This window comes from Lygodium microphyllum, chromosome 15 (genome assembly GCF_053477565.2).
Source record: "Lygodium microphyllum isolate KBCC chromosome 15, Lygodium_microphyllum_v1.1.10, whole genome shotgun sequence".
Lineage (NCBI taxonomy): Eukaryota > Viridiplantae > Streptophyta > Polypodiopsida > Schizaeales > Lygodiaceae > Lygodium > Lygodium microphyllum.
Genome location: NC_141149.1, coordinates 40,344,968 through 40,489,146, shown reverse-complemented (window position 1 = coordinate 40,489,146; position 144,179 = coordinate 40,344,968). Strand labels below are relative to the sequence as shown.

General features: G+C 40.6%; 1 protein-coding gene across 1 annotated transcript; it reads right to left on the bottom strand.

Moving 5' to 3' along the window:
• Nucleotides 1-48,155: 48,155 nt before the first annotated feature.
• LOC148024452 (uncharacterized) lies at nucleotides 48,156-50,482 on the bottom strand. Its single transcript, XM_087693707.1, has one exon. It carries the CDS (start codon nucleotides 49,918-49,920, stop codon nucleotides 48,304-48,306), a length of 1,617 nt encoding a protein of 538 aa, XP_087549833.1. The 5' UTR covers nucleotides 49,921-50,482; the 3' UTR covers nucleotides 48,156-48,303.
• Nucleotides 50,483-144,179: the final 93,697 nt, after the last annotated feature.

The following is a 144,179-nucleotide window of genomic DNA, read 5'->3' as shown; positions in this document are numbered from 1 at the left end:
CACAGTCCTTGTACTCCTCATCATCAGAGTCGCCTCTCTGACTGCTCGTCATTCCCTCCATTCTCCTTTTCGTCAGCGACTAAATCCCAATTGTATAATAGGTTCAGATTGTGAATTTTGGTCCATTTCCACTCAGGCTTAGCCAATAGATCACTTAGGGGTTTTAGATTGGCAACCATGTTGCCCTTCAGTTTATCGGTTAGGTACTTTATGATTTCCTGAAGCTCGAGCTTGTTGGTGGGGATATGGAACGAGACCGCTTTCCCTGGGTTACGTGAGCTTCCTGCCATCATGCAAAGTGGCACGATAGGCTCCCTTGCTGGCATGCTTGGGGATTTAGCAGCTTGCCTATATAGCTCTTTCTCATCTGAGAACGGTAGGTCAATGGTTGCCAGGACGTGCATCCAATCCCGGTCGTCCTGAGGGCAAGGGATGTACTTGGTTAATGACCCATAGGATTTGCTTGCCTGTGCATCACCTTTTAGCATGGTTGATATGGCATCAAGGTCGGCTGGGGTAGTCTTCCATGTATCCATCTCAACCCTTACCGCTTATGTTCTAGGGTCGACCTAGCAGTATGTTGTAGTCCACTCCCTTCATGACAATGAAGTTCACGGAAAACTACACCCCTACGACCTTCACTGGCCAGCTCTTTAGGACCGCGAATGGTCTGACCTTCATTCTGTTGGCCAATGTGACATTGAACCTAGCCATTTCCACGGGTGGGTTTCCCCAGGCCTGTAGAACTGCATGGCTCAAGACATTGACACCGACGCTTGTGTCTACGATTCCTTTTCGTGTTACATCCCCCAAGGCTAAGATAGGTAAGACTGCATGCATCTCAGTGCCTTCCCAGAAAGCATTGACGTGCAGTGACCTTGGAACCAAGTGTAGCATTCCCAGAAAGCATTGACGTGCAGTGACCTTGGAACCAAGTGTAGCGTTAGGGTCCCGCACTTGCAAGTCAGCGGCAGTGTGCTCCTCTTTTTCTTCCACCTAGTGCTTTAATTCTTGCCATAAGGAAGGGTGTTTTCAAAGCAGATCTCCTAGGCTGAAGGGTACTGGCATGGTTACTAAAGTGGTGAGGAGATTGCTGGGTGGTTGCCTTCCTCCTTGGTCAGCACTCTTTGGCCATATGTCTTGGTTAGCTTGCTGACATGCTTCTTCTTGGTCTTGCCTCTGTGGCATCTCATGTGGTGTGGGTGCATTCCTCGATTGAGGTCACGAGTGTGAAACGGGTGTACTCACACTAGAGAGGTCTTCAATTTGGTCTTCCAATATGGGCTCTACATCCTTAAGGTGTTTCTGGGCATCCTTGACCCACTCCTTGACTTTGGCTATAGCCTCAAGTTGCTGTTTGGGGTGGGGGTATTCCCCTACCTTGGCACTCCCTAGTTCTGCTGTCTTAGGAGCTGAGGTCTTTGCCTCTGCATCAGTGACCCTCTTTCCTATCACTAGCATTGTAGCTTCCTCAGTATTAAGGGTAATATTTGTGTCTGTTCTCTTTCTCCTTCTCCTCAGGCTTTTCTTTCCCAATGAGGCTGCATCCAGGTTACTTGGCCCAGGCAATGAGATGCTTGCTTGTTTTGTCTGTGCTCGCATCATGACATGTAGGGATGGGCGTATCCTCACTGTCAAAGGTCTCCACACCAAACAGCCACAAGGGTACTGAGGGGACGTTGGTAGAACTAGTTGATGGCTTCCGTCTAGGACAGTTAGGAAATAGGTGTGTGATTCTACACTCGGTGCATCTAAGGTCAGCTTTGCCCTTGTTTGCATGTTCCCTTTCTGGGCAGCATGATGAAATATGGCCTGGATGACCACAAGTCCAGCATGAGATTGGATCTTGGCTTGGTCCTCCAAAGCCTTTGCCTCTTCCTCTACCTAGCGCCATCACCGGTACTGGTCGGTAGTCCATCAGGACTAGATTGCCTTCCTCATCATAGGATATGTATGGGTTCACGTAGGTCTCCTCTTCAGTAGGTTCTTCCACATAGTGAACATGAGCATCACTTGGTGGATGGGTTACATAGGGCCCTGGTGGTTTGGGTATGTCTGTTGGGTTCATCTCTAGCATAGGAATGGCCGGCCTTGCATCATTTGTTGGTAGAAGTGCCAATTGGGCTCCCCTGCCAAAAGGGGTTAGGTGGCCTATTGCCTAAGTATGGAGGGTTGTATTGCTGCGCATATGGGAATCTCCTTGGCAGTCTGCAATGTAATGCGTCATGACCAAACCTACCACAGTTTGAGCACGGCCTAGATCTAGGATCTTGGCACTCTACTGGGAGGTAGTTACCGCCACAGTGTATACACTGCACATGCGACCGCACAGGTTTCCTCATTTGGTCTTGCAATCGTGCAAGCTCCATTCTCACCTCAGCCAGCTCCTGGCCTTTGTCAACACTCTTTCCCTTATCTTGCATACTAGAGTTCTCTCTCTCTCTTGAAACTATTGACTGCTCTGGAGCTCTCTGACTTGTACTGTCCCGACTGGTGTTCCTCATGATTTACTCCCTAAGTTGATCGTCCACCCTTATGGCCTCTTCAAAGACTCTAGCTAGCACGTCTCGGTGTAGAGTGGAGTTACTAGCCAAAGCCTTGCTGAGCTCCTCGCTTCGAATTCCATTTATAAATTCGGTAGACATAGCCTTCTCGCTAGGTTGCGCATTTGCAGGGATCCTCTTGAAGAGGCTACGCACATGAGTGACATAGTCCCTTACGTCTTCCTTTTCCCTCTAACTGACATTCATCAACCGGACGATGAGATTGTTAGAGTACCTTGCTTGCCTCAGAGAATCTCTTGATAAAGAGGTCCTTAAGATGGGCAAAGTTCATGCTCTCAGCTACATCTAGACTAATGTACCAAATTCTCCCCTTATCACCTAAGCACAGAGCGAAAGCTTGAGAGCGTTGTGCAAGGTCCGTGAGACCGTTTGCTTTGCAAACTTGTTCAAATTGCTCCACAAAGCTATATGGGTCATTGCTAGGTTCATACTTGTCTAGCTGCTTTGCTACAATAGGGATTCTAGATTGCCCCTTTGCCCCTTGCGTGACCCCTAATCCCGAGAGTAATGCGGTGGCTAAGGCTGTTGCACTCTGCTCAGCAGACGTATTGTCCATGAGCCGCTTGGCTACGAGTTCACTCAACAATAAGTCAGCCTCTGCTGCTCGTTCTCTCTCTGCATTTGGCTCTGCTTTGGCCACACCAACCAAGGCTAGCACACGCCGGGCCTCGTACATGTCTACATCTTGTTGGAGTTTCCTAGCCTTGTGCTCGTGGTTATAGGCAATTATGCTCTCTAGCACCTTTCTAATTGCCATTCTTTCCTCTTCTAGGCTTGCTACCACTTCCTCTACTGGTCTGCCCTGAACTACTGTCCTAGTCAACAAGTCGTACTCATTGATTAACTCCTGCACTAAGACTGGGAATTCTCCCAAGTCCAGTCGGTCCTCTCCTTGTCCGCCTCGTGATCCTAACATTGCTTCCGCTTCCAGCTCCACAAGGTCGTCGATCAATTTGAGTAGCTCCGGTAGTGTCCTATCCTCTACGTTGTCACCTTCTGGATCTTCCTGTCCTCTTAAGGTCCTACTGATGGGGCTCTTAGGCACCCAACTACGTTTTGGGATCTTCTCCTAATAGTGGGTTCCTTGATGTTATTATATCTCCTGATGAGTTCCTTGTTATTGAAAGCAGCTGTCAATCTTATTCACAAGTTATGCTTTGTGCTTTCTAGTGCTCAGTGTGAAAACATGCTTTTTCTTTTCTTGTAGTGCATCTTTGGTGATACAATCAAAAGTGAGGTGCAGATGTAGGAAATGCTCAATGCAAACTCCACTCTTCCCCTCACGTTCGTAGCCTAATATGGCTCTAAGCGCAGGTTCTGGCTGATCTAAGGTCTTATTGAAAGTCCATGCTGTGTTCTCTATTCTACTTCAGGGTTGGTTGGTTGGTTACCGAAAGTCAAGTCAAGTTCTAAATTTGGTCCGCTCAGTGTCTAGTTGTTTGGGGTGAATCCTCAGTTATCCTATCTGGTCTTTAGCTTCTAAGGGCTAAATTGGGTTTCTAGGGGGGAGTCAGAGATGTGAACAGGGTGGACAGGACTGTCAGGTAGCTTCAAAAACCCTCTCTTTTAAGTTCTGGTGAAGTGGTCCGATTCTCAAAATCGGACGGGATGGTCCGATTTTGAGACTCAGACAGGGTGGTCTGATTGTGAAAATCGAATAGTCCGATTTCTACTTTGGTCCGATTTCCCTAGTCGGATAGGGGGGTTCGACTCCTACGATAGGATGAGTGGTCCGATTGTGGTGCTAGGACCAATGGTTCGATTCTCACACTATCTGCAACTACAGTGGTCCCATGTGCAAACATTGCTGCACTCAATTCAGGCATGTCTGCATCCAACGTAAACATTCTACCCTTCTTCTTTCCTTTTGCTATCAAGCGACCTTTATTTTTCATATCCTCAACAAAGCATCCATGAGGATTAAATCTGACCTGCAAGCCCTGCTCAACCATTTGACCAACAGAAACCAGGTTCTTGGTGATATTCGGGACATGAAATACATTCGATAGGTATTTCTTTTTCCCATCCTGGATAGACAAAGCAATTTTTCCAATCTACACAATAGGATATGCAGTATTATCACCAGTCTCCACAAATCCTGGTTTTTCCATTTTCCTTGCATCCTGCATCCATTCTGCATGACCTGTCATGTGGTTTGATGCACCTGAGTCAACATACCACACATCGTTGCTTTCTTCTGCACTTGTCATAGAATTGGTCATGTGCTGCACCATAAACAAATGCTCATTTATGTCATCACCCTATCTACTAGAAGATGCATAATTCCCTTGTTGCAATTTTCCATTCATGATGTCGTTCTGCTTTTTATAGCAGTCTTTAGCCATATGACCCATTTTACCATAGTAGTAGCATTCAACATTGCTGTTTGCATTTTGGCCTCTTTGCCATCCACCACGACCTCTTTGGCTCCCCATGCCTCTACAGTTACCATGTCCTCCTCCATAGGACTAGTTTTCTTGAGTTTGCTACATATTCTGATTTCTACCATGGCCTCCAAATCGGCCTCCTCTACCTCTGCCTCTACCTCTTCCAGCATTTGAGTAGAAGACAGCTTCTTTTGAAGTTCCTCCTGAAGAAGATGCACCACCATTTCTCTGCTCCTCAGAAATTAGAAGAGCAATCAACTCCTCAAAATCAGGAAATCTTTCACAGACGGAAATGGATGTTCGAAACTGTGCGTAATCCTTTCCTAGACCATTCAAGGTCACTGAAACTAAATCATCATCTTCCACTAGCGACCCAATGGAAGCAAGTGCAACTGCAATCTTCTTCACCTTCATGTGGTAGTCATTGATGCTCATACTTTCTCTTTGCACATTGTGCAACTCTTGCTTGAGCTGCATTTTCCTGGCTTGCGTATTTGTGCTATACTTTTTTGACAAAGTATCCCATGCCTCCTTTGGTGTACTTGCATCCTGAATATGCACAATCATAGAGTCTGAAATATTGATAGACAGCCAGTACATAACTTTTTTGGCTCTCTCATGTCATCCTTTAAATGCCTGCATTTGCTGTTGATTGGGAACATCAGGAAGAACTGGTTCTTCTTCATTTCCTGCAACAAATTCCCAATATCCTTTTCCCATAAGGAAATTCGTCATTCTAAACTTCCATGCTTGGCACTCCTCAAGAATAAATGGTACCTCATCGAGTATACACAACGACAATAGATATCATCTACTCCTCTCTGGTGTACAAGACACCTGCTATGATCGAAAAACGTAATTCTTGTTGCTAAATCTTTCTATTTTCAAACTTTGATAAAGTAGCCCCAAATCCTCCTATAGATAAATAATGCATTATAGCTGCATACCAGGAAGGGATGGAAGCTATATCGATTTTAAATAGACCTTCAATATTACTTCCCTTAGCTAGAATTTCCTTTGGCTCCCCGAAATCCACAAGACATTCTACAACACCCTACAGCTTTGGTGGCTTGCTCCTAATCTCATAATCAAACTCCTGCAAAGTGATTAATCACTTTGCTAAACGGTCAGGCGACTATAACTTGTTCAATAACAATCAGATTTCTTAAGAATACTACCTTCTCATAGAGAATATATAAATTTCTTCATCGCAAAGACTATTCCAAGGCACAATTTCTCCATGTATGTATAATTAACTTAAGTTTCCTCAATTTCCTACTAGCAAAGGCAATTGGAGCTGATACTATGCATTGTGGCTACTAAAAATACATAGAAAACTTCACCTCTTCTAGGTGATTTTAGGATTGACATTTTTGCTAATTCCTGCTTCACATCAAAGGATACTTGATAGGCTTCATTCTAGTCAAACAATCAGTTAAAAGATAGAAGGTTCATCAATGGCAACGCTCTTTCCACCAATGCATTAATAAATCTTTGATAATATCCCACTGATGACAGAAAGTTGTGTACCTCTTTTGGAATATGCGGCAAGCTCATAGAGACTATAACCTTTATCTTTTCACGGTCAGTCACAATATCATCTAAACTAACCATATGGCCAAGTAACAGCCCATAGGATACTCCACAAATACGCACTTTCTAGGGTTAAGAGCAATGCAAAACTGTCTACAACGCTCAAAACATTTCCTCAGAATAATCAGTTGTCACTTCCTTGTGGTGGCTGCCCCCAGATCATCAATAAAGACTTTTAACTCCTCTGGGGAGATATCACCAAAGGTCTTATCAGTTTTTCGTTGGCCAAGACCCAAGCACATTGCATAGACCCAAAGGCCATCACATGATACACAAAGGTACCGAAGACAGTGATAAATGTCGTTTTCAATTTGTCTTCCTCTGAAATAGCCATCTGGTTATATCTAGCAAAGCAATCCATAAACGAATAGATTTCCCTACTCGCTAATAACTGATCCAAAAACTGATCAATGAATGGCAACTAGTAGTAATCCTTAACCGTCTACTTATTAAGCTCCCCAAAATCTATGCAAAGTCGAATATGATTATTCTTCTTTTTCCTGATAACAATTGGTGAACACCATTCCATGTGTTGAACCGAAAATATTAGGCTAGCCTTTTGTAGCTTTGTCAATTCTTCGAATAACCCATCCCTTAATTCGAAAGGCAGACGCCTTACTTTTTGTTGCATAGGGCGGTTACCTTGCTTCAAAGGAATTGTGTGAATAGCTAGGCGAGGAGGAAAACCTCTCAACTCATTATAACTCCATGCAAAAATATCGCAGAATTCTTGAATCAAGGACACATAGTCCTTCCTTTCTTCCAAACTAAGCGTGGACTCTAATTTAATTACATTTGTATCCCTTATCCTCTCCTAAGCCTCTATTGGCTCATTCAAAGTCACTTGGTAGATATCCTCTATAGTGGATCCCTTGTTGGATTCATCAATTCATGGCGTCTCACTAGCAGATGGAGCATCTAGCATATCAAACACTCTGACGAAGATAAAGGAACTCTCTAACTCTGAGGAGATTTAGGATAGACATCTACTACTATACGTCTAGCACCTCGACCAAAGATCAATCGACAGGTAGGTATATCAACTTGATAGTTTGCTTGTAACATCCATGGCCTTCCTAGCAATACTTGATAGCTAGGTCGCCCTACAAACCTAATGACCCTAAAGTCCAGAATGCATTTCACATTGGCAAACGGTCACATGGACTTTAGTAATGCAGCCTTCAAGTTGTCTTAAACTGTCATCAGTCTTTTGGAGGGTTGGGGAGGCATCTTTTTTTATTTCGAATCCCAGTCTCTCCATTAATTCTGAACTCATAATGTTGAGAGAGGATCTTGTGTCCACAATAGCATGGTCCACTAATATTCCATCAACATATGCTGCTACCCTCGGACAATACATTTTAGCATGCTCAAACCAATCATCTCCTACTCGCGCTATTCCCAAGGGCTCAATGATGTACCCAGTGCGTAAAATCTTCTTAAATTTCTTACGTACTCCTGAAGATAACTTAATCAATTGTATAAGATTTACATTTGGCTTGACTTTGCAAAGAGAACTTGCTAAAATGAATTCATGATAGCTAGCAAGAGCTCGCTTTTCTTGCTAGACCATTTGCTCCTTTGGTCTTTGAACCGACTTTGGTACTTCTTTCTTGGCTTTTGCCTTGGCAACTCCTTATCCTTCTTGGAGTCGGCTTTACCATCTACAGCCTTGAGAGGTCCACCTTCCATATTGGGATGACTAAGGACTTGCATCCTCTTACCATCTTATCTGGGGTTTCCCTCTCAACAGGTTTTGCCTTGGCTTTGTCAACTTATTTATCCTTTTGACCTCTCATAATAACCCATAGATTAGAAGCTTTAGTGCCATTGACGCTACGGAGAGACTCATAAAGATCACTAGCCCTCAATTGCTAAAGAGGATGCTAAGCACCATTTGCATGATGTTGTTCACGATAAGAATGCACGCCCAACAAAGAAAACAATAGTGACATCAAGCAAGCACTAGAGACAGCGTCAAGCCCACCTACAAGTCCAAAATCTCATCAATCACATTCACCTAACCAAACATAGGAACCACAGCAACAATTGCTTTTAGTGCAGCTACTCAATCTCAATCTCAAATTCAACTCCCCAATGTGCAAGGTGCGATTGCACAAGACATTCCCTCTCATTCTTAGTCTAAGGATATGATTAAGTAGTCAATCGTGACTTGCTCAACCACCACCTTAAGCCCAAGTATTTCCAACCATGAACCCTAGTAGTCTGATAGCCTTCAGTCATGATACCACCTATCAAGGAACATGTCCTTATTAGCAGTCCCCCCTTAGAAGAAATGTCGCAGCAAACATCCTTCATGCCCTTAACACCTTCAAAGAACCTAAAATCTAGGCTCGCAAAGAAATCCCTAGAAGACATGGCCAAGGAAATTGCACATCAAATTTGTGAGCTGGAGATGAAGTGACTAGTCCAGCTTAATCATAAGCTGACATCCATCACACATGTGTACATCCACATGGACATAAAATAGCCAACACCTCGGCCCATCATTGAACCCTTAACATGGGACGAGAAGTAACAAATCTGCTTCTGCTATGCAACTATCACTGAAGAAGCCTTGAAAGACAAACTGTTAACCCCAACACGAAGAAAGCAAAAGGAAATAAAAAAGATGCAGATCAAAGGCGAAAAAAAGGTAGCCCGACTGAAGAAAGAAGAGGAGAAAAGGCCAAAAGTGCAAGGGCAACCATAAAAGTCCAAGGGAAATGCAAAAGGGGAAAGACGCATTTTAAAATATAAAGGTGCACCCTGAAATCTTGTAAAAGAGTGCCAGGCGGTGGAAAATCCGGAAAGCTAAAATAGAAGATAAAGACAAAGGCCAAGGCAAAGAAAAACAGAAGACAAAGGTGCACGAGGAAAAGTGCAAGTCAAACTATTGTAAAAAAACGCAAGCGCATCATCGTTTAATTCAAGGAGCGCCGGGCTCTCACCCGTGCAATTTGTAAAGGTAGACAGGCGATGGAAAGCAAGCTAGGAAGATAGAAGGACAATGGGAAAAAGGGCCTAGGCTACGGCCGGCCATGTAAAAAAAGGGAAAAGAGGATGACCGCCCAAAAGGGATTTAGGGTTTTGTATATAAAGTTGAAACGTGAATAAGAAGCTCATTCTTGTGTGTAGCCAAAAGTAGCTCTCCTCTTCTTCTTCTTCTTCTTGTTCTTGCTTGCTTGAGCTTATGCTTGAGAGAGGGAGTGTGAGAGTGTGAGGGAGTGAGTGTGTGAGGGTGAGGGACCAAGGAGGAGAAGCTCTCCATCTTCTCCTCTCTTCTTCTCTTCTCTTCTCTTGCTCGCGGCAATAGAGCTTGGAGCGTGGAGCTTGAGGATAGAGCTTGGTTGAAGCTTGCACTTGGATCGTGGAGCTACCGGAGTGCACGGGAGAGGAGGTAACTCGAACGGCATGGAGGTAAGCTCACTACACCATAGATATGGATGGCGCATCGGTTATGTGAGAGGTAGCCATTAGTGCTCGGCTTGGAACACTTGAAACAATAAGCGGTCCGTGGGTCTTGGCAATTGAGTGAAGGCTCCCACATTTTAGTTCCGTTGCCGGGACCACGGATTCAAGCCTTGAGCGCTTGCGCACTTCGAATCGAGCATTGGAGTCGGGTTTGCCTTGAACCGGTGCTTGAGGTAGGTAGGAAGCGAGGGGGTTGAAGATGGTATTCGATCTCCCTGGCAAGTAGGTTTGTTGTTTTCTTGAGATTTATGTTGTGAGATGTAGTAGTGTAGGTATTTACTTTGTGATTTGGAAGCATTAGAGTAGGAGAAAACAAAGAAAAACAAAGAAAATAAGCATCAGGGTTACTATTGCAAAACAGGGTAGAAACAGGGCAAGAATCGTGCAAAAGTGGTTAAAAACTTACTTGTGATGCCTAAGGTTGGTGAATGAGTTATTGGGCATGCCAATACCATACTTGGAAGAGGGTATAAGGGCCAGAAGTGGAAAGAAAGGCCACATTGTGCATTGCAGGGTTTCAGGAGAGCAAGAGAGAAGAGGAAAGCTTGGTGAGAAAATCCGCTTCGATCTTGGCATCAAGGAGATCGTCGGCTAGCCCAGGTAATTCTACACCTTCCCCTATAGTAGTAGGACCAATCTGGAGTTGCACAACAAGGGGGAAGACCCCCAGCGCCCTGCATGTCGAATTTGGCAAGCTGCAGCAAAAACACACGCGGTGTTCGACGCGTTCGAGCCACGTCAACTCTGGTCCGAGGCCCAGACTCGGCCCTCGGACCGTCCGAGTCGACCCATCCGACACTCAAATTTGGCCCTCGACCACGTCCCACATTCGGCCCTCGGCCCAAGTGCCTCAGCCCGGTCGAGTGATCTCGTCTGAATTCGTCCGAATTGTCCGAACTTTGCCCTCGGCCCATGCAGGAGCAGCTTGGAGATTAGAGAAGAGTGGGGTCAGATAAACTAAACTCCTCAAGTCCTTCTCTCATCACACATTCAAAAACCGTGTGACCAGCCCCACCCCCAAGTGAAGGGCATGCAACCCACATTGCCGCCATAGGAAGCCTTGACCAACAACTCTGATGGTGTAGACAGGGTGTAATCCCTTCCAAAACACCTGCTTCCCTTTTTGGTCTATCCTTTCGAGGATGTGTCGTGTCCCACTCCACAACAACCAGTCCACGCGACTAGCATAAACTAATATCCGCTAATGACTGGAGGCAACGCGAACATCAGCATGGGGGCCATTCCTCTACAACAAACACCGCACGCCTCACCCCTCCCCTTCTTGTCATATGAACTTCATAAACCACACTAAAATCCCTTCCATGCAACCAGTTGTATCCTATATCCATGTCTAACCCTTGGATTGCGTCTTGTAGGCTTCCTTTTTTGGCGGAACACATGGAGAATCATGGAGATCTGGCATGCAAAGACTCTTTTCGCAAAAGATAGGAGCATGTGGCACGCGCCCCTCCACCGAAGCGCTATGTGCCCACCATCAAGAGGTATGCCAAGAAGCGAGGCCCTAAGCGACACTGTCCAGGGCAAAGGCCAAAGAATCCTCGAGTCAAGAAAGCCGAGACTCAAAACGCGCAACAGGTGGCAGCACTAGTGGCACGAACCCCCAGCTCATGCTTGGGCCCCAGATGCTCAAGGGCAAAAATGACAGCTCGGGAAAGAGAAGAATTTAATGAATTGTTTAAAGACATTCTGGAGACGGTAGCGGGTCGGGACTACACCATTCATGTCCTGGCCGACATGTTCCCTACCCAACCCCACAGGAGCCCCACACCAGCAGAGCCCCAATCACCCGGCCACCCAGACTCGCCCCGCCTCGTACAAATAGAGTAGCCCCATGCTGTATAAAGGGCTTATCAAATGCTACCTGGCCATAACTTTTTGTCTTTGAAAGGTTAAATGTTGACATGTTCCCGAACTATACAAACTTTTCATATCTGCGTTTAATATATTTCACGTCTTTAGCAAAAGAAAAAGCTAATCAAACGCAGGTTATAAATGTCTAAGTCAACACCATAGAATTCAGATAAATGATGTCTCCTTGCATTACACTAGTTTATTATAGTTGTGGCAAAGACCATGCATGTACTCTCATGAAGCGACAAGTGGATACAGGATTAGACAGGTCTTTGCGCGAAAGTGTTCAATGCCCGATCACCGCAAGACCATCGACCCCACAAGGAGCCGCGGCAAAGCCACGCTGCCAAAAGCATGAATCACCCTTGCCAACCGCCCACACCGCATGGGCCATGCTCCCTTTCTGGGTCAAGCTCTATAGTTGGCTCACGGTGGTCGTTACCTCAATTGTGCCAACATCGCATGTGTCGCAAGGAGGTTTGAAATATCTCAAGTGTATCTCCCCATTTCGCCAACTGCTTCTCTAACAACGAGGCTAGGGCGCAATCATCATTGTACTATCCATTTTCTGTGCCTTCAAAGCTTGACATTGTCCAACCCATTGAAATGCTGATAGCCTCAACATATTGTAATGGTTGTACTCAGGCAAGTCCAAAAAAAAGAGAGGATAAGAAGTACCCACGATCACAGCACAGCACCTAGGGGTCCTCAATTTAGGTACGTCTAGTGACCTTGGTCGACTGGCTTCGTCCCTAGTCCCCTAGCCCCTTACCATCACCCACAATTCTTCAGGGCACATCAAGGGCAAGACATACTTGGGGAGCTTGTCTCGCCTATGGTTAGACGTGTCACCCTGACCCACTTGCACAACTCTCTCTTGCACTCTGCCTTAGTACCATTGCAATCAGTGGTGATACGCACCGCACGTTTGGCCATGAAAAGTACACCGTACTCATCAACCAAGTCCAATAGTTTCCAGCTACTGAAAGTGCGGTGTCCTTGTATTCAATTATGCTACGTCGTGCAGTCACAATGTAAAGGATCTCTCATATACCTTCACGTATACTTCTTCTCAACATCGACAACTTTGCTTCATCCACACATTGTTACGAGAAACTAGCCCGCGGTCTTCTAACTACGTAATATCTAAGTATGTACGAGCACTCACATAATATCTGCACCAAAGTATATACACAGTTTGGGTCCTCAAGTGCAGGACAATACTCCAGGCTTGCTTAGAGTTTGACCTGTCTCCCAAACTAATCAAAATATGTCTTGTGCACGATAAGAAGACTAGCACTACCCCTTAAGGAGAGACCACATGAGAGGTTTTCCAATTGCAGGTATTGAAGACTCCAACGAAGGTGTTGTTCGCTCTTCATCAACACTCAACTCTGAATTTCTATCCTTATCACCCTGTAAGCGTGCCAAGAATCATCATGTACAGAATCCCTAAACAAACTACCACTCGTACTCCATCAATGCAACCCCCTCAAAGAACAGCCCTACCACCAACTCCCCTACCACCTACCACTTACCCACCAATGTGCCCCCAATGACCTTCTTCTCCACCACTAGCAACACTCCATCATGGCAACCACAAGCATCCTTGTCACCCATGTCTTCGGTGCATGCTACAACCTGCTACCTACGACGGTGAGTGCCATGGGACTGGCACTCGTCTAGGAGGGGGGTAATGTTAACCCCAACACGAAGAAAGCAAAAGGAAATAAAAAAGATGCAGGTCAAAGGCAGAAAAAAGGTAGCCCGACTGAAGAAAGAAGAGGAGAAAAGGCCAAAAGTGCAAGGGAAACCTTAAAAGTCTAAGGGAAATGCAAAAGGGGAAAGGCGCATTTTAAAATATAAAGACGCACCCTGAAATCTTGTAAAAGAGTGCCAGGCGGTGGAAAATCCGAAAAGCTAAAACATAAGATAAAGACAAAGGCCAAGGCAAAGAGAAACTGAAGACAAAGGCACATGAGGAAAAGTGCAAGTCAAACTATTGTAAAAAAACGCAAGCGCAACATGGTTTAATTCAAGGAGCGTCGGGCTCTCTGTTAACCCCAATGTCAAGATTGTGGGAGAGAAGGAAGGAGTCTCACTTGTAGCTTTCTTGCTTGCACAATGGGGGAAGACACACAAGGGTGGAGGCTGAAAACAGTTTTCCTCTTCTTAGTTGTGTAAGCCAAAAGAACTCTAGTACAAAGAAATAGAAGAACCCTATATATGGGTCTCAAACCAAACTCAACTAACTAAGGTGGCATACTAACTGAGCCACGAACTAGAGTAGATAAGGATAGCTATCATGTAGCTATTATTCATGGGCGGTGTACCAACCGCGTCTGCAACTGACAAGTCGGTGACATAAATATACAACGGTCACCCTGGCGTATCACGAGTGGAGCTCGATATCTCAACACTCCCCCTCGAGCTCAATCCCAATTCCTGCACACCAAGCAGGTCTCTGAACTTGCGCAGCTTCTCTGCACCCAATGCCTTCGTGAATATGTCAGCTACCTGATCCTCTGTGCTGACATAAACTAGATCAATAAGACCTAGTAAAACCCTCTCTCACACATAGTGATAATGCACCTCAATGTGCTTTGTTCTAGCATGATAGACTGGGTTATTTGCCAAGTGTATACTACTCATGTTGTCACAATAAATGACAACTGGCCCATCTGTAGACTGATGCATATCATAAAGTAGCTTATGCAACCAAGCTACCTCACATGCAGCCATTGCTGCACCCCTGTACTCAGCCTCTGTGCTCGACAAGGCAACTGTAGGCTGTTTCTTGCTGCTCCAAGTGACTGCAGCACTCCCAAAAGAGAATACATATCCACTGGTAGATCGTCTATCAGAAATACTACCAGCCCAATCAGCATCAGTGTATCCATGCAACTGTATCTGAACCCCAGTCTCATAAAATAGTCCATACTGCAATGTGGACTTCACATACCTAAGTATGCGTCTAGCCGCATCCAAATGTGGTTTCCTTGGAGCTTGCATAAACTGACTTACCAATCCAACAGCATAGCTCAAATCTGGCCTGGTAATAGTCATATAAATCAAACTTCCTACTATGCGTCTGTACATAGTAGGGTCTTCCAGAAGCTCACCTGCATCTGCGCTCAGCTTCACATTCTGCTCCAAAGGAACTGAAATAGGCTTACAGCCTGTCATCCCATATTTGGACAGCATGTCCAATCCATACTGCCTCTGTAAGAGCTGTATCCCACTTGGTGATCTAATCACCTCAATGCCCAAGAAATAACGCAGCTCTCCCAAATCCTTCATCTCAAACTTTTGCTTCAATAGCATTTTCACATGAAGGATATCTTCATCATTGTCACCTGTCATAATCAAATCATCAACATAAATGACAAGTAGCATAATACCTTTCTCTGTTTTTCTCACATAAAGTGAGAAATCTGCCTTGGAAATCTGAAAGCCAATAGTGACAAGATACTGTCCTATCTTTTCAGACCATGCTCTAGGTGCTTGCTTCAAGCCATACAAGGCTTTCTTCAACCTGCAAACAAACTCAGGATGAACATCATGCACATAACCTGGTGGCTGCTCCATATAGACCTCTTCTTGTAAATCACCATGCAAGAAGGCATTCTTTACATCCATCTGATGTAAAGACCATCCCTTTGATGCAGCCATAGCGATGACTGCTCTTACGGTTGCCATCCTTGCAACTGGACTGAATGTTTCTTCATAGTCAATGCCATATGTTTGTGCATACCCCTTGACCACTAATCTTGCCTTGTATCTGTTCACAGAACCATCTGCATTGTGCTTCACCTTATAAACCCACTTACAGCCAATTGAATTCTTACCTTTAGGCAAAGGTACCAATTCCCATGTAGCGTTTGCTTCCAAGGCATCCATTTCTTCATCCATGGCTTTCTCCCATTTTTCTTTTCCCATGGCTTCCTCAAAAGAAGTGGGTTCTGGTTCCTGTATCACTTTGACCATATATGCATAGTGAATGGCTGTAAATCCATCATATTTCAGCCTATCCACAGGATACCTAGCTCTCGTAGACCTGCGCAAAGTAGGTTCACTCCCAGGTGCTCTCAAAACATCCCTGGTCTTCCTTACTCCAGGTGTAACAATAGAAGAAATACCCAACTCATCATCAATGCTCTGTTCTGAGCCACTGGATTCACCATCCACATAAGAGTGACCTGCATTCACATCAAACATGGGCTGATCAACCTTCTCTTTTCCTTTTCGTGATACCTGCATACCACTATCTGTATTACTTTGAGAAGATTCTCCTGATCTCAATCTGCCTGTCCATGGCGAAGAAAGTGAACCACTGCTAGAGGACGCTCCAGGTCCACTAATATTTTGTGACTGCTGCTGTGAATTCTGTGTAGCATTACCATTTTGTGCATCTTCATCATCAATCACATTTACTGGTTTATACCAGCTACTCATCTCATCAAAAACAACATCTCTGCTCACTGTAAACTTACGAGTAGAAGGGTTATAGCATCTATACCCTTTTTGCTGCAGAGAGTAACCAATAAAGATGCACTTCTCAGCTTTTGGATCCAACTTGGATCTCAGCTCATCTGGCACATGTACATAGGCAATGCAACCAAAAATTTTCAAATGAGAAATATCTGGTTTCCTACCAGTATACCTCTCCTCTGGAGTCATTCCATGTATTGCTGCAGTGGGAGTCCTGTTCATTATGTAGACTGCTGTAGCAACTGCTTCAGCCCAATAAAAATCTGGCAAGTCTTTTTCATTGAGCATGGCACGAGATACCTCTCCAATATGCCTGTTTTTCCTTTCTGCAATTCCATTTTGTTGTGGGGTATAACTGCATGAATATTGCTGCTTTATGCCATGCTCCTGCAAGAACTTTGCAAACTCATTTGAGAGGTACTCTCCCCCTCCATCTGACCTTAGGCATTTTATCTGCAAGCCTGTTTCTTTTTCAACCATAGCTTTAAGAGTTTTGAAATGCCCAAAAACTTCACTTTTCTTTTTCATAAAATACACCCAAACTTTTCTGCTATAGTCATCAATAAAACTGACAAAATAATGACAGCCTCCAAGAGATGCAGCTTTAGTTGTCCACACATCAGAGTGAATTAATTCCAATGGCTTCTCACTCTCTTGAACATGTCTAGGAAATGGTTTCCTTGCCTGTTTTCCAAACTGACAGGCTTCACATACCTTATGCATTTCTGCAACCTTGAATTTGGGCAATCCTGCAACAATATTTTGGGCCTGCATTGATTTAAGTCGCTGTACATTAACATGACCAATGCGTTTATGCCAGATATCAATATCTGCAACTACACCGGTCCCATGTGCAAACATTGCTCCACTCAATTCAGACATGTCTGCATCCAATGTAAACATTCTGCCCTTCTTCTTTCCTTTTGCTATCAAGCGACCTTTATTTTTCATATCCTCAACAAAGCATCCATGAGGATTAAATCTGACCTGCAAGCCCTGTTCAACCATTTGACCAACAGAAACCAGATTCTTGGTGATATTCGGGACATGAAATACATCAGACAGGTATTTCTTTTTCCCATCCTGCATAGACAAGGGAATTTTTCCAATCTGCACAATAGGATGTGCAGTATCATCACCAGTCTCCACAAATCCTGGTTTTTCCATTTTCCTTGCATCCTCCATCCATTCTGCATGACCTGTCATGTGGTTTGATGCACCTGAGTCAACATACCATACATCATTGCTTTCTTCTGCACTTGTCACAGAATTGTTCATGTGCTGCACCATGAACAAATGCTCATTTCTGTCATCACCCTGTCTGCTAGAAGATGCATAATTCCCTTGTTGCAGTTTTCCATTCATGATATCATTCTGCTTTTTATAGCAGTCTTTAGCCATATGACCCATTTTACCACAGTAGTAGCATTCAACATTACTGTTTGCATTTTGACCTCTTTGCCATCCACCACGACCTCTTTGGCTCCCCCTGCCTCTAGAGTTACCACGTCCTCCTCCATAGGACTGGTTTTCTTGAGTTTGCTGCATATTCTGATTTCTGCCACGGCCTCCAAATCGGCCTCCTCTACCTCTGCCTCTACCTCTTCCAGCATTTGAGTAGAAGACAGCTTCTTTTGAAGTTCCTCCTGAAGAAGATGCACCACCATTTCTCTGTTCCTCAGAAATTAGAAGAGCAATCAACTCCTCAAAATCAGGAAATCTTTCACGAACTGAAATGGATGTCCGAAACTGTGCATAATCCTTTCCTAGACCATTCAAGGTCACGGAAACTAAATCATCATCTTCCACTAGCGACCCAATGGAAGCAAGTGCATCTGCAATCTTCTTCACCTTCATGTGGTAGTCGTTGATGCTCATACTTTCTCTTTGCACATTATGCAACTCTTGCTTGAGCTGCATTTTCCTGGCTTGCGTATTTGTGCTATACATTTTTGACAAAGTATCCCATGCCTCCTTTGGCGTACTTGCATCCTGAATATGCACAATCATTGAGTCTGAAATACTGATAGACAGCCAATACATAACTTTCCTGGCTCTCTCATGCCATGTTTTAAATGCCTGCATTTGTTGTTGATTGGGAACATCAGGAAGAACTGGTTCTTCTTCATTTCCTACAACAAATTCCCAATATCCTTTTCCCAGAAGGAAATTCGTCATTCTAAACTTCCATGCCTGGAAGTTGTTCTTGTCAAGCTTTTCAGTGACAATCTGTGAAAGAGAATCAGACGCCATTACAGAATACTGCAAGAAATTCTGTCACTGCAAAAAACACAGCTTCACCCTCACAAGGGCAAATCTGCAAAACTGGCGAAAGTGGTATTTGACCACACAGTCACTTCCTAGTGACGATTTTGCATAAACAGGAACCAAGGATGATTCTGAAACTCCCAATGTCTCTGCGCACAAGCATACGATGCAATTTCTACAGTAACTTTTCACCGACCTGTAGAACAGTGGTCGCACAGCATAAAACTGAGCCTTTTCTTGAGTGCGTGCAGAAAACTTCCGTCTCCAAAACAGGCCCCGAAATGGCCTCAAATCAAAAAAATAAGGTCGCCAAGGGCTAAAGCCCTCTCCCGCAGCATATACTGCCCTCTTGCTTCACCGCGAAGGGCGTCTCAACCTGAGACAATGCACTCCTGCAATTTCCGGCTTTGCTACCTGCAGAGATCTGCTCCCAAAACAGAAAATGAAAGCAACACTGCTCCTCTTACCAGAACACCGCGAGCTTGGCTTGCTTTCTTGAGCTCCTTACCACGAACAAGGCTCTGATACCATGTCAAGATTGTGGGAGAGAAGGAAGGAGTCTCACTTGTAGCTTTCTTGCTTGCACAATGGGGGAAGACACACAAGGGTGGAGGCTGAAAACAGTTTTCCTCTTCTTAGTTGTGTAAGCCAAAAGAACTCTAGTACAAAGAAATAGAAGAACCCTATATATGGGTCTCAAACCAAACTCAACTAACTAAGGTGGCATACTAACTGAGCTACGAACTAGAGTAGATAAGGATAGCTATCATGTAGCTATTATTCATGGGCGGTGTACCAACCGCGTCTGCAACTGACAAGTCGGTGACATAAATATACAACGGTCACCCTGGCGTATCACGAGTGGAGCTCGATATCTCAACACCCAACACGAAGAAAGCAAAGCAAAAGGAAATAAAAAAGACATAGGGCAAAGGTGGAAAAAAGGTAGCTCGATTGAAGAAAGAACAGGAGAAAAGGCCAAAAGCGCAAGGGCAACCTTAAAAGTCCAAGGCAAATGCAAAAGGGGAAATGTGAATTTTAAAATAAAAAGGCGCACCCTGAAATCTTGTAAAAGAGCGCCGAACTCTCACCCATGCAATTTGTAAATGTAGACGGGCGGTGGAAAGGAAGCTAGGAAGATAGAAGGACAATGGAAAAAAGGGCCTAGGCTACAGCAGGCCATGTAAAAAAGGGAAAAAGGGGATGACCGCCCAAAAGGGATTTAGGGTTTTGTATATAAAGTTGAAAAGTGAATGAGAAGCTCATTCTTGTGTGTGGCCAAAAGTAGCTCTCCTCTTCTTCTTCTTCTTCTTGTTCTTGCTTGCTTGAGCTTGTGCTTGAGAGAGGGAGTGTGAGAGTGTGAGGGAGTGAGTGTGTGAGGGTGAGGGACCGAGGAGGAGAAGCTCTCCATCTTCTCCTCTCTTCTTCTCTTCTCTTCTCTTCTCTTGTCTTGCTCGCGGACATGGAGCTTGGAGGGTGGAGCTTGAGGATGGAGCTTGCTTGAAGCTTGCACTTGGATCGTGGAGCTACCGGAGTGCGCGGGAGAGGAGGTAACTCGAACGGCATCAAGGTAAGCTCACTACACCCGTAAGGTAGGCATTGCGCGTCGGCTATGTGAGAGGTAGCCATTAGTGCTCGGCTTGGAACACTTGAAACAATAAGTGGTCCGAGGGTCTCGGCGGTTGAGTGAAAGCTCCCACACTCTCACCCGTGCAATTTGTAAAGGTAGACGGGCAGTGGAAAGGAAGCTAGGAAGATAGAAAGACAATGGGAAAAAGGGCCTAGGCTACGGTCGGCCGTGTAAAAAAAGGGAAAAGGGGATGACCACCCAAAAGGGATTTAGGGTTTTGTATATAAAGTTGAAAAGTGAATGAGAAGCTCATTCTTGTGTGTGGCCAAAAGTAGCTCTCCTCTTCTTCTTTTTCTTCTTGTTCTTGCTTGCTTGAGCTTGTGCTTGAGAGAGGGAGTGTGAGAGTGTGAGGGAGTGAGTGTGTGAGGGTGAGGGACCGAGGAGGAGAAGCTCTCCATCTTCTCCTCTCTTCTTCTCTTCTCTTCTCTTCTCTTGTCTTGCTCGCGGCAATGGAGCTTGGAGCGTGGAGCTTGAGGATGGAGCTTTCTTGAAGCTTGCACTTGGATCGTGGAGCTACCGGAGTGCACGGGAGAGGAGGTAACTCGAATGGCATGGAGGTAAGCTCACTACACCCGTAGATATGGATGGCGCGTCGGTTATGTGAGAGGTAGCCATTAGTGCTTGGCTTGGAACGCTTGAAACAATAAGCGGTCTATGGGTCTTGGCGGTTGAGTGAAGGCTCCCACACAAACGAAAAGCCATAGCTAGAGAATTGTGCTTAATTCCCTTGTTCTACACTACTCTTCGTGAGATGAGAAAAGAAAAAACTGAGGTCTTAAAAAGGAAAGGAAAACAAAAAGGTATATTTTCACAAAAATGGTACTCTAACCAAAGTCTAGCAACCAAAATAGGGCACCAACAGCTAACGACTCTAGTTGAGCAAAGGAAAGCTCTTTGGACATCACTATAGGATCCCACATACATTGCCCCAGCCTCACTCAGAGTGCTTGCAACTATCCATCATGTCAAGCTTTTTGCCCCCACTATACCACAACATCCCCTATATGATAAAGAGCATGATAAAAGCAAGCATAATTTTCTTTTTGTGCATGAAGTAAAAAATGGAAAGTGGAATCCTACTGATACATGAAGACCTACATGTGGCTAGTAGACTAGGAGTAGGCAGCATGGTGCTTGAAGTTAGCACTTATGTCTTCTTCCTTACTCAAGACCCTGCAATCCTTGACATCTATTCTTCAATGTAGTACAACCCTGACTTCTTCACATGGTTCCTTCCAAAGATGGACCACACGAACCCTAAATCGTCTCTTGATTCTATCCTAGCGTAACCCATATCTCTAGTGCTAGATAATCCAAATAACAAATCATCCAAGACTTCCCCTCCCAAGGAGGGCAATATGCCTATAACCCTAGGCCAATAGTCTATGACTCCTACAAGAACTATTTGAAGAGACTCTATAAGGAATGAACTGTAGTCCTCCAAACCTCAAACACAAGGAATCCAAATGATAAAAGAGCCCCTCAAGTTAAAGAGTCCTTCTAAAACAAATCCAAACAACAAACAAGTAGTTGTCCACCACCGCTATCACCTCAGAATCCATTAACTTGAACATTGATACTTCCAACCAAGATGTGGAACCACAACAATTGTGCTTTCCAGTTGTAACTAAACCCTCCTCTTTTGCTAAGAAACTAGCACCTATCAACTCGAGAAGTAGTGCCACCAGCACTAGACCCACCAGTCCTAGTGAGCCTACAGTCCCAAAATCAAGTTCACCTAGACCTAATCCTCCAACCTAGCTAAAACCTGACAACTTGCAGTTGAGAGACTTGAAAGACAAGGCAGCTGACCTATCTCGCATCAAACATTGCCCACTATTTGCATGTCTTCAAGACTTGAGCGATAGAATTGTATTCTTTGCTCGCATTTCTACCCAATTTGACATAGGAATTCTCCCTGAAGAATTCCACGAATTCTTAGACTAATGTCTCTCATGGGAAGAGCAAGAACATCTCCATGAACCATACATTAACCAAATAGATAATCTTTTAAGACTTATTCCTGAAGACAAGGCTGAATAGTGCCATTTGGCCCCCACATTCCATCACAAGGTAAATAGCCTAACCAATGCAAAAATTGTTATCCTAGAATTGAAAGGAGAAGGTCGAAGCCCCTTTGAGAAAGCTTGGTATGCCATGAGAATATCTTAGCAGAACTTGGCAGTCAAATCATGACAATCTCAAAGCAACAATGAGCTATGTGGAAATCTCAAGTTGACCCTATGTATGCAGCTCTGACTTCATTTCATGTGCTTGCCACTGTATGAGGAGTACCACTCATTGGACCGATTTTGAACCATCCCTTGCTCAATAAAATCCTCACATAACAAGAATTGCATGTTGCAAGTCAACTGAATCAAGGAGGTATGCTTCTTGATGTTGTAGCACATCTTACTTGATTTGAGAAAATGCCACACATCCTTAACTAAGATGTTGCACATTAGTATAATCCCAACTTCTACGCACGGCTCACTTCATGGCAGAATAACCTAGTATCATAACACACAACACTTGTACAATACAAATTCAATCTATAATACACAACATTAAAAATCACAAAAATAAAAAAAATCATTGCACACCACATGGTCACAATCCTTGTAATACTAGGAAGCATTGCAAATCTTTCGTGTGGGAGGGAGCAAACACAGCAACTGCTTATTGGCTAGTAAGATTCTCTCAAATTTTTTCAATTGATTTTTGATTGAATTTTGTTATTTTTTATGGATCCCACTGCATGTACTCTCTAGTTTCATCAAGCAAATGTAGATAACCAAGTGATGAATATAATGCTCAAGGCAACATCAATAAAGCAATAGCTTGCCAACAACAAGAGCTCAAAATGCAAGAAGATTGAAGAAAAGAATATGAAGAATCCTTCAACAATTTGAAGCTGATTTGCCAAAATTACTCCACTTACTACCTCAACTTCTCTATTATTGCACACAAATCAATCATGACTACTGATTGTCTCTTCATCTATAATAGATCCTCTAGCATCGAGATTTAAGGTGCAACCCTATCTTATTATTCTCAACCACCACTGAAATCCAATATATTTTTTGTCTTGTATGAAAGGTTGAAAGCCTCATTGTATGGCTTTGATTGTATTATTAAAAAAAGAAAAGACAAAAAATGAGAAGAAAAGAAAAAAAATGCATGCACAACCAGAACACCACACTTAGGGGTCCTCAAATTAGGTACATCTAGTGACCTCGATCAGCTAGCTCTGTCCCTAATCCCCTAGCCTCTTGTATATTCCCCCACAAATTTTTAGTGCACATCAAGGGTAGGACATACCTAGGGAGTTCATCTCGCCTATGGTTAGACCTATCATCTTGAAAGCACAATTATTTTTGTACTTCATCTCAGTGCCATCACAATCAGTAAAAGTGAACAAGGCAAAAGGAACTAGAAAGGACATGGTTATCTTCAATCACTACAAGTAGTTGCAAGGCTACTAAAGAATTATCATCGAGACGCTCAACTTTGCCACAAGGCTTTTGTCAAAGCCATTAATGGTGTCTCAAGAATCCTTCAAGTGTACTTTTCCTCAACATACCACTCTTTCCATCTCAGTGCGCCCTTGCTTCATCAATACATTGCTACGAGGAACCAAACCAACTATCTTCTAACTAAGTAATATCTAAGTATGCACGTTGTCGTGTCGCTACATGGACATAATGTGAAAACCTCTAGAGTGCATCGTCATTTGGCTTTCTTATTGATCTAAAGAGTCAATGCCATATTAGTTATTAATGTTAGAGTCCGTAGTGTGGATGGTTCAAAAATACTAGACTTTTGGACAAGTTTAGCCTATTTTTGATATTTTTTATATTATTTCTTCTAAATATCCAAAAGCTATAGACAGCTTCTAGAATAGGATGACATGTTTTTTTAAAAAAAGAAAGTGGCTTTCAGTTATTTTTTAGAGATTTTATGCAAAAATAAGGATTGGCAAAATTGTGTGACGTGCGATCACAATTTACATGCAACAAATAGCACTGCGAACTGGGAGAAGAAGAAGGAGTAATCTGGGAGTATTCTGATCAGGTGTCCTAGTATTTTACCCCCCCTTTTGGAGCCGATAGAAGCAATAGATTGGTGGTCTGAGTAGCAGAGAAGAAGCTATTGTTTGATGCATGTTTTTTTCGTCTACAAGGGATTTATCTTCTCAAAATGCAGAAATAAATTGACAAGCGTTACCTCTATGAGTATTCTTCTACATCTTCTATTTCTTCAAACCCCTTCTCTTTCATCAATTGCTCTCCCTGAGTCTCCCTTCACCCTACTATCTCTTACCCTTGTGTGGTAGACTTTCGACCCCAAATGCTCCGATAGTGGTGAACCCAACATGAAATTTAGTAGCAGGTGTGTAAAGATGGGGGATTCTACAGGTTCAAGTGGTAGTGATGCTTTACAACAGATGATTGCTTTATTGCAACAACAACAATAGCAAATGCAAACTCAACAAGAAGCAAAAAGAATTGATTCCTTAGTTATGAATGCATTGGGGGTAGTGGGACAGGAATTGAAGCAGTTTAAGGGTCAAAATGTTTCGGCCTTCATTCAGTTGTATAAAGAAAAGAACTTGTTTCATGGGGTACCACAATATGCATGGAGTCGGTATTTCTCCCATTTGGCCATACATGCATTGCATGATTGGATTGATCAGTTACATAGAAGAGATACTGATTGGGCAGCTTTTAAGAAAGCTTTGAGAGAAGAGTTTTTCTTGGAAGATGTTGGATTGGTAACTAAAAAGACATTTACATATTGGATTGAAAATCCCAATAAAGGGTTGGATACAACAGCTTGGATTGAAAAGCCCAATAAAGGGTTGGCTACAACAGCTTTGCTCTGTGAATTTGAAAGTCGGTATGACAATTGGATGCCGATGAGTAGCAATCATTAGAGAGTCATAAATTTGATTTGTTTCTGAAGGCTGTAGATCTAGTTTTGCAGGAGAAGCTGACTCATCATTTAGAAGATGTATCTTCTGAAATAGGGCTGAAATCAAATTGGGCTAATGTAACTAAGGCATGGGGGGCTGAAATTGCAGCCAAGGCACATGTGGCTATGGCAAAACTACTGACTATATATGTTGATCCAACTCTTAAAGGTGATGTTGTGGATGAATTAATCAAAGGCATGCATGATTTGAGGCTAAATTTGACAGAAATCTATGCAAAGGTCAAAAAGTTGGTGCACAGATCGAATGCTGTAAGTGCATGTAGTGAGCGTCAAAAGGTCCCCAAGAACAAAAGAACTCTACTTTTTGCACACAAATCAATGTAGAAAGCTTGCACGACATGAACAAGAGACCAATTGGGTGCAATCTCCCCCCATGCCTTGTGTGAGCACTCCACAAAGCATGTATTTCATATATTAATCATCTTTAGGCTCAAATAATAGCCCAAATTACAAAATAGCATGCTTTTGGCCTTTGAGTTTGCTTTTGTGCCAAATAGAATTAAAGCTAATGGGCACCCAAGAAGTTAGGTGTACCCAAATACAATGTCCAAATACAAATATCTAATTTGTGCACCCATGCACATACAACAATAATAAATAAATATCAAGCGCTTTGATAAATAAGCGTGACAAAATATAGGTGCCATACCTAAGGTATGCGCCCATCAAAATATTGACGATAAATTTGAATACACGCTATCCTCCAATGCTTTCCACTGCCACCGCTGCTATCTCTACCCATCAACTGAAGCATTCACAATTGTTAGTAAAATAATACAATTAAACCGACAAAAGTGAATACCTAGCAGTCTTCAGCTATATAAATAAATTGGTTAGAAATTAATCCTAACCTTAATTTATCACGAGTGCGCACTCTAAACTCATAAACATTTATTAATTTAAATATGTATTTCGTAGAATCACCCGCTATGGAATCACCCATGTACACACTAAATTAACAAAACGCCCGAAAAGGATAGGCATCCCCATCAACTTCTCGCACAAAAAATCCACTTTGTGTATGAGCCCCGGAAATAAAATCTTACGAAATCCACCGTAAAACCTCACAGAATCCACCGTGGAATATGCCTCCTGGCATCAAAAGTTGGATGTTAAGGTAGAAGAGAAGGGTCACGAAAGACCGTACAAAGAAGGATACAAGAGGAGATGCATTTGGTGTGATAGTTTATAGCATGAAAAGCAAGACTGTATAGCCTACCATGAAGTAGAAGTGAAAAGGTTAGTCTTTTGGAAAGATGGAAAAATACATGCAACAGAAAGTGGTCTTCCAATAGAGCCAAATTTTGGAATTGGTAGCATGCAAAAGAGGTTGGAAGAGATGGTAGCAAGGACAGCATTTGTTGACATAGATGCAACCACATATGGGTTGAGAATTGAAAGGACCAAAGAAGCTCTTAAAAGGAGACATGGCTGAAGCAAAATCTCATGTTTGGATGCAAGCATTAGATTGCATGGAAAAAGCAAAGTCTGAACTGGCTAGTGCAAGTCAGAGTATACGAGGGAGAACAAGATGGAGTGCACTAGTGGATTCATTTTCAGCTGATGCTTATTTGGCTAAGGTTCATAATCAAGAAGCTCTTATGGAACAAGAGATGAGGACATTGTTGGAGTGCACTAGTGGATTCATTTTTAGCTTATGCTTATTTGGCCAAGGTTCATAATCAAGAAGCTCTTATGGAAGAAAAGAGAACAAGAGATGAGGACATTGCTGGTCCTTCCTCTTCAGGTCTATCTAAACACATAACACGAAGTAAAATGGAGCAACAGAATGTTGGAAATCAAGCTGGAAATCAAGCTCCACCTCGTCTTTCTTTATGTCTGTGTGATTTACCGACTTTAGCTAGATACAGCTGTACATGTGTGTGTCATTGAATAAGTTAGTAGACTTAACCTAACCATAGTTAGATGATGGTTAGTCAAACCTAGTGTGACTCTCTTTTTCAGTGCGTGACTAAGTGGATCAATAATGAGAAGAAAACAAAGATGAGCTGAAGGCTCATGGTTCTGCTCCACTCTCTATCTCTCCCTCTCTTCCAATAGGGCATTAGAGCCATGCTAGGTGGGATCTCTGGAGTAGGATGTAGTGAAGAAGACCTGAAGAAAGTGAAGATCAGGGCATTTTGAAGCACAAGCAGGCTGCCATGTTCTTGAAAGGTAGGCATTGGTTCATTGTGGTTTCTATTTGTTCAAGTGTTGGTCATGCCTTGTTGGGGAGTCTTGTAAGGCTTGTTAAAGCACCATAGTGCTGATCACAACCACCATATGCATCTGATTTGTGGAGAAGAAGCTTAGGACCTATTCACACCAGTTGCGCTTGCTAGACAGATTTGAATGTTGGCTGCAAAATTATCATGTGGAGCACTTGTCAAGTGGCATAGAGCTTGAATGCACACCTTAGGAGGTACTTGAAGGGTGTACTAAGAAAATTCCTTTGTGGGAGCTCATCCATGAGCTATAATAGGGAATTAGAGATCTAAAATATAGCCTAAACTACTATACACATACAATATACATCACTTGCTTGGCATTGGAAAGCACCCCGGAGCCTTTTGACATGCTTGGAAGGCTTCATTGGAGCATAGATATGCTCATATAGACATATCTATTGGTTGTAATACGTATGAGTTGGAATCTTTAGTCAAAATAATCAGATCTAACTTTTTTTTTTTTTACTAGCTAGCAAACTGTCAAAATTTGTGGGCACTAAGCACTCAATGGTCTTGGAACATTAGATGACTACATGTTATGGATGGTTATGAGATGTTAATGGACTAAAATATGTTGTTTTTAGCAATGAACTTGTTGTAGAAAATGGTCATAAATAGTCAAAGACTGCAGTTAGTTAGTCGGACTTGTTGGCTTGCACGAAGTCAATAAGACATGGTCTGTTGCAACATGGCAAATCCATAGGGCAGTGAATAACATTACACAGATTGTTGGTGAAAAGTTGGATAACAAGAATTTTGCCTTGTGGAAGCTTCGTATGAAGAAATTCTTGGTTGGCAGAAGTTACTGGGATCTATGCACTAGTGATGAAGTTGAACCTAAATTGCCTGAATGGCCGACACATGATTAGAGAAGAGCCCATAAACAGTGGACAGAGAGAGCATGCAAAGGGCTACCTTGGTTTTCCTTATGCATATCTGATGTTATGGCAATACAGATCACTGGATGTGATTCCTCGAAAGATGCTTGAGATATACTCATGAAGAACTATGGAAATGTAACACATGCCAGGAAGATATAGTTAAAGCAACAATTTAACATGTCTAGGAATGGAAAAAGCATCCAGGCCTACATGATGGAGATTAAGACCATAGCGGACCAGCTTGCCACTATTGGATTTGCAGTGTGTCTGAAGATGATATGATAGCAGTCACTCTTAATAGACTTATCGAAGAGTACAAATCATTTGACACTTCTATTTCTATTAGAGTTGAACCCCCTAACTGGGATGAGTTGCTTGCCCTATTGTTGCATGAAGAAGTGAAGCGCAGGCTAAACACGGGTCCTAGTACGTCTCAAAGCAGAGACATTGTCCTTTATTCTAGCCAGTGTGAGAGAGGCCGCAGAGGCCGTGGCTCTTTTTGAGGTCATGCAGACACTCGAAACACCTATGGATAGTAGCAATAGAGTATTTGGCATGGCATGAATACACAGGGCTAGCGGCTTTAGAGGCAGGGGGAGATCACCCCCTGGCAGAGGTGGTGGATCATGGCAATCAAATGATCAATCCAAAAGGGATAAAGACTGTCATTACTGGGGTAGATATGTGCCCATTTCCAAGGATTTTCATAAGAAATAGACAAACATGAAAGCTAAAGGAAGACAACATGGGAATTATGCATCATCTAGCGGTGCTCATGATGATTAGGGTGATAGATTGTTTGCCGTGCAGCATGTGTCCAAGAATACACCTAGGCAGAGTAGAGATGAGAGATGGTACATTGACTCTGGGGCTTCTAACCATATGAAACCCCATGGAGAGTGGTTTGATGAGTTGGTTGTAGGTTCACATGGTTATGTGTGTACTGGGGATGACACCCAGCATGATATTCAACACACCCGAGTTGTTCCGTTGATAATGCCTGATGGCAAGAAAAAGAATATGCATAATTTCCTTGCTGTAACTTGCCATTATGAATGCCATCCTTCTTATCAAAACAATGGGGTGAAATATGACTTGTTCTTGCACAATAATGACAAACAATACTAGAATTATTATAACCTATGTTTTGCCATCCACTTCTTTCTCTAGAGCTCCCCCTGTCTTTATAATTTCCACGGCCTTCTAAAATTTGCATATCAGCAAATTGTTGATTTAACTTATTTTGCCAGTATGGGTCATATTGGTTACCACTAGCATGACCCATACCATAACCTCTTGAAGAGGATCTAGCACATCCCCTTTCTAAACTTGAGTAAAAGGTTTAGACATGTTCACCACTTATTTTAGATTGATTCACCATGTATGTTAATGTCTTCAATGATCCATGAGAGAGACTAACTTGACAAAATACGAGAAGGCTTATGTACATACACAGAAGTAACAAAGGATTTTCAAGCCTTCTCATTATTAAGGCCACCCAAAGCGGATGAAACTAAATTATCATCATCAAACATTATATCGATGGTAATTGCTAAGGCATCTATAATTCTCCTTAGCTTTAAAACATATTCATTTACAAATATCTTTCCTTTCTTCAAGGTATTCAACTCCGGCTTGAGTTGAATCTTCCATGCCTTTGTATTTAGTAAAAAAATTCTCAAATGTTGTTTAAGCTTTATGTGAACTTTTTGTATTTTTTATATACCCCGTCATAGTGTTATCAATGAATGTAGATAGCCAATACATTACCTTTTTGTCTTTTGCATTCTATTCTTTCCATGCCTTTAATTCTTTTGTAATTGGTAGGGTTACTTAGCTTTGGTTCCTTTTCTTCACCTGAAATAAACTCATTGAGGCCTTTTCCAATAAGGAAGTTTGTCACACAAAACTTCCATGATGGGTACTTGTCCTTGTCTAGCTTCTCAATAATAGATTTACCACTATTCTTAGCCATTATGAGACAAAACTCAATACTAAACATGGAGTACGTCTTCTGCAACCTTTCACAAAATGTGCACAATAACACACCAAATAGCCTTTTTCAATGACTTCTCAACAATACATATAATCTACAGCCTATTTATAAAAATACATTGTGTTTTCTTCTTAATTAACATCTCAAAACTTACAAAACCTAAAATAAACTCATTGAGACCTTTTCCAATAAGGAAGTTTGTCACACAAAACTTCCATGATGGGTACTTGTCCTTGTCTAGCTTCTCAATAATAGATTTACCACTATTCTTAGCCATTATGAGACAAAACTCGATACTAAACATGGAGTACATCTTCTGTAACCTTTCACAAAATGTGCACAATAACACACCAAATAGCCTTTTTCAATGCCTGCTCAACAATACATATAATCTACAGCCTATTCATTAAAATACATTGTGTTTTCTTCTTAATTAACATCTCAAAACTTACAAAATCTGTAACTTGTTCATGAGATAATGACCAACACAGCCAAAATTACAGTGTGTCCTGAAATCATTGTACACAATCTTGTAGAGCTAAAACAGGGCCCAAAATGGCCTTAGATGGTCAAAAACATGGTGAAAAAAGTCTTAAAGGACTTATTCGTAGAATATACACCATTCTTCTCACACACCAAAATCTCACAATAATCTGAAATTTTTGCCCTGCCCTACTTTTGATGTATCCACAAGCACTATCCAAGCGAAAGAGAAAGAGAATGGAAGAACTTCTTACCATTTTCTTTTTTACTTGAATCCTTGCTCCTTCTCTTTCACTTCAACCTTCAAAATCAGCCTCTCTCAATGGTTCCCCTCTAGTATCATGTCATGAATCTCGTGGTGGCAAGATTTACTTGAGCTACTATGCCGAACACACACACAATACACATAAGAGAAAGCTCAATCAAGAACAAAGGAAGACATATGGTATCCAAAACATTTTCTTGCTAGTTTTTATTCTTTCTTCCTCACACATTGTAATGTATACAAAGTATGGATGAGATACAATATAAATGAAAGTGGCTTACTAAGTCAAACAATGCATACTCGATTATACTAATTGATTGTTACTATAACTATGCTAGCTATAGGTAGGTGTAATAAACCAAATATAATAAGTGATAAGTTAGTAGCTACCTAAGGATCATAACAATAGCAAATGTGCATCTCAACACAATCTATGTCTAAATTTCCTCTATGTCTGTAATCTAGCAAATACTTGAAATCTTACAAATTTAGAATATGCAACATTTGTAGTCATAAATGACAGCATAGTCGAATTCGTTGTGTATCTAAAAACTACATTTTACCAACTTGGAGGGCTAGAACGGAGGCCAAAATAACCTCAAATGACAAAAATCATTGTGAGCTAAGCCCTAAAGGGCATTGCAATATAAATACTACTCTTCATGCTCAATCAATTTCATAAAATTAAAATCTGTAGCCTTACCATCCTCAAGAGCCTTAATTGGCTATATTTCAATGCAAATTGAACAAGATGGAAGGACTTCTTACCCATTATATCTTGCTTCTGTGCTTTATCACATTCACCTCAATCTTTAATTGACTTGTGTAGCCATAAGATAGTTTTGATACCATGTAAGTAGACAAGAGGAGAGAGAGGTAAAGAAACCAAGAGTACACACACACAGTGAAGACTTGAGCACGTAGAGAAGGTTGTAATCTTCTTATTTTTATTTCTTCTTCACAAAAATACTTAGTCTATAATATGATAAGAGACTCATATAAAAGTACTAAGATATATGTACATGTGGTTACTAAGTGTGAATCCACTAAGGATAGATGAAGTGGCAAAATGAATGTACCATAACCAAGAGTGGACTATGTGGATGTAGTCCAACTATGGAATCAATAGCATATCATCCAACAAGCCACTTCAGAAAGGACACATAATCAAGGAGTGTGATGGGGATGCTAGCTCATGTGGAGCTTTACATCTCAATATGAGTAACCATGTATGAATGAATAACCACGTAAGTAGGCATTTGGGGGATTCAAAAACTAACAACTAGTGAGGCTGCACCAATGCAACCTCATATAATATGTACACGAGTGACTCAATAAGCATCTAGTGGAAATCATTGTCAAATATGAATAGGTGGAAAGGAATCTTATCAATTGTCCTCCACCACAATCTATGATTTAAAAAGGCCTCGTTTTAACAACAAATGTGTACTTATTTCATAGCTTGAGAATAGCTCTATTTGCTTAGGTGACATATTATGAATGATGACATTATCTCACTTAATATCAATGGTATAACACAATGACTCATTATAAGAGACATGGTCTATTCTTGTTGTTATACATGCCATAAACAAGTGTAAGTCTACTCTTCTAGTTTGCAGACCAAATCTATTTCTAGATCTTGAGAGTCATCTTCATCCATGGTGCCACACAAGGATTTCTCAAAACAAGTGGCAAAAGTAAGAATGTTTAGATATAGGTGAATGTCGAATTATATTTCCTTTTTGATGGGTGGATCCAAATGGTGAATCCCCCATGTTGAAACATGCTTCACTTTTTGGCCAGGTGGATCAAAATGGTGAATCACATCTTGGAAAGAGAAATATTATATGCATCATATTGACCAAATCATTAATTGTGCTAATTTTTTGAAATGGTTTCCTATAGAAAGAATTCTAATGTAGACAATAATCACCTCCTTATAGCTTGTGCATGTTGCTATAGACCTTTTTAAAATGGAAAATTAGCCCTCTCAAATAGATCCCATTGGAGTTTTAGAGCATTACTTGTAGTATGCAAGTTTTTCATATAACCCGATAGGTCATTATACTCATCTTTAACAAAGCTCAAAAAGCCCATTAGATTTCTAAAAGGTGGCTCTAATAAGTGGATAATGTATGGATATGACTACCATTTGTCCACAACTTGAAGCTCTTTTCCCCTTGCATATCCTTGTAGCTCCAAGTAATAGTTTACTCTCCTATGAAGTGCCTCATATTTGTGCTTAGTGTCAACAATGCTTCTCCTTTTCCATTCTTCTACTCAAATCTATTAATGTAGTGGCGTTTTCCACATCTTGAGTGGCATCTTCATACATGGTGCCACACAAGGATTTCTTAAAACAAATGACAAAAATGAGAATATTCTAATATAGGTGAATCCCCCATGTTGAGCATACTTATTTTTCATCAGTATATGGATCAAAATGGTGAATCGCATCCTGAAACGAGAAATATTATATGCATAATATTGACCAAATCCTTAATGGTGCCAATTTTTTGAATAGTTTCCTATATAAACAATTATTCTAATGTACGTATCCATTATTATGTAGAAACTTAGCAATAGCATATGTCCCTATTGTGTGAGTATCATCTTAGTAGTTGAAAATTGGAATCTTAATGTTTCTACATAGCACTCAACTTAACTCTATAAAACAAGTTCTTTATTGCAACCATGATTTTTGGACACTTCTTCTTCTCTTTCTTTTAAACCCAAATATATGAGCCCCTAAAGACATGAGGAAGCTCTATGAATATTCTCAACACTTAGAATGGTGTTCACCTTGAATATCTTTTGGTAATACATCTTTTATTGTTGTTTGTAGTTGTTTTGATTGATTTTTTAATTGTGCTTTTGGTTGTACACTTGTACAGTCTTGGTTTGTGGAGGATATCATTAATGTGATTACAAACCTTTATGATATAATAAGCACAATTGCAATAGCACAACATGATTTAAAGTCACAATTATTGTTTTGTCTAAATAGCTTCAACTTGTAAGAGGTTATCCACATGATAGGAATACAAGGAGTCCATGTGACATAGCATATTATGTATAAACTATTGATGTATTTTATCTAAAGATGACATAATGTATGTGCTAATTTTGAGCCATCTTTCCAACTAGCAATAAGAATTAGAGCTATTATATCTCATTCTACCTAAGAAGCATCAATGCCCGATTTGTGGTTGTGCTCTCAATCACTATTCATCATATATACTCACAGCCCAATGTCATATTAGAAAATATAAATACTATTTCAAGCATAAAAATGATAACTGGAAGGGCAACGATAGCTATTGTTTCTCATTTATACTAAGCTAATACATTAGTTATGCTAATCACATTTACTCTATAGGGAACCACAAATATTGTCATGTTTCTATAAAGAGCCCAAGCTACAAAATCCTCTTCATTAAAGAATTAATAACCACCTAATGTCAATCTTTGTGATTGATGTGCTGACAAGGAAAGTATGGTTCTCATTTCATGGTTTTTGTAGATTTGCATTGGAATATGTGGAGTTGTACTCTTGACCCTATCTTGTGTGGCAACATTGTACAATCTCTACTTGTCATATTTTGGCATCCTCTGATTTGCATTGAACAAGATAGATTAATACCCTAAATAATTATTGATGCATGAATTTGCCTGATTTATTAGGAATTGTGGATTCACATACTAGAGATAACAGTTAATTTTTTTGAAAATGTGTGTGATTACTCAATAATAGTTTCCATTGAAACATTGTTGACAGCCTTAGACTTTTTTAGTGCATAATTCTAATTTGTATTTAACGCAAATGAAAGCTTTGGGCTCTTATAGCCTAATATAACTCCTATGTTAAATTCTAATTATTACTAGGGTGAATTTTGTGAGCTTCTTAGAAAATACATGCCATGTGGATATTATTTCTTGGGGATTTTATTTTGATAGGGGATGCTAGTTGAAGAAAGAAATTTGTAGGATCATGGCCACATGTTTTCAGGAAATATCTTAAGAGATGTATAGATAGGAGATATAACTTGGATTGAGCATAGATCTTATAAACAAATGAAACTATTGTCTTCCCTTTGATCTTAAGAATTGAGGCAAGTCATAGTCAACTTCTTCTATGCTCTAAAGAGTCTCCATTCTCAACACTAATCACAAACCTTTTGCTCTAAGTAATGCACAAGCACGCATTGGTCATCCAATGCATAAAATTAGTAATCTACTCCTATATATGGTTGTGGAGTTTTCATGATAAAATTTCAATTCATTTCCCTTCAAAATACAAGAAGAAGCTATTTGTTTATGAGACTAACAATTATGTTATTTGATTAGCATAGCCTAAAATATCTAAAGTTGCATTTTAATGTAAATGCTTTTGGAGATTTGTCTTTTATCTTTACCAAAACTCAAGTTCATTCATTCTTGTGTGTCGTTATTGATAGATGTCATGTGTTCACTTTTTGTGGATGAAATAGTGCTTAATATCATTGGGTTATTAGGTGTACAAAAAACAAAGCATGTGCATGTACTTGTCAAGGTACTCATGGAAATTGAACTACCAAGGATCATCTAAGGTTAGACATTGACAAGAATAATTAGAGCACATGTATTGCATATGCCACGAAGAATTGATGTGTTAAATGAGAGTGCAATGGAAAAATGTTGTTATCCAAAGACAAGGTGAAAGTAAGATACAACAAATTTGAAAGTGGAAACCTTTCTGATCATATTCATTAGGAGAAGCACTTCCAATCATGGCATAGCTCTAACTTGTGAAAAGTGATTCACATAATTTGTCTGGTGCACGTGAGGAAGTGGGCCACACCCTTTTTTTGTAGTCATAAGCTTTGAGAGTATGACTTGGAATTGCCAAAAGCAAGCCATATTTAAACTTCAAAGTTGCCCAAATCAAACACTATGAGAAAAGCTACTACTTGTATTATTATTATAACCTATTCTTTTGAACAAAAGCAATTTTACAATAGATCTCATATCCCCACATCGGAAGTAGCTTAGAAATGCCCTATTTTGTGTGCCAAATATGCTCAAGTTTTTAAATAGCTACATTACAAATAGCCTCTTCTCATGGAGTACCTTGATTCACAAATTTAAAACGTTGAGTTCCTTCAAAAGGGAAGGCTTAAGGGAGGCAAAGGGCTTTTGGAAGCACCAAGTTCAAGATAGTGATCTATGACTCAATCAGCCTCCCTTCTACACGCCTTTCCTTTTCTTATGATATAAAAATCCTTTCATAATTTTCAGCCCACGAGTGAAAGATACATAATAGAAAGTGTCATGTAGACATGGGAGAAACAAACCTTATTTTTCTCCAAGGAAAAACACATAATCATGCTCTTTGTCAAAGTAAGTGCCAAGTCGGTGCCACATTCAAGGACAAGAGCAAGACATGAGTCATCTTCTCATGTTGTATATGTTCTCTTCTTGTAAAACAAGAGAGACCCACATATGGACCCATGATTGAAACTCATGATATCCAACCATCTATTATCTCGAGGTATATTTCATAAAGAGATCAATGTATTGTGCAATGTGAGCATATTTGAATGGACCACTTTCTTTCCAGGTATGACTTATCTTTCTTGTAATTGTGTAAATACTCAAAGTCATGTGATGATCCAAAGTAGAAATTTTCATATATTGATTTGAGTGCAACTTAAGTGACTTTTATGCAACATCTTTCAATGCTCTATTCAAAATCTGAGAGATAATCTCAATATGTTTCTCATGATGAAAGACTTATTTGAGATAGTAAAGCTTTCTAAACTAATTACTTGGAGGCCATTACATATCATTACCCTCTTATTTCACTAACACAAGTGGCCCGACAAACCATATCAAGCACAAATGATTCCCGATGTCTCCATGAAACCAACAAACTCTTTGTATGTATGTCAACTCCTTCAAACAAAAAGACATATTTACTAAATTTTCAAGCATTGACCTCCATAACATTCTTTTGTAAACCACAAAATAAGTTGAGAGCCCTTGACTTTGACACCAATGTTTTGAAAATCTCAAACTCATCCCTCAAGTTGCATCAAAATGCGAGTTTCATTGTAAAATTCATTTTGTTTATCAAGGAAGAATAAAACAACTTAGTCTACTTTGTGATTTCATATGATCAAAAATGCATTTTATTTTATTGATCACTGCCACGATCAAAACATTCTTTCTTTGTTGACCACTTTGAGTGTTTGCGTGTATGGACCTACATGTCTGTGTTTGTGTGTGTGTGTGTGTGTGTGCACGAGCGTGCACGCGTGTGTGCATGCGTGCATGCGTGTGCACGTGCACATGTGAATGTGTGCACACATGCACACGTGTGTGTGTGTGTGTGTGTGTGTGTGTGTGTGTGTGTGTGTGTGTGTGTGTGTGTGTGTGTGTGTGTGTGTGTGTGTGTGTGTGTGTGTGTGTGTGTGTGTGTGTGTGTGTGTGTGTGTGTGTGTGTGTGTGTGTGTGTGTGTGTGAACCTAGCAATCAATAATGCTAGTATATGTCCACATGAAGACTACAACTACCATACATTAGGAAACTATTAAATCATAAGTATCTGAATTAAAGTTAATTAATGATAACTAATACAAATTTTTTTCTAGTAGCCTCATATTTTATGTATTTTTTGAGGCCCTAAGAGATCATTTGAGGTGTGAATTTCATGTGGGAGCCCTTGCTATTGGTGGAAGAAGGAATAATAAGAATATAAAAGCTTAGATGTGAATGGATTGTACTTTAATTAGGAAGGGGTCATCCTTAAACCAAGTCCATGCTAGGTATAAGCAATCCATACTTCCCATTTAGAATATCACTTGTCACAACCACTACTTGAAAAACTCTTGCATCCATTATATTGGACACCACACACATGGTTTAGGGCTAATCCACTGATATCTATTAATAGATTGAAACACTCCATGCACACCGGAAAATTTTAGAGGTCAATTTTTTAAGTGGCATTTTGGATTATGAAGTTGTATCTATCTAATTGTTGTGCATAATCTTGAGGACATGATTGTGGCATTTTTCAAGTTATTGTGCCCTTATATTTTAAGTCAAGGTAGAGGTATATCAATCAATGACCATAGGTTCTAATGTTGTAGGTGTTAGATATGATCAATGTCCCACCCTTGTAAGATGTCACCAATTATCCATGGTGCTTTAAGTTGTAAGGCCCCCATTATGAGGAGACTCCATGTGTGAGCTTTGGACATATGACTTGTATGTCAAATGAGGTTTATGTGTCCAAATGGCAAAAAGGTGAAATTTGTGGATCTAGGCCTTAGGTTAGAGGGTATAATTGTGCTAGTAGCAACTCAAGGCATAATGCAACAAGTTGCAAGATGTATCAGTTTCAAGGACCCCAATGGTAAAGGGTGGAATATTCCCTAATTGATTAGGAAAGGTTCATAATATGGTCAAACAGGCCAACTAGATGACCTTTCAGGGCTAGAAAAAGAAGACCCCTCCAAAGCCATCATCAATCTATCCTTCACCCAATCAGAGTTCTTCCAACTAGCCTTAAGCTCTTTGCCTATGATCTATCCTAATCACCATCTCAGCTCCACAGTGGAAGCACACGGGTGGATACAACCATCTTTGTATTAGTTCATTTGAAATTAAAGTGGATTTTTTGTTCTCATATTTGATGTGCATTCTCTACTCCTTGTTCAAAATATGTCCACTATGCTGCTTTAATATCAGTCATTATCGAGTTTTTTGACTTCTTACCTTTTTTAGAAAATAGAAAAACTAGAAAAAGAGAATACAATGCCTCTTTGTTGGCTCGAAATAGATGCATAAGAGGGTAGCAAAGTCCTACTCCAACTTTCACATTTTTTAAACCTCAAGACGTGGAGATTTAATGAGACTAGTAAAGTTTTGAAGCCTAATTTTCTTTAAGTAAACACTAGCCCCAAGGCACAAGGTGTAGCATACAAACTCCCCCTCTCCTAGCTTTTTAGGATCTCAAAAAAATTTCAATCTTGTATGGCATGTTTGATAGAAATTTCCTCACAAATAAATTGGGAAACACATTTTACATGCTAGAAATAAGACCAAAGGCAATGTTATTTCTATAGTTTTCAAAAAAATTGTATAGTCACTAAATTGATGGACATTTCACATTCTCAAAGTTTCCTCATTCAAAATAACACGACAGTCAACAAAAAGGGATATATTCATGGTGATCTTATAATCAAAGCTAGCTAGCTTAATCCATTTTCACAAGGCCTTCCAAATCTTTTTTGCCAATTTACATTCCCAAAAGAGATGGACAATGTTTTCAAAGAAGTATCCAGTCTATTTCTTATGATTTTTCTTATCTTGCATCTATAGTTTCTCTTGCTAGCTAGAACAAAAATGAACTTCAAAGGATGTTTGTCAAGCTCCTTATGGTAGTAAGCCAATCCTCCTTTCTCCTCAAAATCATATTATTGACCCAATTTGCATGACTATTCTAACTAGTGACAACATAGGAAGAGAGCCAAATGTTATGAATGGAAGAAGAATCTCCTCTACAATCCTACACACCTAGTCACTCTATCTAATCAAGAAGAGAGTTCTAAGATTTGACTAGCATCATAATCCAACTCAAATTCAGAAATCCTAATTACCAATCCTTTAAATAGTAAAACATGTTCCTCTCTAACACATAGTGATTTCCCTCCTAGTAAAGTAGCATTTTAAATTTAATGCCTTATTAGAGAAGACTGAGATTGATTCAAACCCAATCTCTTAAGTAGAGTTAGAGAAAGTATTATAACTTTGACAAAGATTCTTTCTACTCTAGATCTCCCATTTTTGGGCTAAAATTAAACTACTAGGCCATCACTTTTGGGACTTAATCCAAGCAATCTATTTCCTCTTCAAATCCCACATACACAAGTTTTAATTTTGGTTACTTATTCTTGGGTCTAAGATGTTTGCAAATTGCCCAGAAACTTGTATCTAGGCATCAATGGACTACTAGATGGCTACAGCCATATTGGCATTATTAGTTATAGAGGATTGAGCTACAAAAAGGTATGCCTTTGATTGCCCCATCTTATACCTTTCTAAGTTCCAACCAAATGATTAGTTATAATGGCAAAGAGCAATAAAGAGAACTTCAACCAATCTCACAAATATTTTCCCAAATCCCAATGAGAGTAAGGAAGCACTTATGAACTCCAAGCTCTCCCAAGCACGTATGAATTCCCAACTTACCCTATGAGCCTCATCAAAGTCCATGCTTGTCAAAACAAACTCTAAAGCACAACCCATAGCATAATCCACTAAAGAGTAGCCCATGGCATAATCCATCAAATTCAAGATGGCATCCAATATCCTCCTACCATGCCCAAACCCACACTACCTTGGGTATAAAATCTTTGGCAAGAAGAACTTAGCTCTTACAGGCAAAACTTTGATGTTAGCTTATAAGTGACATTCAACATCCTAAGTGGTCCCTATTGGGTAATCATTAGGCTATCCAAAGACTTCAGAATAGGCTTTATCATACCTTCATCTATCTCAGGGAGGAGAGTTATAACACACTTGCAGTGATTCAAAAACTTTATCAATTCTATTTAACACTGCCCCCACAACTCGTAAAACAACTCTAGAGAAATTCTATCAGGGCCTAAAGACTTGCACACTTGTATCTTAAACAAAGCTTATTTGACTTCCTCTTTAGCAAAAGGGGTCTCCATTATGGGTGTCTGATCCATAATACTACATTTTGAGGTGTTTGAGAAGAAAACTTAGATCTTCACATCATAAAATTCTTGCCAAGATGTTTTACAAGTATGGTAGAAAGTGAGCTTTGCAATTCATAAGAACATCGGCATCACTATAGACCACCTTACATTGAGTATCCTTAATACTAGTTATCGTTTCCCTTGCTTGCTTTTTAAAAAATTATTTGGAGAAGAAACGATGAGGTGAATCCCACTTTACATTGAGTATCCTTAATACTAGTTATTGTTTCCATTATTTTCTTTTTTTAATGCTTGGAAGAAAAAAGGATGAGGTGAGTCCCCAAAGATCTCCCACTTCATCTTTAGCTTATGTTCCTAAGCTTTAAGATAATCTTCAACTACTTGAAGCATCCTATTGAAAATAGCACCATGAAGACCAACCTTATGGGCAAGAAAAATAGAGTTCTGCATTTAACACATCTATATTCATAGGCTCTCCAAAAAGGATTTTTACATTGGGCCATATTCCTTTGTCACATTAGGCATAACATTGACAAATCTACACTAGTAAAACCATTAATAGGGATTCAATAAAGCTAGTCTACTTCCACAAATTGTTTACTTACGCAATAAATTTGACATCCCTTAAGAAGGATATATTGAACCTAAAGGGGTAGACTGTGAGAAGACATTACAATAGTGATTCTCAAAAGTAGAGCATAAAGGGATGTGATTTGAAAATATCTATGGGAAGTAATATTGTACTTAACATTAAGTGACTATGCATCATGATTAGCATAAATCATATCTAATCTAGCACTCCTCCATGTTGAATCATTGTGCCTATTGTGCCATGTGTATAAATTCATTATTAATAGTCAAAATGGGCTCTCTCAAATCACATTCCAAAATCATTTCATCCCATCTAGTCCTCTCCTCTCATAACATGCAACCAAATCCATGTGACCTATCAATAGCCCCTATGTTCATATTCCATAATCACCCATCACCAAAACATTGTGGCCATTTAAGTGCCTTCTCATTTTCCATCATCTTCCCTTTTTGCAAAACTACCAGTAACATACATCAATACAAATCTAGCATCTCTCCACTCACATCTACATTAGTTGTAATGAAGCTTTCATCTCAGCCTCTCCTCCACACTTGCAAGTTGAGCAAATGCTTAATGAGTAGGAAAGTTCCCCTTCTACCCTTTACAAATATCAACAAAAAGAGAGTATCATGGGACCTTTGAACATTCTACCCTTAAGGAATATCAATGGAAAGGGAGTATCATGGGACCTTCTAACATTCTTCCCCTTAGCTTGATTTCTTGGAGAGCTACTACATTCATCCTTCCTCTTATATCTTCAAGTGGCATTCAAGACAATATTTTAAGAGAGACTCTACTTTTCTCTTTTCCTTCATGCATTGTAAATTTCCCCTTCATAGGGTTGAAGTTTTCATTGCCTTGTGCGTTGCTTTTCTCTTCTCTATTCTCCCTTTTCTAAAATAATGTGCATACTGTAATATCCCCAGTTTATTTCAATAAACAATGTGTGTATACATTTCAAAATTTGATTTATGTTGAAAACAAAATTGTACATTTTTAAAACTAGCTCTAACTATGAAGTTAATTGTTATTATTAATGAGGTATTATATGCTAGTTCATGGAAGGAAGGCTTGGGAAACCCTCCCAAGACAAGCTTATTAAAACTATGTCTGTAGTATAGAACAATAAAAAGAACTAGCCTAGTGGATAGTCACTTGGCAGTTAAGTGCACTTGGGTGATGACACTGTTAGGATGGGTGACCTCTCGTGAAGCTTTTCCTACAACTAGTGGGAGCTTCTCACTCACAGCCAACAATGCCAACGAAGCCTTCCTAGCCCATTGCCAAGAATGCCAAGGCAAAGATACCAATGTCTATGCCTTGGTTTGCCGCCTTAATCACCGCCTTACAGTGATGCCATCTTGCGGATGACACGACGCTCATCACTTGCCCATATATTTGTGAATTTTTATCTTCGTACCACAAAAATGGAGCCTCCTCTCTAATGTCATCAATGATGTCATCAAAGATGCTAAAAGAAAGCGTTCTCTCTTTATTATCGATGATGTCATCGAAAATGCTAAAAAGCAAGTGTTCTCTCTTTATCCCCCCCCCAATTACTATATAAATAGGGATAGAGTGTCACATCAAAAACACAACAACACCCCTTGCAAAAGTCTCTCTCTTGTTAACGCGACGAAGCTTTGTTGCAATTAGCCGAGTCTCTCTCTCTCTCCACACCTATGCGAAAGCACTGCTCAAATCCATCAAGCTTCTTCCATGGCTCCCAAGAGACGTCGAGACACTGAGCAAGGCCATGCTCGAAGAGCCCCCCAATGCAAGGAAGTAGCCACTCCTGAGGAAACTCGACACGAAGACAAAGCACAAGCAGAAGTTACCCCCGAATCCATTCAACCCAAAGAACCAGTTATTTCACAGCAAATCGAGGTTGCGGCCATAACCCGTAATCACAATGGATGGCCAAATGGAGATAATCCGGTTTAGTACATAAGAAAATGATTACTTTTAAGCTATTAACTCTACAACTTCCTAATGAGGATAATTTAGTTCGTTACACAGATTACAATCAGTTAAAATGTACTTAAACTTACAAAAACATGTTAGTATTATCAATTGCTTTTTAGAAAGGAACATGGGAATTGATGGAGGGGATCGATTCTATACATCGCATACATTGACAAGTGTGTTAAAAATGTTTTATAGTTATGACTGCTTTTGGATTTGTGAATGATGAATTATGGTTCTTATGATTCCGTGCTTGCACAGATGGAGAAGTTGTGGATTATGGTGGTTCAAGATGTTGGGGTCCCAACCCAATGCTCCCTCTAACACTCTACGGAATGTGAAAAAACTCACATGTGGGTGGGGGTTCTATGCTCATGAGGGAGGTAGGTGTTTTTGGTTTTAGATCACTTGAGCACCTGAGAGGGCAAAGGGCCAAGTGATAAGTGTCCCTGTTATATAGGATGGCTCCTGAGGCTCAAGGAAGCTTAGAGGGTCTCTGAACTAGTAATTTCCATGTTGACCGTGGACAGAGTGAGATCACATACAGCCCGATCCCGAGGGATTTGAAGGTCCTATCCTAGGTTGGATGGTGTCTTTCTACGAAAAGATGCAATTTTGTACCACTCTACGGGGTGATGGTTCTACTTGTTATTATGGAATAAAGTATCTGATTTTCAAATTGTTTGTTATATGCTAAAGATTGAGTTTAGCGAACCCAGTTTAACGAAGTAAAAAACGAAGGTTGTTTTTATATGTCCAAACAGTGTGATAGTATGCTTTCCTAATTAGAAAACTAAAGCAAACCCTATCAAGGAAAGTGGGAGGCTTCGATCCTGACAAGCGAACGCCTATGACTCGGTGGACCCGATAAGTTGGGTAACCTTTCAACACTAGATAGAGCTGATTTAATCGTGACCCTTTGAATATCGGTAGAATTAGTTACCAGGTTTAATGCCATTTTAGAGGCCAGAGCTGAGATTGTACCTTATGAGTAGGGGGGTCAAGTTACACTCTCCCCCATGTCTCACTCTCTTTGAACCAAGTGTGGTGTTTACCTCACTTTTGCCTTCCAACAGTAGATAGAGCTTATTTAATCGTGACCTTCTGAATATCAGTAGGATTAGTTATCAGGTTTAACACCACTTTAAGGGCCAAAGCTGAGATTTTACCTTATGAGTAGGGGGATCAAGTTACACTCTCCCCCGTCTCTCACTCTTTTTGAACTAAGTGTGGTGTTAACCTCACTCTTGCCTTTGATTGATTACAAAGTTGTCTTTCTTAGGTGGGCATTAGATTGCTGTTAGGGGTGACTTGTCCACACTTCCCCTGTGAAGTAGAACTAAGATTCCCATGTTTAACTAAGTCCTAGGTTTCCCATGGGGAGACAGGATGGTGATGTACATGGATATGAATTTCGGTCAACTTCTAGAGGACTCCTTCGGGTCTGTTGGAGAAGGCACCTCACATATACTCATAATACTCATGAGAAAAGTAAGTACTTGTAGTATCATTAGATGCATCCAAGCTTAGGCTTGAGAACTAAGCTTACCCCAAAGCATTGTAAATTTCCCCTTCATAGGGTTGAAGTTTTCATTGCCTTGTGCATTGCTTTTCTCTTCTCTATTCTTCATTTTTTAAAATAATGTGCATACTCATAATACTTATGAGAAAAGTAAGTATTTGTAGCATCATTAAATGCATCCAAGCTTAGGCTTGAGAACTAAGCTTACCCCAAACTAGCTTAAACACCCAATATTTCAGCCAAAGCAACCTTAAAACCAAAATGACTTCTAGCAAAAAGTCATTCGGGGGTGCATAAGCCCCTTGACTGAATACAATATCATTTCTTCTTTGCCATATGAACTTCAAGGTAACCCCAAAAACTAGACTGATAAGCCTCCAACTAGCCTCATCTAAGTTGGCTCTATCAAGAAAGAGGATAGTTGTTACTCCAAAATCCTTCCTTAGGTTAGCATTATCCAGTCACTATTTGAGTTTTCTCTGCATCAAGCATGAGTGTGGACATTCCAAAATTAAGTGTTTCTCATTTTCTTTTGACCTTCCATTGAAGGGACACATGGGAGACATGGGGATATCGGACAATCTTTCTCAAAGAGGGAGCTTTTTCAAGATCAAGCACCGTATGAACACATTGATACAAAAAGAGGGGGTTGCTTTCCACACTCTTTTCATCCTTCGCTTCCAAGCACCAATCCTAGCTGTAGGAAAGACCTTGGCGCACCGCCTTTGGACCCCCATAGGGATCATGGGCCTAGGTTCCCCGAAATCTCTCCTTTTCTTCCAAATATTAAAAGTTTACTAGAAGGGGATACCGAGAAAGAAAGGGTGCTTTCTTGGTTGACAATTGGGGTGGTGGGCCATTCCTCCTTAACACCTTGCAAGGTACCTTCTAGTCAAGTTCTTTCACCTTCTGTCAGTCTAAATTTTTGCCGAATCCATTCTATGGTATGGAATTTGTAAGAATCTGAATTCCATATATCTAGCCAAGTTTCGAGTCCCTTCAAGTGCATTTTATGGGGCAATGCAATACACCTATCAATGGGAGGAATTGAGGCCTCATAAGTATGGGGAAAGGGTCTCCTTCTTTGGGGTTAGCTGAAGACCAACTAGCTTGGGCAAGCACTGTCTTCCATGGTTTAACCAAGGCTTGAGCAATTTGAGATTGAGGGATTCTAACTTGTAGTATTGGAGAGCAGACTACATCTTGCCAACATAGGGCAAGACATCCCCTTGATAGGAGCCTGAGAGATTCAATACGTGAGTATGATGGCCCAAGGTTACATTCCACCAGCTCTCTTTAAGAGTCGAAATGTAAGCCTTTGAGATTTTTCATAGAGACTTTCCAGGCCAACGCCTCCATCAGCTTTATCTTCAGTAAGGATATGTCCCATCCAATCGAAGAGCGCCGCGGCTTCAGGCTACCAAAGGACCATATGAAGTCTCTTATCATCTTCTCAATTCTCTGCCGTGCCGGATTTGCTGAATGATAAAAAGGCTCCCACGCAGACTGTCAACTGTACTGAGAATGTAAGGGCTTGAGACTTCCGCTTATTTATATCGAATTCCACCTTAGAGTAAAGCCAATCAAAGCACTCACTCATGTGAGACCCGTACCAGTCGGACAGCCCAGATAGCGAATTATCTCGCCAGGTCTGACCAAGTGAAGGCCATACTGCAGAAGCCAGTCCTGAGGGTGCCCCCCCCACCCCAAGATAGAAGGAGAAGCAGAAACCTCAGCAATGTCTTCGTAAGCTGCTAGTTAATGGACCTCCTAAGACAAAAGGGTCTTAACATAAAGCCATTAATGTTAATTCTTGCTGTGGCATTTTTGCAAAGCGTGCTGACTAGCCCGGTGAAGATGGGACCAACTCTGAATTATGTCAGAACACCTGTGATAGAAATCCAGCTGACCCTGTCATCTGCTTTGTCTAGATCCATGTTGATCAACCAAGACAGAGACTGTAGACTCACTGCATAGTCTTAGTAGGGAGAAGAAGACTAAGTTGATGGCCGCATCATGGAAGAATCTTCCACGAACAGACCCACCATCATGTCTTTGGTGTACATTCCTGGATAGTAGATGTTTTATCCGAAGTGCAGGAACCTTTGCCATAGCCTTGTTTGCTCTCCCTTTGCCAAAAGGCTGCATTGTGGTCTCTTGAGCTTACCAATCTAGCATTGCATGCAAGCATTGATCTCTCGATCTTTCTTGCTTTTGTCTGTTGCAAGTATTTAGGTTTGACAACTTCAACCGTCGGTTGCACATCTTCCAGTTTCTCCACATGGCTAGCTAGGTTGCTAGTCCTGGCCACAACCTTAGATCATGTTTCCAATCTTTTGGGACAATCATGAGCAAAGTGTATTCCTTCTTTAGACAGGCTATCGTGAGTGAGGGAATAGGTTAATTTCCCTCTTTACATAGGAAGCATATGATATAATACAAATCTACCACTCGTTCCAAAGAGTATAGGTTGATTTGCAAAGTGGATAAATGATAGGCATAGTTCATTGGCATAGATTCAAAAACATAGGTTCATTTCCCAAATTTCGCTTTGTTTACTTAAGCAAGGCTACATGGCTACAGCCTAATAGTTAAATTACATTAGAATATTGGATCTCCTTGAGTGAAGAATTAGTACATGTCACACCCCACCCCATAAGTAAACATATCTTCTTGCACATTTACCTCCTCAAACTCCAAGATCCCTGGAAATACAAAGCACATAGGCATTCATTATCGTTTCTAAAGAACTAGGAAATTCCCCATTAAAGCTAGCACTGAATAAAAATACCCGTACTTTCCAATTGTTGATGCACTCAAGCATCTATAGATATAGAGAAACTGTGACTATCGCAGTGCAATGCTAGGGTTCCAAGTGATTACACAAGCTTTGTACAGTTTTCCTATCATAGTTTTAGAAAGAATTAATTTCCATTTGTAGATGCACCCAACCATAAATAGAGACATTGCAACATTAAGATTGCAAATATAATACTAAGGTTCCAACTTTCCTACCTATAGCAAGAGATCGAATCTTTGTATTGTTGTCCTATCATAGCATGCAGGAATCTGACTTTACAAGTTGGCAAAAGATCTACAATAGAAACATCACTGCACCATTGTCCAAGCTGAAAAGTATTCGGAAGGTTTAACATACTTTACTGCTTATAGAACCTTACTAGAGTCTTGCATGGGTTATACACAAGAGGAAAATATAATATAATCAAGATAAGTTAATTTTAGTGCTTCATAAGCATACAAGTCCATCTAGGAGCTACAACTAGTCATCTTGGAGCTACAATAACTAGCAAGTATACAAACATTTAGAAGGGTTAACCAGGGTTTTCAGCTACAATTGATGAGTTAACAGGAAGTACTGTGGCCGGCAATGGACTGCTTACAATGGGCTATGGCACCTTGAACAGCACTATGGAGCTCTTGCATGGTGCTCATGCTGTTGTTGCTGCCATTGATGGAGATTGCACTAGGAGAGAGCATGTGGTTGGGAGAAGAGAGCACAGAGGCAGGGCAGCTGGCCACCACATTACTGCCATAATGATTGAACCTGACCATGGGAGAAGATTTCTTTGGTGGAGGCATTGCAGAGCAAGAACCTACCTTCGTATTGCACAATAGAGAAGACTGAGAGAGATGCCTCTCCAATGGTGGCCGAGCCAACCCCCCGTGTGAACCCAACTTACCCTTAGCATGTGAATCCATTTTAGCATGGTCACCTTGCCTTCCTAATCCTTCAGGTAGCAGCTTCTCCTCTTTTGGATTTGCTGCGTTGTTAGTCTTTGTGGGTAATGGCAGCTTAAGCTTCCTAGCATAACACTGCCACCTAGCCCAAGCTGGCCTTCTCTGATTATCTTTTTCATGTCCAGTTGGTAAATTCTCTTTGGAGCCTAGATCAGTGCTGCTTAATGGCCTTCTTAAGCCTTGATTACCTGCCGAGGCCGTCGGCTCATAGGCATTTTTCAACAAACTAGGCCTTCTTGCAAAGTCTGGATTAGAGCTGTGATTAAGGGAATGATTAAGGTCCTGATCCACCCAAACTCTAGATGACTTCTTCAACCCTACAAAGAGAGATTTCCACCAAAACTTTAGGGATAATGCTGATGGTAATCTTCCTCCGTTACAATGATGATGATGATGATGATGATGATGATGATGATGCATTCTCCCACATGCAGAGTTCTTGTCTGCACAAGGGGGGTTGTAGCAAGAATCTTGTGAGCTTCCACTGGAGTCGCGTGAGCTACTGCAATTGCTGTCTCCTCCAGCTGTACTAGAGTCCCAATACGAGCTTTCAACAGAAGGGAAGGGGCTGATGCCTGCAACAGGGCCTGCATCCCAGAAGAAACTAGCCTGAGAGGGAAAGCTGGCACACCTGAAGTCAAGCAGCGAGGTGGCATCAATGGCAGCTTGCTGATCCATTCTGCAAGAGCTGAACTTGACACTGGAATGCAGGTCTCTAATGTCAGACGAAGGGCTAGAGAACAGCAGGCCATGTCTATCATGATGGTCATCACCTTCTTCTTTTTCTTGATCCTCCCTTCTTGTCTCCCCCTCCACGGATGCTTGTTCCAATCTTCTCTGGTGCATGTACTGGAGCCGAGTGTCGAGCTGCAGCGGTAGAAGCTGCCCCTTGTAGAACAGCTCATCTGCTGGTGACACATTGCAGGCTGGCCCCACCATCTCTGCTGCAAGACCAAGCATGTTGAACTCAAAGTCCTGCGAATCCGAAGACTTCCTGCTGCACTGCTGTGGCACCGTCGTCCCAGCCACGGCTGCCATTGCTGTAGCTGCTGGCTTCACAGAGCTCATCAATCTGGGGCCCCTTTGCTCACAGGCCACAGGGTTGACATGGTGAGGCCCATCCAAATCCACCTCAATGAAAGTCATGGAAGCTTCAATGGAGTGCTGCAGCGACACATCACATGCTTCCACAGATGGGTCACCATGATTATCCCCTTGCATGATGCCTCGATGGCCCTCAATGATAACTCTTACCACTTTGACAGAATACACTCCAAAATGCTATTACCAGAATAAGATGCAAGAGATTAAGACCCTTCTTCTACCATGAAACTAAGACAACGCAGCTCTATCAGCTCAGACTACCTGATGCTCCTAACCATATGATACATATATATGGCTACGTGGGTGGTCTTGATACTAATAAAGCGGCTCTCTCTCTCTCTCTCTCTCTCTCTCTCTCTCTCTCTCTCTCGCGGGTCAACCGTTACAGGCAGTGCCTTAAACACATATGTAAGCGCTAGACCAGCTGCTGTGTCGATTGCCTACAAGCCAGATGCATGATACGGCCTGTATAAGGACTTCTTTTCTGTAAAATCTCTCTCTCTCTCTCTCTCTCTCTCTCTCTCAGAGACGTTATATTGGTCTCAAAAAGAAATCGCTCTGCTACGCAGTGCTAGCGATGCCTCTTCTTCTTCGTCCTCTTATCGATTCATGTTTCCTCTCGAGAGATCAAAGTATATTTACTAGGCCTAGGCTCCTCATGACAAGAAAGGAGAAACATATCCCTAGAGAGGGGGTTAGGTAGTTATGGTGTTCCTTCTCTCACCTCTCTTCTTCCTATCAAATCCCAACAATTATAAACACAAAAGGACATGAAGCTTGCCTCCTAAATCATTTCACAATACGGGCAATGAACTGAAATAAGAATGTTCTTCTTTTCTTCTTTCTTTCTTTCTTTCTTTTGGGCCTAGTTCCCATGAGAGAGCTTTCCCTCTCAGCACTATCCCTAGGGCTTGCATTCGATGTTTACTGAAAGGAACATTTTCAAGCATCGATACATCTGGATTTCGGTGTTGTTCATGAGAAAATATTTTTGAGAATTGATATACAAACATGCACATTGAGCCTCAAGAACTTGCATGTTTTTCCCCAATACTCTTCTAGGCTTTACCAACAAAAAGAAAACTTTGATGGCCAAAGTTGTTGCTAATGTTAAACTACATGTAAGAATTTTCTAACAAAAGCTTGCAATTCACTCCTCATGGGAGAAGCTCTTGTGAAACCTCTATAGAGATTTTATCTACTTGCTTAATGCATTCCAAAGCTTTTTCACCTATCATCCCCTCATGGGTGAAGGATTGGATGAGGAGACATCAACAATTTGGAATTTCATTAGTGAATTACCATTAGTTCTATCTAGTTTTGGAGGAATTAAGTGCTTTCAAAGGGAAATGGGACTAGATGAAACCCATTGAAAATAAAGGGGGGTCTTTTGCATCATTGAAAATAATTGCACCTCACTTGACATTAAAACTTGATGTATCATGAAATCTACTTGCTTTACTCTTGAAGCAGCAATGTACTTGGGTGGGTATGCAATGTGTAGTGTGCAAGTCCTAAGTTCAATACCCGATTGGGTGGCTTTAGGGGGGGATTTTTGGTTAATGCACAAAGCTCTACCCTCAAAGGGTGGTAGGGTGAGCTCGACCCCTCAAACTCGTAACAAATTGGTTGCATCTCCTTTTTACTCCACTTGCTTTGCATTTATGGTCAAATTCAAAAAGTATTTAGTTTTCAAATCTATGCACATTGTTGTAATGCTTTTCATCTAGCATTCTTGATTGAAGTTCCAATACGGAGTATAAGAAACCTTGACCATAGATATTCAGGTAACATGATTAAGCACTTACAAAGGAACAAAATGATGGTAGGATGCTCAACTTGGATGCTCATAAGTCTTTACTTTTCTTCACATAATTTATTTTCAAGTTCAAAACCAACTTCTATAAAATATGATGATTATTCTTTAAAATTTGCCATCCACCTAATTCCAAACCTCAATATTCATCAGCAGCAGTAAAAGTGTGGCTTTGTATGGTATGGAAAGCCTAGAAATCATGTACAATAGATTTTGAAATGGTTGTCCTACATAAATTACTTTTCATTACCTAGATTGTAATTTTAGACCTTTTTTTTCTACATTATTCTCATTGAAGATTGTCAATCTCCTGGTAAGATATGAATTTGATTATGGGAATGTTTTTTATATGTAAGGTCACAAAGACACTCAAACTATATGCAAGGACAAGAAATGAGTCCAAGAAACCTTGCTTTGAACATTTAGTAAAAGCTTAGAAGGCAAGTTGTGGCCACTGACATGAAAAAGGTACAAAGTTGTTCGTTTTGAACTATCTTCCTTGAATGGTTAACCTTTTGACCATTGTACTTGGGTGATTGTGCAATTTCAAGATTAGATGCATGTGCATACAAAGAATGTTTGTCTTTGGCACTAGTTTAGCCTTAGAGCCTTTTATTCAAATAAACTTTTGACATATTTATTTCAATATTTAAGGGTTGTTCACATAAGGGTACTTAGCGTACCTATAAATATGTTACATGAACAATATCCACCAACCAAACTATTAATGATAGCCATTCTACCTCAGCAACATGTTGTCTTATAAGAAAGTGTGTGTTTTGACATTACAACTAACATATTATAGAACCAATGGTACTCACAATATTTGTGATATTCAACCAACAAGGCTTGTACATTTTCTTAATTACACTTTGCTACATTTCCAAAGGTGGGAAATAACTCCAAAGCCTTCCCTCCATGGTCACAGAGAATGAGAGGTTTTTTGTGACTTACGTTTTTAATATCATTATGATGTATGCTTAGCAATGGCATGCTTGTATTTTATATGTAATCTCATTCTTAGAAGCATTACATTTGCAAAAAGGTAGAATAAATGCATGATATCCATCAAAAGTTAGAATCAATCAAAATCTATTATGAGGTGCATATAATCTTGTAATTTCCAAAACTATGCCTAATTTATGCTTGGACATGGTGAGCTACCCTTAACCCTATAATTTCCAAATTTGTGTCTACTTTGAGCCAAATCTTGTAAAGAGTAATCATTGGAAGGAAAAGAAGTGTGTAATCCAGCATGAGTCTTGTGAAAGCAACCATAACATACAAGCCATGGTACAATACATTGCTTAACCATAAGATATTTTACCTTTGACCTTAGACTAATTATATATAAAATCACAAGCTTATCTAAGTTTCTTTCTGGAATTATACATTTTCATACATCCCACCAATTCTTGCTAAATCATAGTAGTACATATTGTTTGGTAGCCTTGGGTGAATATTGTTTTACATGTAATCCCACATATAAAAGTGTGGCCAAGCACTAGCTAGATTGCTAACTAGTAAGGAAAGTATCTTAGCCATAGCTTTACATTAGGCCTAGTTAACTACAAATATGTACTTTCATTTGAAGAGCACATGCATATAATAACCTCCCTTAGAGAAAGTAGATTGATTACCTAAACATCAACGTTTGTAGCATCAGCACAAGATTGTATGAACACACACTTAAGGCCTACAAATTTTCCTTTATTTGGAATGAGATAATCACCCACTTGAGAGAGGAAGACCTAATAAGTAACCACGAGTTGGAGCTACTTGAAATCCCTAAGCTCTCATGGAATGCAAGTGTGATTCAATGGCATGTTGTCCTACTGGGTCAAATGAAGTGTTGGATGCACTTGGGCTAGCAAAAGATTGGCAAGTTGATGATAAGTCCCTTTGGGCTAAGAGTTGATGTGTTGTGGTGTAGTGCTTTAATAGTGTGAGGCACTTGTTGAGAAGTATTTTGAATCCAAAAAGCAAAGAGCATAAAAGAGTTAAGGATATCTTTAGGAGTTTATGGATGATATGCACCTTGGGGCATTTGTTAGATGTTAAATTGTTTAGTTAATTAATTGCTTAGCTAGTTAATTGTCGGGTGTTTAATGTTTAAAATTAAAGATTTAATTGCTTAAAATAGAGACACCATGATTAGTGTAGGAGAGAGAGAGAGAGAGGTTTATTTATTTCAATCTCTCTTCTCTCTATTCTCTCTCTCTCTCTCTCTCTCTCTACTTATATTGTTTAAATATTTATTTAATCATTTTAATATTTGATGTTTAATGCTCAATATAATTTAGTGTTTACTTTAATGTTTCAATTGTTTAAGTCTTTTTGTGGGCTTTTGTGGAGAACAAAAGAAACTTCTTGATTTACTTTGAGAGAGGGGGAGGGAAGGGAGAGACTATTTGATGTTTGGTGTTTAATGTTTAATGTGAAAAATTTAAAATTAAAGTTGAAGATCATGCTAATACTTGGGATGATGTTACCTACTCTTATATCTACTTCTTCTAATTAATTTGTATCATCGTTACATGTCCTAATTATTACTAATTATGATAAAGAGAGTTTATATGAGTATCCAAAAGAGTCAAACCCACTAGCTCCTATTACTTTTTAGCATATCTTCAAATATAGAAATTGTTCAAGCATATGAAGCCATCCTAGTTATGGTGTATGTCCAAGACATCCTTTTAGATAATTGATATGGCAAAACTTAAAGAAGATAGGGTGTGTTGTCTTTATATGATTTTAGATTGGTCATCAATAATTTGTAGCTTATACTTTTTGCTTTGTGTTGGTGTCCCACCCTTGCTTGGCACACAAGGATACAAGGCTTTTCTTATGCCTAAACTAAGCATGGTATCTCAGTATTGTAGGTCCTAATGGGTTGGCAGTGAAGGGACACCATGATTAGTGTAGTCATGAATCTAACTTAAGTGATTTAAAGCTTGTGCTTTCTACTTTGTGTTAGTGTCTCAGGCTCACTTAGCACACAAAGATATAAGGCTCTCCTTATACCTGAACTAAGCATAGTCACTAAAGGGACACCATGATTAGTGTAGTCATGCATCTAACTTTAGTGGTTTGTAGCTTGTGCTTTCCACTTTGTGTCAGTGTTCCAGACTTTCTTGGCACACGAAGATACAAGGCTTTCCGTATTCTTGCACTAAGCATGGTGTCTAGGTCCCATGTCCTTGTGGCTTGGTACTAAAGAGACACCATGATTAGTTTAGTCATGCATTTGACTTAAGTGGTTTGTAGCTTGTGCTTTTCACTTTGTGTTGGTGTCTCAGGCTTGCTTGGCACACAAGCATACAAGGATATCCTTGTGCCTACACTAAGCATGGTGTTTTTGTTCCACATCCTCATGGGTTGGTGCTAAAGAGATACCATGATTAGGGTGTTTGACTTTAGCAATTTGTAGCTTGTGCTTTCTACTTTGTGTCGGTGTCTTAAGCTTGCTTAGAACACAAAGACATCAAGCTTTCCTTATGCTTGTACCAAGCATGGTGTTTGTGTCCCCCATCTTCATGGCTTAGCACTAAAGGGATGCCATGACAGTAATGCATTAGACAGTGATTTGCAGCTTGTACTTTTTGGTTTTTGAAAATAAAAACAAGACTAGATAGATAGAGTCAATTATTTATATACATATATAATACATATATATTAAATCAAATACAAATTCCTATATCTAAAGAGCATTAAAAATGTTATATCTAAAAAAGGAGATATGCAATAAATTTTTAAGACATTATATAAGTATAAAAAGGGGAGTCATATGACTATTGCACAAGCCGTAGATAGGGGGTTTTCTAAGATGCTTTGCTTGCAAGTGACATGTCTCCTTTACAAAGTGAAAGGTGAGAAGGATCGAAGCTTACACGCGAGCTATGGCGGGAGAGCAAGAGCAAGAAAGAGAGAGAAAAGAAATGGGAACTCCAACAGTCACAATGTGTGACCAGGCCTTCCTTTATTTACTAGTCACTAAAAATGAATGTAAAGAATAAAGTGACGTGACGGGCGCCCGCCACCTGCAGTGTGCAGTGGCGGGTACTGTCAGTGTAGTAATACACGGGGCGTCACAGCGGAGGCGCCTTTACCCCAACAACCTCCCACTTAAAGGTGAATCTGCCCCAGTGAGAGAGAAAAGAAAAGAAAAAGACAGTACAACTGTACATAGGTACAAGGGATGAGGAAAGGAAACATCTCATCCAACGCCCATCAATCTCCTGAGGAAGGCAAAGTGCTCAGTAGTGAGGCTTTTCGTGAGCAGATCTGCAAGATTCTCGTCAGTGGAGATCTTGACAAGGTCAACAGACTTGTCCTCCACGACACCACATATGAAGTGATACCGCACCTCAATGTGTTTCGTCTTTGCATGGAAGACCGGATTCTTAGCCAACTGAATGGCACTCATAGAATCCGAATGCAGTGTAGGTATAGCATCAATCCCAAGGTCAGCAACTAGATGGCCTAGCCATATGGCCTCCTTGCAAGCCTCAGTGGCTGCAACATACTCGGCCTCAGTGGTAGACAAAGCCGTACACTTCTGAACCCTGGACATCCAAGAGACAGCACCTCCAGCATAGGTGAATACATAGCCAGAAGTGGACTTCCTACTATCTGCATGTCCTGCATAATCGGAGTCAGTGTACCCCACGACCCCTGTATCCTGGCTGCCATAGCAAATACACATATCTGTTGTGCCCTTCAGGTACCTAATGATACCCTTCACGGCATCCCAATGTTTCCTACCAGATGTAGCCATATAGCGTGCCACAACACCAACTGCAAAGGCAATATCTGGACGATTGGCTATCATGGCATACATCAAACTGCCCACGGCTGAAGCATAAGGGATCTGGGCCATCTTGGCCCTTTGCTCATCTATCTGCGGACAATCGACCTGTGATACCTTCACATAAGAAGGCAATGGATAGCCAATAGACTTTACGTCCTACATGCGGAAGCGCTCAAGGACTTTATGAATATACTCCCTCTGTGACAAGTAGAGGAGTCCCTAATGCCTGTCACGTCTAATGCGCATACCAAGTATGTGAGAGGCCTGTCCCAAATCCTTCATCTCAAAGCTCTTCTTCAGCTGATATTTAAGAGCATCTAGCTCATCATGAGCTTTCCCTGCTATCAGCATATCATCCACATAGAGTACCAAAATAAGCAATGAACCATCACGGGCTTTCTTCTTGTAAAGACACGGATCCATAGCACTCCTGCTGTAGCCCTGTGACTGCATAAAGGCATCAAACTTATGATACCATTCCCTAGGTGCCTGCTTCAAGCCATAAAGACTTTTCTTCAACTTGCACACTAGGTGCTCCCTGCCAGGTTCTGCAAAGCCCTTAGGCTGCTCCATATAGATCTCATCATGCAAGTCCCCATGTAAGAAAGCCGTCTTGACATCCATCTGATATAGATCTAAGTCAAGCTGAGCAACCAAAGCCAAGACCAAGCGCAGGGTGGTCATCTTAACCACAGGAGAAAAGATCTCATCAAAGTCTACACCATGCTCCTGCTTAAAACCCTTTGCTACCAATCTAGCCTTGTATGCCGGCTTGGGGTGTCCAAGGGTACTTTTCAACTTGTACACCCACTTGCATGGCAAAGCCTTCTTGCCCTTAGGCAAGGCAACCAAATCCCAAGTCTCATTTTTATGCAAGGAGTCAATCTCAAACTGCATAGCCCTCTCCCAGGAGTGACTATCACCCCTGCGCTGTCAAGATTGTGGGAGAGGAGGAAGGAGTCTCACTTGTAGCTTTCTTGCTTGCACAATGGGGGAATACACACAAGGGTGGAGGCTGAAAACTGTTTTCCTCTTCTTAGTTGTGTAAGCCAAAAAGAACTCACATATAAAGAAATAGAAGAACCCTATATATGGGTCTCAAACCAAACTCAACTAACTAAGGTGGCATACTAACTGAGCCACGAACTAGAGTAGATAAGGATAGCTATCATGTAGCTATTATTCATGGACGGTGTACCAACCACATCTGCAACTGACAAGTCGATGACATAAATACACAACGGTCACCCTGGCGTATCACGAGTGGAGCTCGATATCTCAACACTCCCCCTCGAGCTCAATCCCAATTCCTGCACACCAAGTAGGTCTCTGAACTTGCGCAGCTTCTCTGCGCCCAATGCCTTCGTGAATATGTCAGCTACCTGATCCTCTGTGCTGACATAAACTAGATCAATAAGACCTAGTAAAACCCTCTCCCGCACATAGTGATAATGCACCTCAATGTGCTTTGTTCTAGCATGATAGACTGGGTTATTTGCCAAGTGTATACTACTCATGTTGTCACAATAAATGACAACTGGCCCATCTGTAGGCTGATGCACATCATAAAGTAGCTTATGCAACCAAGCTACCTCACATGCAGCCATTGCTGCACCCCTGTACTCAGCCTCTGTGCTAGACAAGGCAACTGTAGGCTGTTTCTTGCTGCTCCAAGTGACTGGAGCACTCCCAAAAGAGAACACATATCCACTGGTAGATCGTCTATCAGAAATGCTACCAGCCCAATCAGCATCAGTGTATCCATGCAACTGTATCTGAACCCCAGACTCATAAAATAGTCCATACTGCAATGTGTACTTCACATACCTGAGTATGCGTCTAGCCGCATCCAAATGCGGTTTCCTTGGAGCCTGCATAAACTGACTTGCATAGCTCAAATCTGGCCTGGTAATAGTCATATAAATCAAACTTCCTACTATGCGTCTGTACATAGTAGGGTCTTCCAGAAGCTCACCTGCATCTGCGCTCAACTTCACATTCTGCTCCAAAAGAACTGAAATAGGCTTACAGCCTGTCATCCCATATTTGGACAGCATGTCCAATCCATACTGCCTCTGCAAGAGCTGTATCCCACTTGGTGATCTAATCACCTCAATGCCCAAGAAATAACGCAGCTCTCCCAAATCCTTCATCTCAAACTTCTGCTTCAATAGCATTTTCACATGAAGGATATCTTCATCACTGTCACCTGTCATAATCAAATCATCAACATAAATGACAAGTAGCATAATACATTTCTCTGTTTTTCTCACATAAAGTGAGAAATCTGCCTTGGAAATCTGAAAGCCAATAGTGACAAGATACTCTCCTATCTTGTCAGACCATGCTCTAGGTGCTTGCTTCAAGCCATACAAGGCTTTCTTCAACCTGCAAACAAACTCAGGATGAACAGCATGCACATAACCTGGTGGCTGCTCCATATAGACCTCTTCTTGCAAATCACCATGCAAGAAGGCATTCTTTACATCCATCTGATGTAAAGACCATCCCTTTGATGCAGCCATAGCAATGACTGCTCTTACGGTTGCCATCCTTGCAACCGGACTGAATGTTTCTTCATAGTCAATGCCATATGTTTGTGCATACCCCTTGACTACTAATCTTGCCTTGTATCTGTTCACAGAACCATCTGCATTATGCTTCACCTTCTAAACCCACTTACAGCCAATTGTATTCTTACCTTTAGGCAAAGGTACCAATTCCCATGTGGCATTTGCTTCCAAGGCATCCATGGCTTTCTCCCATTTTTCTTTTCCCATGGCTTGCTCAAAAGAAGTGGGTTCTGGTTTCTGTATCACTTTGACCATATATGCATAGTGAATGGCTGTAAATCCATCATATTTCAGCCTATCCACAGGATACCTAGCTCTCGTAGACCTGCGCAAAATAGGTTCACTCCCAGGTGCTCTCAAAACATCCATGGTCTTTCTTACTCCAAGTGTAACAATAGAAGGAATACCCAACTCATCATCAATGCTCTGTTCTGAGCCACTGGATTCACCATCCACATAAGAGTGACCTGCATTCACATCAAACATGGGCTGATCAACCTTCTCTTTTCCTTTTCGTGATACCTTCATACCACTATCTGCATTGCTTTGAGAATATTCTCCTGATCTCAATCTGCCTGTCCATGGCGAAGACTTCTCCTATCTGCATTGCTTTGAGAATATTCTCCTGATCTCAATCTGCCTATCTGCATTGCTTTGAGAATATTCTCCTGTACTATGCTGCGATCAGAGGACTTCTCCTGCACTTTCTCTTTCCCCTTATCCTTGCGCTTCTCATTGCGCAACTCATGACACTGTGGTCTCATATGGCCCTTTTTTCCACAATGATGACAAGTGACATTAGTGTTGCGCCCACACGACTTACTACGCGACTTTCCACGAGATTTAGACCGACCCTTCTAAGAGTCACGGCCACGGCCATTCCCATGTTTATTCCTATCATTCCTGCCTCTAACTGTCAAAGCATGTGAAATACGAGAGGCATCCAAGTTTTTGCGATTAACCTCTTCCTGCAAAAACTCTCAACATCATTCAGTTTCAGAGTAGCACTAGAGGCACATAGGGCAGTGCAGAATACATCCCATGACTCCTTCAGAGTCCCAAGCAAGAAAAGAGGAGCGACTTCCTCTCCAAAGGTGATATCCTGCAAAGTCAGGTTCTTCAGTATAGCATGGAACTGGCTCAAGTGAGCAGACATAGTCGCATTATCCTTCATGCGCAGATCCATAAGCTGCTTCAACCAGGACATCTGACTCGCCGGACTTTTCTTATCATAAAGATTCTTGATCTTATTCCATAGATCCCATGCACTCTGTGCTTCCTCAAATACATTATAATGTACATGTTCAGTGAGAGACAATACAATCGTGGACTTGCATAGCTCATCAAGTTCAAGACAGTCGTCATTGTCCATAGTTTCAGGCTGCTCCCCATCAACCGAAGTGGCTTAATCTGAGATTTCTGCACCAAGACCTGCCCAATTTGACTCTTTCAATAAGAGTAGTTGGTACCATCCAACTTTGTGATGTTAAATATGGCATTATCAGTCGAAGAGGACGCCATAATGCAGGCTGGAAATGCACAGACAATGTAAAACTGCTGGCTGTTGTACTGCAGAAAATGCCCAAAATCCACTGAAATGAGCTCCAAATGGCAAGAAAAGTGTGCCAAAAGATGCTGCCCACTTAGTACTAGGTGTTGTACACCAAATCAGGATATTACAGCATAAAAAATACTGCTCAGTCCACCAATAAATGCTTGTTGTAATAAATTTTAGAATTGCAATAATGAGAGCAAACTGTCCCAAAACTGGATCTAATGTCAACTAAACAATGCTAGGTCCAAAGTCGGCATAAAGAGGACAAAGCAAAGCCAAATGACAGTGAAAATACATGAGCATAACACCGAGAGATGTCAAATAGCATCTGCTAGTAAGAGGCACACCCCTAGACAATCTAGGCAAAATGTAGAACCAACTGCCAAAACCTGACACAAATAGGTGTCTGCTCAAAAGAAAGCGGATCCAAAATTGAGACTCAGCTCATAAGCATCCTGTGAACCAAGACATATACTCAATGCAACATCCAATTGTCGGAGTATAATCCCAAAGTCTCAATACATCTATAACTGCTCAATGACATAGACTGCTCCAATAGCATGTAATCCCTGCTCAAGGTCAAGTAAGCATGCAAGATGCTCCCACAGGCACAAAAGGCGTACAATCGAGTTAAGGGCTCAAGCAACCCAAGACAAAGTACCAGTAACAAGTGACCAAGTCAATGCGTCATACGCTTCCCAAGAGCATGACATACATGAAGCAACTGATGTAGCAATCACTAAGCAAGACATAATCCCAATGGCAAGATCTTTGTCAAGTCAATACATCCAGTAGCAAGCCAAAGTCAATATCCCTGTGAGTCGGAAGTGCTCAAAACATCCAAATCGGAGCTTCAAAATATCTGTCAAGCATGGACGAACTAAGAGGCATCAACCACGGACCAAAGCATGTAATGCATAGAGCTTATCCGTCAAGTACAGACAATAGGCATAAGCGGCCCAAATGCCAATCAAGTCGACCAAACTGCCAATGACAAACCAATAACAACGGAGAAAATGGGATGCTCAAAAGCATTCCGGAATCACAATCATGAGTTCGAAGTCGATCCCCAAAGTGTAATACATCATGACATAATCCATAGCATACATCCGGTATCGATAGAGAAGCAATACATGTGACAAATGAGCTTCAGCCCGCTCATGTACAGCAGCTCTAAACAGTCCAAAACTGTCAATTTCTAGCCCAAAAACAATGCCAAATCATGGGCAAATCGAAATCATACATTCCCAAGACATTAGGCATCATGTAGACCGCATACGGGCATCAAACAAGGTAACCGGAGTAGAGTATAAGCATCAAATGCCAATGCCAATGGTGCTTCCCTGTTTTTAGCCTATTATGACAGTTTATGACAGTCCCAAATCTGAAGAAATCAGCCCCGAATGATCAAGACCAATGCCCAAAGCTTGAATGACATCAAACATGAAGTCTAATAGCCCTCTTGATCAAGGTAGAGAGCAAGAAGCAATGGCCAAGTGTGGAGCTGAAGTAGACGAGTGCTAACAGCCTAGAAAAAATGGCGCAATCTGCCTGTTGGTGCTGAACTTGCTACTGCTCCACATGGGCTGAAAGGGGGTAATGGGGGGCTCAAGAAGGGCCTATCAAAGGCCTATGACAAGCCTCTTTGAGCCTTGATAATAAGTGTAAGGCACAATATGAGGGGAATAAGCTTCAAGGGTTTGAAGCCATGGCTGCCCTTGCTGTTTGCAACCTGTAGACTGAAATAAAACCCTGAAAGAATGATCAAATACCTCAGTACCAATGCCTTGAAGGTCCCTCAATAGGCCGAGAAGGTGCTCGGGAAGCCGGGGAGTGACGGGAGCTCGGGGAGATCGGATATGGCTACCGGGATGGAGATCCAATGCGTGAAGGGAGTCGATACGAAGGTAGAGAAGCACCAAGTTGAGCTCGAGCAAGAGGAAGCCAAGCTCTGATACCAGTTGAAAGGTGAGAAGGATCGAAGCTTGCACGCGAGCTATGGCGGGAGAGCAAGAGCAAGGAAGAGAGAGACAAGAAATGGGAACTCCAACAGTCACAATGTGTGATCGGGCCTTCCTTTATTTACTAGTCACGAAAAATGAATGTAAAGAATAAAGTGACGTGACGGGCGCCCGCCACCTGCAGTGTGCAGTGGCGGGTACTGTCAGTGTAGTAATACACGGGGCGGCACAGCGGAGGCACCTTTACCCAAGCACAAAGAGTGAACTCCCTAGGGTGTTGACCCATGTGAACTTCACCACACACGAGGGTCACCACCATGTGATATGAGGGCCCTTCACAATTTAAGAAGCCCCTGCTCACTTGGTGGTGACCCATGTGGGCTTCGTTGCACACAAGGATCACCATCAAGTGATACAAGGGCCCCCTACAACTAGGAGGGCCCTTCATCACCTAATGGTGACCCATGATTCAATGCACACAAGGTTTACCACCGAGCGATACAAGGATCCCCCACAACTGGAAGGGTCCTCTCTCACTTGGGGCTGATCTATATTGGCTTCACTGTACATGAGGATAACCATCAAGTGATACCAGGTCCTCTATAACTAGGAGACCCTTCCTCATTGGTGGTGTCCTCTTTAAAAAATTACATGTCCCTTTAATGAGCATTTAGATGTATGAAGTTTCTATTTAGTTTGGTTAGAAATAGCAGGAAGTTAGAAATAGCCACACTTGCTATGTTGTCAGATGGCACATCACGTGAAGAGCTAGCATCCATCGGCAACTAGATTAGAGATCCTTGATCTACTATGCCTCTACCATGACAATGAGAGTGCATGGGTGAACTAGGAGCTAATCAAGAGTAGATACTAGAGAGACCAAGAGAGCTGGCATGATTGAAGTAGATTGAGAGAGCATGAGTGTAGTAGGAGAGGGTGTCTTGCCAAAGTTTTGAATCCTCAACCCTTTTTAAGCGATCCTTGGACCTAGTGCAAGGTATACTTGTACGATCAATGGTCCCTCTAAGAGTTAATGTGATTATCCCTTTTTGTTACATTACTAGTCCCAATGTCCCTTTTTGAACTATTTGGTATCTCAAAATAATGAAAGGGATACCTTTCTAAGATTGTGCGCGCGCGCGCGCGCGCGCGCGCGTGTGTGTGTGTGTGTGTGTGTGTGTGTGTGTGTGTGTGTGTGTGTGTGTGGTTTTTTTCGGGGGGAGACTTGGGGATTATTAATTTGCAATACTTTTTATTACATTTTGTCGATCCACGTACTCTTTTCCTCCCACCACATTACCATATTGGCAGTGGCAGCCACTCTCAATTGTATCCTGGAAGCTCTTGGATGTTTAAAAATACTTTTATCTTTTGGAAATGTTGCCAATAATGCAAAACTACTCGGTACTCAATCCCCACACCCTCAACCCATTGATGCAAAGAGACTCAGTGTTCGATAGTCCACCACCCCCAAAACTAGTGAATACATAAGCTCTTCCATTAACCTAGACTTTGCATGCATTTGGTAGCTTTCCTACTCTCATATTCTAACTTTCACCCATTGTTGAGCCTTCATGCCCTCCATTGCAACCACCAGCATTGCTGACAATGAAAGTCCTCAGACTTGAAGCTAGTTTTGGAGGAAGTGTGTTACAAAACTATGTGCATTTGAAGTTAATATTTTTACATGCAAGTATGTTAGCTTATTGACATGAAAATGTTAATATTTATTAATGTTAATCTATTTGATTAGGTCAATGATGTACATGATAGTAGTTAGCATCCTATGACTTAGCTGGTGATTACAATTAGAGATGAAGTAGGTACCTTAGTTCTTAATATATCCTTTCTTGGGAAGAAAGAAAGAGCAAAGAAAATTGTGTACATAGCTTGTAGACAATAGAAATTTAAAAAATGGTTGTTTCTTACTTATTCAACATCAAATTTTGTTGCTTTAAGAGCAACTTTTGGGGGTTTTGATAGTCTAGATGCAATGGTAGTGTTAAACATCATGATTCAATATGCAATATTTTTTTTATCAACTACAACAACGATCTAGAATGATGTTAGCTTTTCATTTATTTCATGTCTCCTTTGCATATAAACATGACGTATGGCTATATAAGTATATAATATCAAGATCCCATTACTGAAATGGCAAACCTCTACTCCTATAATGCATTTTTATTTGTTTGTCCTAAATTTCTTAACTTCTTTTGTGTTTTATCAGTTGTACATTAAAGTTTTGAGATGTTGGGTTCACATGGTGTCCCACTTTACAATTGTAGCAAGGCTTATGGTCATGGGCTTTACAATGATCTCTCCTATGTGTGAAGTATTGCTATATTCAATCTCTTTTCTCTAATGTGATCTTTCTCTACAATATAAATTGCTTTAGAATGGTTCATATCATCATATTTGTGGAGGCCAAAAATCCCCAAAGCTAGTCATCAATGAGATGACAATATAATTAGTTTCACCCTCTTGTCCTTCTTCACATCTCACACTCTATTTGACCATGTCATATTTAAGTAAAATTTCTTAAGCTTGAACTCTTAATAGAAAATATTTTCATTATTATGTGATTTACACATTTTGATTTGGGTAGCCCATGCACAAACTATAAGTAGTCATTTTGTTGTTGCTTACCAACCTTAAATCTTAGAAGATACTATCTTCTAGAAATATGTCTTGTATTTGTGAAAAATTTGGCTTTGTTAAAACAAAAAAAAAAATTGCAACTATACTCTATCAAATTATTTGTAAATTTTAATTTACATTAAGCAGAGGTTAGTCTTTGAGTGCAAATTTGTAGCTCTATGCAAAAGTTTGATTCATGGTAAAGTCTAGGCACTGTTTTACCTTATTTAATCTTATCTTTGAGGTTTTTGAAAGAATAAGTAGTGTAGAGAAGTAAATGATCTAAAGTCTTATTGGGTCCACCTTTTGGGAAGTATTGATGACCAAGGAGATATTTTAGTCCTAAGAAGACCCCTAACTCATATCTCACAATAATGAGTAGCACAAAGCATTGTAAGGAGAGGCAAGGGTTGGTTGGTGATGTAGATGTGGTTTAGTTGATGCGAAGGGTGTTTGTTCATTGAATTGAGGGGTTGTAGCTTTGGCTTGCTAGTTGGTTGAGAGAGAAACAATGAAACAAGCCATGACATGGGAGCTAAGGGGCTTTGCTAAGGAAGCTATCATTGCTACTATTGATAGTAACGTTGGTATACTTGACTTAGTTTCTACATCAATGAAAGGAAGGAGTTGAGATGTTGAAAAGGAGGATTAGTTTCAAGAAAAAGGATGAGAAACTTGCTAATGCAAATAAAATTGAAGGGTTGACTTCTACCAAAGTTGTGACACCTATAACAAAAACCTCACACACAATCATTTCTTAGGGTACCACTAGTCTTCTTGTACACATTGCATGTGTTGTTGGATTGGGAGATGGGGCTAATGCTAGGCAAGGTTTAGTTTGCATGTTTGTTCCTTTTGCACTAGGTTAGGTGAATGGAATTGTATGGAAAGAGAGATTAAGAGGATCAAGGATCTAGCTAGCATCTTGCTAACATTAAGTATGAAAGGCTTCGTAGGTATGTCCTCCACTACATGTGCCTTTACTATGTGTGGGGTACTTGAGAAAGGGGGCTAGGAGGTTAGAGATGTAGCTAATTGATCTAGGTGATGTCAAGCATTACTAACTTGAAGGCCCCAGATGCGACATAGCAAATGTGTATGCTTCTTTTTCTTCTTCTTCTTCTTCATTAAAAAAACATGTTTCTCTTTTCTTTTTCTCTCTCTTTCTCTTATTGTTTAAATGAAGTAGTGTACAACATCATCGCATCAAGCATTAACATTGTTATAAGGGATTTGAAGTACATGGGTTAAGAGACAATATGCATTTGGCTTATATAAGAAGAAGAAACATGATAGTGATATTGACCAGGGCAACCCAAAGGGCAATCACATTGATTAATACTTGGTTTAGAAATCTTGACAATGATGATGATGTATGTGGAAGAACCATGCAAACCACATGAATAATATTGTTCGGTGCATGTTTGAGGTTATTTTTATTGGAGTAACAAGTGGTATCTTTAACTGTAGTCAATGAAGGATAAGTGCCCATATGTGCTTGTTTCCTAGCTTTCCTCTTTACAAGAGTGTTAGTAGGACAATATCAAATTTGCATGATGATGATGCCTTTAAGTTGTTGAACATTTTACACTTTCATTGACCTTTTGTGACAAACTTTTTCTATGATTGTGTAATATGGACAGTAGATATACATTATCGGGTTCTAAATTTCACCCTTTCATCAATCAAATCCTAACAAGCCTATTATCCTAGGGAGTCCACCTTATAGAACATGTAAGATACCATGTGAGTTCAAAGGAAAGGGTATGCTATTTAGTAAAATTTACAGGATTATATTTACAAAAGGATGTTTTTAATTATAATTTGAAAAAAACCGATAAGTTTAGTAAAGTAAAAAGGGTCATTGTATGGCCTTATAGCATGTAAAGAAATGGCATTTCTTAATACCCTTTGAATGCATGTTATATAGATATTTTTTTATAGATGCACCCCCCAGCCTATTGTTAGTTGGTTCCACTTACATTTGTCAGCCTCTTGTGACCTATTCTACTAATACTACACCAATGCTCATTGAACAAGAGCATTGCACTAGGAAGGCATTGCCTATATAAGAGATGCAGATATCTCAATATATGTTTGAATTCATTGGCTAGTGTCCATTTGGCTTTGTTGGACCTTCTCATGCAATTTATGATTTTAAATTTCACCTTAGGAAGCCCTTTTTTTAGCAAGGGTTATTGGCTTAATTTAATGGAACTAGTCCCTTCAACCTTACTGAAGTGAAAACCTATAGAGCTTGGGTGTTGTTCATGCTCAAACTTCTCATTTTCCTTCATAGATCTTGCCATCTATGCTCCTCAAAGAACTCTTTAAGTTTAGGCTCAATCAAATGGAGTAATTTGGCTTCTTAAGGAAGTAAGGAACTAAGAACTAAGGTCATTCTATCTTCAATCAATATTTCCCAACCTCTTCTCCTTGTTCATGCTAGTGCTTTAGCATTTGGCTATCTTGCACTATGAGGCTTGGGATTAAGTGCATATGTTAAACCTAGATGTTAATTGGTTGCAGCCTTTAGAGTGTCCTTAGAGGGCTTAGGCTTAGTGTCAAACTCAACATTCAATATGGGGGTCACTAGAATCTTTCGATTGCACATTGGACATGGCTATGTCATCTCCGTTGTTATTAAGGCTAGAACCCTTTGCATACATAATCCCACCATGTTTCTTTATCCTAATGGAATTATAATTTATTCATTGTTATTATGTCAACCATGTTGAGCATTGGTTTCTTGGCTTGGTAAGATTGCACATTCTCCACCCTGAACGTAAGTGATTACTTGCTCTTGTGCACAACCATTGCCTTGGAGGAGTCCTTGCAAACTACATTTGGCCTCACCCCTAATCATTACAAGGCTTTTGTTGAAATTTGAGTGGTGGAACTTGTTTGCCTTTTTTCTATGTGTTACAGTTGGAGTGGGAGTGGGAGGCCTAGATACATTTGGCTTAGACTTGAGCAACCAGATGGTGCGATTCTCTTTGTAGCATGTAGGCACTCAACATTTCCTTTCAGTCCATTTCCTATGGCACCTTCATCCTTTGTTCAACTTCTTTCTTGGCTTTACTTGTTCTTCTTCCACACCTTGTAGTGAGATTTGGCCATTTTAGACTTCAGTTAACCTTGCACCTAAATGTGAGCCAACTAATGAATTCGAGGTTCTTCACTTAAGCCTTCTATAATGATGTGACCAACTCTCTATTCTTATAGTTGGTTATCTTGTCCATGGATCCTAACTCTATTGATTTTTTCTACCCCTCAATTTCCACCATTAGGATTTTATGGTCACCCAATAGTGAGTAGGGTTAGCTCTCATATGGTTAGTTTGCAACATTAGTAGACATAAGATCCAATCATACTTGGTCCATAGATCACAAGGCAATATGTTAAGGTTTGAGCATTCATTTATTTGTGCATTTGGTGGGAAATAACTTTTGGGAACCTAGGTAGCATTATTTAGTCAAATGATGGTTTGTGTACAAATAATACATCATTGTTCCATGTTTTAATGAATAATGACCATATATTTGTATAAATGACTTTTTGATCGAATAAATTTTGACCTAAAACCTTTCAATCAGGATGTGTGTGTTTTTCTTTGAAAGAATTTGAATTTTTGATTTGCAGATTACCACCTCCTATCTCCCCTATTATTAGCTCTCCTACTTTCAACTCATCAGTTATTTTTGGCTCCTACATGAGAGGTAATTGTTATAATAATTATTTTCTTATGTTCTCATAATTCTTAATATTTTATTATGAGAAGTTCTATTGTATTAGAGGCTAGTTCACACACACACAATACAAGTAGTATTGTTTACTCATTATTATTGGTGGTGCTCAAGATTTACACTTATGCGCTCTAATAGTACATCTAAATAATAGAACTTTGTTCTCCAAGTGTTGAGACTTGTCTTACACTCCAGACACAAAAACAAAAATGTGGTGCGTATACTTGTGTTGTGTTGGAGGCTAGTACTCACATTCACAATACAAGCTTAAGACTCTACTTTGTTCTTACTAGCGGATACATTCAAGGCTCTCTTCTTGTGTATTGAGGTTTTCTTCTCACTCCAAAATGGAAGTACACAAATATTAGAATAATCTACTTGTGTTGTGTTGGAGGCTAGTACTCACATTCACAATACAAGCTTAAGACTCTACTTAGTTCTTACTAGCGAATACATTCAAGGCTCTCTTCTTGTGTATATTGAGGTTTTCCTCTCACTCCAAAATGGAAGTACACAAACATTAGAATAATCTAGCTATGCGTGCATTAGAGCCTTGCCTCACATTTTGGAGACGTAATTATGTTTTATGGTTGCATTTATTAGTTGTGCAATGACTAACCCAACAACATCGATAATAGATCTTCAATCCCCAAATAGAATTCATGCATTAGGCAACAATTAAATGGTTGCTCATGATTGTGGTAGCTCATAGTGAATGAGTGCTACTGATTTTGAGCACTAAAGTTGTAATAGTGAGAAACTAGTAGGAGATTGACAGCATGACAATAGCCATTGATGATAAAAGAATGATTTTGCAAGTGCAAGCTGTTCATTCTAGTTTAGATCAAGAATAGTAGGGATAGCCATACATTGCGAGAGAACGGTCTCCAAAGATCCATAGCTATTCATTCTAGCTTAGGTCAAGGAATTGTAGGAAAGCCATATCTTGTGAGAGAAAGGCCACTAAAGATCCATAGCTTTCAATGCTTTAAGGTATCATGTTAAAATACTGAAAGGGAGAAATGGAGAAGACGTGCAATGAGTACACAACGTAGTAGATTCAACACAAATCCAAAAAAAAGTGAGTATTATTCATGAGAATTAGCTACCTTTATAAAGGCTTACAAATGGTGGCTTAAGATTGTGGTTCAGATTAATGGTTTTGTTAGGTACCTTTTAGAGGTAGTGGTTTCAGTAGGCTAGTAGGTGGAAAAGGTGAATACCTATGATGCACTGGGTGTGAGGAGATGCTCCCTTTATTGATGGACACAAAGCATAAGATAAAACATACATATTCCAAAAGGGTGTGCTTCTACATATCATGTGTTTGTATTTTAACACCCTTGACACTTATCAAAAATAGCATGAAGTTGATTCTCATTGCAATTATAACATGTGTTTGTAATGTAACACCCTTGTCACTTATCAAAAATAGCATGAAGTTGATTCTCACGGCAATTATAAAGGTATGGACAAACGCCTTCACTAATACATCTTCTCTTCATCTTGGAATGGTAAACTCATCACTTGCCATTCCTATAAAGGTCAAAATGAAACTTAATAAGATTCAACAACAAGCTACATATCCATAAAATTTTTGACATACTCAAAATGTACATTATAACTTTAATACCTATGGAAATGCATGTATAACCACTCATAGAGTAAGCTACATGAGTAAGTATAAGACTCAAATTAGATAAAAATAGTGAGGATTTCCAAAAAGTTGTATATTTGTAGTATAAGCCTTTAACAGTTGTTCACTATTGTTCCTATGAATCAAATGAAGACCATGACTATAATGAGCTTTTGATTAAGAAGTAGCAACTAATATAATTAAATATAATTATTTTGTGTAAATAAGGTTTTTACACCTTTTATTTTAATTTTTTACTATTTGCACACACTTCTTCTAAAGCCTTGAACTAGGAAATTAAATGAAAGTACCCTTTAAATTAAAATCCCAATGACAATGATTTTTAAGGGTATTATGGTAGAAAGTGGAATGTTTAAGGGGGAAAATAGTGGGGGAGGTTTAAACAAGAAGGTATTTGCCAAGTGCTTAGGGCTTGGGAGATAGCATGGATGACTTGAGTTTAAACCCCATTTGTAATACTTTCAAGTGTTATACTACATCCTCTTTTAGTCCCCCCTTCATGCAATATTGGCACAAGTTGAAGGCAACTTGGAGCCTTTGATATTGAAGCTTGGTAGGCTAATGCCAAGGGCAATGCCTTGGCCACTACCTTAGGGTCTATTATGGCGGTAGCTAGACCAAGTGGGCAATTTTGCAAGTCATCACCAACACCTCCTTATGTACTTGATGGTTCTTTCCTCATGGCATTCTAGTGACCCTTCTTTTTCATGTGATATGATTCCTCTCTTGGGGCTCTTCCACCATTCATGTCCCAATATAAGTATTCTTTATTAATGACTCTCAAATAAAGTAATCAAGTGTCTTGGCTAGCATGATGTGATGTTGGTCCATTATCCAATCTATGACTCCTTTATGTAATGTCATAGTTCCATGCTCTCATTGTGTGTGAGTGCTCCTATGTGATACAACTCTTCTCTACAAAGTGATTGTTTTTGTGGCCACATATGAGTATCCCAATGTGATGTGCCTATTTTTATGTGAAAATATGACCATTATTCATTCTCCATTACACATAAACTTAGTATCTTCCAAAGTGGATAGATACTTTGACTTTTAGGTGACTTTACATATAGCCTCACTTTATTTTATACAAGCATAAGATATAAACTTAGCCTATGCCATATTTCTTAACACTCCCCCTCAAGATCAGAATGATCTTGCAAACATAATATGCCAAGTGCACTTCTAAAGTACTCAAACTTATCTTTACCTAATGCTTTGGTAAAGATGTTCATGACTTGGTCATTGGTTTAAGTCAATCTCTCCATCCATGACTTTCTCTCTAATGAAATGATAGTGCACTTCAATGTGTTTTGTTCTTGTATGATAGATTGGGTTCTTTACAATCATAATGCTATTGATGTGATCACAATACATGATAATCTGAGCATCTATCTCAATCCCTATGCCACATAGAAGTAGTCTCGACCATGTTCACTCACAAGCTGCCAATGCTATTCCTCTATACTCTACTTTAGTTCTTGTTGACAAAGCTATTGGAGGTTATTTCTTACTACTCTAACTCACCATGGTTGAACCAAATGAAAAACATATCCACTCATAGATCTCCTATCCCTGATATTTCATGTCTAGTCTACATCTATGTATCCAAATAAGGTAGGCTTGATTCCTTTCTCATAGAACAAGCCACAACTCACTATCTTCTTCACATACCTCAACACTCTTCTTATTGCATCCAAGTGTGATTTGCATGGCCTTTTCAAATTTGATCTTGTTATGGTCAAGTAGATTAAGCTACTAACCATCATCATGAACATGGTAATATCTTCAAGATAATGCTCATTATCAACCATCTTTATGTTTTGGTCCAATGGTTTGTCAACTAGCCTACGTACCAACATTTCCAGGGAGTATTGCCTTTGTACCAACCAAATTCTATGTGGTGTGTCAATTACTTCAATGCCTAGAAAATACCTCAACAATTCGGGATCTTTGATGTGAGACTCCTTATGTGATGAGGTCATTAACATAAATAAGAACAACCATCATTCCATTCTCCGTATATCAACCATAAAGTGAGTAGTCAGCCATGCTTTGCTAAATTCCCATGCTACATAAAGACCTCATAAAGACCTATTGATCCTTTCACACTAAGCTCCAGGTGCTTGTTTTAGCCTCTTCAGAAATGGGAGTCTAGAACGCTTACCAAACTAACATGTCTCATATAGATGCTCATAGTTTACATAGACAAAGTGCAAAAGACCACAAGCAACCTATCTAGACTACATTTGTTTCAACCTTTGCAATTTTACATGCTCAATTCTTCTATGCCACAACTCAACATCTTGTTTTGTCCATGTCTAGCTTCCACATACATAGAGCTTTGTGTGATAGAAGTACCTGCATCTAATGCAAACAACTTGCCTTTCTTTTGTCCATGTGCAATTGACCTACTAGGTTTGTCATTTCTAAATTCCTCAATGAAGCAAACATATTTATGAGACCTTACTGATTAGCCTTTGTCCAATAATAACAAATTCTTAGTAACCGTAGGCACATACAATATATCTTTAAGATTATTCTCTATTCCAATGGAATATTGCCAATGCGATAATTTTATGCAATGTATCATCTCTCATTAGAAACATATTCCTCAATTTGCATTTTTTGCTTCTTATTAGACCATTTTGCATGATGTGTCATATGATTTCATAGCTCCTAAATCCAAAAACCAATTATCCTCTCTAGGGGATGTGCCATGCTACCAAGTATATCCTCCATTGCAAAAAGATGGCCTCTAGGTGATGAATCACCTCTAGAGACATAATTTGTGCCTCCATAACCACCTACATAATGACCATACTGAGTCGGCTCTAGACATAGCATTTTGCTTATGATAGCATTCTTTCTCAAATTAGCCAAATTCTCAAATTAGACAAATTATCAATAATGGCATGCACTATCTTTATGAGGACTAGACCAACCTTTATCTCTAGAAAAGGAATCCCCCCCGCCTCTAGGTCTCGGGGTGTCCACCTATAAGAAATCATCTATATAATGTGTGTTCAAAGGATGTTAAGAAATACCCTTTCTTTACATGTTATAAGGCCTTAAAAATGCCCCATTTTACTTATTAAAATTACGATTTTTTAAAATGGTAATTAAGAAACCCCTTTTGTAAATATAATCTTATAAATTTTACTAAATATAATACCCTTTCTTTTGAACTCACTTGGTATCTTACATGTTCTATAAGGTGGACCCCCAAGGCTCTAGGTATAAAGTCTCCATTCTAGAATTTTTTCGATTAAAAATTCCCTCTAAAATGGCAGCATAGGGTTACATAGAAATCACCTTTTTTCCTTTCAAAATAGCTAGTTCAAGTATTTTTGCAATGTGAATGCAGTTTCACTTTAATCCAATTCATACCCTTCCAATGTGAAAGTAGCCCTCAAAAGATCTAGTTTAGTAGAAGGCCTGTGTGAACACAAATCAAAGGTTGAACTAGCTGATTTGTGCTAGTGTGAATGGACCTTTATTATACAAAGGTTTTAGGGTACTTAAAGAGAGCTTTAAAATAGATTAATTGAGATATGCTTGCACCATTTGGCCATCAAAAAATTCGTGTTTGACCCCTGACATGTTGTGATGGCCATCCTCAAATGCGATGAGGACATACTCGAGTCCTTGACAAGATGTAGAGCTTAGATATCTCCAATAGCACACATAAACTAATCTACTTACCCTCTCTGTTCACCGATAACAAAGCCCATGTTTCTTTCTCTTAGCATGCCCTATGCTCCTTCACAAGCTACCCCTATGCTTCTTTTCAGCAAGTAGGCCCCTTGGTTAAGCATGCCTTAGCATAAGAAGCTCTTGAGCTTCCAAGCATCAACCATGAACCTATTTGAAATCGAAAGACAAATTATCCGTCATATAGTATTTGCAATCTCAATGGCTTCCAAAATACATCGAAAACGAGCACTAATGCCCCAAAATTGAGCTACAATGGCTCTTCAAAATTTTTTGCCTACTTTGAGTGATTTAGTTGGAGATTTGTACGTGATTTTTGTTATGGATAACAAGCTTGCATTCAATGTAGATCTTGTTTGTCATGCTTGCAATTTGATTATTCACTTCCACTTTGATACCAAGTGAGAAGACTCAAGATAGATGCACACAAAGAGAGAGAGGTTTCAGTCCAAAAAGAATACATGACTTCCATCATTTTAACTTGAGTGGGTAGGGTGAGAGCTAAAAAACAAAACCATTTGAGCTACTATGTGTTAATTGGTTGTGCATTAGTGCCCTCCCCTGAAGAAAGAGAAGAGTGAGAAAGGATAACCCTATGCACAAACACACACGTGCACACACACACACACACACACACACACACACACACACACACACACACACACACACACACACACACACACACACACACACACACACACACACACACACACACACACACACACACACACACACACACACACACACACACACACACACACACACACACACACACACACACACACACACACCCACACACACACACACACTGTGTGTGTGTGTGCGTGTGCGTGTGCGCGTGTGTGTGTGCGTGCGTGGGTGCGTGCATGCGTGTGTGTGTGTGTCTCCTTATTCCAACCAATCTCATTTTCATTAAAGGATATTTCTCTATACACATTTCCTCATTGAATTTAACCACCCCTTATATAAGATTGTGTATAAATTCATTATTTACATAAGTTATAGTCATGTAAATTAAAATTATCTCATTAATGATTGATGTGATAAAATAAAATTACAAAAACCTTCCTTACAAGTTGAAAGTCTAGTTTCAATTAATTGCAGCTAGCCTTTACAATACATACTCATAAGGCCATTCTTATTGGGCCACATTGGATATGATTAATGCATCTACTAGTTCTAACATTGAAGAAACTAGAAAATGGACATTGTTAAAGGTGAATGCTTTTTAATCCATTTTCCTCCATGTTTCATGCTTGACATAATCAAGTGTTAAACTCTAGCATTTGTTTTATGCAATTTGGCAATTTGGCTTCTATTTTGATTTTTATGTTGCTCTGTTTTGGTAACAATAGACATTGCTTTTGGTCTTGGCTGCAATAAGTTGCTTAAACAACTAAAAGTGTTGGATAGAGACCAATGGGATTTTGGTCAATAGGTGATGAAGGAGCTAGGGTTCTCCCTAAGATAGTGTGCTATTGATATTTCCTATGGAACTCATGTTTATATGTCAGTAGTAGGAAGGAAATGAGAAGATCCATTAAGGGATGTGCCCTCAAGGTTACGCCTATGGTCCTCACATTTAAAAAAATTCTAGGATGTCATGCATTGCAAGAGACCCTTGAGGCTACCATGTGTTCTTTGCATGTGGCATCAACTGAATGGAGCCAAAGTCCTCATTGATCAACATACTTTAAAATGGCATAAAATTTTTGGGTTCAACTGGCCATGTCATAGTGTTGGGTTTACCCTATTGATGATGGTATCATAGTATGTCAATAGGCCTATAGACTTTCAAAAGATATCATATCTCAAGAGATCAAATCAATTCTCCTAACATCTAGAGGTGATGGCATCATAATATGTTAATAGGCTGACAGACTTTAAGAAGATATCAACATCATCACATCTCAAGATATCAAATGAATTCTCTTGAAATCGAGAGAAGAATGACAAGTTCTAAGTTTGCTTGGGATAGGATGCTAAGATGAAAGTAAGTCAACTTCTTTGATATTATCATGGAATTATTTCCAATTGATAACTTTTGTAAGGTTTTTGTGTTGGTCTGTAATATTTTTGTTAAAAATATTATAAAGGCTATGAGAAATCTCGGGGAAGTGACAATGATACATTGGGACGGGTTAATCTAATACACTCTCCACTGAGCCCAATCGAGACATAGCTTAGCAAAACCCCGTATTTCTCATGAGAACCTCATCTTGGGAGGAGGATAAGGGATAAATATTGATTTAATGCAATTTTTTTTATTACCTTCCCCCAGCCGAAGCGTGGGTGAGGGAAGGGGATGGTGCTAAAATAGGAGAGTGAATGAGGTGGAGGGGAGAGTCTACATGCAGCCAAACACGTGGGGGGAAGGGAAGGCCTTATCCCTTCCTATAAATACCCCTCTCTAAGGGGTGAGAAGAGAGAGGGTCGTGATGAAAATCTGGAGGGTCAATCACTGGTTGGAGGCATTCCACGCAGGGGGCAACCATGCCGTGTTGTGAGTGGAGGGCCGAAAGGCACCGTACATCAACTGCCACCTCTACATCGCTGTTCGTTGGCCACGAGCTTTTCCAGCTCACGAGGTGAAAGAGGGAGGAGCTGAAGACGCTGCGCCGTGAATAGAGGGAGCCGCCAGCTGCCGCCAGACCAAATGCCAGCGCCGCCATCCTTATCCCCACCGACTCCCTGACAATCGTTCGTCATCCCCCCCCCCCATTTCGTGTTTGTTTTTCTTCCTTTTCTCCTCCTTTGACCACGTGGCTTTAGGGGGAAATCAGAAGCTTCCTAAGTTATGGAAGCTTCTTAAAGAAGCAAGGCCTAAGACCTTGTACACACGGGATCATTCCGGGAGGGGGTTTAAAAGCCCTCCCTTAAAAACCTATTTTCCCACAGGCCTAAATCCCACAAGCGCATTCGCAAGAGGTTTTTCTCAAATAGGCTTCAAAGCCCACAAGCCATTAGTAAGCTCCTTTCCCGTAAGCACCATTCGTAAGGGCCTTTCCACAAAAACCCCCGTGCTTAAATCTATAAAGTCCCTTCTGGTGTTGAAACCTCGTGTTTCACCCCCTCATATTCTTTTTTTTTGACACACCCTCTAAGCCCTTTTTGAACCGTGCTATAAGCTTTCAACCGTTACTTTTACCTCTTTTTTTTTTTTACCCCGAGTTAAAATCCCTAAAACCTTTACTACTTCGTGTCCCAAAAACCTACTAAAAATCCCCTTCCTATACCTTTTATCCCAAGCCTAACGTTCTTCCAAAGGCTTCCATAGATGTTTGTGAAGCCACACTCACACATAACTTTTTTGCACCGTGATTATATCCTATAGACCCTTTTTCCCTTAAGCTAAATACCTTTCCCTCTCCGAAGAAACTAGGATTTTGGAGGTCTTATTATCCCTTCTTGTGGTCAACTTTTTGAACGACTTCTTGCCTCAAAAGAGAGACACTGGGAATCCGAAAGAAATAGAAAAAGCTGCCTTCACATTCGAACTGCGATGCCGCCTAAGAAAGTCCAAGGAGTAGCTGCGGGAGGGTCATCTCCCGGTATCCATGTGGATAACTCACCCCAAAACCAGGTTTTTTTTCTTCTTGGTTTTATATCGGTTTTAAGCCAATCATGCAAAGATAAATTGTTAGGGATAGGATATATTTTTTCGAGTTATTTTCAATGAAGGAGTTTAGCTTAATTGAACAAATGATAATGTATAGAACATAGTTTCCTTCAAGTAGCATCATGCATTAAAACAAATTACGAGCAAGATTATCTGCCTACTGTAGTAGTATATTTTCGGCTAAATCTTGAAGGTATAAAAACCGCATCTTGCACCATTAGTCCTATTCTTTTTTACAACGAATCATCGTAGAATATGAAATTCATGACAGGGTTCTTACGTTGCTGAATTCTAGAAAGTTATCATTGCTAATTGCATATCTTAGCAAGGAAAAGATTGTTATTTGGCATGAGTTTCGTTGCAAGGAAAAAGGAAGATTAATTGAATTTACCTAACCTCAAAGCATTAAAGTTAAAGACTGAAAAATCAACTATCATAAGGATAACAAATCGTGCCAAGGTGATCTCAATATTATCTTCTAAAAGATAACCGAATTAATGTAAACTTAGAAATACCTATGCTGTGAAATATGCCTTAGGAAGGACTTAAAGACCAATAAACATTTATACCTTAAACACTTGACTATCTTCCTTGATTGTAGGGTCAATAAATTCGTAAATGTAAAAGAACTAGGGTTTGTCCCTGAAATCCTTAAAAAGAAACCCTAGGTCCGACATACGTCAGCTTAAAGAAACTAAAACGGATTATTTCATCGCGGACTTGCGCAGCAAGTACGAAGTCATATAGTCTTGTGATTGACTCACAAGAAGATAGGGTAAATAACCTCAACAAGGATGGCAGATCCTTACGCAAGTTATCTTGCAAAAGGATGTATTCTTGGATATCCTTCTAAATAAGGAAAGTTATAAACCGGAAACTAAAGTATCCAATGAACTTTAGGGTTGACCAAGTTGGGCTAATAAGGTATGCCCTAACCCAGAATATAAAGGATCTTGCCAAGTTACAAGACACCTTGGAACGAGTGTTGATACATTCGAAAGGAAAGAATAATTCCTTAGCAGTTTGCCAAACAACAAGGTCGATTAATGGAAATGTTTGTGCTTGCTAGAGATTTTAGAGCACTATTTGATTTATGAATTACAAATTAAATGAATACCTATACTTCAAGATGAAGGCCTGAAGGGAGAGGCAGTTTCAGTTACCTCCGATTGCCTGCCTGACCCTAGCCAAGGGGGTTGTTGACCGCGCCGGGAATGTGGACCGAACCCGCCGCGTGAGGTCTCTCCGTTGAGCTCTACTTGGAGCAGGAGGACGCTTGGGTGCCAGGGGGGGCTCTGGTCGTAAATCCCTCGCCTTTCGGGTCCTGCATAAGAGGCTAACGTGACTCGGGATTGGATCTCGAGGCCCGCATACTAGTCTACGGGCGGAATCTTGGAATAGTGATCCCTGTGGATTACTGGATAGCCTTCGGGCAGATTATGGACAAGCCTATGGGCGGAACTCCTTGTATTTTCAAAGATAAAATGATGAAATGTTAATAAAGAACTTGTTTGATATTGTTTTTCTACGTCATGTGATAAGATCACGTGAAGGAACCAGTGCTTAACAGATTAATTAAAGAAGATGATTGTTATATGTCAAATTAATGTGTTAGATAATTACATAACTAAAACAAACCGAGGAAAGTGCAGAGGATGGGCCATGGGTCCGTCCTACGGTTGGGTGGTCCCAGTTAGCCGGAAACTTTTCTCAGAATCTCGAAGAACAACAGAATGATCGTCAAAGAAAACGAATAACGAAAGCGATGACCTAGAGTTATGTCTTAACCAATTTACGCTATTTTAGGGGAACGGAATGGGACTATGCCTTATGGCAAAGAGGTTGAGCTTTGCATCCCTCTCGTTTCCCATTCTCCTTGAACCAAGTGTAGTGTGAATCTGCTTCGGACCTGGCGTTTCTGCGTAAAGTAGTTCGTTTGGTTTCGACGCTAGTTGCTGATAGGTAATGACCAATCAGGAAAACCCTAATTCCAATCGATCCTAAGTGGGAACGGCTAGGATACTTCCACTGCGTGGTAGACGCGGGAAGGCCTAGATCGCAAATCCCGTAACATTCCATGGGAGTGCCGGGCGGAGCTTTCTAGACATCCTTTTCGATGGACTGCTAAGACGTGTCCTGGATGATACTAGTGGATACATTACATGGTCGTTCTTAATGAGAGGGTTTCACAAAATTACATGCTCCTTTTTGCAGGCCATTCCATTGATCTAGTTTTGTGTTGGTTGTTCTTAATGAGAGGGTTTCACAAAATTACATGCTTTTTTTTGCAGGCCATTCCATTGATCTAGTTTTGGCTTAATCTTGTGTGAAGCCCATGGCTGTTCTTCATTTGAAGTGAACACAAAGCTAACAACATGGGCACGTGCTGGTCAATTGACTTGTGTGAGCCAGTGTAGCCTCTCCCTACTTGCACATGGATGGGTTTTGCTGGGAGATGATCTGTGTTTGTGGCTTGGGTGGTACTATGGAATGTGAAGGGAATACCCCCCAAAAATGAGGGGCACTCCTAATACTTTGTAAAGTTGTTCATGTGTGGGATGGATTGGATATACTGGTTACTTGTGCGAAGACTAGGAACTCCTACCATATACATGTGTGCAGGTCAATTGTCATGTATGTGTCTATTAGGTTCCTATGGAGACACACTTTGTTTATCTAATACAACACCTTCCCCAAAAAGAGACCATGTGAACGAACCCCTTTCACGCGAGGGGGTCCTACTAAAGAGATATATATTAGATACGTCAAATGAGTGCAGCGTCATGGAAAGGCATGCCAGAAAAAGAAAATGCCTTCGGTTGGAAGAAAAGACTCAATGCTCATATCAAAAAATCATATCACTATAGGCTGGCTGACAGAAGGCCATCCCATGATCCCAGCCGTTGATATTTGTATCCCGTCGGGAGCTACGATCGGGCCACGTGTGCATCCATTACTGGCTCAACGGGGACCGCCGATCCCTACGGACATAATGGCTGTTTTCCTGTCGGCCCTGCGTCTCTGCCACCTGTCGGCACCTTAACGGACAGAGGAAAAGAACATATGAAAAGACATCAGTAGGGCTTGCCACGTCAGCGCTGTGGTCCACGTCCGCAGGTTGTGGACCACTTCAGAGCTCCTCACTCCCACTTGCCACGTCACTGTTGTGGTGCGGTCTACAAGGGCACGGCTGCGGTTGACGGCGCCTGCGGTCCAGGTGGGCACACGGCTGGTGCGAGACGAGGCTCCACGTGGCCGCCAGCTTGTCATCCCCCACAGCCGGCTCGCGGCTCGTAAAGAAGCGAATCCAGGCTGGTTACTCTCTCGGGACGCGCCTCGTTTCACGGCCGCCTCAAAAGCGTTAACTCTCATGCACATGGCTGGCTGTCACCACCACCACCCCTACAAGAAAGAACACTAGGATAGAGGGCTGTGGGGTGGGTGGTGGCAAACTAGCTACTATAAGTGCCCCTTTTTCAGAAAACAACTAGGATAGAGGAGTTTGGTAAACTTGCTTAGAGTCTTTCCATGCGCAAGTCGATGTCCCTCATAGTAATGAGTACATGTGTATGTTCACTCAACTTCAACTCCACCATCACAAGGAATCCTTGCATAAGGACCGATCAATGTATAAATCTTGTTAGACATACATACACGTCTTCTTATGATCTTGGTTTCGGCTAAGTCAACAAACAATGTAGGTGTGAACCATTTTGTGTCTTGACGATGCATTCGAAAACATATAAGCTATCTGTTGCTCTTAGGGGGGTGCACTTGGGTAAGGGGACCAATCTTGTTATGGCTAATGGGCCCCTCATCACTTTGTTGGATCCCACTCGATTTTGTCAAACATGTTACAATTTCATACTCATGTCACAAACAAATGTTTGGACGACAATATTATGATATAATGTTGTGTGAGGGTTGAAGTATATACTTTGTTAAGAATGTTGCCCACAATTTTATAATCAAGGAGGGGAAATCAATGACAAAAAGATGCCATAAGAAAATGTCAGAATTCACCAATCAGAGGTGGAACGTATGTCTACAAATAGGGGCAAACATGTCGCAAAATCGGCTCTTGAATGGGACAAAGTAGGGGGTTTTGTTCCATAATACCAACATAACATCATTTAATTGACCCACTTACCCTACTAAGAAATCTTCAACATAACATGCATTCACGGGTATTTTGAAAACCTCATGAATTAAATAAAATTTCCCCCTATATAGATCCACAAAATTTCTCCAAACTTGATCTAAGGAGCCACTGGTGTTATTGCATTTTTGTTACTTTACCTCAATTGATGAATTAAAAAACACTTGTTACTAATCATGTGGTATACTAACATGGTTACAAGGTGCACCCTTTGAGCATTGACTTCACCCAACTAGATGGATGTGAGGTATTGGGGAGTAGGCCTCTAAACTATCCCATAATCAACATTGATTGAACCTAAGTAGCACCACTTCAAGAGACATATAGACACCATTACCAAATAGAAAGCTAGGACTTGATGACCTTCCCATAGTAATCTATAATTGTCATAACCCTAGAATATCTTCACCATGATATTTTGACTTAATCCACTAGGAGAAGAGCTAGTCCTACTGCTACACACTATTCTTATTCATGGTTGACATGTTTTGTCCCTTCTCTGTCCTTTCATAATGCCTTTTGGTTTCCATGCATGTGATTGAGTTCCCTAAGTTGTGTAATATTTCTAAACCATAGTGGAGATAAGGTTGTAGTTACTCTTTTGAAAATAAAGTTTATAATGTGGAACTCTACATTATCAACAACCTTGAAAAGTTTATAGACTAAAAAGCACGAGAATCTCTTAGAATCAAGTTGTACATTATATAAGGCTACCTCAATAATGTTTGGAGTGGAAAATGCAATGAATCATTCTCTACTCCTATTGCTTGTCTTCATGAAATATTGAATGCATTTGAAATTCCTTAGGCGTGAAATACTATACAATATGATATTTTTATTGAAATACAAAAGATTCAAATAAAGGGTGTCTTTCTTACCAAAACAAAGGAGTCAAGGCTTTGAGAATTGGGATATGTTGTTTATGAAGGTTATCACATCCTTACAGTTGGGTGGGGGGGTGTTTACTATGTTACATGCCATGTACATTAAGGCCTATTGTAAACTATAAAACAATAGATATCACATGTGTTTGAGGCCTATTTTTAAAACCCCTTATTTGTAAACTAGCTAGCTCGATTGGCATTCCTAGCTAGGCTCACTAGCTGCACTTCACCCAATTGGTGTCATTATAGAGACTGTGACTATATGCCTCACTCATGTCACATTTTTACAAGAAAAAGGAAGAAGTTGTGCTATCATAGAGTTGCTTCCATAGGCTCACAAAAAATAAAACAAATAGCATGCTCTATGTGAAACAAACAATGCATCTCCCATGTAATGATGCATTCTTTGAAGCTACTTGAATGCATGACACAGGTTTTTAGATAATGACTATATGATATATGTGAGTAAAACATTTCATACTTTTTATAAGACCTTCAAACAATGCATTCTTTAGTGTCATAACCTTAGGTACATCATCCTTTAGATAATCCTAGCGTATAACGTTCAGTGCTTGCATACTATAACGACAAATCATTCACATCTAGAAGATCTTGTTTAGCGCAGGCGCATGTGTGCGCGCGCGCACGCACACACACACACACACACACACACACACACACACACACACACACACACACACACACACACACACACACACACACACACACACACACACACACACACACATTGTAGGTAGACACTCATGGTGTATGTGTGTGAATGCATGTATGACAACCCTTCACACACACACACACACACACACACACACACACACACACACACACACACACACACACACACACACACACACACACACACACACACACACACACACACACACACACACACACACACACACACACACACACACACACACACACACACACATTGTAGGTAGACACTCATGGTGTATGTGTGTGAATGCATGTATGACAACCCTTCACACACACACACACACACACACACACACACACACACACACACACACACACACACACACACACACACACATTGTAGGTAGACACTCATGGTGTATGTGTGTGCATGCATGTATGACAACCCTTCACACACACACACACACACACACACATACAAAATCATGTTTGCATATGTTAGAAATAGCTAACTATTTAGCTAAGATGCCCATCTTGTGGTATTGCTATCCTTGGTATTACTTACGTCTACTAAAACAGACATAGCCATACTAAATCCTCAATTTGTTTATTGTTAAATATGGTATGGATGGAAGCACTATATGCATATGCGATGTGTGTACATTTTAGAATGTTTTTAGGTATGTATATCTCTTCAATGGGAAATTATTGCCTTACAATAGTCAAACTTAATGCACTTGAAATGCTAACAAATACTAAGGGTATTCATGTAATATGGAGGTGCATTTTGCACATTGTGTTTATGCTCCTTATGCCTTTTTAAGTGCATTACATTGAGTAGATAGGCTCATAGTTGCGATCTCTTAGCATGCTCCATGTTGATCATCCTAAGCACTTTCTTTCAACCTATAGAAAGCATTGATCACATGTATAAGCATTTAGGATTTATGGCACTAAAATCATTACCTCACAACATGTTGTCCTCAAGGCTCAATGACAATGGTTATAAGTTTGTTAAATTGCATGGATAAGTAAATATATTTATTGGTTTGACTTAAATGGATAGAAATTGTTGTGCATCTCCCCCCCCCTTGTTTGTGTGCGTCATTGTCTCTCTTATTAAGCCTTGTTTATAACTTGATTCAAGCATTATCATCAACTTAAGTTGACATGGACACGTAAGTGTCACACATACACACACACAGACACCCTCCTCCCCCCTCTCTCTCTCATTTTCATAGATGGAAGTGCAACTTGTAAACCAATATGTATAACCCAATCTAAAAGCTTTATTTTCAATTTTCATTAAAAGAATCTAATTGATGATCGTCATATTGGTTAAGACACATGCCCTTGTACACATGCACACCTCTCTCTCTCTCTCTCTCTCTCTCTCTCTCTCTCTCTCTCTCTCTCTCTCTCTCTCTAAGATTAAGGAGAGGTTACACCCAACATAACCAATGAGATTTCTCCATTAAAACCAACCAAAGAGCATTTGAAGGCTCTTTGGCATGTTATATGCAAGTAGTAGGAAATGGTTGCAATAGCTAAATGCTTCAAAACAAAAGAAAATGGAGAAAATGAGATCCAACATAAGTTGACACTCATGTACCTAGATGATTGCTTCCACATTCATATCATTGGCATGGTTGGTACTTGCATCCACATATGCTTTTAGTGATATTCTATAGCTAGTTTGGTCCACCCACTCGAGTAATGAGATATTTATCTAATCGTCTTTCTAGTTAGCTTGTTCACACTATGGATTACTTGTATATTATATATGTTGCAATCTCTCTTTATTCTTGCCAGATTGTCATGGTGGAGAATAATAATCAAAATAATAAAGATTAGGGTTTTCAACTTCCTATATTATACACATTCTCTGTGTGTTGTCCCGTCTTGCAAGAGCTCAAGCTTCCTCTCTCTTCCCCCTATCTTTTCATGGTATCAAAGCAATGTTCAAGCGAGGAGCTATGAACTACAAGTATAATAGTCTACAAGGAAGCCTTATTTTGGGTCAGACTTGTGGAAATCTCTCTCATGTGATCTCCAATTGATGAGTTGTTTTTGCAATCTTAGAGTGGCTGAGAGAATGTTATAGAGCTTCGTTCTGTATGTGGCTGACGAATGTTCTAGAGTTAGTGGAAGAAAATACCATACCTAAACATGCCAAGGTATTTAAGAAGTGGATTTAGGGTTATAGGAAGTATATAGTCCTACAGAAAAAAAATGAAAGAGATGTATGAGTAGAGAAAGTTATCATGGGCGGAAGTTGATGGCGACTATGTTGATGTAGATGATGGAGAGAGAGGTAGGTTGATGGAAATGTCAAGCTTGTGGGAGAGAAGGAAGGAGTCTCACTTGTAGCTTCCTCACTTACACAATGGGGGAATACACACAAAGGTGGAGGCTAAAAACAGTTTTCCTCTTCTTAGTTGTGTAAGCCAAAAAGAACTCAAGTACAAAGAAATAGAAGAACCCTATATATGGGTCTCAAACCAAACTCAACTAACTAAGGTGGCATACTAACTGAGCCAGGAACTAGAGTAGATAAGGATAGATGTCATCTAGCTATTATTCATGGGCGGTGTACCAACCGCATCTGCAGCTACCAAGTCGGTGACATAAATGCACAAAGGTCACCCTAGCATATCACGAGTGGAGCTCGATATCTCAACACTCCCCCTCGAGCTCAATCCCAATTCCTGCACACCAAGCAGGTCTTTGAACTTGCGCAGCTTCTCTGCACCCAATGCTTTCGTAAATATGTCAGCTACCTGATCCTCTGTGCTGCCATAAACTAGATCAATAAGACCTAGTAAAACCCTCTCCCACACATAGTGATAATGCACCTCAATGTGCTTTGTTCTTGCATGATAGACTGGGTTATTTGCCAAGTGTATACTACTTATATTGTCACAATAAATGACAACTGGCCCATCTGTAGACTGATGCATATCATAAAGTAGCTTATGCAACCAAGCTACCTCACATGCAGCCATTGCTGCACCCCTGTACTTAGTCTCTGTGCTTGATAAGGCAACTATAGGCTGTTTCTTGCTGCTCCAAGTGACTGCAGAACTCCCAAAAGAGAACACATATCCACTGGAGATCAGAAATACTACCTGCCCAATTAGCATTAGTGTATCCATGCAACTGTATCTGAACCCCAGTCTCATAAAATAGTCCGTACTGCAATGTGGACTTTACATACCTGAGTATGCGTCTAGCCGCATCCAAATGCGGTTTCCTTGGAGCCTGCATAAACTGACTTACCAATCCAGTAGCATAGCTCAAATCTGGCCTGGTAATAGTCATATAAATCAAACTTCCTACTATGCATCTGTATATAGTAGGGTCTTTGAGAAGCTCACCTGCATCTGCGCTCAACTTCACATTCTGGTCCAAAGGAACTGAAATAGGCTTACAGCCTGTCATCCCATATTTGGACAGCATGTCCAATCCATACTGCCTCTGCAAGAGCCATATCCCACTTGGTGATCTAATCACCTCAATGCCCAAGAAATAACACAGCTCTCCCAAATCCTTCATCTCAAACTTCTGGTTCAATAGCATTTTCACATGAAGGATATCTTCATCACTATCACTTGTGATAATCAAATCATCAACATAAATGACAAGCAGCATAATATCTTTCTCTGTTTTTCTCACATAAAGTGAGAAATCTGCCTTGGAAATCTGAAAGCCAATAGTGACAAGATACTCTCCTATCTTGTCAGACCATGGTCTAGGTGCTTGCTTCAAGCCATACAAGGCTTTCTTCAACTTGCAAACAAACTCAGGATGAACAGCATGCAATAACCTGGTGGCTGCTCCATATAGACCTCTTCTTGCAAATCACCATGCAAGAAGGCATTCTTTACATCCATCTGATGTAAAGACCATCCCTTTGATGCAGCCATAGCAATGACTGCTCTTACGATTGCCATCCTTGCAACTGGACTGAATGTTTCTTCATAATCAATGCCATATGTTTGTGCATACCCCTTGACTACTAATCTTGCCTTGTATCTGTTCACATAACCATCTGCATTATGCTTCACCTTATAAACCCACTTACAACCAATTGCATTCTTATCTTTAGGCAAAGGTACCAATTCCCATGTAGCATTTGCTTCCAAAGCATCCATTTCTTCATCCATGGCTTTCTCCTATTTTTCTTTTCCCATGGCTTGCTCAAAAGAAGTGGGTTCTAGTTCCTGTATCATTTTGACTATATAGGCATAGTGAATGGCTATAAATCCATCATATTTCAGCCTATCCATAGGATACCTAGCTCTAGTAGACCTGCGCAAAGTAGGCTCACTTCTAGGTGCTCTCATAACATCCCTGGTCTTCCTTACTCCAGGTGTAACAACAGAAGGAATACCCAACTCATCATCAATGCTCTGTTCTGAGCCACTGGATTCACCATCCACATAAGAGTGACCTGCATTCACATCAAACATGGGCTGATCTACCTTCTCTTTTCCTTTTCGTGATACCTGCATACCACTATCTGCATTGCTTTGAGAAGATTCTCCTGATCTCAATCTACCTGTCCATGGCGAAGAATGTGAACCACTACTAGAGGACACTCCAAGTCCACTAATATCTTGTGACTCCTGCTGTGCATTCTGTGCAGCATTACCATTTTGTGCATCTACATTATCAATCACATTTACAGGTTTATACCAGCTACTCATCTCATAAAAAACAACATCTCTGCTCACTGTAAACTTATGAGTAGAAGGGTTATAGCATCTATACCCTTTGGCAGAGAGTAACCAATAAAGATGCACTTCTCAGCTTTTTGATCCAACTTGGATCTCAACTCATTTGGCACATGAACATAGGCAATGCAACAAAAAATTTTCAAATGAGAAATATCTGGTTTCCTACCAGTATACCTCTCCTCTGGAGTCATGCCATGTATTGCTACAGTGGGAGTCCTGTTCATTATGTAGACTGCTGTAGCAATTGCCTCAGCCCAGTAAAAATCAGGCAGGTTTTTTTCATTGAGCATGGCACAAGATACCTCTCCAATATGCCTGCTTTTTCTTTCTGCAATTTCATTTTGCTGTGGGATATGACTACATGAATATTGCTGCTTTATGCCATGCTCCTACAAGAACCTTGCAAACTCATTTGAGAGGTACTCTCCCCCTCCATCTGGCCTTAGGCATTTTATTTGTAGGCCTGTTTCTTTTTCAACCATAGCTTTAAGAGTTTTGAAATGCTTAAAAACTTCACTTTTCTTTTTCATAAAATACACCCAAACTTTTCTGCTATAGTCATCAATAAAAGTGACAAAATAATGACAGCCTCCAATAGATGCAGCTTTAGTAGTCCACACATCAGAGTGGATTAATTCCAATGGCTTCTTACTCTCTTGAACATGTTTAGGAAATGGTTTCGTTGCCTGTTTTCCAAATTGAAAGGCTTCACATACCTTATGCATTTCTGCAACCTTGAATTTAGGCAATCCTGCAACAATATTTTGGACTTGCATTGATTTAAGTCGCTATACATTAACATGACCAATGCATTTATGCCAGATATCAATATCTGCAACTACATTGGTCCCATGTGCAAACATTGTTGCACTCAATTCAGGCGTGTCTGCATCTAACGTAAATATTCTGCCCTTCTTCTTTCCTTTTGCTATCAAGCGACCTTTATTTTTCATATCCTCAACAAAGCATCCATGAGGATTAAATCTGACCTGCAAGCCTTGCTCAACCATTTGACCAATAGAAACTAGGTTCTTGGTGATATTCAGGACATGAAATACATCTGATAGATATTTCTTTTTCCCATCCTGCATAGACAAATGAATTTTTCCAATCTGCACAATAGGATGTGCAGTATCATCAGCAGTCTCCACAAATCCTGGTTTTTCCATTTTCCTTGCATCCTACATCCATTCTGCATGACCTGTCATGTGGTTTGATGCACTTGAGTTAATATACCACACATCATTGCTTTCTTCTACACTTGTCATAGAAATGGTCATGTGCTGCACCATAAACAAATGCTCATTTTTGTCATCACCTTGTCTACTAGAAGATGCATAATTCCCTTGTTGCAATTTTCCATTCATGATGTCATTCTGCTTTTTATAGTAGTCTTTAGCCATATGACCCATTTTACCACAGTAGTAGCATTCAACATTGCTGTTTACATTGTTGCCCTCTTTGCCATCCACCACGACCTCTTTGGCTCCCCCTGCCTCTAGAGTTACCACGTCCTCCTCCATAGGATTGGTTTTCTTGAGTTCGCTGCATATTCTGATTTCTACCACGGCCTCCAAATTGGCCTCCTCTACCTCTGCCTCTACCTCTTCTAGCATTTGAGTAGAAGACAGTTTCTTTTGAAGTTCCTCCTGAAGAAGATGCACCACCATTTCTCTGCTCCTCAGAAATTAGAAGAGCAATCAACATCTCAAAATTAGGAAATCTTTCACGGATGGAAATGGATGTTTAGAACTGTGCATAATCCTTTCCTAGACCATTCAAGGTCACAAAAACTAAATCATCATCTTCCACTGGCGACCCAATGGAAGCAAGTGCATTTGCAATCTTCTTCACCTTCATGTGATAGTCATTGATGCTCATACTTTCTCTTTGCACATTGTGCAACTCTTGCTTGAGTTGCATTTTCCTGGCTTGCGTATTTGTGCTATACATTTTTAACAAAGTATCCCATGCCTCCTTTGGCGTACTTGCATCCTGAATATGCACAATCATAGAGTTTGAAATACTAAAAGATAGCCAGTACATAACTTTTCTGGCTCCCTCATGCCATCCTTTAAATGCCTGCATTTGCTGTTGACTGGGAACATCAGGAAGAACTGGTTCTTCTTCATTTCCTGCAACGAATTCCCAATATCCTTTTCCCATAAGGAAATTCATCATTCTAAACTTCCATGCTTGGAAGTTGTTCTTGTCAAGCTTTTCAATGACGATCTGTGAAAGAGAATCAGACGCCATTATAGAACACTACAAAAAATTCTGTTACTGCAAAAAACACAGCTTTAGCCTCACAAGGGCAAATCTGCAAAACTGACGAAAGTGGTATTTGACCACATAGTCACTTCCTAGTGACGATTTTTCATCAACAGGAAACAAGGATGATTCTGTAACTCCCAATGTCTCTGTGCACAGGCATACGATGCAAAATCTATAGTAACTTTTCACCGACCTATAGAACAGTGGTCGCATAGCAAAAAACAGGGCCTTTTCCTGAGTGCATGCGGAAAACTTCTGCCTCTAAAACAGGCCCCGAAATGGCCTCGAATCAAAAAACAGGGCAACCAAGGTCTAAAGCCCTTACTCGTAGCATATACTGCCCTCTTGCTACAGCGCGAAGAGCGTATCAATCTAAGACAATGCACTCTTGTACTTTCCGGCTGTGCTACCTGGCAGAGACTTGCTGCCAAACAGAAAAATGAAAGCAACACTGGTCCTCTTACCAGAACACCGCGAACTTGGTTTGCTTTCTTGAGCTCCTTACCACGAACCAGGCTCTAATACCATGTCAAGCTTGTGGGAGAGAAGGAAGGAGTCTCACTTGTAGCTTTCTCACTTACACAATGGGGGAATACACACAAAGGTGGAGGCTGAAAACAGTTTTCCTCTTCTTAGTTGTGTAAGCCAAAAAGAAATCAAGTACAGAGAAATAGAAGAACCCTATATATGGGTCTCAAACCAAACTCAACTAACTAAGGTGGCATACTAACTGAGCCACGAATTAGAGTAGATAAGGATAGCTGTCATCTAGCTATTATTCATGGGCGGTGTACCAATCGCATCTGCAGCTACCAAGTCAGTGACATAAATGCACAACGGTCACCCTGGCATATCACGAGTGGAGCTCGATATCTCAACACATAATTGTCACCATGATGAAGAAAATGTCCACCTTTAATTCCCCTATCTCTATCGCTCCCCAATGGCATCTGCAAGATCTCTCCAATGGACTTCCCCCAAATTGATGCCCTCCTCTCATTTTCCCATCAATTTCTAATCTCTTTTTTTTCCCACCATAAGGCTATGCCCTCCCATCTTGGCATCATTGCACATCCTCAAGATCTCCCCCATGGTGACCCCTCATTTCCTCCATGTTTTTGTTAACGGCCCATAAAACACCATTCTTTTTCCAAATTCTTCTTGGCTTTTCATTCAACCTTAAAACCTTAGAATTCTTCCTCTCCACCCTCCTTCAAAACCACATTATTCATGACTTCATATTATTAGGTACCCTCACTTCATTTAATTTGAGAAAGAATTTTGAACAAGCCTATTGATATGGTATAGTGTAAGCCACAAGATAGCTTGGTAGACTAGTACATGAAAACTAGCAGACATTATCTTCACCCACCTACCCATTATAAGAAATAATTCATAAAATAATGCTTCTTGATCTAACTAGATAGGACCTACTTTGTATATAGTGGGAGTACTCACACTAGATAGACATGTTAATAAAATTATATGTAAATTTTTGAAACACTACACTATTTCCACCCCTCTCTCACAGGGGGGAACTCCCTTGAACTAGGATTTTCCTTTTGATGGATGATCTGGAGGCATATCCTTCGAAGGCCACAACCATAATCACATCTACTTTAAAGTGGTTCAAGAGTATGGTAACAATGTTAGGTAGATACAAAGTTGTTTGAAATTTTTGCTATATTTTTACATATTTTTAGGGGTTTTCATTTCTCCCCCCCTTAGATGGGAAGTGCCCTCACAAGCATAACTACCATGAACATTTAGAACATTTAGGAACACGAACACTGCTATCACAATCATAGCTGTACATCTTCAAAAAGAAAATATACTCTCCCCCACTTAATCAAAGCATCCTTGTGAATACATCTACAATATCTGTACAAGAACACAACTAATCCTAGTAGGAACTAAAAAGATAGGAAAATACTTATGAGTGTCCTATTAGAGAGTAAGCAAGCAAGCAAGATAAATATGTCTTTCAAGGTGTTGAAACTTGTGCACTCTGGTATTCACCATACTCTCCCTACTATAGTGCATAACATAGCTTTATCCAAGGTATGTAATACACCAACTAGGAAACATTCTAGAGTAGCTAAGTAATAATGATCTCTCTAGGCAATGATTGCCACACTATTTTCCTACTAGAAATATTGATTCTGAAATAGCATCAACGATAAGTACAATGCCTATCAAAGAACCCATACAGGATAAGCTAATATCATAAGACAAAATATGATTGTTAGGTTTAATTGCTAACTCACCATGTTCTACTAAAAAAACCAATCAATTATCCCTAACTCCAAACCTTCCAAAATTTATTGTTTTTTTTTAAAAGACCACTTGAGTCAAAATAGTATATATATTTATTTTCCAACCCAAAAGGTCTCAGCCCAAAGAGATACAAGACATTAGACGTAGGGTACCCATCAACAAGGAAATCCCTATAGTCTACCAAGACCTCATAGGTGATGGTTATCATCTTTTGGTTCTTTCTTTTTACCCCCTTAATTTTTTAGGGTTGTGGTTTAAAAAAAAAGATATAGTATTTTGAACTCTATATATATATATATATATATATATATATATATATATATATATATATATATATATATTTGGTCTTTTTACTCGGAGAAAATGAGTAGAAAATTAGGAATGTATCACAAAGTTCAATGTTCAAACATATTAGCTTAATAGCTTTGCTCGAGGAATCTAATCTAGCACATAATATTAGTCACTATGCCTAGTCCAATGAAAAGACAACATATCCAGCAAATCAACATCTCTCATCCACACCACTTATAGTAAAAAAAATTGTGGAGAGAATCTTATTACTCAGCTATCCAACATCACTAAGAAAGTGATAAAGATACGAGAGTAAACTCTATTGGATTTCCACTTGATCACCCATACAATGAAATTCACTAGGTCATGCACAACACCATCTCCTCAGATCACTTCCTAGTGGTAATGTCCCATCCCATGTGGGTGGACACTCATAACTACTTTAAGAATGTTATGTAAATGTTTCTTCATTTTTAAATTCATGTTTCCATAACTCCTTATGTTTAATTCCAATAATTCTAAGAAATGAGATTTAAATGTCATGTCTTTTTGGAATAAAAGAATAAATCTAGAAATAAGATATGAAACAATATGTATATGCATACTCGCATTGCAACTCTGAAAGTTTATTGATATAAGCATATAAGAGCTTCCAAAATAAATGATAATCAAATCTCCATAGAAATCAGACACTAACACTACATTGTCAGATTAAAGTTATCAATTAAGAATTTCCTAGAAAATAAGAATTCAATCACTTCCATGTCATAATATCAATTTGCCTTTCTATCTTGGATTTTTGCACTAAACTATTCCCTTATAGCATTGTGCATGTTCATGTTGCTACTATTTTGACTTATAAAGCCATTTGCTTATTTAAATGTAATTATTACTAGTCTCCTAGTGAGCTCCCAACATTGAAAGGATTGCCTAACTGTCCATGCAATGAACTACCTAACTACGTGAAAACTAACTAAGCTACAAGAACTAAGAAACTGATTGTGAAAAAGATATAATCAAAGTGTAATATGTTTTGTGGTTGTATTTTTATCTTCTTTTTGTTTGTTATTGTTGTTGTTAAAAAAATAAATAAAGTGGACACTACCAATCTAGGAGAACAATGGATCTAAGTAAAAAACTTGGCAATCCTTAAACTCCTCTAAGACAAGTAAAAATCGAAGGCCAACATCATCTACACTATCCAAGTCAAACCTATCAACTAAACTACTAAATATAGGATGCTCTTGAATAGCCTCTAGTATAGGCACATTAGATGCCATAGATCCACTATTAGGTGCATCACTAAAAGTATCCATCATGTAATGGCGTGGTGCCAAAGATGCATAATTGAAATAAGGCGTAGGTGCCATTGGTAGATATCCCAAGGAGTAGCCCTCAATCCAATCCATGTATTGACAAATATAGTCCCAATAGGGACAACTATCATTTAGCTAAAGGTCAAGATATGATGGAGTAAGGTGGTAGAAAATAGTTTGATATATGGCAAATGCATGCTACTCTCTATCAATTTCATATTGAACCAGGCCATACTCGAGTGAAAAGACAATATCAGAGTTGTGGGGATGATAAGTAAAACCTATAGCCTCCTACATGGCAATGGTACCATACCGTTGAAAATAAGTGCAACACTACCAACATAGTAACTTCGCACAAATGTGAAGATGGTGATGACAAAGCCTATAAATAAATGGTGGATGATACTATAAACAAAAAATAACTACAAAATGAGAACCACAACATGCCTCACACCTCAGAGCATATAAAAGCGTGTCATGAATTGGAAATCGAGGATTACTATAAGGCTATGCATGAATAGGGTTAGCACAATCAGCATCAAGATGAGGGTGAAGGGAATTTATGCATAGAATATCCATACTTGTATCACATTAAAAACCCCCTCCTCCCCATCACCCACAAAAGATAAAAAGTCCAAAATTCAAATTAGTCAGGGATTTTCCTAATTGCTAACCTAGCTATACCTTCTTAACTCTAAGTCATAAAATGCTTAAGGCATAGGACGTTACCCTAAAGATCTCATTTTTGGCATTAATATCTTACACATCTATAGACCCATTATGATAAACTTTGATAACTTTAAAAGGTTCTAGCCAACAAATTTTGAGTTTCCTACAAAATTTGTAATAGGGATTGTCATATGGTAAAACTAAATCACCCTCAACTCTCAAATTTTAAGATTTTAATCATACCAAGATTAACAATGCTTTTTTGCATTGCTTTTTAACTTTGTGAAGCCAATAATTGCTCCTCATCTAGTTGCACTAATTGTAAAATTGTGTGTTTCAACAACCTAATTTTCCTTAACTGTAATGAAAGGGCTACTTCTATAGTGAGCAATTCTTGTTCAACATGGAATATAGGATTGGTTCTATAAACCAAATTAAATGGCATATTTTGCAATGTCACCTTGGAGGTAGTTCAATAGGCCTAAAGTACCTCTTAAAGATGGTCATCACAGTCTTGTTTATGAGAAGCGAAAGTTTTAGTTAAAATCTCACAAATAATTTGATTAATCACTTCTACTTGGTCATTAGCTTTGGGATAATAAGGCATTGATTTGTGATACTTAATCTCATATAATTCAATTAACTTGCTAATCAAATTGTTTAAGAAATAGAAACCTCTATTACTTACAATTCAAGTGGGCAACTAAAACATGTAATAATATTTTCATACATAAACTTTGCTACTTCATGGCTTTATTTGTCTTTAGTGCTCTTGCTTCGACCCACTTAATAATATAATCAGTACATACTAGGGTATATCAACTAGATTGATAACTTGTTAGCAGATCAATCGAACCCACAAAATCAATTCTCCATTTTTCAAAAAGACATTTACGCCAATATGGATGTCAAAGGTGTAGCAAAAATTTTAGAAGGTCGAATAGTCCTTTGATAAATGCCACATTTTTTGAAATAATAATGAGCATATTTAAATAGGGCAGGCCACCAATAACCAACTAGTATAACTTTCCTTACAATTATTGACGAGATGGTCACCACAAGGCTCATCATGCAAACATTTGAGGACTACTAAAACTTCATCTTTCCTTATACATAATTGATAAATACCCTCTACGGGAAAGAACTTATATAAATAACCCTCTAATAAACCATTAAAATGTATTCACATTAATATTTGTTAATTTTTTCATTTGTCAGCACTAGGTGGATATTGAATGGTGCTAAGAAAATTAGCAATATCGGCATACCATGAAACTTGTGTCACCATAGTAAAAAGTGATGCATCAAGCAAATCATCCTCCATACCTTCTTCCTTATCTGACGTTAATAATCATGATATATGAACTACTAAAACATGAGGTTTTCTAGAACAACTAATTATTTAAAAATCAAACTCTTGAAATAATAGCATCCAATTAATCACTCACCCAGAACGTTCTGCTTTATTAAGGAAATACTTTAATGCTTTATGATCAACATAGACAGTATATTTATTCCTCCATACCTAATGGCAAAATTTCTCCACTACAAATACCATTGATAAGCATTCTTTCTCAATATTGGTATAATTCCTTTCTTTATCACTTAGAATTTAACTTGTGTAGTAAATTAGATGATCCACCTTTTTGTCATTTACTTGATATAAAATAGCTCCCATAGTAGACATAGATGCATCTACATGAATGTGAAATTCTTTCGTCTAGTCTAGGCTTGCTAATACTAGTCCTTCAATTAGCTTTTGCTTAAAGAACTCAAAGACTGCCTGATAGGCATCATCCTAATTGAACGGGGTATCATTTCATGACAAATTCATTAGGGGTGGACATAGATGCATCTACATGAATGCGAAATTCTTTCGTCTAGTCTAGGCTTGCTAATACTAGTCCTTCAATTAGCTTTTGCTTAAAGAACTCAAAGACTGCCTAACAGGCATCATCCTAATTGAACGGGGTATCATTTCATGACAAATTCATTAGGGGTGATGCAACCTTTGCAAAATCCTAAATAAGACATTGATAATAGTTTAAATGTCCTAAAAATCCCCAAATTTATTTAAGATTTGTTGGTGGTGGAAGTGCAAAAATGTTAGCAATTTTAGTAGGAGGCATAGCAATACCTTCCTTTGAAACAATAATTCCCAACAGGGTTTCTTTTGGAACTTTGAAAAAATTTCAATTAGAATTTAGTGAGATACTAGCTACTTTGTCACTACATTCAAATATCTATAACAATAACTAAGGCATTTCTTCTATTGTCCCATAAACACAAAAGTCATTAAGAAATACTGCCATCCATTGCCAATGAAAATCTTGATAGGTTGCAATCACAACCCTTTCAAATGTTGTAGTTGTATTGCATTGGTCAAAAGGGATTACTTTGCAATAAGCAAACATGTCCCATTTTGTAGTGAAAGTGGTTTTAGATTGATACCCATCCTACACATTCACATAATGGACCAAGGGGCAAGCCCTATAAGATACAATAGCTAGATTCTTTTGGACATCATTAGTAGTTTCCATTTTATAACACTTGATACATTGGGGAAAGATCTTCTTGTAGATCTTTCTAAATTTGTACTTTTGCAGCACATAGTAGCTCTCAAATCCCTAATTGGACTTTAATGTGAATGAGGTTTTCATAGAACCAAGATTACACATATTATCTACTCTAGAACACATGGATGTTGGGTATGTAACATTTGATGATAGCAACATAAGATTCAATTATTTACTTCTAAGTTTGAGGATTAAAGAGTGCAAATTCTCATCTTCTTTACCTTGGATCTCACAGCCTAGATAATATATAACTCGTTTAATATTTACAAAATTATTAGGTACTAATGGTTCAAACAATCTATGACTCCATCTCCATAAACCATAAAATCCATTACTATTTCCTATGAATGAAGCAATATAACCTCATGAATATCCTGCATGTGAGTCTTATATGATTTAAGGCAGCTTCTAAGATATCCAACCTATTTCCCCTCATAATATAGGTACATCTTTTGGTTATTATTGAGAGAGCACTTAAGGGATTGATATAACCAATGAGTGTTGTTAGGACTTTTCATTTGAACTATGGTTCCAAGAATGAACATAAACGTCTTCCCTCCAAGAATTTTCCATTTACTCGTGTTTGACTAAATATTTCTTAGAGGTAGACAAGGCTTGTTCCATTTGTAGAGCACCATATTTAGTTTAGATTCTTGCACCTCTAAATGCAAATCTAGAATTGCAATTTATTCTAAATATCACATTTCCCTAAATTGGAAAATTGACCTCTTTTTTAGCTCAGGAAATTTCTTCATCTCTAAATTTATAACAGTCACTACTGCTTCTTGCTTGCTTTCTAATGCCTCATTTAATCCTCTAATTATATACTCACAGCTATCCTAACATCCATTGATAGTTTGCACAAATCTATTCAAAGCTACTACTGATCCACCATCCAATTGTACTTCATCCAATAAATGGCTATTGATGGTTGTATCTATTACTAGCACTCCTCGATTGATGAATATATCCACTTTTTTTATCTCCTTAGTTGTTTTCTTTTTGGATGTGTTTGCACTTATTTTAGAGACACTAGTGTCAATTCTTTTCCTTCTACATTGAACTAATTTAGAATAAAGTTGTATTCGGTATGTAGGTACTATTTTGACCAATTTTTGGAGGTTAATTGTGAAGTATACTTCCTCCAATGCTTCTCAAAGATCATAGAAATTATTCACCATTTCCGCTTGCTCTTTGCTTTCTCCCCTTAGGAGTACTATCCTTTTAGGGAATTGAGCTACCCCCACCTAAATTTTAGGATTTGTTAAGGGCACATGCATTAACGGATGATCAAAAGAATGTTAAGGATAGTCTAATTTAGGTAAATCTACATTAGGATCTACATCTTTAGATTCTTCTCTTGTAGTTTCTTTTGGTTGTGGATTCTCTTCCTCTATTTTGTTGTTGTGTTTGCACTCTAGTGATGACACCAATCATGGGGTCAGCCTTAAAAGTCACCCTACAAGTAGAAATTTTTACTTAACTCTGCTTTCTTGCTCTTTTATTTCTACCTTAGCTAAATTTGCAGATGAAGTTGAGGGATCATTAGAGACTTGTTTACCCTTCTTGTTAAGCTTGATTTTTCTTCATAATGTCCTTTGCCAATGCTACACTTTCTACAAAGAGGCATATAGTCCTGATTCTTACATGCATGTGGACAATAGGTAGCTATGTGATCTTCCTATTGGCATCAATAACAAATCACTCATCCTCTACGCTATCCATTCTACCCCATTGTATTATAGAAGTTCATGTTATTTCTTAAGAAAGGAGAATTTCTTCCGCGATTCCAATCACTATTATAATTTTTTTGGGGCATTTGTTATTCCTTAAGTAGGCAAATCTTATGGCCTAAATGGTTGGTTAGGTGGTCCAATCTTGTAAGTAGTATTATTCCTATCTATACAATTGTAATTTGTTTGCATTGCTCATACTTATTACTTCTCTTGAACTATCTTATGCCAAAATTTGTATCCAAATGCCTTGTCTTTAGGCAAAAGGTGCAAAATGGTGGATGATTTGGATTTAGCCTTGAGGGAGTCAAACATTCAATAGCCACATGACCATACCCATGGCACATGCCACACCAAATGTTTGGTCTAGGTGGATTGGTGGTCGAACTAATATCAAGGTGTAAGGATTCAAAGATACATTTGGAAAATTAGAATTTGTAAGTGGATTTAATGGAATGGTCACATATGACACATTCTTAGGCACTTTGTTTGAACTACTAGGATAATCCATCTGAGGCTTCTTGAATAAGTCCTTCCATCTTTGTTGACTAACTTGCACTTCTTCCCACCATCTAGCATGGCCTTTTGCTTTTGCCAACATTGTAAGACTTTGGAAGCTCACATGTTGATGCACATTTGGGTTAAGACCACCATCTACAAATTTCCATTTTTGGGTCAACTCATTAGGGGTTGGATTCATCTTTTGAATGATTGTCTCCATAGTTCAGTATAATGTCTAACACTTTCAATCGTCCCTAGAGACAAATAATCCAATTAAGGAGCTAACCAATCTTAGAAACCTTACCACTAAACTTTGTCTAAAAATGGTTTCTGATAGGGTAGCATAAGTCCCCTTATATTGAGCACTTGGGTTCTTGTGCCACCTTGCCACTTCATCCTTAATAAAGGTCAATGAAAGGATATGAAGCTTAAGCTTCTAATTGAAATCCACTATCTTTTTTGCTACACATGTTATCTCAAACCTTTGTATATGTGCATTGGGATCTTCATCTCCCAAAGCTCCCAAATTGGGTAAAATTGGCTAGTCTCATAGAATTACGAGCCCTAGCCCAAATTCTTGAGTAAGCTCAACCCATGCAAGTTCCTTGGGCTCCTTAAATAGGGAGCTTAATCCCAAGTCACACACGTTTGGAAATGATTCTCCTTGGTGGTAGAAATTGAACAATGATCATAATCCTAGATTTGATGCTCACTCTATCCATGGAGCCTCCACTCCTTTAAATAATTGATTTAAACTAAAAGTGGACACTAAGTCCCAACAAATAGAGGGTTCATCTCACTAGCTGGTATAGTATTAGTCTCACTTCCTAGATCTTCACTTTGCTCTATTCTCTCTTTAGTTGGCGATCCAATAGTACGACTCTACTTCGCTTCCTCTTGAGGTTGTTTTGTTTGATTGGATTTTGGGTCCAAAAGGTTCTTTATTTGAACTAGATGTTGTGTCTATACCCAAATTCAATAACATCATATTGACTCTTTCAAGTTTCTCCATTATCCATGAATAATTGGTAGTAGTACTACTCTCCTTGTATTTTTTATTATCTTTGAGTTATGAAGTTATGCTACTTCTAATGTTAGCTTCTATGTATTCAGATACTATCATTTACATCTCTCATGAGACAATTGTAAGGGATATGGATATCAAGGCACTTGGGAGTTTTGTCTGAGTATATAATCTTTGTCTTCATATTTCTTTAGCTATATTTGTCTTCTTATCTTGAATGTTGATTGTATGTTAGGATGTTAGTGTCCACGTGTGTTAGTTTCAAGTATGATCACACTCTATATTATGAAAATGATGCACAAACCTGATTACACATGGGGACCACGATGATCCTTCCTCCATGCACTAGGCTGAATGCATATGTGCACATGGTCTGATCAATGTAGTTTTGGCTCTCAACCAAACATGGCCATCAATAGAAGATCTGGTGTCAACATCATCAACTTGGAAATGTATCAGAAATTTGGATTAATGGATTAGCATCTAGTCCCATCTTTGGTAAGAATGGTAAATCAAGAAAGGGTAAGACCGCTTGGCATTATCCGCTATGTGATTTTGGAAACATCTAACATTCCCTTCCTAGTTTCTTTAGTTGTTTTGAATATGGAGCCTGTAGGTGTGTATTACCATCTCTTGTTGGGAAGGATTTGGCTCCAATAAGCACAAGTAACTCACAACTGGGATCAAGACAACTCACTTCACTGGAATCAATACAAAGTTATTGTGTTCTTGTAAAACGTTTCTCCTCCACCATTGCAATGTAGAGCAGCTATGGGTGGCAGAAATAATCAACATGGTGGAAGGATTGAGTGATGATATATCCACACTCAATTTCACATTTTTCTCCAATGTCACTGAAAGAGGCTTACATGTTATCATACTATAGTTGGCAACATATTCAAACCATACTGCCTTTGGGACAACCATATACCATCATCACATTTGATCACCTCAATACCAAGGAAGTAACTTAGCTCACCCAAATCCTTTATCTCAAACTTCTTCTTCAAAAGGTCCTTAACTATAGATATCCCACTATCATTATCACTTGTAATAATCAAGTCATCCATATAGATGGCTATGATGACCAAACCTGCATCTCCCTTTCTCACATAAAGTGAGTGATCAGCATAAAAAACATAAAAGCCAACATTGACAAGATACTTTGTGATCTTGCTCCAGATGCTTGCTTTAGCCCATGGAGTGTCTTCTTTAACTTGCACACATATGTGGCATGCTCTAAATCCACTGCATATACACCTCTTCTTGCAATTTACCATGGAAAAAGGCATTCTTTACATCCATTTGCTACAAACTCCAACCTTTGGCTGTTGTTGCCAAAGTTATCACACATCTAATAGTTGCCATCCTATTAACTGAACTAAATATCTCTTCATAATCCTTGCCATATGTTTGAGCATAGCCTTTTCCAACTAGCCTAGCCTTATATATGCTAATACAACTATTAAAGGTCATGGTAGTTTGTGGCCTTTAAAGCTAGAAGCTACCAATGGTGCATTAAAAAGCTAACAAGTGTAGGAGCAATGAAGACCATTTGGCATGGCACATGGGCAAAGAGAATGTTGCAACAAGCAATGGGCTATATAAGGAAGGGAGTGAAGGGACCAAGGGTTTCATAGTCCAAGAGTTTAAGGTCCAAGCACCCAAGGAAAATTAGGGTGAAAATGAAAAATGGCTTCCATGCTAGAATATTAGACCCTTCACAAGTCCCTTATGTCAATCCCCTTGACTAGAATCTTGAGTGCTCTCGATCAACAAAGCTAGTCCTTGTACTGTCTATAGTCACAACATTTGGCAGTAGTACTACCATTGTCTTGTATTCCATAGTTTTCTTGTATTCATGATGGTGTTGTGATTCCACACTAGTTTTTTCCTGAGTATTGTGCGCTATTACTTTCCATCTACTGAGACAATTGCACCTATGTTAGTTTTGATTATGGCCACACTCTTTCTTGTAGTGGTAGTGCTCAAACCCGATTACACATGGTGACCAAGATCATTGTTTCTTCATGCACTGAGTTGAATACATACATGTTCACATAGTCTGCTCGGCCCTAGGACATGCACGGTGGTCTAGGTCTAAAAAGCACCAAATGATACCATTTCCTAAGGCTTTTTCAATCCTTGGGAGCAATGAAGACCATTTGCCATGGCACATGGGCAAAGTGAATGTTGCAACAAGTAATGGGCTATATAAGGAAGGGAGTGAAGTGACCAAGGGTTACATAGTCCAAGAGTTTAAGGTCCAAGCACCCAAGGAAAATTAGGATGCAAAGGAAAAATGGCTTCCATGCTAGAATATTAGACCCTTCATGAGTCCCTTATGTCAATCATCGTGACTAGAATCTTGAGTGCTCTCTATCAACAAAGCTAGTCCTTATACTGTCTATAGTCACAACATCTGGCAGTAGTACTACCATTGTCTTGTATTCCACAGTTTTCTTCTATTCATAATGGTGTTGTGATTCCACACTAGTTGTTACCTGAGTATTGTGCACTATTACTTTCCACCTACTGAGACAATTGTATTATCCTTTCATATAGCAATATATTTTGGGTTGATTGTTTGAGTATACTTTGGTATCTGATTTTATTGTTATGAGAATGTTGAGCTTTAAACCTCAAACGCTGCCCTGTAGAGTATGATATCAGTGTCCACCTGTGTTAGTTTTGAGTATGACCACACTCTTTTTTGTAGTGGTAGTGCTCAAACCCGATTACACATGGTGACCAAGATCATCGTTTTTCGATGCACTAAGTTGAATACATACATGTTCACATGGTCTGCTCGGCCCTAGGACATGCACAGTGGTCTAGGTCTAAAAAGCACCAAATGATACCATCTCTTGAGGGTTTTTCAATCCTTAGTGATGATGTATCCCGAGCTCAACAATCTTCTCTACAATTTTTAAAGTGTCATTTGTATTCCACTCCTCCGATCTGACCTTTTTCTACTTGCTCCCACTACTCCACTCAACCTGAACAAGTCATTTCTTGGTATCACTCAATCTTGTTGGTGTCTCCTCAATAGCCCCAACCCCACCCTCACTTCTGATTCCAATGGCTCACCCACCTAGTATCTCCTTTTCAAAGTTCTCTAGATTTTCCAATGAGGATCTAGATGCCTTTATTCATTAGTTTGATGTGGCATACACAACAAAATTCCTTGGCCAAGTCAATGAGCCTCATAAGGTCACCATATTTGAATCATCGACATGGAATAAGGCTATGAATTATTTAGTGGTAGAACATAGCTAGCCAACATGGAATGATGCACTCACTGCTTTCTGTATTTGATTCTAGTTAGACCAAACAGATGCACAGAAACTTGAAAGACTCTACCACCTCAAGTAAGGAGATTGATTTGTCTAGGTGTATACTACCAAGCTCACTATTCTTAATAGTTGAATTGATGCCAATGCTCAACTTAAAGATGAATATTGAATACACTTTATGTTCAAGGCTTTAATAAACCTATATGGGAAGCATTTTATCAGGTAATTGAATGGACTGATTCTATAAGAAAGCTATTAGATTATAGTAGTTTCAATCCAAAGAAAAGTGAGAAAAATGAAAAAAATCCAATAAGTCCACTTCAAAGCATCAAAATGCTGACAATAGTGACTCCACTTGTGATTTTGATATGAAAGTAGAATATAGCAGTGAAGAATCTGACTTTGAAGAGGATGAAGAATTAAAGACAACCAAGAGTAAGAAGAAGGAAAAATGCAAGAAAACATCAAAAAGTACCAAGAAGAATAAGGTAAAAAACCTTGGTATACATAGTGCAATAATCAGGGCATGTTCAAGCTAAATTTGGCTTTAAAAAAAGATGATGTAGTATTTGCAATATGGCTACTCATAACAGTGAGTACGACCAGTACAATGATAGGTACTAGATGACCTGTTGTCTAGGAGGATGGCAAGGTACTTGAGCAAACACCTCGAGCTAATGGACAACCCTCCAGGCCAAATCTAGTTTCTACACCAGTTGTTGCTTATACAAATTACGTAGCAACCTAGTAATGGTTGTGGTAGGCATGGTAGAGGTGGAAGAGGCTGAGGAAATTTTTGGCCCTTCTCTAAACATTGTTCTTTTTATATGCAGGAAGAACACTGGAGATCCAAGTGTCTCGATACTTAAGCTTATGATGCTCAAAAAAGACAAGGACAAGGCCCGATGTGCTAACATAGTGGAGATCAAGAAATTGCAAGAACTAGATGTGCATGCAATTACCCAATCATGCAAAATCTACAAAGAGGCTATGTTGCAATCCACAAGAACTTTGTGGGCTAAGAAAGAGAAGGTCCACCATCAAGTGGCAAGAGGATTGCAGATGAGTTGATGTCGATGAAATATTCAGTCTTGAGCTCCAATCCAAAGGTTAAACCTAGAAATCAGTCTGTAAGCTCATGTATAAGGAAGAAATCATAGTTTAATGTGCACACCCCACCTACTTAGGGAATGAAACATAGTGGGAAGACACACCCACACACCCAACATGGAGTCACTTGAATCCCAAATTGGTCATAGGCCCAGAGTCAATGAAGTTCAAACCACAGCATGAATCTGCACGGGACCCAACAAACCCAACACAAGAGAAAAAGAAGCAAGTTGCGAGAGAGGAGCTACAACTAAGTGGAGTGAACAATCTAGATGGTTTCCTTGAGATTCTAAAAGGGAAGTAGCGAGAAGCTTATCTTGGCAAGTGTAGAACAGTCAATTACTAGATGATAATCCCGAAAAGGGTTGCAATAAGAATCTGGAAGATTATTCTGGACAGAGATAGACTAAAACCCTAGATGCTAATCCTAGAGGAAGTAAAAGCTAATAGATTGGTACTAAGCCCAAATAGTGGATGGACCCATACATATTACTATGCCACTAGGTGACCTCTTAAATCTTATCTTGGATTTGAAGGATCATCTCCCAAGTAGACTGTCTTGTATTAACAAAACTAGAAGTAATGGCTATGATGGCCCATGCTCTTAACACAATGGTTCAAAAAATCTACTAAGAGCTTGTGCCAACAGGTCCCCCTATCTCTAATCCAACCATTCCGATTATTTCCATTCGATGTAAGGGACAGATCATCCAAAATGTCCTACTTGACAATGGATCAAGTATCAATACCATCACATTGGCCACTTGTCAAGAATTAGGATTGATGGATTAGGAACCAACTCCCTTCTTGGTAAGGATGGCCAATCAACAATGGGTAAGACGTCTGGGTATCATCCACTTTGTACTTTTAGAAATCACCACAATTCAATTTTTGTTTTACTTAGTTGTCTTTAGTATGGAGTATGCTGACAAAGATTATTGCTTACTATTGGGAAGACCTCGTCTATGCCAAGCAAGAGTGAGCCATAACTGGGATAAGGACAAACTTGCAATCCCCAAGAATTAACATAAACTAGCTATTTTCTTGACCAATGTTGCCCCATCTACCATGCACTGCATACCAACTTTCACATTGAAATAATTAATATGGTGGAGGGCTTAAGTGATGATGAAGAAGAGGAATTCTTGAAGGCTAATGCCAATTTACAGCCTTGGTGTCTCATTAATATTCTAGATATTAGTGAATAGTATATGCAACCACAAACCCTATAGTCCCAATTCTAGAGGAGCACAAAAAGCACAACAGTTCATAAAATTCTAGAACTTAGAACCCAGACTATGGAAAAGATAACACTGATGTTGATCATATTGCCGATGCTAACATCAAAGAGATTCTACATCAAGAGTGTGACTTTGAGGCACAAATGCAGAAGGTCGTAAAGGTAAAGTAAGATAAATTAGACACACAATATATATTGGTCAAACTAGGCAAGATTAGTGTCTAGCCATCTTGTCAACAACTCGTCAGTTTGCTAATTGAGTTCAAAGATGTTTTCACTTGGGAATACTCCAAGATGAAAGGGCCAGATTCTCATTTCTACCAGCATTAGATTCCTTTGAAACTAGATACTGTCCTAGTCTAGATGCAATGCTATAGGATGAACCCTCACATGGCCAAATAGGTTAACGAGGAGTTAGATTGACTACAAGGCAATACACAACAAGGAAGTAATCAAAATAGGATCTAACTCGACAACAATTATTTCCAACTTCGTTCACCTCCTTCTTGGATTTTTCTTAGGTTCCCCTAAAATCTCAAGTCTAACTAGTCTTTTTGTTGGATCTCTCCCTGGTTACTATTAAATTTTCTAGCTTGTTTTTGATATTTGCTTGCAATCTTTGTCAATTTAAGCCTCTATTGAAGGTTGGCCGATTGACCTTATTATGAGACTTGGCTATTTTATTAGATTTCTATGTGTTAGGGTATGGTTAAGACTTGTCTTAGCTTGTGGAAGCTAAGTTGGAAACCTTGGAATCTTGAATTTATCTTGGAAGCTACATACACTAACAAGGAGAGTCTTTTCCCTAGGAAATTTAAGCTTCTAATTTATCGAAGAGGATCACATTGATTCTTCGACTGCTTCTTGGACTAGGATTTGTACTCCACTTGTTATCTAGGCAAAGCAAGTTGATTCAAATATCCTACATTTCTAACGGCTATGTACACAATTCAATAATTTCAACTTAACTAATAATTTGTGATTTTCTCTATCAAAGAGGATACTTCTACTCAATGAATTTAATGAACTACTTTTAACTACTTTAATTCACTTTTTCCTATGTTCACGTGATTCATAAATGCCAAAAATATTTTTGATGCAATTACTTGATCCTAATTCTTGTTAAAATTTGTTGTGGATTTTCTAATGGACCTTCTGAATCAAATATTGATTTATTTGATCCACTTTGCTTGCATGCAGCTAAAATGTATGAGATGCATTGTGATACCATGTAGTTATTCTTCCTTTCAAAATTTATAATCCAAATTAATATGTCCTACGTTATTCCAACATTTCTTTCTTATTGATTTTTAACTTGTTTATTTGCTAGACTATAGATTTTTCATCGAACATTGAAAGAACTTTCAATCCTTATACAAATGAATGTTAACCTACAAAAGGAACTTAGGATTGTATTGGGAGAGATGGCACGTTGTCAATGCTCACGGTTCTATCTATAGCTCCTACACTCCCTGCTCCAAAGTATGTTCTCTTCAAGGTCATTGCATATAGGGAGTTCTCGTATACTATTCTTCTAAGCTTCATTGGTCTTGAAAGGTGTGATTGAAAACCTTGAATCAAATTGGAGATCTTGTAGAGATGAAGGAGATGTTTGTAGATGCTATAGCTGAGGCGAGCAGAGTTCTCTCGAAGGTAGTGGTTCTTGGATTGATAGTCTCGATCCTCTTTCCTTTGCAACTCTCCCCTTCTCTCTCCTTACTACTCCACTCTCTTATTCTTCTCTCCTTCGTACTTCTCCCACTCTCTCCTTCTTTTATCCTTCCCTTTCTTCCTCCCCTATCTCTTCTTCTCTCTCCATCTTCTCTCATCCTACCTCCTCCTCTTCTATCCTCCTTCTTACCTCTTCTTCTTATCTCTTCCTCCCTCCTCCTTCTTCTCCTTTTTCTTCTTTCATCCTCTTCCTTCCTCCTCCTTCTATAGCTTCCTTTCTTATTATATCCTCCTTCCTTACTCTTCCCTTCCTTCTCTTACTCCTCCTCCTCCTCCTCTCTCTCTCTCAAGATATAATAGTAGCAACTGACAGGAAGAAAAATCATTTTGTTAGACTAGGCTAAGCTTTTTATAAGTCTTATAAGCCTTGTTAAAGGCTAAGTGTTTATAGTGTATGCTCCACTTTGAACATATCGCATAATGTGTGGTGGATTTATAGCTTGATGAGATGATAAGGGGTGAAGATTCATGTGGTGATGATTGGTAGCACTGGTCAGTTGGTGTGGTTTGTTATGATGGGAGATGGTGATACAAATGATGACGACAAGCTCGAGGGAAAGGTGGCGGCATTCAATTAGTCTAGCAAGTCTTTAAAAAAAAACATTTCTAAGGTTTAAACCCTTTTTAGCTCACCCCCCTCTTAGAGCCAGGTTACATGAAAATATTATGTCCTATTCCCCTTAGAGGAGTTGAGATGTCCTCATCTTGAAAGAAATTAGGGATGTTTCTTACATAGGATATCTTCATCAATCCAAGTGGCATTCTCTTTAAGATAATCTTTCCACTCGACGAGATATTCCTTATGGGTTATAATTTTGAGGATGCATTCATTTACATCAAGTATTCTATCAAGTTGAAGATCAAGGACTCCTTGGCTTGGCATTACAATTGATCATCAAGAACATGATCAAAATTGGCTATACATTCTTTCATAAGGTAACATGGAATACATTGTGAACTTTTAAGTATTTAGGAAGTTGTAATTTGTAACCATTAAGTCTTAGATGCTTGAGTATCTCGTATGGCCCACAATATCTTGGGCTTAGTTTCTTGAACTGTCTCAAGACAAAGAACTCTTCTTAGGATGGACACGAACAAAAACCATGTCTCCTTCCTTGAAGATCCATTCTTGTCTTCCTAGATCAACATATGTTTTTTGTCGATTCATGGCAGCCTAGATATCTTGTCTGATGGCCTTAACTTTTTCATCCATCTCTTCCAACATCTTCTTGGAAGCTTCTACCCTTAGGATAGGATTGAAGATGTTTAGTGGAGTTAGGCATTCTTGCCCATACAAATATGTGAATGTTTGAATTCTTTGATGATAGGACTAGGTAAATTCAACCAAAGATAGGTAATGCATCCGCTGTCTAGGTTCCATGTAGTAGTAAACTATAAGTATGTCTTCAATGGCTTGATTAACTAGCTTGGTTTGCCCATCAACTTGGGAATAATAGGGGATGTTGAAACAAGGTTGCATACCAATGGCCTCAAATAAGCTATTCTAAAAGTGAGAAGTGAAAGAGATTCTTTGATGATGATCATTTTTGGCAATCCATGTAGCCTAAAGATCTCCTTTACAAAGAGCCTTACAATGTTTGAAGCCTTATAGTTGGTTTTAATTGGCATAAGGTGGGAAACCTTAGTTAGCATATTCACAATTACTAGTATTGAATTGTATCCTCCTCGGACACATGGTAATCCAACTACAAAATCCACTTTATTTGTGCGATGTCAAGTGGTTGGAGCTTTCTTGGCATGTTAATATGCTCAGTGTTGGGAACTCAGGCATTCACTATCATATTTAAGCACATATCCTTTGATTTTTTTCCCAATGAAAGCTTCTTCTTACAACATTGAGAGTCTTTGCATAGCCTAAATGTCTTGAGAAAGGGGAATCGTGGGCTTCCAAAAGTATCTTCTTCTTGAGATCTTGACTTCTTGGGATACATAGTCTTGTCTTAAAGTAGACAAGTCCTTCCTCTATAGAGAAGTTTAGATACTTGAGTTTGTGCTTAAGGTGTATGCCCTAAGATAGGATCTCTTTTATCATCAGTTGATATCTTAGATCCTTACTTTCTTCTTCTTTGGTTGTTTCTATGATCTGATTACTTGGCATTGATACCATTGCCATTAAAGAGCTTGTTGATAGGATCTCTTTTATCATCTATTGATATCCTGGATCCTTATTTGCTTCTTATTTGGTTGTTTTTGTGATCGGATTATTGGGCATTGACACTATTATCGTTAGAGCTCTTACCTTAGAGGGTTCCTTTGAGATAAGGGTATTGAGAAATGCTTTGCAGCTTAGGGCATTTGTAATGGCATTCTCCTTTCTTGGTTTGTACTTGATCTCAAAGTCATATTCTTGCAAGACTTCTATCCATCATCATTACCTTATGTTTAGGTATGGTTGAGTGAAGATCCATTTGAAACCCTTGTGGTTGGTGACTAAAGTCAACTTATTGCCAAGCAAATAGTGTCTCCATAGTTTGCGGGCATGACTCATAAGCAAGTAGCTCTAGATCATGGGTAGCGTAATTCTTCTCGTGAGTCTTTAACTTCCTAGAATAACAGGTTGTTGGATGGCCTTCTTGCATGAGTATACAACCTAATGCAAGAGAGCTTGCATCAGTGACAAATTCAAATTCTCAAGTTAGGTAGTTTAGGAACTGTAATCGCACTTTGTTTAAGCTTCTCAAAGATAGATTATTCAGTGAGAGTCCACATAATAGCAACTTTCTTCCTGAGTAAATTAGTCAAGGGTGTGGCAATCAAGGCATAGTCCTTGATAAAAATCTTGTACCATCTTGTTAATCATACTTCTTGAGTAAATCACTCAAGGGTAGGCAATCAAAGCATAGTCCTTGATAAATTAATCCCAAAAAACTTTGGACTTCCTTAACCGTTATTGGGGGTGCCCACTCCTACATATTTTTAACCTTGGTAGGGTCTACCATAATCCCTTTACTAGTAGATACTGCAAATCCAAGATACTCAGTCTACCTCTTGAAGAATGCATATTTCTTCTTCTTGGCATAAAGCTTGTGCATTCTCATTGTTTCAAGGACAACTCAGAGTTGTGGCCCATGATCCTCATCTTTCTTTGAGTAGTTCAGGAAGTCATTAAATGTAGAGGTGAGCTCATACTCAACTGCCAAGACCCACTGACCGCTTATTATTCAAGCATTTCAAGTGAACACCTATGGCTATCTCTCACCTAGCCGACACACCTTAGATCCTATTGGGGCATAGTGAGCTTACCCTGATGCCCAAAAGAGTTGCCTCCTCCCTCAAGCACACCAATAGCTCCATGATTTGAGATGCGAGCTCAAACATAATTAAGCCTCCACCTCCAAGCTCCATCTTCCATAGCTGCGTATGAGACAAGAGAAGAGAAGAGAAGAGAAGAGAAGAAGAGAGGAGATGATGGAGAGCTTCATGTTGAGATATCGAGCTCCACTCATGATATGCCAGGGTGACCGTTGTGCATTTATGTCACCGACTTGTCAGTTGTAGATGCGGTTGGTACACCGCCCATGAATAATAGCTAGATGACAGCTATCCTTATCTACTCTAGTTCATGGCTTAGTTAGTATGCCATCTTAGTTAGTTGAGTTTGGTTTGAGACCCATATATAGGGTTCTTCTATTTCTATGTACTTGAGTTTTTTTTGGCTTACACAACTAAGAAGAGGAAAATTGTTTTTAGCCTCCATCTTTGTGTGTATTCCCCCATTGTACAAGCAGGAAAGCTACAAGTGAGACTCCTTCCTTCTCTCCCACAATCTTGACATGGTATCAGAGCCTTGTTCGTGGTAAGGAGCTAAAGAAAGCAAGCCAAGTTCGCGGTGTTCTGGTAAGAGGACCAGTGTTGCTTTCATTTTTCTGTTTTGGGAGCAAGTCTCTGTAGGTAGCACAGCCGGAAAGTGCAAGAGTGCAGTGTCTTAGATTGAGATGCCCTTCGCGGTGTAGCAAGAGGGCAGTATATGCTGCTGGCAAGGGCTTTGGCCCTTGGTTGCTCTGTTTTTTTGATTTGAGGCCATTTCAGGGCCTGTTTTGGAGGTGGAAGTTTTCTGCACGCACTCAGGAAAAGCCCTGTTTTATGCTGTGCGATCACTGTTCTACAGGTCAGTGAAAAGTTACTGTAGAAATTGCATCGTATGCCTGTGCGCAAAGACATTGGGAGTTACAGAATCATCCTTGTTGCCTGTTGATGCAACATCGTCACTAGGAAGTGACTGTGTGGTCAAATACCACTTTCGTCAGTTTTGCAGATTTGCCCTTGTGAGGCTGAAGCTGTGTTCTTTGCAGTGACAAAATTTTTTGCAGTGCTCTGTAATGGCGTCTGATTCTCTTTCACAGATTGTCACTGAAAAGCTTGACAAGAACAACTTCCAAGCATGGAAGTTCAGAATGACGAATTTCCTTATGGGAAAAGGATATTGGGAATTCGTTGTGCAGGAAATGAAGAAGAACCAGTTTTTCCTGATGTTCCCAATCAACAGCAAATGCAAGCATTTAAAGCATGACATGAGAGAGCCAGGAAAGTTATGTACTGGCTGTCTATCAGCATTTCAGACTCTATGATTGTGCATATTCAAGGTGCAAGTACGCCAAAGGAGGCATGGGATACTTTGTCAAAAATGTATAGCACAAATATGCAAGCTAGGAAAATGCAGCTCGAGCAAGAGTTGCACAATGTGCAAAGAGAAAGTATGAGCATCAATGACTACCACATGAAGGTGAAGAAGATTGCAGATGCACTTGCTTCCATTGGGTCGCCAGTGGAAGATGATGATTTAGTTTCTGTGACCTTGAATGGTCTAGGAAAGGATTATGCACAGTTTCGAACATCAATTTCCGTCCGTGAAAGATTTTCTGATTTTGAGGAGTTGATTGCTCTTCTACTTTCTGAGGAGCAGAGAAATGGTGGTGCATCTTCTTCAGGAGGAACTTCAAAAGAAGCTGTCTTCTACTCAAATGCTGGAAGAGGTAGAGGCAGAGGTAGAGGAGGCCGATCTGGAGACCGTGGTAGAAATCAGAATATGCAGCAAACTCAAGAAAACCAGTTCTTTGGAGGAGGACGTGGTAATTCTAGAGACATGGGGAGCCAAAGAGGTCGTGGTGGATGGCAAAGAGGCCAAAATGCAAACAACAATGTTGAATGCTACTATTGTGGTAAAATGGGTCATATGGCTAAAGACTGCTATAAAAAACAGAATGACATCATGAATGGAAAATTACAACAAGGGAATTATGCATCTTCTAGTAGACAGGGTGATGACAGAAATGAGCATTTGTTTATGGTGCATCACATGACCAATTCTGTGACAAGTGCAGAAGAAAGCAACGATGTGTGGTATGTTGACTCAGGTGCATTAAACCACATGAGAGGTCATGCAGAATGGATGCAGGATGCAAGGAAAATGGAAAAACTAGGATTTGTGGAGACTAGTGATGATACTACACATCCTATTGTGCAGATTGGAAAAACTCCTTTGTCTATGCAGGATGGGAAAAAGAAATACCTGTCGGATGTATTTCATGTCCCGAATATCACCAAGAACCTAGTTTCTGTTGGTCAAATGATTGAGCAGGGCTTGCAGGTCAGATTTAATTCTCATGGATGCTTTGTTGAGGATATGAAAAATAAAGGTCGCTTGATAGCAAAAGGAAAGAAGAAGGACAGAATGTTTACGTTGGATGCAGACTTGCTTGAATTGAGTGTTGCAATGTTTGCACATGGGATCGGTGTAGTTGCAGATATTGATATTTGACATAAACGCATTGGTCATGTTAATGTACATCGACTTAAATCAATGCAAGCCCAAAATATTATTGCAGGATTGCCTAAATTCAAGGTTGCAGAAATGCATAAGGTATGTGAAGCCTGTCAATTTGGAAAACAGGCAAGGAAACCATTTCCTAGACATGTTCAAGAGAGTAAGAAGACATTGGAATTAATCCACTCTAATGTGTGGACTACTAAAGCTGCATCTCTTGGAGGCTGTCATTATTTTGTCACTTTTATTGATGACTATAGCAGAAAAGTTTGGGTGTATTTTATGAAAAAGAAAAGTGAAGTTTTTGGGCATTTCAAAACTCTTAAAGATATGGTTGAAAAAGAAACAGGCCTGCAAATAAAATGCCTAAGGTCAGATGGAGGGGGAGAGTACCTCTCAAATGAGTTTGTAAGGTTCTTGCAGGAGCATGGCATAAAGCAGCAATATTCATGTAGTCATACCCCACAACAAAATGGAATTGCAGAAAGAAAAAACAGGCATATTGGAGAGGTATCTCGTGCCATGCTCAATGAAAAAGACCTGTCAGATTTTTACTGAGCTGAGGTAGTTGCTACAGCAGTCTACATAATGAACAAGACTCCCACTGCAGCAATACATGGCATGACTCGAGAGGAGAGGTATACTGGTAGGAAACCAGATATTTCTAATTTGAAATTTTTTGGTTGCATTGCCTATGTTCATGTGCCAGATGAGTTGAGATGGGGTTGTTCCTCTCGTAGAGTAGGGTGTTGCAAAAAGCCATCCAGGTAAGCATGCTGATGTCGCACACCCGCCTTCTCCATAGGGGTTGGTAGTTATATCCCTGTACAGTATGTGGTACTCCAAAGAGTGGGGGTCCTCTCCCTTTCCTCCATCCACTTCTGTCCCAGTCGGCTGCCAGTCGTGATCACCTCCTCCATCACCTTGAGCGGTAGAACCCTCCGTAGGCTATTGGGCATGAGGAAGCTGAAGGTGAATGGGTCTTTTTCTCTTTCCTACCACTCCCAAATTACCAGCTCTGCGTGGAATCTAGCGGGGATGTCATCAGGGAATGGTGGGAGGGGTGTGGATGGCTGCATGACTGGTTTGGCTCTTAGTTGCTTCCTAGTTTCTTCAACTAACTTTCTATGTCTTTCCCTGAGTGCAGCTTGTCTCTTCGCATATGGACCAACCTATTGTTGATCTTGGGAATGCGGCGAGGGGGGTTGTGGGATCACCTCTTCTCTTAATCTCCCCATATTGAATTCAAGCTCAGCCTCCTCCCCCTACCAGTCTTCTTGTTGTGCTCCTTCTTCAAAGCCCATTGCATCAATTTCCTAGGGGGTTAGGCCGGCTAGTAGCAGGTACTTTTGTTGCTCTTCTAGGCTTAGCCTAACCTCCGTAGGTTGGGGTGGCATCTGCAGCCCTGCATGCAGAGCTCTGTGTGCGATGCTAAGTTTTTTCTGTACCACCTCCAATGACTCATTTTCCTCTGGGCGGGTGGTGTCCATTAGTGTGTTAATGAAGGCCTTTTGCTGGGCATTGAAGGCTGTCTAGGCAGCTTCTGCTTTACTCTCTGTGAGGATTTTTTCTTTCTCCACCAAAACGAGGCGCTGTGCCAATGTCTTCACCCTTTTTCGTTCTGCACTGCCCATTCCTCTGCTCTCTTGTTCATTTCTTCCATGCTCTCTCCCTGCTTCTGTACCAGGGTTACGAGCTTTTGCTCTTGGTCTTTCAGTTCCCTGCTCATGTTCTCTTGCTCTTTCTTTCCCAAGTGTAGCTGATCTGTCATAGACTCGATCTCCTTTTGCTACTGCTCCCTCTCTTGCTTTCTCTCCTCTTCTTTGTCATTCAATTCCTCTATCATTTGCTCGATGTTGGCAGTTTTTGCCTCCAATTCCCCATGTTGCATCAGGAGGAGCTTATACTCTCTCTACATCTACACCAATTCCTGATTTTCATCCTCTAGCCGCTGCTTGTAGCTCTCCTCCATGTCCTCCTTGGCCTTTAATTCCCGTTTGAGATCAAAGATCTCTCGTTGCTGCATGGCTATTGTGCGGGTCTTTTTGAATTGGAATGCAGCTACCGACTCCTTTTCCACCACCAACTCAGCCATCGCCATATTCTTTTTCTCCTTAGCTTTCTCCACCTAGGAGAGCAGCACAGTGATGTACTCATCATGATTGACTGGTGGCGTCACTGTTGTGTGGATTGGAGTGGTCGAGGCCTTCACTTTCTGACATTTCTGGTCCTGTCTCGACTCAGCATCCGGTTGGTCTCTTTTGCCTTGTGGCTGTGTTCTCCATGCTCTTTCCCTGGGCCATTTCTTTATTAATAAAATATTGCATCCATGCCACGAAGTTGGATACTTGTGCGCTGGTGGGGATGCTAGGGGTGAGGGTGGTTGGTTCAGTGGGAGGCACCATGAGGGTAGAGATAGGATGGATAAGGGCCTTGCCTTTGCCTTCAAGGACAGCGGGTGGCGTGATTTCTGGTACATGCGTGCTGGAACCAGGCCCTTCTTACCTCAGCGAGCTCCAGGCTCCCAGATCATCGGCCATGCTCTGCTGCTCGATTGACTGGCGTGTAGTAGCTTCGGCCAAGTCCTCCTCCTCCTTCCTTCTCAGTTCCTCTTCTTCCTCAGCAGCTCTTCTTTGCCTTTCTTCTTCAGTTTTCCTATACTCTTCCTCCAATTTCTCCTTTTCTTCTTGTTCTTTCCTTTTCCTCTTCTCGGCCTCCTGTTTCGACACCTTTTTAGCCTTGTTGACTTCTTTCTTTGCTTTTTCTTCTTCCTGTTTCTTCTTCTTATCCCTCTCCCCCTCGGCCTCCTTGAGGGATTCTCTTTTTGCCTTCTCCAAATCCTCTTTTGCCTTCTTGCGGCCTTCATCCTGCGTCTTTTTCTTTTGTGCCGTCTTCTTCTTGGGTTTCTTGGCCTGCTTTTTGCCCGATTATTCTTCTTGTTCCTGCCCTTCCTTATCACTCTCGGTCCTATCACTGAACCTCTCTTAGTCTTGGTGAGGGGGTGACCTGTCAGGCATTTCTCCTCCTCCTTCTTCTGCGCCTTGTGTCTCCTTCACTGCCTCCTGGATAAGTGCATTCAAAATGCTTCCATAGGCAATGAATGAGGCTTTGGATGAGGCATTCTTTCTTTCTGTGGCCTTGGAAGCTGGGGACTCCCCACCTGCTGGTATACTTCCTAAAGCTAGTGCTTTAGCCACCTGGTCAATGGTTTTGCGCACATATCCTTTCAAGTCGACTTCATGCAAGGTGTGAGCTGCTACATTCTCCAACATAGGCACACTGATTTGATGCATTAAGGCATTGTAGTGCTGGTGGGGCTGGAGAAGAGCACATGCACTAGTTTTGCTTGTAGTCTGGCTTCCACATTAGGAATGTTCTAGATGCTGATGCCGTCATTAGTTAGCACATCCTCCTTTTTCATTTTCAGCATGGCATACACATCCCTATTGTGCTTTTTCTCTATCTTCGGCTCCAATCCCAACGCCTTCTCCACCAAGGCTAGGTTTAAGTGAACCTGCACCTGTTTAGAATTTTCTTCCCTTCCCACCGTCATAGTGCCACACTCATGGTCAGGGTCGTATGTCCTGAGAAACTCCACACACTTTGTGTGGTCAGGCTCTTGCACAAATTTCTTGAGGTACTTGGTGAGGTTGCATTGCTCGATGACTCTCTTGACCGCTTCCTCCTTGGCCACCACACCCTCTATGTTATGAATGGTTTGGAACTTGAGCTGGTTGTAGGCGCGACTTTCAAGGGTGATGCAGTATTGCGTTCTTTCCTCCTCTGTGAATGGAAGTCGGTGGGTGCAGTCTTGTTGCAACATCTTTTGTTCCTGTCATGATCCCAAGTTTCCATTAGTGCTTCCAAATTAATAATTCACTGGAAAAGTCATAATTAAAAATAAAGACTCTATATATTTATTGATTGAAAGCATTAAAATCCCATCCAATGTAGAATCTTCCCTTCAGATTTTAACTTTTTTCCCTTTATTTCAAAGTTCTTGTGCCATTTTTCCTACCTCGCTCATTGTTTACGTGTTTATGCGTTTCACGTCACCCCCCTCCTTGAGAAGAATCCTTCCTAGGATTAAAGGTTAGGGGGTCAGGGGCATTCTACAATGGGTCTAGGAGTTACCGGTGTAGGAACTAAGTGTAGAAATTGGGGTTGTACTCTAACTGAGCTTCGCGGTCTAGATCAAAAGGTCGAGTGCCCACGTGTGTGATGTAAGTGAGAATATCTATTAGAAAGTCACTGGAAGCGACACGGCTAGCAATATGTAGCTCTTTCTCAGTCAATAGGCGATCGAGGTAAGGGTGTCCTTTGATGTGCTCTTCCAAGGGTCGGCCACGAAGAGTGATTAACACTCTATACGAGATTGGCGCGACGTAAGTGGGGTCATACTCCGTTGTTTTGATTGCGCGGCGTTGTTCAGTGTTTGTCATGACTTGGCACCCTTCAACTTCTGATTGTAACCTAAGAGTGTACAAGTGCTTCAAGAACGAGGATTCAATATCAGCAAGTTTTGATAATTCTGCAATTTCTTGGTCGGTGATGGCAGAAGTGGTTCACTGATCATATGACATGATGAGGCGCTGTTTGAGGGCTTGCTCTTTAGAGATCTCGCTATTGAGCAATTCAACAGAGTAGAGTTAGCTACTTTTGCGAAGGCAAGTTCAAACGTCTCCCAAGAACAAGGCATCGTATGAATTTTGGTTGCAAAAGGTTCGAGCAACAAGCTTAAGTCCAAGCGGTCGTAGCTCAAAGCTAGCTCTCTGAAAGTGGCATCTAGTTGTCTAATGCAATTAACCACGTCATCCCCCGTATCTTTTGCTAGATCTAAGGCCAGTGTCAAAAATGATTTTCGCTCATAGGAGGGTTTAAGACGTGCTAGTGGTTGGGGTTTGATAGTACTAGAGCCTTTGACAATGAATAGTTGCGGTTGCGGGTGTTCTTGAGATTGCAATTGGACCTCCTGGATTAGGGTTGGGGAAGTAGCAGCTACATCTGATGGATTTCTGCCTTCAGAATGGATCATTGTAGTCAGATTGGCTCTAGCGGGTGATGGCTCATGTGACGATGTCTGTCGTTTGGGCCAATAGGCTTGTTTGACTCTCTTGGGCATGTGCGTGGATGAGCTTAATGGATGTGGGTTTGGAAAGTGCTGCGGCTTATGGTTTTGAGGTTCTATGGGACTTGGGGTGATCAAGCTTGAGGGTGGCATACGAGTGGTGCCTTTGACCATGTGGGCTTTAGGGATCCATATCCAAGCATTCCCCCTATAGTAGCCTTGCGTGTGCAAGAGGGCTTTAGGGACCTGCCTTTGCTTGATCATGCTCTCATTTCTGTGATGACTGCACCTTGGTTTCCTAGATTTAGAGCTTCAGGTCTTATGAGGATGTGTGCGTTGACTCCTAGGCAGAGGTTGCAGCTATTTAGGCTTCCATTGAAACCTAGGCTATTGGGCCTTAGCTTTTGCTGCCATGAGTAGTGGTTCTTGAGAGTTGGTGGCACTATCCCCTCCTTAGATTTGGCTGCTAATACTTCTACCAGTGGCCTTGCAGACTATAGTGAGGTTGCACAACCCTTGCTAAAAGCTGTAACAATGCGAACGTTGCCTATGGTGAGTTGGATGAGCTGCAACTCATAATCAAGGTTGCAACGAGTTTGCTTTTTGAAGGTTCGCCCTAGCAGCAACTCCATGCTTGCATCTTTGGCCTGTGTCAACACGTAGAAGATCATTGTACAGCCTCAGACTCGATAGAAATGATGGCCCTACACTTGCCAAGAAGTGCGTATGAGCGGCCCCCATATGGGCTTAATTTGGAATTAGTGGATTTTAATGGTGGTTTGACAAGTTGGGTCCTATGATCGTGACTCAAGACATTGAAGTCTGCTCCCTCGTCGATCAAGGCATTGAAGGTGCATGTTCACTTGGCAGTGACCATGATGTGCAGATATGCGGGCTCTATGGCTTCCTCATCCTCCTCATCAACTTCAATGATTGTGGCTACCCGCACTTTGACATGCGGTTCCAACATTGGTGGCTCATGCAAAGGATGCGTGGGAGGACAGTACTTCTTGATACGACTGCCATTGAAAAAGCCTATTTCCTCACCATCTAGAGTCTCGAGCTTGACATTGCCCGTTCGGCTGATTGCATGAACTTTGAAAGGTCCAAGACCCCTAAACTTCATTTTTTGCTTATGCCCCTTAACTGAGTATAGGAGCACTAAGTCGCCATGTTCAAAGTCGCGTTGCTTGACGTGCTTGTCAAACCAGCTCTTGCATCATGCCTTCTCACATATGAGCACATGAGTGGCTAGAAGGTGAGTCTCTGAGAGGCGTTCAAGTTCAACTAGACGTTGCATCCATACCTTCTTTCCTTCCCATTGCTCTTGAAGTGCGATTCTCAGGCTAGGTACGAAGAATTCTACAGGGAGAATTGCTTCGGTTCCGTAGGTCAACCTAAAGGGGGTCTAGCCGATAGCCATTTTATAAGCTGTGCGGTAAGCCCACAAGGCTGCCATCAACTTGTTATCCTAGTCATTGCGCGAGGCAGAGAGACTACCTTGGTTAGGACGTTGACAAGAATCTTATTCATGGATTCTACCTAGCCGTTTGCTTAAGGGTATTATGGAGAGGATTTCCGATGGATAATTAGGAAGGTAGATAGGAGATGCACTATCACTTCATTGATGAAGTGTGTGCCTTGTTCACTAACTAGTTCAATGGGGCAGCCGAATCGTGAGATCACCTGCTCCCACAAGAACTTGGCAGTCATTCGAGCATCATTCTTTCGTGTTTCTCTTGCCTCTGCCCATTTCGTGAGGTATCCGTGGCCACAATGATGTATTTGGCCTGTGAATACTGTGCAGCGGGGCTGATGGGTCCTATGAAGTCGATTCTCCATTTTTTGAAGGGTTGTCATGCAATGATAGGGGTCAAATCCATTTGATCCTTGCGAATCGGGACCTTTGTCTGTTGAGACTTGTCACAATGCTTAACAAATCGTACTGCATCACGAAACAGTGTTGGCCACTATAGTTGAGACTGTAGCACCTTGCAGGCTATCGTGTCTCTGCTAAAGTGTCCACCAGCAATTCCGTTGTGTGCCTCTGAGAGCACGTCGTGCATCTCATACTTGCACACGCATCTACGTAGCAGTACATCTTTCCCTAGGTGATACAGCTTGCCTGCTATCAACTGGTAGGGTTGAATCTTGAGAATGAGTTGCCTCAGTCTTGCCTTCTCTATCGGTCATTCAGGTAGTCTGTGCTCAAGCACTTGGACTATGTCAATATGGCATTAGATCGGCCTTGAATAAATCTCTCTCGCTAGGAAGGTTGAAGAGATGGGCGTCTGGCAATTCATCGGCAATGCCTTCTCCTGCGGCTTCTCCTATGGGGATGCGTGACATATGGTCAGCCACATAGTGCTGCTTTCCCTTCCGTACAACCACGGAGAAGTCAAACTCCAAAAGCAAAAGGAGCCACCGAGCTATGCATCCTATAGCGCAAGGTTTATTCACTAGATATAGCAAGGCTTGATGGTCCACAAAAAAGGTAAAGGGTGTAGCCATAGATAATGCTGAAACTTCTTCATAGCAAACACCATGGCCAAGCCCTCTCTTTCTATCATCGAGTAGTTCATTTCCATCTCAATGAGTTATCTGCTAGCAAAGCTCACTGGATAGTCTAGGTTGTGCTCGCCAGGTTGGCACAACACTGCCCCCATAGCAAATTTAGAAGCATCAATATGCACGTGGAAGGTAATGGTCCAATCTGGGACTCGTAGAATTGGTGCTGTGGTTAGAGCCTTCTTCAACTCTTCATATGCTTGTTGGCATGCTTTAGTCCATTCAAAGACAATCAGCAACTTGTATAAAGGTCTGGCTATCAATGGTAATTTAGCACAAACCACCGATAGTATCTCGTGTGGCCTAAGAAACATTGGACTCCCTTGTAGTTAATTGGGGGTGGAAGGTCAATAATAACCCTGACTTTCAAGAAGTCAGTGGCAATGCCATTCTCTTCGACACCACGTGGCTTAGGATGCATCCATGCTCCACCCAAAACTGGCATTTTAAGGGGTTCAAGGAGAGAAAATATAGGCGACACCGCTCAAAGATTGCTTGGAGTTTGTCTAAGTGTTCCATCCAGGTCGAGTGAATGCAAAGGCCATCGAAAATATAGGCAACACCACGTGGCCTAGGATGCATCAATGCTTCACCCAAAACTGGAATTTCAAGGGGTTCAAGGAGAGACGATACATGCAACACTGCTCAAAGATTGCTTGGAGTTTGTCTAAGTGTTCCATCCAGGTTGAGTGAATGCAGAGGTCATCGACAAAGACTTCCAACTCTTTGCGAAGCAAAGACGTCCCACTCGGTGGCGAAGACAATCTTATGCCTGTTGGGCAAGATGCACTTGCACCTGATTGTATCCTAAGAAGCCATCCAGAAAACTGTAGGCCTCCTTGCCCGCCACTCTTTCAAGCATGTGCTCGGTGTATGGCAATGGGTAATTGTCCCTTTTAGTAGCAGCGTTCACCTTCTTGTACTTGACACACACTCTAATTTTTCCATTTTTCTTCATCACGATGACTATGGGTGATACCCAGTCCGTGTGCTTAATTTTGTAAATGAATCCCTCTCTCATTAGCATATCAATCTCTTCCTTGATAGCATGAGCGTGTTTTGGATTCATTGGATACAATCGTTGCTTCACCGGCATTGCATCTGGTGTCATGGGTATATTATGAGTCACTACACTCAGATCTACCCCTTTAAGCTCTTCCAAGGACCAAGCGAATATGTCTACGTACTCTCGCAAGAGAGCGATAAGACTCGTTTCTTTTTCCTTGGTCAAGTCATCGGCAATGAAGGTTGGTTGGGGTGTCTCCCCTTCCTGGGCTAGGTTCACCTCCTTGACCTTGGCTAGTCCCTTGATTGGTTCACAGCTCTCAGATGGTGGTCTCCCCTCGTGGTCGTAGCTCAGATGGTGATTCTGTCCTAAGCATTGGTGTCTTTCCCAGTTGGGCTAGGCCTGCTTGCTCCAAGTCTATGGCTCCTACGTGTTCTAACCAGGCACAATCACAATCCATGCACATGACCCCTCACTCTATCCTGAAGACACTCTTTTTTCTGTGGCTTGGAGTCTACCCATATTTGTTCTATTTTATGTCCCTTAGTGTCATATTCTACGGTATCTATCTCACCCTCACTTTCATCATTGAAGGATTGGCAGTGTTCGTACTCATCATTAGAGTCCTCTACTTCAGATTGCTCGTCGTCTCCTAGGGCTTGGTATATCTCTTGTCGTTGATCGGGGACTAGGGCCCAGTTGTACATAAGGTTTAATTCATGCACCCTGGTCCATTGCCACTTGGATTCGTCTAAGAGATTCTGGAGTGGTTTGAAGTTTGCTGCTGGATTGTCAGCTAGCTTGTCCATTAAGTATTCCAGAACCTCCTGGAGTTCTCTTTTGTTGTTTGGCACTTTAAAGGTGACAGGCTTAGGTCTCCCGCGAAGGGTTCCTTCCATCATGCAAACTGGTACAGAGGGTGTGCTGTCAGACTTGCCCATCATCTTGATGACTTGCTCATATGCCTCATGATCCGAGAACGGTTGGTCGACTGTAGCAAGGACATGCATCCAATCTCGCTCATCCTCTGGGCATGGGAGATACTTGGTCAAGGGCCCATAAGACTTCTTGATTTGAGCATTACCTTTGAGCATATCGCGGAGATGGCGTCCAAGTCGACTGGTGAGGTCTTCCAAGTGTCCATTTCTACCCTCATAGCTTCCATTCTGTTGCCTAGGAAGATCAAGCCGTTACCCCAATCTTCGATAACTTTGGCATTGCGCATCCAGGGTCGGCCTAATAGGATATCGTAGTCCACCCCCTTCATGACTATAAAGTCGATAGAGAACTGGACACATGCGATTCTCACTGGCCAGTTTTTAAGTACCCTGAATGGCTTCACTCTCATGCCATTTGCTAATGTGACATTAAACCGAGCGGTCTCGATAGGTGGGTTTTTCCAAGTCTGAAGTACTACATGGCTCAGCACACTAACGCCGGCTCCCGTGTCTACAATCCCCTTTCTCATTGTGCCACCTAAGGCTAGGACAGGTAATACTGCATGCATCTCAGTGCCTTCCCAGAAAGCGTTAACGTGCAAGGATTTTGGCACAGAGTGCAGTGTTAGACTCGATATTTGTGTTTCTGCATCATGGTCGTGCAGATCAGCAGCTTGTTCTCGTGACCCCTCAACCCGCTGCTTGAGGTCTTGCCATAGGGTGGGATGCTGCTTAAGCAGGTCTCCCAGGCTTAATGTCACAGGGGTGGTCACTAGCATGGTAAGGAGGTTGTTGGCTACTCGTCTCTCTCCTAAACTGGATTGTCCTGGCCAATGGCCATGATTGATTTGCGGGCCTGCAACATCAAGGCTTAGACTAAACGGTGTTGCTTGTGGTGTGGTTGCATCTCCTAACTTTGGTCGAGGGAGTCAGACTGGTGTGCTTATGCTGGGGATATCATTGATCTCGTCCTCTAGGATGGGCTTAGCGTCTCTTAAGTGCTCTTGGGCCTCTTTCACCCAGTCCTTCACTTTCTCTATGGCCTTGAGTTGGTGCTTCGGATGCGAGTATTCCCCTACCTTGGCACTTCCCTTTCGGCCGTCTTGGAGGCTGAAGTTTTTGCCTCTCTGTCGGTGACCTTCTTTCCAACAGGCAGAGTTGTAGCACTCTTAGTTTTCAGTGAAATCTTAGCTTTTGAGCTCTTCTTTCTCCACCTGCGGCTCTTCTTCCCTATCAAGGCTGCATCGAGGTTGCTAGGTCCTGGTAGTGATATGCCGGCCTGCCTCGTCTGGGCCTGGGTCATGACTCGCAATGGGATAGGTGTGGCCTCCCCATCGAGGTTCTCGACACCAAACAACCCCAATGGGACAGATGGTACATTGGCTGAACTTGAAGAAGGTTTTCGCTTTGGTGGGTGATTCCGCAATCAACGCACCTTAGGTCAGCTTTGTCTTTGTTTTTTTGCTCCCTCTCAGGGCAACGTGATGAGACATGCCCTGGGTGACCACAAGTCCAATAGATGTTTAGATCCTGCGTCTGCCCTCCTAGGCCTCTACCTCGTCCTCTCCCTAACGCCATCACCGGTACTAGTCGATAGTCCACAAGGACTGTGTTGCCCTTGTCGTCGTGAGAGATATAAGGGTATAAGTAAGTCTCTTCCTCATTTGGCTCTTCCATGTAGTGGACTGGAGCGTCACTCGGTGGATGGGTCACATAGGGACTAGGCGGTCTAAGTATGCCTGTAGGGTTTATGTCCATCCTAGGAACAACAAGCTTAATGTCGTTAGGCGCAGGAAGGGCCAATGGGACTCCCCTTCCAAAGAGTGGCTGTGGTATGTTTGCTAGGTAAGGCTAGCCATATGGTTGCGAGTACGGAAGTCTTCTTGGCAATCTACAATGCGTGATGTCGTGACCGAACCTACCGTAGTGCAAGGCCTTGACCTAGGGTCTTGACACTCAGTTGGCAATTGGATTCTGCCACAATACACACATTGGACGTGTGGGCGCATTGGTCATCTCAACATGTCTTGCAGCTTGGCTATCTCCATCTTGACATCAGCGAAGTCTTGGCTTGTCTCGGTGGGTTTCCCTTTATCTTAGGATGATGGGGTTGGTTGTTCACTAGAGGCTTGGTAGCTGCAGATGCGGTTGGTACACCGCCCATGAATAATAGCTAGATGACAGCTATTCTTATCTACTCTAGTTCGTGGCTCAGTTAGTATACCACCTTAGTTAGTTGAGTTTGGTTTGAGACCTATAAATAGGGTTCTTCTATTTCTCTGTACTTGAGTTCTTTTTGGCTTACACAACTAAGAAGAGGAAAACTGTTTTCAGCCTCCACCTTTGTGTGTATTCCCCCATTGTATAAGTGAGAAAGCTACAAGTGAGACTCCTTCCTTCTCTCCCACAATCTTGACATGGTATCAGAGCCTCGTTTGTGGCAAGGAGCTCAAGAAAGCAAACCAAGTTCGCGGTGTTCTAGTAAGAGGACCAGTGTTGCTTTCATTTTTCTGTTTTGGGAGCAAGTCTCTATATGTAGCACAGCCGGAAAGTGCAAGAGTGCATTGTCTCAGATTGAGACGCCCTTTGCGGTGTAACAAGAGGACAGTATATGCTGCGGGTAAGGGCTTTAACCCTTAGATTGCCATGTTTTTTTGATTCAAGGCCATTTCGGGGCCTGTTTTGGAGGCAGAAGTTTTTCGCAAGCACTCAGGAAAAGGCCCTGTTTTTTACTGTGCGACCACTGTTCTACAGGTCGGTGAAAAGTTACCATAGAAATTGCATCGTATACCTGTGCACAGAGACATTGGGAGTTACAAAATCATCCTTGTTGCCTGTTGATGCAAAATCGTCACTAGGAAGTGACTGTGTGGTCAAATACCACTTTCGTCAGTTTTGCAGATTTGCCCTTGTGAGGCTAAAGCTGTGTTTTTTGCAGTGACAAAATTTTTTGCAGTGCTCTGTAATGGCGTCTGATTCTCTTTCACAGATTGTCACTGAAAAGCTTGACAAGAACAACTTTCAAGCATGGAAGTTCAGAATGACGAATTTCCTTATGGGAAAAGGATACTGGGAATTCGTTGCAGGAAATGAAGAAGAACCAGTTTTTCCTGATGTTCCCAATCAACAGCAAATGCAGGCATTTAAAGCATGGCACGAGAGAGCCAGGAAAGTTATGTACTGGCTGTCTATCAGCATTTCAGACTCTATGATTGTGCATATTCAAGATGCAAGTATGCCAAAGGAGGCATGGGATACTTTGTCAAAAATGTATAGCACAAATACGCAAGCCAGGAAAATGCAGCTCGAGCAAGAGTTGCACAATGTGCAAAGAGAAAGTATGAGCATCAATGACTACCACATGAAGGTGAAGAAGATTGCAGATGCACTTGCTTCCATTGGATCGCCAGTGGAAGATGATGATTTAGTTTCTGTGACCTTGAATGGTCTAGGAAAGGATTATGCACAGTTCCGAACATCGATTTCCGTCCGTGAAAGATTTCCTGATTTTGAGGAGTTGATTGCTCTTCTACTTTCTGAGGAGCAGAGAAATGGTGGTGCATCTTCTTCAGGAGGAACTTCAAAAGAAGCTGTCTTCTACTCAAATGCTGGAAGAGGTAGAGGCAGAGGTAGAGAAGGCCGATCTGGAGGCTGTGGTAGAAATCAGAATATGCAGCAAACTCAAGAAAACCAGTTCTTTGGAGGAGGACATGGTAACTCTAGAGGCAGGGGGAGCCAAAGAGGTCGTAGTGAATGGCAAAGAGGCCAAAATGCAAACAACAATGTTGAATGCTACTACTGTGGTAAAATGGGTCATATGGCTAAAGACTGCTATAAAAAGTAGAATGACATCATGAATGGAAAATTGTAACAAGGGAATTATGCATATTCTAGTAGATAGGGTGATGACAAAAATGAGCATTTGTTTATGGTGCAGCACATGACCAATTCTATGACAAGTGCAGAAGAAAGCAACGATGTGTGGTATGTTGACTCAGGTGCATCAAACCACATGATAGGTCATGCAGAATGGATGCAGCATGCAAGGAAAATGAAAAAACCAGGATTTGTGGAGATTGGTGATGATACTGCACATTCTATTGTGCAGATTGGAAAAATTCCTTTGTCTATGCAGGATGGGAAAAAGAAATACCTATCGGATGTATTTCATGTCCCGAATATCACCAAGAACCTGGTTTCTGTTGGTCAAATGGTTGAGCAGGGCTTGCAGGTTAGATTTAATCCTCATGGATGCTTTGTTGAGGATATGAAAAATAAAGGTCGCTTGATAGCAAAAGGAAAGAAGAAGGGCAGAATGTTTACGTTGGATGCAGACATGCCTGAATTGAGTGCAGCAAATTTTTGCACATGGGACCGGTGTAGTTGCAGATATTGATATCTGGCATAAACGCATTGGTCATGTTAATGTACAACGACTTAAATCAATGCAAGCCCAAAATATTGTTGCAGGATTGCCTAAATTCAAGGTTGCAGAAATGCATAAGGTATGTGAAGCCTGCCAGTTTGGAAAACAGGCAAGGAAACCATTTCCTAGACATGTTCAAGAGAGTAAGAAGCCATTGGAATTAATCCACTCTGATGTGTGGACTACTAAAGCTGCATCTATTGGAGGCTGTCATTATTTTGTCACTTTTATAGATGACTATAGCAGAAAAGTTTGGGTGTATTTTATGAAAAAGAAAAGTGAATTTTTTGGGCATTTCAAAACTCTTAAAGCTATGGTTTAAAAAAAATAGGCATGCAAATAAAATGCCTAAGGTCAGATGGAGGGGGAGTACCTCTCAAATGAGTTTGCAAGGTTCTTGTAGGAGCATGGCATAAAGCAACAATATTCATGTAGTCATACCCCACAGCAAAATGGAATTGCAGAAAGAAAAAAGAGGCATATTATCTCGTGCCATGCTCAATGAAAAAGACCTGCCAGAGTTTTATCTGGCTGAGGCAGTTGCTACAGTAGTCTACATAATGAATAGGACTCCCACTGCAGCAATACATGGCATGACTCCAGAGGAGAGGTATACTGGTAGGAAACCAGATATTTTTAATTTGAAAATTTTTGCTGCATTGCCTATGTTCATGTGCCAGATGAGTTGAGATCCAAATTGGATCCAAAAGCTGAGAAGCACATCTTTATTGGTTACTCTCTGCCACCAGCAGAAAGGGTATAGATGCTATAACAATTCTACTCGTAAGTTTATAGTGAGCAGAGATGTTGTTTTTGATGAGATGAGTAGCTGGTATAAACCAGTAAATGTGATTGATAATGTAGATGCACAAAATGGTAATGCTGCACATAATTCACAGCAGCAGTCATAAGATATTAGTGGACCTAGACTGTCCTCTAGCAGTGGTTCACATTCTTCACCATGGACAAGCAGATTGATATCAGTAGAATCTTCTCAAAGCAATGCAGATAGTGGTATGCAGGTATCACAAAAAGGAAAAGAGAAAGTAGATTAGCCCATGTTTGATGTGAATGCAGGTTACTCTTATGTGGATGGTGAATCCAGTGGCTCAGAATAGAGCATTGATGATGAGTTGTGTACTCCTTCTGTTGTTACACCTGGAGTAAAGAAGAACAGGGATGTTTTGAGAGCACCTGGAAGTGAGTCTACTTTGCGCAGGTCTACCAAAGCTAGGTATCTTGTGGATAGGCTGAAATATGATGGATTTACAGCCATTCACTATGCCTATATAGTCAAAGTGATATAGGAACCAGAACCCACTTCTTTTGAGGAAGCCATGGGAAAAGAAAAACGAGAGAAAGTCATGGATGAAGAAATGGATGCTTTGGAAGCAAATGCTACATGGGAATTGGTACCTTTGCCTAAAGATAAGAATGCAATTGGTTGTAAGTGGGTTTATAAGGTGAAGCACAATGCATATGGTTCTGTGAATAGATACAAGGCAAGATTAGTAGTCAAGGGGTATGCACAAACATATGGCATTGATTATGAAGAAACATTCAGTCTGGTTGCAAGGATGGCAACCGTAAGATCGGTCATTGCTATGGCTGCATCAAAGGGATGGTCTTTATATCAGATGGATGTAAAGAATGCCTTCTTGCATGGTGATTTACAAGAAGAGGTCTATATGGAGCAGCTACCAGGTTATGTGCATGCTGTTCATCCTGAGTTTGTTTGTAGGTTGAAGAAAGCCTTGTATGGCTTGAAGCAAGCACCTAGAGCATGGTCTGACAAGATAGGATAGTATCTTGTCACTATTGGCTTTCAGATTTCCAAGGCAGATTTCTCACTTTATGTGAGAAAAACAGAGAAATGTATTATGTTGCTTGTCATTTATGTTGATGATTTGATTATCACATGTGATAGTGATGAAGATATCCTTCATGTGAAAATGCTATTGAAGCAGAAGTTTGAGATGAAGGATTTGGGAGAGCTGCGTTATTTCTTGGGCATTGAGGTGATTAGATAATCAAGTGGGATATGGCTCTTGCAGAGGCAGTATGGATTGGACATGTTGTCCAAATATGGGATGACAGGTTATAAGCCTATTTCAGTTCCTTTGGAGCAGAATGTGAAGTTGAGCGCAGATGCATGTGAACTTCTCGAAGACCCTACTATGTACAGACGCATAGTAGAAAGTTTGATTTGTATGACTATTACCAGGCTAGATTTGATTTGGATTGGTAAGTCAATTTATGCAGCCTCCAAGGAAATCGCATTTGGATGCGGCTAGATGCATACTCAGGTATGTGAAGTCCACATTGCAGTATGGACTATTTTATGAGACTGGGGTTCAGATACAGTTACATGGATACACTGATGTTGACTAGGCTGGTAGTATTTCTGATAGACGATCTACCAGTGGATATGTGTTCTCTTTTGGGAGTGCTGCAGTCACTTGGAGCAGCAAGAAACAACCTACAGTTGCCTTGTCAAGCACAGAGGCTGAGTACAAGGGTGCAGCAATGGCTGCATGTGAGGTAGCTTGGTTGCATAAGCTACTTTATGATATGCATCAGCCTCCTACAGATGGGCCAATTGCCATTTATTGTGACAACATGAGTAGTATACACTTGGCAAATAACCCAGTCTATCATGCTAGAACAAAGCACATTGAGGTGCATTATCACTATGTGCGGGAGAGGGTTTTACTAGGTCCTATTGATCTAGTTTATGTCAGCACAGAGGATCAGGTAGCTGACATATTTACGAAGGCATTGGGCACAGAGAAGCTACGCAAGTTTAGAGATCTGCTTGGTGTGCAAGAATCGGGATTGAGCTCGAGGGGGAGTGTTGAGATATCGAGCTCCACTCGTGATATGCCAGGGTGACCATTGTGCATTTATGTCACCGACTTGGTAGATGTAGATGCAGTTGGTACACCGCTCCTGAATAATAGCTAGATGACAGCTATTCTTATCTATTCTAGTTCGTGGCTCAGTTAGTATGCCACCTTAGTTAGTTGAGTTTGGTTTGAGACCCATATATAGGGTTCTTCTATTTCTCTATACTTGAGTTCTTTTTGGCTTACACAACTAAGAAGAGGAAAACTGTTTTCAGCCTCCACCTTTGTGTGTATTCCCCCATTGTGTAAGTGAGAAAGCTACAAGTGAGACTCCTTCCTTCTCTCCCACAATCTTGACATGACGCTCTCTCTGAACTTCACGAGTTGGTTTCTTCTGAGTTGGAGCTCTTGGAGCTCTGCTCTTTTACTCTGATGGCTTCCTCAAAAACCCTAGGTAGTGCGTCTCACTGCAAGCTCGAGTTGCCTGCCAAAGCCTTATACAGTTCCTCGTTTCGAAATTTGCTGATGAATACAGTTGAAACTGCTCTTTCAGTCAATTGTTCGCTCATAGGGATTCTCTTAAAGAGACTCCTCACGTGGGTCACATAATCGCGAATATCCTCCTTTTCTTTCTACTTGACATTCATTAGTTGTACTAGAAGATTGTTGGAGTATCCAGGCTCAGCAAATCTCTTGATGAAGAGATTATTGAGGCCATTGAAATTGGCTCGCTCTGCGGCATCTAAGCTTGTATACCAAGTCCTACCCTTGTCACCTCTAAGAAGAGCCCAAACGCTTGAGAGCATTGAGTTAGGTCGCTGAGGCCGTTGGCTTCGTAGACTTGCTCAAACTGCTCTACAAAGCTGTATGGATCGTCGTGGGGTTGGTACTTGTCGAGCTGCTTTGCCACTATTGGGATTTTAGACTAGCTTCTAAAGCCTTGGGTTGCTCCTAATCCTACCAGCAGTGATGTCGCCAATGCTGCGGCACTTTGCTTTGCTGCGGTGTTGTCTAGCAGTCGCTTCATGAGAAGCTCACTCAGTGTTAAGTTTCCTTCTAGGGCCCTCTTGTGATCCGTTCAGTTTCTATCGGCTAAGTTCAGCACCCGCTCCACCTCATGCAATTCTGTGCTTTGCCTTTGGCTCCTAGCATGCTGGTCTCTATTGTATTCGACTATGCTTTGCAATGCCTTGTGGGCTAGCTTTCTCTCTTCTTCTAAGTCTGTGATGATAGCATCTGCTGTCCTACTGCGGTGCTCATACCGGGCGTGCACATCATAGCTACTGACCAGCTGCTGCTGCTGAATAGCCTCTGGGAAGATGCCTAAGTCGAGTTCCTCATTAGACCTAGGGTCTAAGCTTTCTTCCGCCATAGTCGAGTTCCCACGCTCCACCAAGCTATCAATCAGGTTGAGTAGGTTTGTCAAATCCACTTCGTTGGAGCTGCTTGATTGGTCCTACTTCGCATGTTGATGGTTTGTCTACATCTTTGGGTTCTCTCCTATTGGTGGGTTCCTTGAGTGGTTTATCTGAGTGAGTTCCTTCACTTAATAAATACAATCCTCAATTTATCTCCACTCAGTGTGTGTGTTCTTTCCAGTGCACTTGTGCTCAATCGGGCTTTCAGTTTTCCTTAAGTGTACTTCAAGTGCGAAAATTCAAGGTGAGTGCGGCAAACAATCTCTAAGCGTCGTACGCACTCTCGCTTCGTCTTGGGCCTGATAGGCTTTGTCGATCAATTCTCTAGCCATCTTGACGGGGTTTAGGGTTTTTCTATTACGTTTCCTTGCTCGTTTTTTTTTGTCCAATCATGGTTTTATGGCTCAACGGGTTGCGTCTAGGTCTCTAGGTCTCTAGGTCTCGCGACAGTCCACTCAAGTTGCTAAACGGCTGCGCCTTATGATTTTTTCTATTCCGTGCCCTAGAATCAAGTTCTGAGTGTCAGGAGGACCTACGAAAATTTACATTGTTGAGCCCTAGCCGGGTCATGTCAAACTTCTGAAAGTTTGAGACAAATTTACACTCGGTCCAACTGGTCCGAATTGCAGGGGCCGAGTGGGTGACTTGGACGAGCCAAATCACACTGGTTCGAAGACCGAACTTTTTGCGGGCTGAGAGCCGAGTGCTGTCACTCGGACGGGCCGAGTCAGGTCTTGGACTGAGTCAAGTCTTGGGCCGAGGGCCGAATTGGGTCTTGGGGCCGAGGCCCGAATTGGGTCTTGGCCGAGGGCCGAACTGGTAAATGGGGCTGAGTGGAATTTGGGCCATCGGCCGATTAGGGTTTCCGGGCCGAGTCAATCGAATGACAAGGGCCGAGGGCCGAGTCTAGGACTCGGCCCAAAAACGGCCTCTCGGACGGGTGTCGAACGCAGTGCAACGAATGCGCGCGATGACGATTTCGATCAAATCTCACGATTTAGACAATCACTCCAAGCACAAACTTCTAGATCCTAACTAAGGTGCCAAGGGAAGTGATTGGTATACTTGAGGTGAGCGGTAGGCTCTCTGATGATGAGATTGAATCGAATCTTTGCAGGGGCTCTCTCTCTCTCTCTCTCTCTCTCTATGCAATGGTTGCAAATGAGTTCTCCCTTGGCCTCTTGGCTCTTAAACCCCCTTTCGGATAAGGTTTTGATGCTCCCAATCACTCACTTGCTGACATTAAGCATTCCAAGAAAGTTTTTTGCTATTTTTTGCATGATTTATGCCATGTTTTACCCTGTTTTGCAATGATAAACCCTACCCTTTCTCAATTCGATTTCGTAATCCTATCCTATGATAAATGCAACAAGAATAAAAAGCAACAAATTGAAACGATTTCTCTATGTTTTCCAATCATCAAACAAACTAACTAACCCAAAATACTTGTTTTGAAGATCAAAATACCAAAATTTCCTATCTATCTCAAGCTCCGTTTTGGGCATGAATCCCTTACTTCAATGCTCGATATGAGGCGCGCAAGCGCTCAAGCTTGAATATGTTGGTCCTGGCAACGGAACCAAAATGTGGGAGCTTTCACTCAACTGCCAAGACCCATGGATCGCTTATTGTTTCAAGCATTCCAAGCAAGCTCTAATGGCTATCTCTCACCTAGCTGACGCACCGTCGATCCTACGAGTGTAGTGAGCTTACCTTGATACCGATATGAGTTGCCTTCTCTCTTGCACACACCGATAGCTCCACAATCCTAGATGCTAGCTCAAGCATCCTCCATCTCCAAGCTCCATCCACCATAGCCGCACACGCAAGAGAAGAGAAGAGAAGAGAAGAGAAGAGAAGAGAAGAGAAGAGAAGAGAAGAGAAGAGAAGAGAAGAGAAGAGAAGAGAAGGAGAGGAGAGGAGATGGTGAAGACCTTCACCCTCTTAATCCCTCACTCTCACACACTCACTCTCTCACACTCTCACACTCCCTCTCTCAAGAGCACACACAAGGAAGGAGAAGAGAAGAAGAGAAGAAGAAGAAGAAGAGAGCTCTTGTTAGCCACACACCAAAGAATGAGCTTCCATTCACTTTTTGAACTTTATATACAAGCCCTAAAATCCCATGGGCACCCATCCCCTTTTTTTTCATGACCGGCCATTGTGGAAAGGTCCTTTCTTTATTTCCCTCTTCTAGCAATTTGATGTGCAGTGGTTCCAAGTGGTACTTGAAGGAGCTGGAGCAACAGTTTGACAAGGTCCATTTGGATTTCTCGAAATAGATTCTGAAAAAAAATGGACAAATTTGCATGACACCTTTGTGTTGCCGGCCCATTGTGAATAGGTGCATGAACTCATTTGTTTGTTAATTGTATTACAACATTGTACATGTCACAATAGTTAAATCTCTCTTATACGTGTTTGTGAATAGGTAATCTTCTATCCAAACCTCATTCCCCATTCTACTGATATATTGCAAACCTTGAAACATTCGAATCCCCTGAACTTTACTTTTTGCTTGTGTCACTTGACAAAGTATAGCAAGGCTAAGTCTCCCTGCTCAAAGTCGCATTGTTTGATGTATTTGCCAAACCAACTCTTACATCATACTTTTTCACAAATTAGGGTGTGGGTTGCAATGAGACAAGTTTGAGATAGATGTTCCAACCTTACTAAGTGACTTGTCCATGCTTCTTGGCCTCCCATCTCTCTTGGGCTGCTATTCTTAAGCTTGGAACAAAGAATTTCACTAGCAAAATAGCTTTGATTCCGTAGGTAAATCTGAATGGAGTCTGTCCTATGGTTATTTTGTAGGCTGTTTGATATACCCATAAAGCTGCCATGAGCTTGTTGTCCCAGTCATTGCAGGAGGTAGAGATGAATTTTGTTAGAATACCCACCAAGATCTTGTTTGTGGATTCGGCTTGACCATTGGCCATTGGCTTGAGGATAAATGGAGAGGAATTTCTATGGATTATTAATAAGAAGGTGGATAACAAGTGAGCAATCACTTCATTGATGAAGTGTGTGCCTAGATCACTAACCAACTCTATGGGGAAACCAAATTGTAAGATAATTGCTCCCAAAGAAACTTGGCCATGGTCCTTACATCATTCATATGAGTTGCTCAAGCTTCTTCCCACTTGGTGAGATAGTATGTAGCAACAATCATGTACTTGGCTTGGGAGAATTGAGCTGCAGGGCGGCTAATTGGACTGATGAAGTTGATTCCCTACTTCTCAAATTATTGGTGCATGATCACCGAGGTTAACTCCATTTTGTCCTTATGAGTAGGGACTTTGGTTCATTGGCCCTCATCACAATGCTTCACAAACTTAGCTACATCATGGAATAGTGTTGGCCACCACAATTAGGACTGAAGCACCTTGTGTGCTGTAGTGTCTCCAATCAAGTGCCCTCTAGCTATTCTCCCATGTGCTTCTTTGAGCACATCATACATTTTGTGTTCACAGACACATCTCCTTAAAAGTCCATCGTGTCCTATCCAATTCAGTTGACCTACAATCAACTCATAAGGTTGGATCTTCAAGGTTAGTCTTTTTAATCTAGCTTTCTCTATGAGTTGTTCCGGTAATCCATTCTCGAGTATGTGGACTATGTCATGTGCCCAATATGATGTGAGGTGTCTACTTTAAACAATTCTCATTCACTAGATATTTTAAGAATGTGTGCATCCAGTAGATCGTCATTGATTCCCTATCCAACGGCTTCCTCATGTGGGTACGCAAGACATATGATCTATCATATAATGCTATTTGCCCTTGCATACAACCATAGAGAAGTCAAATTCCAAAAGTAGAAGTAATCATCAAGAAATGTGTCCATCCCATTGCATAAGGTTTATTCACAAGATAAAGCAATGCTTGATGATCCACAAAGAAGGGGATGGGTGTCACTAGAAGATAGTGTCTGAACTTCTTTACGACAAACGCCATGACTAGCCCTTCCCTCTCCATTATGGACTAGATCATTTCTATCTCAGTGAGTTATCTGCTAACAAAGCTCACTAGCTAGTCAAGGTTATGTTCACCAGGTTGGCACAACACTACCCCCATGGAAAAATTTAATGCATCAATGTGCATGTGAAAGGTAATGGGCCAATCTAGGGCTCTTAAGATAGGAGTTGAAATTAGAGCATATTTAAGCCTTTCATAGGCCTGTTGACATTCTTTGATCCACTTGAATACTATCACTAGCTTGTATAAGGGTCTAGCAATCAACTCATGGTTCAATACAAACCGTCAATAATATCATGTGTGGCCTAAGAAACATTGAACTCCCTTAAAGTTGGTTAGAGGGGGAAGGTCTATAATCACTTTCACTTTAGAAAACTCTATGGCTATCCCATTCCTCAATGCAATATTCCATAAGATGCAACCATGTTTCACCCAAAATTGGCACTTTAAGGGGTTCGATGAGAGACCACATTGCCAACACCGTTCAAAGACTATTTGCAACTTTTTCAAGTTCTCTTCCCTATTGGTGTGGATGCATAGGTCATCAACAAATACTTCCACAGCCATTTCCTAAGCATGTCCTTGAAAATGGCACACATGAGGTGCTAAAAGGTAGCAGGAGCATTAGTCAATCCAAATGGCATGACTATGTAGGCAAACACCCCCCATTTGGTGGAAAATGCTATCTTGTGCCTGTCATCTAGATGGACTTGCACTTGATTATAGCTTGAGAATCCATCAAAAGCTATAAGCTTTCTTTCCTACCACTCTCTCTAGCATATGCTCTGTGTATGGTAGTGAATAATTGTCTCTCTTGGTGGCTACATTGACCTTCTTATAGTTTACACACACTTGAATCTTCCCATTATTTTTCATGACTATGACTATGGGTGACACCCAATCCATATGCTCTATCTCATAAATGAATCTAGCCTTCAATAGCTTATCAATCTCCTCCTTTACTGTGTGTGTATGCTTAGGATTCATTGGATATGGTCATTGGTTGACTCGTGCTGCATCGGGGGTCATGGGGATGTTGTGAGTCACAATACTTGGATCTATTCCCTTTAGCTTGTTTAAAGACCATGCAAACACATCAACAAACTCCCTTAGGACATTTATGAGATTATGCTCTTTCTTCTTGGTTAGGTTGTCCGCTATGTACATGGGTTGAGGCTTGTCCTCCCCTCCTGCCAGGTTGACCTCCCTAACGTTGGCTGGTCCTTTGATGGGTTCACTTGCTTTCCCTTCATGTTTGGCTCCTACTATTCTATCACCCTTTTTGTACTTCGTGAACTGCTTGGGTAGGTCTTGGGGTTTCTTTTGCCATTTGCCTTCTAAAGTCTTTGACTATTTCCTTTTCTCCTCCCTTAGCCTCCTATGCCTCAGGTGGATTGGAAGGTCCCCCTTGGTGTGTCATATCCTAGGTGGTTGAGGTATCTCGAGGACATTATGAGAGCTTTCCTCTGACTTAGACTTGTACTTGACTTGTACTTGTCATCCCTCGGGAAAGTTACTATGTATAAAAATGTGCATCACGTGAGTTCAAAATAAGGGAATATTAAAAAAGATAGTCTTATAGATATACATTCATAGAAGGAAAAAATTTAAAATGCATTAATTTATTCATAAAACGAGTATCTATATTCCACATATGTATTTTTTACATAAGGATATTATTAATTCATAAAACTAGCTATGATTTTCTTACCAAAAAGGGGTCTCGAATAATGCCTTCCACTTATGTAGTGATGGAGTTGTCAATTGTAGACAATAGAACTGCTTAGATGTGATGGGAGCCAAGAGTTATCAGTAGAGGCCATTGGAGCTCTTGGAATGTTTGTGGAGGTTGCATAAGCGAGGCATCCAAAAGCCTTAAGTATGGACATGTTCAATGGCATGAGTATTGCAGATGTATAACCAAATGGTAACCACATAAGACCACATGCTCTTCAACATCTCCACAAGTTGATTTGACATGTGTATGAGATGGCTCCTAAGAGTTGCACCACCCATAAGTCCATGACTTGACTGAGAATGAGTTTGAACGTGGAGCACAACAGCGAGGCAACAACCACATGCAGGTAGAGTTGATAGTGGATGCGGAGCTTGATGTGCTACATCGATGAGAGAGTGGAGCCCCGAGAGGAACACCAAGGAAAAGGAAATTCTCTTGCAAGAAAATCTATCTTGTAACATCAACAAACTTGTTTATCATGTTTCATATGATCACAATGAAGAAAAGAACACCAGGCACAACAAATCTTCATGCAGCATCATGTAGATCTCCCACGGTTTTTAATAAAATCAGCCATATTCTTCAACATCTTCACAAAATCCATCAATAGAACAAAGAAAGCAAAGGAATACACCATCTTGAAATGGAAATACATCACATGGTATTCATCTTCAATATCTTCATAGTCTTCTCTCTCAATCTCTCATATACAATCACTCTGTTTGAGTAGAATTGGCTATCTCTGACTCTCTCTCTCTCTCTCCATCAATAATACATCATATCCTCACTACAATCTCTCAAAAATCACTCTCAATAATCACTCGTAGGTCGTGGATACCCCTCCCAAGAGGTATGTCTGATATGAAGAGTCACCAGAGCCACTACAGTGTCTCTTCACAGCTCACTACTGTCACTTCACTCTAGTCTTCTCTTGAGTCTTCAGCAGCTACTTCTTCCACTTCTTTCAGCTCTTTTGCACTTGTATTCACCTCTTTCCAAGGCTAGAAAACTTTCCCAAAGTCACACATACATTCCACAGAACACTTACAGAAGCATACAGAACAGTCTACAGAACAGTACCAGAACGGCTACAGTACAGAACAGTACAGAACAGAACAGAAACAGAACAGAAACAGAAGCTCTACAGAAGACCTACAGAAGGTTATCAAAACCTCATAACTTACTCTCAAACCATTTTAAACTCTCACAAACCATTCAATAAACTTTCTCAATATCTCATTCTTCATCAATCAATACTCCATCCCTCCTTACAGAAGACAATCAGAACAAAACAGACCAAAACAGAACAAAACAGAAGGTATACAGAACCAATCAGAACCTATCAGAACCATCAACAAACATCATGAACTTTCAAAACACAATCAATATCATCCAAAACACTCTCAAACCACTTTCAAATCAATCAATCATCCCATAAAATCAACCATTCAGCTCTCAAAAACAACAAAAATCAGCCAAAAAACAAGTCATTTCAACACTCAACATATCCCTACACTTAATAAGGAAGCGTCCTCGCGACCCAGGAAAAAGGGAATACAAGTTCAGGGAAAAGCTCAACTTTGATCTTCAAAAATCCATCCACCACGACCCCAACTTATAACCTGTTTCGGATATAAAAATATAAAGAAAGGAAAACTCTTTATACATTAACACCTCTGATCAAACTAAAAATCACCACAAATTTGTAAAGGATATAAGAGTTTGCTTCTTCTTCATCTGCATCTGCTTCAACTCTCCATCCACGACCCCATCTCGTCAAATCTCCAAAACATAGCTCGTACACGAAATCCAATAAGAAACCACCACGTTTGTTTGACATAAATGAACTCACAACACAAACACTAATACACAACACAACCATCTGAATGACTCCTTCAAAAAGAGAGTTGTTCATTAAAAGCTTCCATTATACATCGGAAAGGTATCAATGAAGATGATCCCTCTTAAAAGATTGATGTTGTCGGAATCGATCCATAGATAAGGATTCATCTACAAAGTTTTTGGGAGGATTTTGAAAAAATTGGAGACAGCACATCCTTTCCAACAGGACCAAGTATCTGCTAGGCAAACAAAGGGCATGAAAATACAATATCTCCAGTTGTTGAGAATCAATGCTAACATTGACATTCATGCACAACTTTGGAATAGGCTTTGAATCATTATGAGAGTGCCTATGCATATACGCCAGGTACCAAGCAAAGTGAGCAGTTAATCTCACTGAGGGATCTGCAGACTGTGAATACTGTTGGGCAAAATGAACATAGTTTTGATAAGCTTGACTGGAAGCTGTCCATTCTCCTGGAATTACTGGCCAATTAATCTGCGGTCCTGTAAGGCAATCACCCGAACTCCATCCCCTTCTTCTGGAAATCTGATTATCAAAACCGTCACAGTCACTAACCAACTGAGGTGGTTGAGATATAGAAGTGTTAGGAGAGGGTAGTGGAATAAGGGAAATTGGATGTAGGGAAGGATAGGAAAAATCATAAAAAGAAGAAAAGGTTAAAGAAGGAGTGGCAGAAATTTGTAAGGAATCACTAAGGAACGGTGTTAACTGATAAATAGGAAATGTGGAGGGTACATTAATGAGGGGTGAAGGACAGGGTGGAGAAGGGGAAAATACCCTATCCTCAATAAAGAAACAATAAGTGAAAATAGGAATTTGAGAGAAATATGAAGGTTGGAAAAGAAGGGGTAAAATAATTGTGGAATTAGACTGACAAAGGGAAATATATATAGCATAGCGGTGAGCCATTTGTTGATAATAGAGGAGGGTAGGAATAGAAGGTCCTAAGAGAGATCGTCTATGATAAGCATCAAAGAAGGGAGCATCAAATGGATTATGTTTTGAAAGATAGGTTAAGAGATCCATCCTCAGTTGGTTAGTACTCTGGGCAAAGGTAGGAGCTGTGTTTTGTCTTTGATTGAGGACCACCGAATCAATCATGGGATGCCACGAATTATCATGACAATCAGCCACTTTGGAGGAATAACTCTGGAACATATCAGCTATGCGCAACTCCAAATGATTGACATATAAAACAGCCTGTAAGACCACATCCCCCACATACCATGCCATATCTACCTCATCTGGAATTAACAAATCTCCTCGGAGATACATGTATGACATCAACATGGTATCTAGCGTGATAGAATCTTCAAAGACCATTCTGACTACCTCTGTCAACAACTCAGCAGACCAAGCTCCACTCCAGCCATCCTCTGGAAAAGGTAAATCCATCATGGAAAGCTTCATATAGAAAACCAACTTCTGTAAGTGGTAGTGGACAAAGAAAGAATGGTCTGGTAAGACATATTCCTGAAACTGCTCAAAGGTAGACAATAACAAGTCCATTCTGGACTGCAATCTTTCCACTTTATCTTGGAATAGAGGGCACAAAGTAGCCTGTCTCTGTAGGGTAGCCAAGTCCTGCTGTGAAAGAGAAGGAATCAATGGAACAGGAGGGCTTGGAGGAACAGAGCGGGACTTTGCAAGCTGATCTTGCAATTGCTGGATTTGGGAGGCTTGGTTGGCCACTGTGTCATTAGCCATCTGTAAAGCTGAAAGCTTGTCATCTAAGATAGCTTGGAATTCCTTCGCTTCGCTGGACATCCTCTCCTTCTCGTCTGAAAGGCTAGTAACCTGTGATTGAGCCTCTAGTAACTGGGTCTTCAATGAAGAAATCTCATCGCTTTGGATGGCAACCAGTTGGGTTTGCTGTTCCATTTGCTTAAATATTTCTGCTAGGGTATCCTTAGCAGAAGCTAACTCAGATGTTGCCTTATGCAACTGGTCTTTGGACTGCATGAGCTCTTCATAGAAAGATGCGTACAGCTGTTGAACACAGGCTGTCACTGACAACTCAATGGAACTTTGAATATCCTTGCAGAGGAAAGGAATGGCATCTCCTGAGACGAGACTGTTCAGGGAAGGAACTGAGATCTCCAAGGATCCTTCGCGATGTGCTCTGAACAGGTTATTACAAGTGAGATACCCAGGGAGTTCACTGCCAGAAGTAGCAGGGATAGGCACTGAGGGAAGTACGGAAGGGGCTTTATCCGCTACCCTTTTCAAGCGTTTGCGTTGTATGACCAGGGGAGGCGGAGAATCATCATCCTCTATGGCAATGGGTGCTAACTCTTCTGAAGGTGGAGGAGGAGGAACTGGATCTGATGGAGGAGGTGGAGGCACAGTCTTCTGTAAACCTGAATAGGTCAAGAAGGCAGACAAATATGATCCATATGTGACATTGGTAACATTACCCCTGGTGACTTTAACAAAATGCTGATCCATTTTAGTAAGGAGGTAAGTGCTCCAATCAATAGCAACTCCTTTCAGCACCATCCTGGAAGCTGTGAAAAGCTCTTTGGACAAATAGTGGGATGGCGTTTTGGCAGGCATAAACCTGTCCTGAAGGAACTGACAGATCGTCTTCCATACGGGATCAGTGATCATAGAAAGGAAACTCCTGAAGAGTTTATCACCTTCTTAACATCAAGGACTTCCCTTGTCTGCTTCTGCAACAGCTTGAGAATCTCTTCATTAGAGAAGAGCTGACGAGTGGTCACAAAAGGTTCTCCTTTGAAGGGTAAAGATAGAGCCTTCCCTAAGCCTCGAGATGTCAATGTCATAGACAGGCCTTGGACTACGCCTGTCTTCTTGCTGTAAGAGGCCAGGAACTCATCACATAACGATGGATCCTCCGGAAGCAATGGAAAAGGAGTAGCCACAAAAGCAGCAAGTCCTGCCTTCGTGAGGGGCTCAAAAGTAATTAGGGAAGAGTAATCCCTACTAACTAGTGGGACGTACTGGATAGGGGGAGGAGCATGAGAAGGCACCATTCAGATGGTTACACACACATCACAAATACAGATAATCAAGGAGAATGTCTGCAAAGCAATAGACAAAAAACCAAGGATAAGAGAATTACCAATAAAATGTGACTCGACCTACTAACCCCAAGCAAACCACATCCTAGAAAAAATTTGACATGACCTTGAGACAAATGCGACCGAAAGCTTCATGCGATGCATTAGACAAACACCCTGAACCCCGTATCAGGCAATAAAAGAAAAAAAAAACTGCATACCGTACCCGTAACCGTAACAAAGACAGTAAACCAAAACCATATCATATTCGACACATATCAATACTACATCTGTGATAAAACTCTCAAGACTGCGCATACCTATCCCACGAAACGGTTCATTAAAAAGGGGAATTAAGTGCAGTGAGGGGGGAATTAATTTAATGAAGGGTTGATTTTAATCAATTATTAAAAATTATTAAATTTTTATTAGGTGATAAACCTTAACAAGAAAACGGTGGTTCCTTATTATAAATTAAATTACCAATTATTAGGTTAAAACGGTGCAGTTATTCGATTCCTGGACTTCGATTCCCGATTGGGTCTCTAAATGCAATTCATTGATTACAAATTAAAGTGATGTGGAGCGCTTTTTTGCCAGCGCGTGCTCATGTGACGGTTGGTTCATTTTAATTAAAAAAATTAAAGTGCCTCTGTAGCGCACGTAGCGCGTGCTAAGTGAACTGCTGGTTTATTTTAATTAAAAAGTATATGTGTTTAGCATGAATGCACGTGGAAACTGTGGGTGAATTAAAGGGTTCATTTTAACAATTAATTTGTGATTAAGGGGGAAAATGAAAATAAATAAAGCACATAAAATAAATACCTGGAAGGGGTGTGTATGTAATGCAGGAATGCGCACGAAAGAGTCCACCAAAAGAAGGGAATCCAGGAAAGGAAAAGTAAAGATCACTGATGAAACAACAAACAACACCTTAGCGGATGTGTGGATTTGGTTTGGGTTGGTTGTTTATTTTTATTTTATTTTATTATATTTTATTTTTTATGGTTTTTGTTTTTTGTTAAGTTGTGATTATTAATGGTTGAATAAATGGAAAATGAGCAAGGGAGGTGAGGGGATTTTTTTTAGAATTTTTAAGAATTTTTTTGAGAATTTTTTACTATTTGTAA

Excerpts from the sequence above, each read along its gene's own strand:
- LOC148024452 (XM_087693707.1), bottom strand. The coding sequence starts at position 49,920 with ATGCAAGGGGATAATCATGGTGACCCATCTGTGGAAGCATGTGATGTG.